At 42.5% G+C, this 139,277-nt stretch overlaps 9 protein-coding genes across 9 annotated transcripts; 5 read left to right on the plus strand and 4 right to left on the minus strand.

Moving 5' to 3' along the window:
• Positions 1–30,611: 30,611 nt before the first annotated feature.
• Positions 30,612–32,655, plus strand: pou3f2a (POU class 3 homeobox 2a). The gene has a single exon (XM_069657043.1). The coding sequence runs from the start codon at positions 30,612–30,614 to the stop codon at positions 31,986–31,988; it is 1,377 nt and encodes a 458-aa protein (XP_069513144.1). The 3' UTR covers positions 31,989–32,655.
• Positions 32,656–36,321: 3,666 nt separating this feature from the next.
• faxca (failed axon connections homolog, metaxin like GST domain containing a) lies at positions 36,322–47,577 on the minus strand. The gene is made up of 6 exons (XM_069657471.1): positions 47,110–47,577; positions 44,921–45,056; positions 44,575–44,771; positions 44,231–44,448; positions 42,285–42,401; positions 36,322–41,069 (listed from the first exon to the last, which is right to left on the minus strand). Exons 1-6 carry the CDS (start codon positions 47,367–47,369, stop codon positions 40,765–40,767), a joined length of 1,233 nt encoding a protein of 410 aa, XP_069513572.1. The 5' UTR covers positions 47,370–47,577; the 3' UTR covers positions 36,322–40,764.
• A 1,702-nt stretch (positions 47,578–49,279) lies between these two features.
• Positions 49,280–56,968, minus strand: ccnc (cyclin C). Its single transcript, XM_069655813.1, has 12 exons — positions 56,865–56,968; positions 56,399–56,505; positions 56,073–56,157; positions 55,902–55,971; positions 55,658–55,709; positions 55,492–55,547; positions 52,887–52,922; positions 52,699–52,790; positions 52,510–52,577; positions 52,315–52,394; positions 51,936–52,054; positions 49,280–50,427 (listed from the first exon to the last, which is right to left on the minus strand). The coding sequence occupies exons 1-12, from the start codon at positions 56,894–56,896 to the stop codon at positions 50,373–50,375; spliced, it is 852 nt and encodes a 283-aa protein (XP_069511914.1). The 5' UTR covers positions 56,897–56,968; the 3' UTR covers positions 49,280–50,372.
• Positions 56,969–57,565: 597 nt separating this feature from the next.
• Positions 57,566–60,448, plus strand: ngs (notochord granular surface). The gene is made up of 11 exons (XM_069657722.1): positions 57,566–57,762; positions 57,874–58,039; positions 58,133–58,282; positions 58,405–58,524; positions 58,636–58,731; positions 59,079–59,213; positions 59,351–59,461; positions 59,535–59,645; positions 59,730–59,854; positions 59,958–60,239; positions 60,355–60,448. The coding sequence occupies exons 1-11, from the start codon at positions 57,566–57,568 to the stop codon at positions 60,446–60,448; spliced, it is 1,587 nt and encodes a 528-aa protein (XP_069513823.1).
• Positions 60,449–60,597: 149 nt separating this feature from the next.
• Positions 60,598–66,706, minus strand: pgm3 (phosphoglucomutase 3). Its single transcript, XM_069657214.1, has 13 exons — positions 66,620–66,706; positions 65,194–65,402; positions 64,763–64,947; positions 64,546–64,613; positions 64,314–64,447; positions 63,982–64,177; positions 63,494–63,651; positions 63,328–63,411; positions 63,151–63,249; positions 62,894–63,013; positions 62,675–62,797; positions 61,449–61,622; positions 60,598–61,359 (listed from the first exon to the last, which is right to left on the minus strand). The coding sequence occupies exons 2-13, from the start codon at positions 65,398–65,400 to the stop codon at positions 61,270–61,272; spliced, it is 1,638 nt and encodes a 545-aa protein (XP_069513315.1). The 5' UTR covers positions 65,401–65,402; positions 66,620–66,706; the 3' UTR covers positions 60,598–61,269.
• A 512-nt stretch (positions 66,707–67,218) lies between these two features.
• LOC138611596 (clathrin coat assembly protein AP180-like) lies at positions 67,219–95,908 on the plus strand. The gene is made up of 24 exons (XM_069684779.1): positions 67,219–67,855; positions 67,972–68,250; positions 74,555–74,697; positions 74,807–74,882; positions 76,233–76,335; positions 76,501–76,594; positions 76,686–76,797; positions 76,880–76,986; positions 78,439–78,480; positions 78,898–78,974; positions 79,187–79,192; positions 79,684–79,696; positions 79,788–79,912; positions 80,627–80,703; positions 80,830–80,844; positions 81,422–81,592; positions 83,584–83,682; positions 86,097–86,171; positions 87,162–87,233; positions 90,145–90,231; positions 91,780–91,841; positions 92,743–92,820; positions 92,900–93,016; positions 94,500–95,908. Exons 2-23 carry the CDS (start codon positions 68,121–68,123, stop codon positions 92,984–92,986), a joined length of 1,851 nt encoding a protein of 616 aa, XP_069540880.1. The 5' UTR covers positions 67,219–67,855; positions 67,972–68,120; the 3' UTR covers positions 92,987–93,016; positions 94,500–95,908.
• A 55-nt stretch (positions 95,909–95,963) lies between these two features.
• Positions 95,964–100,320, minus strand: LOC138611607 (inactive serine protease 35-like). The gene is made up of 2 exons (XM_069684788.1): positions 100,189–100,320; positions 95,964–99,651 (listed from the first exon to the last, which is right to left on the minus strand). The coding sequence occupies exon 2, from the start codon at positions 99,645–99,647 to the stop codon at positions 98,256–98,258; it is 1,392 nt and encodes a 463-aa protein (XP_069540889.1). The 5' UTR covers positions 99,648–99,651; positions 100,189–100,320; the 3' UTR covers positions 95,964–98,255.
• Positions 100,321–101,141: 821 nt separating this feature from the next.
• On the plus strand, positions 101,142–102,065 carry LOC138585221 (C3a anaphylatoxin chemotactic receptor-like). The gene has a single exon (XM_069657510.1). The coding sequence runs from the start codon at positions 101,142–101,144 to the stop codon at positions 102,063–102,065; it is 924 nt and encodes a 307-aa protein (XP_069513611.1).
• Positions 102,066–123,010: 20,945 nt separating this feature from the next.
• On the plus strand, positions 123,011–128,606 carry LOC138585428 (terminal nucleotidyltransferase 5A-like). Its single transcript, XM_069657745.1, has 2 exons — positions 123,011–124,086; positions 125,107–128,606. Exons 1-2 carry the CDS (start codon positions 123,661–123,663, stop codon positions 125,920–125,922), a joined length of 1,242 nt encoding a protein of 413 aa, XP_069513846.1. The 5' UTR covers positions 123,011–123,660; the 3' UTR covers positions 125,923–128,606.
• Positions 128,607–139,277: the final 10,671 nt, after the last annotated feature.

Here is a 139,277-nt window from a genome sequence, read left to right on the forward strand (position 1 = left end):
AAAAATCATCACTCTGAAAGTCCACTTTCTATCTTTTGTCATCCTCAGCAGAGGCTGTTAGCTAAGTGCGCATTAAATACACCACAGGACCGCATGTATTGTAGGAGTAGCCTGAAATAACGACAACAAAACAAACACCATCTGCAGAGGAAGACCACAAGATGAAGCTACTGTTGTTTTTTCGCATACTTTCCTCCCCTGTTAATTGTTAGAAACTCACAACGACTTAAATCATCCATCATTTTTGTTTTTAGTTCGAAATTGTTTGAGAAAAATCCAGTATTAGTATCTTAAGTGTAACAAGGACAAAAGGTCACTATGATATTTTGTTAGTGAGCTGCACATACATACTTATTTCACTGTATGTTGTTTGATAGACATTTTATACACTAAACTGACCCTTTAACAACTTTAGCCCTTGCTTATATAGCCAAGTGCTCGCTCATTGTTGGATTGATGTTGGGTCTAGATATGTGTGTATATGTCCTGAGATAACTTTTTGGGGTCATTTGGCACTATATAAATATAAATATGTATTGATTGATAGATATACTGTATATAGATAAACTCAGAGGATCTTCAATTTCTAGGTAACTGTCTATTTTACCATCCTCACTACATAATTCTTCATGTCCTGCAGTGCAGAGTTCATCCAGAGGGTGGCAGTGTTGTATTCAATGTAAGAAGTTGCAGCTTGTGTAATAAAAGGTCTATTAATAGTCCACTGCTTTATGGTTAACTTTAGGTTTATGTTAGACGTTTATATGCTCTATATAATCCATATATTCTCCTTATAATTATAAATATACAAATACAAATTTGAGCTTCAAGGTTCAGTCTTCATATACAAAAGTGTGGCTTGACAAAAATACACTTCAAGAGCTTTTGTTTTGAAATTTCATCGGTGGTTGTCTTAGTTGTCATTACACGTCCAAAAAACAGTGAATTAACTAGTTAAGTTAAGTTCTGAAAAGTGATGCACCTGCAGGATATTCACTTCTAAAATCTGTGTAAATACTTCCTCTCACCATCAACACTGTGTCAGCCACACATACACACACACACACACACACACACACACAGGTCTAACTCTCCTTATCCATGTCAGTCCACGGATTTTACCTCATCCCTGTGCACTGCTGTGTGCGCGCGCATGTGTGTGTGTACGTGTGTGTGTGTGTGTGCAGTTTGTGGCAGGTTCCTCTCCCTCCCAGTCTCTGGTGGGCAGAATAATGTTGCCAGATTACCATATCATTACCATGTCATTTCCATGTCATTATCATACTTGTGCCTGCGATACGCCTCTGTGTGTGTGTGTGCGTGTGCGCGTGTGTGTGTGTGCGCGTGTCTGAACTTTGCATCAGATCTTCAACTGTTTCTCTTTGTGCTGCTCACAACCACACACACACACACACACACACACACACACACCTCTGTGACATGCTCCCTGTGTTTTTCACTGTCACAGACTCTATCTCTCTATCTCTGTCCCACACTCATGTAAGCACATCATAATGCTCAATAATCTGCTGTTCATGATCCCACTCGGTTATTTGTTCGGGTTAATCTAAATGGCAATTAAATTTAACCTGTTGGTGGAAGGAAAACAAGAAGCGCCTCGTGTCTAAGTGAAAGATTTAAGCGAAATAATCAGTTTTTTAGCACATTTTTTAAAACTCCTTTTTTGCCGATTTAGTGACACAACTATGTGTCACACAACTATCTTTGTTATTGGAGCTTAAACTGGATGAATCCATATCCACTGACAGAAATGATCACTGTTTCAGTCGTGCTTTTAGTCCCCTTAAACTAAATAATCTCATAAGTGTGGAAGATTATAAAAAACAGGATTATTTGAGCAGTGCATGTGTTGTTGCCGAACGCTGCTAGTTCATAGTTTGAGGTCATTTCTGCTCGTGAAAGTCTGTTGTTTGGTCTTAAATGTGTCGTGTTTTTGTGCTGCTGTCCGGGCCGGGACTCCCTTGTGAAATATATTGTATTTAAGTGGGAATATTCCTGGAAAAATACATGTTTAATATACAAAATAAAAAGTATATTTTTCAAGCAAAAAGGTTAAAAAGGTCATCGGTTAGTCGGACAAAACAGACGATTGGAAAATGCTAACTTGGTCTAAGATATTGCAAGTTTAATGGCCTTTCTGACCTGTAATAAACCAGTTACTATTGCTAAATATCAGCGCCATATTCATTCATAAATAAAAATTAGTGTTAGTAGCAGATCGACCTGTTATTACAGGCTAAATGTGAAGACTTTAACCGTCATTTGGATTCAGATTACATCCCAATCTGAGGTTAGATTCTGCTTTAATCCTCCCCTTTTTTTCGCCACATTATTGGCGCACCTCTAAAATTCAATGCGTCCCCCTCTCTCCTAAAAGTCATCCCTTCTGGGCTTGTTGGAGCTCGCTGCTACACACACTTTTGGATAAATGACAAGCGAACATCTTCCCGCACACGCTCAGAAACGCTGCAGTGATGGAACACACGTCGCCCTCCCCTTGTAACACAGCCATTCTGGCTCCGGCTCTCGCCCCACAAAGTCGGCCATTTTGGGGTCTGCAGCTGCCAGAAAGAGCCCATTTAGCGAGGGGAGCATGTCTGGGGTCGTGCCCTTGTTTACACGGGGAGCCGGAGCTGATGGTTTTAAAATGGCGTCCAGATGGTGACAGAGGCTTGATTGCAGCAGAGGGGGGGCTTCTATGTCCCGCCCACTCCTGCTGTCCGGCTACTTTAGCTGAAGCTGCATGTCTCTATCTGCCCCCTCCTGTCACCACTCCTGCTTCATCACTCCCTCCTCTGTCCTTTTTACAGCCATTAGTGTGTGTTTGACTTTACGTTTCCTTTATATGACACTTTTTCTTCTCTTTACTGTCGCTTCCTACTCCTTTTTACCCTGATGTACCTCAAACGCACCACAGCCGCTCGCCTGCAGGTGATGCATGGCAGCAGTGTGTGTACATTGTCTCTGTGATGGATTGGACGACCGCCACCCGGCTCAAAGCTTAAATAAGAGCGGCTGCATTAAGACGGAAAGAAGGGAAAGGAGAGGAGAAGAGGGAAGCAGAGGGAGGGATGAAGAAAAGGGGGAGTAAAACTAAAGGGGTGTGAGCCTCAAGCTTTCCATCTCTGTGCGTTCAGTGTCAGAAGAGGAGCGGAAGGAAGTGATGGAAAGCTGGAAAATGAGAATATGATGGAAAGGATGGGAAGAGGGGAAGCACGGGGGATTGAGGTGAAAGATGAAAAAAGGGGGGGAGGAGAGGAGAGGAGAGGAAGGGAGGGGAGGGGAGGAGGGAAGCTTCTGTGCATTGGAGGCGAAGAGGAGGGGAGGGAGAGGAAGGAGACAGTGGATACAGATGTTGTGATTGTGTTTGTGTCAGTGTGAAATATGATTAGTGTTCTCTCTCATTAGGGAGCTGATCACCCTCGTGCCTCACACACACACACACACACACACACACACACACAAAGAAAAGAGTGAGCGCGAGTGTGTCAGGATGCTCGGAGTGTGACCTGCGCGCGTTTGCACGTCTGCATTTTGCACATTTTGTTGCGAAAAAGGGCTCGTCTGCATCCGTGCCAAATCAGCCCGTGCACGTGTGATTTCTTACATTTGTGTGCGCGTGTGTGCGTGTGCATGTGTGCGTCCTCCCTCCCCGTCGTGGAAGCTGGTAAGTGATTCCACAGGCTGTTGGCGGAGCTCCAGCTCAGCTCAGAGAGAGAGAGAGAGAGGAGTGAAGGGAGAGGAGAAAGAAGCAAACAGAAGAGAGAGGAAGAGAGGCGAAGAGAGAGAGAGAGAGAGAGAGAGGCAGCGGCTGTGTAATTAGTCGCAGGTTTTCGCAGCCCTCTGCTTCAGTTTAATTAAAAACTGAAAGAGGAAAAAGAGCAAGGAGAGGGAGAGAGAGTTGTGCATAGTTATTTTGTTTTTGCCAGGGGCAGGTGCGAGGCAGGCGCTGGGAAAGATGCCCAACAGCTCCGGGCGTCTCCCTGCGAGGCGTCGCCGAGAAAAGTTGAAACTCAAACTGTTTCATTTCAATTAAAAGTGTTCTTTTGTCTTTCTTTTGCACCTTATTTTGTGTCTTGTGTTGTGGTATAGTGACAAGTCGGATGAGTGATAACATAAAGGTGATGATGTTATTGAGGCTTTCTTTTTTATCCCGCAGCTGTGTTTGGGGGCGATGATGACTCAGCGATATCGGCAGCAGCAGCAGCAGCAGTCGAGGTGCTGATGAAGAGTTCTCTCTGTCTCCACTAACCCAGGGCTATGGATCCATATTGCTGAGCACGCTCTTTCACTTCCACCACAAACTCCTTCCTTTGTGTCTCTGCTGCACCTCAATCTGAGGGAAAACTTTGTTGCTGTCACTCGTCTCGGCCTGTTGGGGATCACGGCAATTTCTGTTTGTCCTTTGCTGTCCTGCTTCGTCCTGCTGTGACTTTGCTTCATCTTCCTCACACCCGTCCTGTGCACACATATATAGCAGCTCCCTTTATCTGGGTTGTTTCATCACGCACCTTTTTTTTTTTCCCACTTTCACACAATTATCACCTTAATGAAACGCTGTGGCAAAAGCTCCCAGAGTGTTGATTTCACAGACACGTGGTGACGCAGGAAGTCCCTGCTCTCGATTTCCAGAAGCACGTTTTAATTCCTTTAAACCTGCTGTTATTGATTCTTTGGCCACTTTGGGGCGGCGCAACAGGCTGTGAACACAAACAACGACATATTCCCACTTTATAAATACTTTGAACATGTTTTCAAGCTTTTTTTTTAGCTCTGTTTTTGGTCTCCACCATCTCCTGGGAGAATATTTGGCTCTTTAGGTGTTAAATGCTCCACTACGTTACAACCGAGGTATGCAGCAGAGCATCTCTGAACGCACAACACGTCGAACCTTGAAGCAGGCGGGCTGCAGCAGCAGAGGGCCACACCGGGTGCCGCTCCTGTCGGCTAAGAACAGGAAACTGAGGCTACAATTCGCACAGGCTCGCCAAAATTGCTCTGATGAGTCGCGATTTCTTCTGCGACATTCGGACGTTAGAGTCAGAATTTGGCGTAAACATGAAAGCATGGATCCATCCTGTGTTGTATCAACAGTTCAGGCTGCTGCGGGTGGTGTAATGGTGTAGGGGGATATTTTCTTGACACACTTTTTAGGCCTTTAGTACCAAGTGAGCTCCGTTTAAACGGCACAGCCTCCCTGAGTATTGTTGCTGAATATGTCCGTCCCTTTATGACCACAGTGAACCCATCTTCTGATGGCTACTAAATGTGCCATGTCACAAAGCTCAAATCATCTTACACTTGTTGAATCTATGCCAGGGACAATTAAGGCACTTCCGAAAGCCAACCCGGTACTAGCAAGGCGTACCTAATAAAGTGGCCGGTAAATGTATGTGGGTGTGGTCCCCAGTTTTCAAAGAACTATCACCTGAAGAAGACCATTGCGTTGATGCAATTAGCCTATAAAAGTTTTTTTGCATTGAGCACATGTGTGGGCCGACAGTGTTTCACTGAACACTTTGAACACTTGTGCATTTGTGAAATTGTTTCTTTTAGAGCCCTCACATCGTCGCTCCCCCACATTTGTCCTCGACTCATCCTGTTGCCTGGCTGCGCGGCTGTCTCTGCAAGTGTCAACATCTGTTAACAACCCACAATGCAGTTTTTTTTGGTTTGATTCCTGTATTAGGTCCTAATTTAAGTCAGATTCTCACCTGAATCGTAGTTGGTTTGGAAATGGACCGAGTCCCGTCTTTTCTGGCGGACCATGGTCCGGTGAGATGCGAGTTCTCACCTGTCCACGTGAACCAGACTTTTAGAGTAAAGTCTGAAAGTCCGGATCAAAGCTGTCAGGTGTGAAAACACCCTAAAACGCTTCGTAAGGCTGCGGGGAACATCAGATTTAGGTCATTTATTTGTGGGTTTGTCATTAAGAAAGACTCCTTTCATTTCACACATTTGTTCCTACACAGGTTTACAAAACCTGTTCACTGATATTTCTAATATGTAGTTTTGAGATGTTTTTTTAAAAAGACCCTTTTATGCCTTTATTTAGAGAGAGAGGACAGTGGATAGTGTCGGGCAGAGAGAGTGGGGACGACACACGGCAAAGGGCCGAGGTCGGGGGTTAAACCTGGGGCTGACGCATCGAGGACTGTGGCCTCTGCACATGGGACACGTGATTTAACCGCTGTACCGACGCACTGTATGTCTGAAAAAATATTCTGTCAACATCTCCAGAACAATGGAAGTGAGTGGAACTGTATTTGTGGTGCTCACACTGGATAATTCAAAGACCTCACTGTCAACAGTTTTTCTAAGAACCACTCTTTACCAAAGAAACAGTCCCTCTGAAAACTGTTCAAAGTGTTTTCTGTGGATTATCGAGAGTACGGGCAACATATAATTTTTGAAGGAGTTGCTGCTGTATTTTTGTGTCAGAAGATACACAAACATTTTCAACACTTCCATTCACCTCCTCTCTTTTGTGGTGGAAGCAGAAATAACTGTCTCCAAAGGAGGATTTGTAACGATTTTTGCAGATATAAAACGAGATGCCAAAACCACCTGCACGGCCGGAAACCACCAGAAGTGTGAAAATATGTTCTGCTGTTTTGTGTGAACTGGAGCTTTAATTATTTGTGTAGTTGTTTTATGTATAAAGTGGTAGATGCACAGCACAACCCGCTTTCGAGCTGCTGGGGATGGATTACTGTACGTTCGCTGCAGAAACAAACTGTTCAGGTTTCCTCTGCTCCTCCTCTCCGTCTTTACCTCCTCTTCTCTCCATTTCTCACACCGCGTTTCAATATATTCTTTGACAAACCACATTTTTCTGTTTCACGCTGCATACTTTTTGCTTACTACCTTTGCAGACTGTAACCACGACATGCTCTTCCTCTCTTTCTTTCTCTCCGCCTTTCCCTCTTTCATTACATCTTCCCATCTCGAGGAGTAAATGAGGGAGAGATGAACTGGCATTCGCTCAGGTAGGAAAATAAAGGCAGGAGGAAATGGAGATGGGAAGGTGGAGAGAGAAAGAGAGAGGTGGGATAGAGGGAGTGAAAAAGGGGAGGGGAGTCGGGGAGTGAGGAGCAGCTGCCAAAGCCAGTCAGGTGGAGGAGAGTGAGGAGCAGGGAGATAAGGAGACAGCCAGAGAGCCGGAGCTAGCAGGCACCCGAAGGAGAGACACTGATACCCTCTCTCTCTCTCCCTCCATCCATCCTCCCCACCACCTCCGCCTCCTCCCTCCTTTCCTCCCTCCACTCCCAGCCTCCTCTCCTCCTTTGTGCAGTGTCTCTACGGAGCTGCGTTTGAGTGGCAGGCCGTCACAGATCAGCTAGCAGCTAAAGCAGAGGGCTCTGCGTGTGTGTGTGTGTGTGTGTGTGTGTGTGTGTGTGTGTGTGTGTATGTGTGAGCCAAGGCAGGGGGCTGCCAGCCCAGAGCGAACAGATCAGGGGAGAGTCTAAGTGGGTTTATCAGTGCCGCCGAGAGCCAACACACACACACACATGCGCGCGCACACACATGGCATAAACATGAACGCACAACTGTCGCACACAAATAGAAAGTAAAGAAACAAAGAAGTGGGGGGTAAAGACACACATACAGTCAGGTTTAGGCATATGCTCATGTGAACACACACACATGCACACACACATATACATACTCATACAGAGAGAGAAAGGGGTATTAGACCGAACCAAAGCAAACCTGTGAGCGTGAAAGCGCCTTACTGCCTGCCTGCTAGCAAGAGATGTGACTGGATTCTTAAGCAGCCAGCTAGAGAGTGAGGGCTGCTAAATACACACACACACACACACACACACACACACACACACCGCTCATATCTCAAGGTTCAGACGAAGGCTCGTGCCTCGTTCCTCTTGTAGCTCAGTGCCTTGGATGCCTCAGCACGCTAGCCGAGCTAACGATGAGTTGGGTGTTTGCGTGTGTCCGTCTGTGATTTCCCATCACATTTATTGACTTTTTAGGAGATATTTTATTAGGATGTGGCATTTTTATTAGAATGTGTAATTTAGACGGGTACAACAGAGGTTGAAGAAGGACTCGCTAAACGTTAAGTGCACCTTCATCTCAGCACATGCAAGGACAACAGGACTGATGCAATTTCTTAGAAATGACCGCAGCCAAGACGGCTAAACGTGCTGAACTTTAAAGCTGTTTCTGTGTTTGTTTTAGGGCACACAACTTAACATTAACTCAGATCAGTGTCTTTTCCAGATGCAGCAGGCAAGTATTCAAGGAATAAAAGCAAATGCACAACACCAAACAATGTTTTTGTAGAAAAACACTATGTAAGGGATAATATATAGTGAACGGGTTGTCATAGCTGAATGGAAACCCGACAGGGTGAGTAAAGTTAGTTTAAAATGATTATGTTTTCCGTTTAAAAAATAGTCCGTTACACTCTGAGAGCTGCGTCCGTAGCAACAGTTAACTCTGTAGCCTTCTTAAAATGAGCTAAGCTAGTTGCTATCACTCACATTAAAATGAGCTAACCTAGCTGTTTTTCATAGCCTTCAGTTTTTGCATCTTTTAACCTCTACTGCATCCTCTCCGCTCTTTTTGCCTTATTTTATTTTTTTTACCTCTGTAAAGAAGCCAACGTCAACGTTACCGGACTTCTTTCGGCGGATTGATATGATTACAGTTAGTCCTCTGAATTGCGTGAATAGAGCTGCATCCCTATCAGCGGTCTGTTCTTCATAGCAATGGTGTGTTATCGAGAAATAACAGACCTCGGAATGCTGTGATTAACCAATCAGAATCAAGTATTTAACACAGCCGCGTAATAAAACATTATCTTATCTTATATTATGTTTGTTTTTTAAAATAGACAAACCAGATGAATCAAAGAATTTTTGCTGCTTTGACAACATATATATATATATATATATATATATATATATTACAGAAATACTGCAGTACTACAGTCACTGACAACACACATCTCTTAAGGACGTGATAAAGCTAATATCTGACAATATCTGATGAGCGGGTGTTTTTTTAATGTCTGCATCTTTATGTTGCTGTCGCTCATGTGTCCAACTTTACCACTAAAAAGTTAATTTGCATTTATTTCCTACATTAAGTGCACTGAGTGTGCTCAATAAAATCTCAACCCACAGCACACAAAGCAAATAAGCCCTTATATTTGTTTCCAAGTTGGTCTCCATATACGTTAAGTGTGCACAATTAATATGTTAATTAAAACACGTGTGTGTGCGTGTTTGCCTGCCTGTGTGAGAACCTTGTCCCCGCACAGAGCACCGTGGTGTACTGTGTGATATCTCTTTGTGTAGCAGTGGAACAGGCAGGCCTAATTACGTCTTTAAGTGTGTAATTAGGAGCGAATGTAATTGGTGGTTTGCACACACAACACACTCCTGGTTGGAAAACACAAATCATGTCTGACACAATGCCTGACATGGCTGTTTACTGCAGCGATGACAGGTGGCCGAGACGCATGCATGAAATTCTATATGTGCACATGTAAGCCAGAAGTGCCTTTTAATTGTACTTGCATCGGACTGCAGGATAATCTTTAGTATAAAGTGTTGATTTGAAGGATTTTTGCATTTATTGTGTAGCAGATAGTTTAGATACAGACAGGAACCGTGGGGGGAATAAACGCCAACCTCAACCCAATCTCAATTCAATTAATTGATCGTCTTTATAAATGTCAGAACATACTGACAAATCCCCATCACATTTTCCCGGAGCCCAAGGTGACATCTTTGCCCAACACACAATCCGATACCAAAGCATATTCAATTTGCATCAATGTAACTCACAGAAAAGCAGCAAATCCTCACACAGAGAAGCTGCAACCAGGTTTTGTGCTCTTGCTTGATAAATGACTCACTGCGTGTTCCGACTGAAACAGCTGCAAGGATGGGGGCGTGTTGTTTCAGGTACCAGTGAGACGATGAAATGTGACCCAGAAAGGTCTTATCAAAAAGCAAAACTTTTCACGGCAGATTGTAATACTCTGCGGAGCAAATTTACAACTCAGGAAAGTTGTTATGTAGCGATCATTATATCGGAAATCCGCCGGGGATGATCAAAAGTTGGACAGTTACCCTGCTTGCTACCAAGCGACCAGTGAGAATGAGCGCTTGCATGCAGTGGTTTTAAAATGCAGCGTTGCTATAAAAAGTTAAGGCAGGTTTTTTTTTGTTTCATTTTGTCAGGCAAAAAAAAAGTTTTTAAAAAGCCCTCTGTGACAGTACCGTAGAATCAATGTAGTGATGTCCTCGTGAATCCAAAGTTATGTTACACAGTATTCGACAATTAGAGGAGTTGTTTGCGTTTTGCTCTGACACTTCCAAACAGTTGGGAGACCTGCCTGAGATGGAGTAAAAACAATATATCGTGGTGTTGGCTGTAGTGTAGTGTTCACTCAGTGCAACTCCATTCCTTTAGTTAGACCCTCCATGATTGGAAAATGTTATATTTAGGATAATTTATCCAAAAAGTATTCCCTATAGTCAGGGTTGGGAGGGTTACTTTAAAAATGTATTCTGATACAGTTACTAATTACCTGTTAACAAATGTAAACAGTAACGTAATCCAAGTATCACAATTTTAAAGTAACGTAACTGAGTACTTTCAGTTACTTCTAGATTACTTGCAAATAAATATTATATATAATATATTAATAAATATTATCTGCAAATAAAGAGAGACAAGAGAAAATACATTTCAATAATTAATGCGCGAATGCCCGTTTCAGTTGTAGTAGAAGACGACGACAGGTTAGCTAACATTTTTAACTGGAATTCTGTGCAGCTAACGTTAGCGGCTGGTCTCATCGTTAAATGTTTCTTTAAATTAGATGTCGAGTCCGTGGATAATGACAGCCGGAAGGCATGACTTGCACTGTACTGTGATGTTGCTCCCATTTCCACCCAGTGAAAGCTTTTTCTTTCACCACAGGCCATGACAACCACAGACTGTTGATGGCAACTTTGAGGAGCAGTGCTGTGAGACTTGTGTGTCGTGAAGTGTCTTAACGTGTGCGCGCAGGCACACGGTATTATCAGAGACGGTCAGATGGACGGTTAAGACATGAGACTCCAGATGTTACAGAGCATCTTTGGTATTCATAATTCATAATTAATAAATGTATCTGTAATCTAATGACCTCTTTTTTTCTGTAACTGTAACATAATACAGTTGCCTTTTTTTGTATCCTAACGCCGTTACTCGTATTCCGTTACTCCCCATGCCTGCATATAGTCCTGCGCTACTACGTTGTGATTGGCTAGGAAAGCCAGTAGGTGAAAAACAAGGCTTTCAACAAGGAGAGCATTGATCAATTCCTGCGTGAAACCAATTGTAAAAACGTATTTAATAATTTAACCCAAACCATGATCTTTTCCTAAACCTAACTTGGCAGTATTGGTGCTTTAAAGTCGAGCTGAAACGGCATTTCGAGAGTATCTAGCTTCCGTATCGTGATGTATTTCCGAGTGAAACAGGATGTGCAGGCGGGACGTATCATTAGAGGGATTTGATTTGATCGCTGAGAAGAGGGCGTAGACAGACGTTCTCCACAGCGCAGTAGCTAGCTAACTGACCGAGCGTTCTCGGTGCTCTGCGGCTAAATGTTGCAGATTGATTGGTTGAAATTGTTTGGTGCTAACTAACGTAAGCACGCGTGACATTTAGTTTTACCGGAAGAAAAAATGATCGGATTTTGATATAAGAATACGAAGAAATTGATTTTCTGTATTTTTTTTGGCCTATATTGATTAAAATTTTCATTTCACATCGACTTTAAACTAACCAAGTAAACGGTTGAAGATGTGAAATGGTCCCACTTCGGTTGGGTTTAGCCACCAAAACGACCGGGTTATGTCTAGAAAAAGATCATGGTTAATGTTAAATTGTAAAGAGACATGAACAGTGGACCTTTTTCTGCTGGGTTAAAGAGCGATCTAGCTGAAAGCCCTGAAGTCAAACTCCCAGGATTAGGGGGGAAAAACAGCCCCAAGGCAGTGAAAAACACCAGTTTTCTGTTGAAAATGTGAAGTCTCCAAGCTCAGGCTGTCCAAGCAAATAACCCTGATAACGTCAGCAAGTTTGATCTTTATGAAAAGAGTTGGTAAATAAAAGTCCATACATTCATACTTTTTCTTTCATGCTCTTTATATGATACGCTTCAGGCACAAAAAATGCACACACCTCCTCACACAAACACACACAGAGGAGATAGAGGACGGAGGCAGAGGGGAGCAGAGCGGGGAGATTGACAGGGCAGGCCTCCAGCCTCTCTCCTGTCCACAGAAAGGCTGTTTGTTTAGAGGAAATGACACGTGCTGCCGCGGAGGAAATGATCTGCTTGGCCCCATGTAAGATCCTCCCTGGCACCGAGACCACTGCACTCAGCTCTTTTCTCCCCCCCAACACACACACACACACACACACTCCCCCCTCCGTCCCTTTTCTTCCCTTCATCTTCTCAGCTCTCCATCCATCGCTCGTCTGTCACGGCAGGAGTGCAGCCAATCCATCACGGGTCGGAGCTAGGCGAGCCGTTAGGGCGTGTATGTGTGTGTATGTATGTGTGTGTGACAGAATATGTGAGTCTCAGTTGTGTTTGTGTATCAAAGCCCCACTGTAGCGCACACCGAACGCCCGGCTGTGCGTGAGTCCATTTTATGTTTGTATGCAAGCGTCCACGCGCGCACACACCTTTCCTCACACCTTCACCTTTAATAAACAGCGTGACCAGCGTGTGTGCGCGCGTGTGTGCATGACACCCAAGGAAGTGGATTGGCTCCGCCTTCCCCTTGCTCTTCTGACAGATCGTTGGAGCATGGCCGGCTGCAAAGCTCTGCACAGCATGCTGGGATAGAGACTTATGATGAAATATCAAATTATAAAGCAGAGGAGTGTGTCTGCGTAAGAGCTTAAACAGACACACACACACACACTCCTTTATGTACGACAACACACCTAATCAAACTGTTGCCATATTCCACTAAAAGTCTCCCACTGAGTCATTATGATGTGGCGGCCTGCGAGCCAGCATTACTGATGGCGTGTTGTTTTATTTACATAATACGTCTTCTTTAGGCCGCTGATGTGGTCTCCGTAAAACCACTCTGGATTTATGAGGCCATTTTCACGCTTGTTACCGCAGGAAATATGAGCGTCTATCAGCATGTGTTAGGGAGAGAGAGTCCCCGGCACTGACAGCTTCTCACACACTCTGCTTACAAACACACACACGCGTGCAGGTCGCTGTGCTTTGTTCTGTAGTGGCGGTGAATTGTGGCTGTGTGCTGAGAGCCAAATTCAAACTCATAAAACATACCAGAGCTTAAGCTTTGCAGGGCTCTGTGGGAAGTGTGTGTATGTGTGTGTGTGTGTGCGTGTGTGTTGCAGGTTAACCACAGAGTTGGTCTCCAGAGTTGCAAAGCCATCCAGGGGCGCAGCGGGATCAAGCTAAGCCCAGCAGGGAGCTCTTGGCTGGGCATCAATATGCAGCAGCACGGCCTCTGTGTGCTGGATTTCATCAGGATAGTGTAAGTGTGTGTGTGTGTGTGTGTGGTTGTAAGTACCTGAGCTGTGTCTGTGTGTAATTGCTTGATGAAAAAGCACAGGTGTGTGTCTTTTTACCTGTGCATCTGTATGGAGACCATCGACCCTCCACTCTTGAAAAGAAGCAGAGTTATGCTAGTGTTACTTAGAGTGAAGAAAGTGGTTCCCAACCGATGGGTTGCGGCCCTTCCGAGTGGTCCCAAGATAAATCTGAGGGGTCACAGGATGATAAACAAAGTTTGGATGCTCAAATTTGTATTTTTGGGGGATCTTTTCAAATGTGATAGTTTTTCTTCTTGTTCATCTAGTCAGAAGAATGTATTTTACATACCTCAATTTTAAATTAGTGGAGCAATTATTTACAGTTTGCGTAAGAGGTGAAATTATTTTCCCCCGTGTAAATATTCACATAGAGCTCAATCACGAAATACATTTTCTTATCAACTCTTGAATTAAGAGCAGAGGGATAATTAAGAATCCCATTCACAAAACGCTTAATTTTAGACCTCAGTCCTCACAATGTGAGAACATTTGCTTTGCGTCATTTCGGAGCTGTTCTACATATCACGTTCTTCTTCAGCAGATGGAATTTGCTCAGTTCAAATATATACTGTACGTTCACATTTACATTTTTACCATGCGGATAAGTTTGTGCATTTAAAGACCCTCTCCAGTGAAAATCCAGTGTTTAACCTTCTGAAGTCATCTCCACGGCTGGGCCTGTCTGCTTTTAAACTGCAGTGTACCAAGGACAGGCTGAACAACACGTTTTCAGATTGGCAGGTTTGAGACGTCACAAACCTAAGGAGCCAATCCTGTTAATGGACGGGTTGAGGCTACGCATATCATTATGTCCAACTAATGGCAACCACTTCGGCGATGCGCGAGTCAGCTGTAACTGTACATTTTTGTAAACTCACTACTGACTAACATTAACGTTACTACTACTAATTACTACATTTCAAGCTAGCTAAGTTTCAACAAGTTGCCACTAAACGATGGCAGAGACGTGTTTTGTTTTTGTGACGGAGGGGGCTATTGGAAACTTGCATAGTGGGCGGGGACTATGCAGATTCAGGAATTTTTAATGAGGGAGAAGGAGGAGATGTCTTGGGAGGACTTCTGCAAAGTAAATGTATTTTGCAGAAACATATCAGACACAATTTATTATTTCAAGCAGAGCATTTATATGTCTTAAAACATGACTGGAGCCGGTCTTTAAAACCAATCTGTCACTGACGAGGCAAACAAGATATTTCACTGACTTTTAAAGACTTAAGGAGGAGAACATTGAGGTCTTGGAGGAGGCTCAAGAAGGAAACAGTGAAATTATTTCCTGCAAAACTTCCAGAGAAAGAAATATAACCTCATAATATGCAAGTTTAGTCATAGCGTATTAAGAGTAGTCATTTCCATGAAACAACCTCTATAAAGTCAAATTTCATTTAGTTTTTCTTTCAGTCTAATAGCTTCACGGAACCCGAAACAATTTTATCTTGTAAAAATCTCACATTGATTTGTTTAAACTGAAATGAGTGTGTAAATAAGTGTGCCGCAGCTTAAATTATGACAAGACGATGACTGAAATGACGACCAGATCCGGGCTGTACGGCTCACTGGGGAAACAAACACACGGAATCAAAAGCAATTTCAGTATCGATGGCTCATGTTTCAATAAAAATCAATGGTGCTTGCCTCGTGTCAGGTGGGGTCAACTCTCCAATTGAATTTCCTCCTGAGGTAGAGCTGCAAAGACGGGAGGGCAGAGTGTGTGTGATGTTCTGAGAAGACAGTTACATCACAAACCCATCGTAAAAGCCCAGTAAACCAGTAAAACATAGTGAGTAAATGCAAAGTTACATTTAAGATGTATTACTGCTTGTTGTTTCTTTTGGGGTTTTAATAAAGTAGACCATTTCAGTGTGCTGTCAGTTTTCAACATATTTAATCACCAAACCTACTTGGCTGTGTTCAGGAAAGGACTGTGGATTGGGTTCAGTAATTACACAAGTCTATAGAGTTACGTTGCGTTACATTAGGCTATGTCACCTTCACGTTGTATTGCATTATGTTGCGTTGCGTAATGTTCCATTGCGTTACGTTGTTATGTTGCGTAACATTGCGTTGTGTTACGTTGTGCAATGTTATGGTGTGTTGCCTTATGTTGTGTAGCCTTATGTTATGTTGTGTTAGCTTAGGTTATGTTATCTTACATTGCATTATGCTGTGTTGCGTAATGTTATGTTGTGTTATGTTACATTGCGTTACGTTGCATTACATTACATTACGTTATATTACGTTACGTTATATTATCTTGTGTTTGCGTTATTCTGAGGTAAATTAGTAAAGAACTATATTAATCCAGAAGGACATTTTTGTGCCAGATTGCTCCAAAATTTTGGTACAAAAATAAAATAAAAACAAAAATATCAAATATAAGTGAAATACAAAAAATAAAGGGTATATGGGTTACATGCAAAGACACAGTGCCTAATAGAATGACAGTACAATAAGTTATTAGTAGTTAAAAGTAGTAATGGCAGTTAGATTGACAGACGTATTTGCAATGACATTAAAAAACTTGAATTGCACGAGATGATGATTGAAGATAGCGCATGATATTAAACACAGTTGTAAATGATAATAACAAAAAGTAACATTGAACAAGATAGTGAAAGTCATATTGCACAATGTACTAATAAGTGGTGTCGTAAGTTATTACGTTGTGTATGTGAACAAAATTAAATAAATCAACTTTGACTTTTGGTGAAACACAGCACACAAACTCCTGAGTCCTATGTGAAGGTCATTGCAAAGTCACACAAGTGTTTTTTCTGAGATCTGGCATGTCATTTTCTTTTTGCCTGTTTCTTTAAATGATAATATTTCCACCGACGTTTGGCTTTTTTGACAGGAAAAGCTGAAGAGAAACAAGAAATGTGGTGAAAGCTGAGAGGATGACCAGCAGCAGAAGACAAAACATGGAATTGAACCCGGTCCACTGTGGGGACACTTTCTACCAGGTGAGCCATCAAGGCACACATTGTCATTTTAACACATTACAGCACCACGTAATGTGAGACTACACCGCTTTATACACCCTAAAGTTATAACCATCAAAGACACAATACAGTCATATATACACACAGGCTGAACCTTTTTGGAATGTTAAATGTCTCCTGATTGAGAACATACATTCAGTGTTGTCGATCATATAAGTAATTATGAATAACTGGTCTAATATTATCCAATGTTCTCTTCTTGATCTAATGTTATTTTGCCCAAATGCACTAATTTGCCACAAAGGACGTCACCGTCTTTCCAAGACCTGACACCCTCCAGAGTTTGCACAAGGCCGAGTATAAGATAAAGAGCATTACTTAAAGCTTTACCCATCCTATAAAGCAGCTAACTAGATGCTGTGTACCACATTAAAGTTTAAAGAACCACAATATAAATTTTACAACCTGGCATCCCTGTACTCTCCGATACTCCTCTGCTAAGCTTTGAAGTAGAGTACCTAAACTTCATGAATCCTCCTCCTCTGTCCCTCTCTAAGACTGGCACCGTCATACATTTCACTACTGGTGTGATTATGAAGAACGGTGTGTTTGGAAGTCATAACGGAAAATCTGAATTCATATTTTCTTTAACAAATTAAACTGGCTTCATCTTGCGCACACACAAAAAAAACACCCACACCCACAGCTGCGTACACACATACAAAATACATCACAGCTGAAACACAAACCTTCAAAAGGAAACACAGAACACCTCCCACCTCCACCGAAAAACCCCTGCTCTCCTTCTCTCCCTCACACACACACACACACACGGATACACTTCACACCGGCTACGTGCTGATTGGACACGGGCAGGGGTTTGCAAACAGAACTGCTCGTGACGGGAGCTACACTGAGCGAGAGAGATGAGAGGAGCCCCCGTGGAGCTGAGGATTGGGCCGCAGTCCTTCATACTCTTAAGGATGAAAACATCAAGAAAAAAAAAAAAAGGAAGGGCGCATGGGCGAGAAGGCGAGGAGGGCGAGGACTCATGGAAACGATATACAGTCAGCGGCCTTATAGATGGTGAGGTTTCACCGATGCATTCTCAGGTTGTGTTTATAACTGTTGAGGTGATTTATAGAAAAAAAGAGAAAGAAAAAGGGGAAAGGAAAGACAGGAGCATGGATCACTGACCCACAATCTTCTCATTCCTTTCTGATTGTGTTGCTATTTCCCGGCAGATCTTCGCCATCTGGCTGCAGATCTGGATTTTTGGCGCCCCGTCCATGCGGAAGGCCCCGGCGCACACGGCTCAGCTCACAGAGAAATGAAGGGAAAATGAAAATGAAATGATCTGAGCTTCTCTCCTGATCCTGGTCTCGGCGCTGTCCCCTGCTCAATCTCATCACCACCACCCTCCTCCACCCTCCCCTCCGCTTCCTCCTCCAACCTCCCCTCCCTCCTCCTCCCCTCCCTCCTCCCACCCCTGGGTAATCAGTGCGCTCTCTCATTCCGCGGCACACGGAGACACATTGATCTGGCAGCGCGCACGTACCTACACAAACACACACACACACGCAGGGGTTGTCTGTCTCTCTCACACACACACACACACCTACATTGATCTGGCCCGCAGGTCAAGTTCAATAGGAACAGCCAAGCGGCCTTTTTTTTTTTACAGACTGGCTCTGCGGTACTCTGCGAGGAGCTCTCTTCCTCTCTCTTTCACAAACACACACACTGTCTCTTTCCTTTTTCCCCCCACACTCACCCTGGGAACTAAATTTGACAATAAATCGCCTCCATAAACCTCAAATTTTATCATCTTTCACACCAAATCAGCCTGAAAAAGCGGCATTTTACGATTACGTTTTGACCCTTGTTTCACTTATGTAAAAGTAAAAAACAAATCCTCCTTGGAGCTCCCAGGGTCTGCTCCTTTCCTCGTACACATCACACACCAAACATGACATTTACTTCTGTACAAATAAGCCTGAATTTCCCTGTGAGATCTGGTCTGATAGAAACACAAAAATACAGTAAATGCATGCAGGGAAACATGCGCCGCCTGACAGACAAAATCACAGAAACACTCAACACGCTGGAGACACATAAGCCAACATCTCAGTAAGCAGGGGCATGCTGGGATTGTTTGGGAGGAGGAGGGAATCCCACTTGACTAAAAATCTCTCTTTTCCTCTCTCTCTGTATTTTCGTCTTACTTTTATGAATCTGGAGTAATTTATCCCTCGGAGAGAGGAGGAGACAGACAGACCGACATGCAGAGAGGGAGAGACAGCGGGGGAGAGAGGAAAAGAGAGAGAGATACCCACATTCGGCGCTGCACTTTGATTTAGCGCAGTAAATTTAATTTTGTTTGCTTTATGCAAAAAAGCGGCGTCTGCCTCGACTTCTGTTGATTTCCACTGGAGGCAGAAACACCGCTAATGGGAGCTAGCGCCGCGCTCGCCACAGCTACAGGGCTACGACTCTAACCGAATTAGCCTCATGCATATATTTAATACAGACCTGCTGCACAAATTAGCTTAGTGGTATGTAGCCTAGCACCTCTCCAGTGAGGCTCTGAGATCTGAGCAGCAAATTAATTGGCGAGGTTGCCTCCAAGAGTAGCTCCTCTGTTTTTCCCTGCACCCTGAATTATGCTTTCCAATTGCCCAAACACATTTGATATGCATGGAAAAAAAGCGTGTAAAGCAGTGTTCCTGCACAAAAGCAATGTTTGCTTTCATTCCTTCACTTTGTGCATCTGCCACTCATTTAATGAGTGCAGGGGTTATGTTGCCGTACATATTTAATTTGGACATATAAGCTAATAAAACAAAGGAGCGCAGCCCTGAATATGTTCAAAATACACCCCAGCAGAAGCCTTTCCTTTTGGCAGCCTCACACAGGCCCACTGCACTAGGTTTGTTTGTTCATTACGCACAAATTCCACACGCTGAGAGACCACTGTAATGAACTGTAGCAAATCTGTGTCCTGTGGTAGCCAGAGACAGGAAACACTATGCGACCCTGATCCCCTAAAACTGTCACCGCTGTGTGTAGATACCAGGATGGGGAAAAACAGTCTTGATAAGAAAGAGAGATTCTACGTTTGTGCTGGTGTGTTAGAGAAAGAAAACAAAGAGAAGAAGACAGAATAGTTTGATTAACACAGTGAGAACAACCATTACTGCTCCCCGAGGTCTCTCCTCTATCCATCTCACTTCGATCCCTGGACATTCATCTTGGTTCTGCTTCAGGATCTTTAAATGTAGTTGTGGTTTAAGTCCAGTCGCCGAGAGTCATGTACACAGCATATTCTGTTTGGATATTCTGATTCAGCCTTTTTCTAAATGAAGCATCTTTTGACAAAGACATGTAGGATAAGTCCATATTTTTCCAGTTTGCTGAGCTTTCTTTGGACACATACAGAGCACATTCAGAATATGCGTCTCAATCCGGGCAATTACTGCAGTCTGTAAAACAAAGCCTCTAGTTTACAGTCAGCTCTGAGAGATGTAAGCAAACCAACTCAGTTTGCAAGACTCCTGTAGAGATGCATCTGAAAAAAAGAGAATATCAACAGATTCTCAGACACGTGAAGGCTAAAGGATAAAGGCTGTGTTCACAAGGTTACCTAAATGCAAACATTATTACGTTTATACAAGTTAAATGGATAAAAAGTGGTAGATGTATTGAAGCCATCTTAAAAGCTTAATACAAATGTTGTTATTTTCATAATTAGGGCAAAAATAGGCTTAATTCATGCATGTAAACATTGTCATTGTGACACACAATTTGACCTTGATTTTGACCTTATGTAAGGGATAATGTACCCCTTCACGGTGAGACAAGAACCTGCCACTATACTTTTATCTGTATTATCCCAATTATTTCGTGGCTATTTTCTTAATTTGGGAAATATATTGATTTGGAAATTATTTTAATAATTTAAAAATGATTATATTTCCATTTTCTGCTTAAAAATAGTCACTTACAGTGAGAGCTGCATCCATAGCAATAGCTAACTCTGTAGCCTGAGCTAACCTCGCTGTTATTACCCACATTAAAATGAGCTAAGCTAGCTGTTATTACTCACATTAAAATTAGCTAAGCTAGCTGTTATTACCCACATTAAAATGAGCTAAGCTAGCTGTTATTACCCACATTAAAATAAGCTAAGCTAGCTGTATTCACTCACATTAAAATGAGCTAAGCTAGCTGTTATTACCCACATTATTATGAGCTAAGCTAGCTGTTATTACCCACATTAAAATGAGCTAAGCTAGCTGTTATTACCCAAATTAAAATGAGCTAAGCTAGCTGTTTTTACTCACATTTAAACGAGGTAAGCTAGCTGTTATTACCCACATTAAAATGAGCTAAGCTAGCTGTTATTACCCACATTAAAATAAGCTAAGCTAGCTGTATTCACTCACATTAAAATGAGCTAAGCTAGCTGTTATTAATCACATTAATGGAAACATTTCCACTGATGGTGAAGTAAGACAAGGTGAACAGGACTGCAGCACCTGATAGTGGTTTTCTGTCTCGTCACTGTCAGAGTCTGTTTACATTTTCTTTTCCATTCACCATCTTTAAACACCGCTGTATCCTGTACCGTCTTCTGTTTAATGTTCCCTTTATGTGCCGTCTTCAGTTTTGTATATCTGTCGTAGCCTTTAGTTTTAGCATCGTTTAACCTTTATTGCTTTTCTTTTTTTTCCTCTGTAAACAGACCGACGTCAAATTTACCAGAAGTCTTTCGGTGAATTGATATTATTACAGTTAGTCCTCCGGGTTGTGTGATTAGAGCTGCATCCCTAGCAACGGCCCGTTCTTCGTAACAACGGCCTGCTATCGAGAAATAACATAACATCAAGTATTTAACACAGCCGTGTTATAAAAAAGGTTAAAACACTGTAGTGTATTTCAGTAGACAAATAGCGCAAATACTGAGGTATGGTTACAGGACTTGGTTATAAATGGAGTGGACAGCTGTCCATGGAGTGGACAAAATAATCTGAAGTGTAAAAGTGAGGACTTTTTGTTTCCGATTATCACTTTTCCCTCTGCTTACTTTCACCTCAATGAAAAATCTCTAATCTTAATTTCTTTGTAAATACAGGAGAGGATGCCAACCTTACCAAACTCCAACTATTTTTGAGCTGATGTGGCTGCTGAATGTTGCAGTGGAGGGACGGTGGTCTGTGTGTTTAGGAGCGTGTTTGAATGGGCGACACAAAACTAAGAGGTCCATTGAATAGGCGTCCGTCCGCCCTGCCCCCCAGCTCGTAGGAGACATGAAGCAACAGCTGAGGCGAAGATAGCAGCAAAAAGTGTGTTTGGTGTGGAATAAATGCCGGCTAAGCACATCGCACCATTGAGAATAAAAAAATGTTGATTCTTGGCATTATTAGACGTAGGATGCTTTTTGTTTTAAGAAAGAAACTCCATCTCCAGCCTTTAGTCACGACAGACACAAACCTGAAAAATGAAAGAAAAAGAAAAAATCCATCTTTTGTTAACGCATCTTAAGAATACATCCATTTATGTGAATTTTTCCTGACTAAATCTTGATGTACACATTTTTGTACAAAACAAGTGTAACATAAAAAACTAAGGAAATGTTGAATTCTTTATATTTCCATCACAACTGGAAATACCCACCTTCCCAAATCCCAACAATAAGGCCTTACACACACAGCACAATAATCAAGACAAGTGTGTAGGCCTTCAAGCAACACCAGAATAAAATATAAAACAGTGTGCAGCTCACCTGCCTATTCTCACTTTAACAGTGCAAATAACAGCAGTGACAATGAAGTGCCCAGCAGGCTCTCAAAAACAGTGACAACATGGCTGAAGTGGTCCAAAACTCGTCCAAGATGCTACATGCTTTTTTCGCTCTCCCCTCGCTCTGTATCTCTCTGCACCGTTGCCATTCATTCATCTCCCAAACACGAGAGCTCACCTTCGCCCCCCTGCTCTGATGTGTAATTGACCAATTTAGTAACTAGTGTTTGCACCTGTGAGTCATCAGTGTGGCCAATTGATCATTCTGCCGCAGCGTTTTGAAGGACAATGCTGTCAACACGAACACAACAGACTTTAGTTATGAAGGTTGTGCCAAATGTGGTGAATTGTGGGCAGTGGAGTTGGAGAAAAGTGTGATTTAAAGTTGCCATCTGAGTGAAAAGTGGGGAAATGTGCATGTGTTTTTGGAGAACTGGTTTCAAGGGTTTTGGATTGGGGTGTCAGATTTTGTGTGTTTGTGTTTTAGGTTCAGGTGTTGGCATGTAAACATACAGGAAATGCATTAAAGCCAGTGGAAACCTGTATATACAATAGCCTTCAAAAAATATGTAATTTATGGTCTTAGGTATAGAGTAAGAATCTAAAAACTGTAATTAGACTTATTCTAAAATACAAAAAATACATAAATAATTCTGCAAACCAATCACAAGAATGGTCACACAGCATTTTTACCTAGCATGCGCAAATCCACGGATGTTTATCAGCTGAAGTTGTCTATTTTCTGCTGCGTTGATCTATTCTCAAAGTAGGAAGGAGTCTAGTTCTGTAATTATATAACTAGCTAACACTATACAGCCATCATTTAGCCTTGCAACCATAGCTTTGAGAAAAAGTATCTCAGCTAATGTAACATGTGTATGCTAACAGCTAAGTCTCATATGGATAGCGAAGCATTTTGTGACTCCCCATTCAGTTAAGGGAGGAATGAAAAATTTTCAGATAGTTTCTTCTTCCTCCTCTAATTCTGACTCACGTAACCCAAACGTACCCTTGCATCATTAAACACTGCTCCTGTCACCGAGCAACAGGTAGCTAGCGGGATAACCAGCCAGCACAACTAACGTTACGTAACTTAACCTATTATTTAAAGATAATTTGTTTCAAGGGCCCTTTCCTTGTTTAAACGTGTAACGCTAGCTATCCGATTGAAGTTGAAACCAAAAACTTTGACATTTAAAAGTTTATTCTTCAGACGCGTAAGAGTCCAGCATCTTGTTTGAATTGGCACACAAATTAATCTCGGGATACCTTTGTGGTCCGGGAAACAGAGGACGCATTTGTCAGTTGCTTATGAAGGAGCATTCGAATTGAGACAGCCTTCGATGCGCTGCTGTGACGCAGTCAGCCTTGAAATACGCCCTTTGAAGGTTGTAGCCCCTGGATTGGGACACAGATATAGAAAGCTACTACCCTGACTGTAACATGCACAGTTGTGAGAAATGCAAACTTAGCTGCTTTTTGATCAAAGTTTTCTGATCAAAAGTTACTTTTTGCTCAGAATTTTGTGAATGCTTAACCATATTTTCAAATTTAATATCGGACATGGATTTTTACCACTTCAAACTCAACTTTCAGAGGCTTTAAAACACTTGTAAAACTAGCTATTTGCCTTTTAATATACACTACATGTTTATGTAAGACCTGTGTTCTTCATATTATAGGCAATGTTAGCTCACTGTTGAGAGTTAGATCGATTTCTGTATGGTTAGCATAGCTTAGCTTAGCTAAAGACTGTGAACATGGAGAAACAGCTAGCCTTGCTCCAAAAGTAACAAAATCTGCCAACCAGTACCTCTTAACCTCACTACTTCACATTTTATGATTAATTGTTAAAAGTGTAAGAATGAAAGGTTGTTGTTTTATGCTGTTTCCCGTGTGCTAAACTAACCTAGCCAGTTGCTGGCTGTAGCTTCATATCCAGCATACACAGATGAAAGTGTTATTGATCTTTTCGTCTAATTCATGGCAAGAAAGAGAATTAGCGTATTTCCCAAAATGTCAACATTATCAATCGTCCTGCTTTGAAGACTGTTTCATGCTCAGAAATCGGTCTCTGCTGATTGGAGAAACAGATAACCATTTAAAAAAGAGACATAAATCTCCGCATCAGTGGAATTAGTTGCTCACAATATAGACGTGCGACAGTTTTTCCTTCCTGTTGTCTGCCCATTGCTACATTGATCACTATCGGTAATTGATACGCAGACCTGTGCTTGTAAGATCAATCCGAGCAGTGATGTCCGCGTCCTCCATTAGAGTGTGAAACAGTCAATCATGCATGTCAGCTCTCAGTCTATAAGTCATTCTCACCTCCATTATTGCTGTGTGTATATAACCGCTAACATATAACTGTTTGTTTCCCGCTCTTTCACACACACACTCAGACATTTATGAGAGCTGTACTCACTCTGCTCATCCCCGTCGATGGCTCCAAATTTACCGCCTCAATCCCCTAACCTGACAGAGTGAACATCCACATAGATACAAGTAGATATGTCGCTGCTGAAGGCCTCTACAGCACTCATTCATATCGACTTCACTCGCACGCTAACCCATTGTGTGTCCATTTGCATGGATAGCTGCAGATTTATCTGTACTGTAGGCCATAGTGCGGACTTGTGTATGGACATGTATGGAGATTTACTCCTGTTTTAACCCCAGGGTTAGCCATCAGTATTGATTGGAACAGACTTAGCCTGATTTTAATCCCTGCTTGGCCCAAGCCCATCGATCAGGGCGCTGAGCTTTCAAGTGGGTTTAACGACCTACCTGCCCCTCCCCCGCCTTCGTTTTTTCCACTTGGGAAGTAAAAGGAAGAGGTTGGTTATTACACCCCAAAGTAGAAGTGACGCGAGGTGTTAGCTTGAGCCCACACACTCCTCGTCCAACACCAAACCATTACAGCCGTCTCTGACAGCAAGCCGCCTGTAAAATATGACCGCACTCTTGCTTTTCCGATTCAGAGTTTGTGTTGGACATTATAAAGCAGGAGACGAGATGAATCTGTGCACCGCGACAGCAATGTCACGGTAAAAATACCTGCTGCTGAGTTATGAGCACTCACCCAGAGGTGGGAGCGTCCCTTTATGTCTTTATGGGTGCTCTGAAGACAGTTATATGGGACAACATGGGAAGTCTTATAGGAGCCCTGGTGCCTTGGGACTCGGGGAGTGTTGTGAATTTATAGTTATACAGAATGGTCACCACTCTGATCTCTGATTGGTCCGGCACAGGAATGCTAGAAACCGAGAACCTGAGCTTTAAAAGTATTCGAATTTCTGTGTATGTGTGTGTGTGTGTTTGCTCCCCAGCCAGAAATACAGATTTAAGTGCATTTCTTCTTGGAAACATTTGTCACTGTGCGTGCATGGCGTCTGTGTGTGTGTGTGTGTGTGAGGGATGGTTACTGTGCTTGGCGTTTCTCCTCCATTTGTCCTCCCAGAGGCAGATCAGGCGAAGGGGAAATAAATTGGAGAAAGAGAATAAATCAATGCTAAACTGAGCACCAGTGAGACCTCCTAACCCTGAAACTGTCACACACACACACACACACACACACACACACACACAATGTGAAACGTGTCAGAGAAAAATGGTGTGTGAGTCCTTATATCCATACAAACCTTAACGCACACACACACATGCTAGGAGAAGAGAGAAAAGGGGGTGGTTAGCTGGGTTTCTGCACTATTTAGCCCTAATATGATCCTGCACCCACATTTTAACAACCTAATGTCTACACACAAACACAAACACGTTCACACCGTACATAGCAACTGACGTTTCAGCTGAACACTTAAGCTAGCTCTAGCGCTTTAGCTTCGGCTGAGCTTTCAAAGGTTTTCATTAACATTGCGCTTAAACTATCTCCTAGCTAAAATGTTGGATGCTTTCATCTATTACACTTTATATTAGAGTTTAACTGCTTTTGCTGCTTATTTTTTAAGTGTTAGTTTAACGTCTTTTGGTGCTAACATGGGCAATTTAAACAAGATTTAAGATAGCTTCATCTCCTTTCAGCCTGCACACACAAACTGACACTTTTACCCTTTTCCCACCAAAATTAGCGCGTTGACGCAGCTTTTTCAGACCCGCGTATAGATGCCAATTGTCTCTGTTCCCATTGCCGGCGGAGTATTCTGCTTTCAGTCTCTTTTCTGCTGCATCACCGTCTGTCGTCACAAACGTGCCAGAGATAGGGTCAGTAAACAGTGAAGATGTTACGGTGGTTAGGTCTTCATTGTATCTATTACGATGGAACGATGTTCGAGCGCTGCTTGGACGTAGACGGGTTTAATTTGTAGCTGAGATGAGAAGGAGTCGCAGAAGTTACCGAAGGAGCATAGCATCGTGCCGGAAAGGGGTAGGAGATTAGCATTTACACTTTAAAGACCACTTTTCGCTTCTTTGATTTCAGATGACAAACTGCAACTCCTATTCAAAAGCTGAGATGCTGACGGTTATACTGCTAACGGTTATACTACATTCACATGGATTCAGGCAGACGGTAGCCAGCAGATGGACAACACCGTCTGGGTGGCATGAGAAAAACAAACTTGCAGTCCAACAGAACGGTCAAACAAAACACACAAAGCAACATATCTGTATGATGATTTTGTATAGCTCAAAAAATATTGAATAAAATATACTAAATAAAATTAGCATGTTGCTATAAAACGCAGCTTTCTGTTAATATACCTTGGCAACCTTAATGTTAAATACCCTGTTAAATGTGAGGTCAATCATTCGTTAATGCTAAAACCAAACCTAAACCTGGTTTATTCTTTAAGGTATGTAGTGTTTTTGCACTGCTTTTTTACATTATTGCCCAAGTTTGCCTCTTGTTTGATGGTTGGTTTTCATCTAATCTTACCAGCCTGCTCTCGTCCACTTAAATTACATGTGGTTTGTCGTCTACTGGCGTCCTGATTCTATGTAAAAACAGCGACATTTAAGAGCCTTGTAATAGTGTTTGTTCCTTCCGTTTTCCTTCCGTTTTCATCAAGAACACTTACATTCGAGCCTTTTCTAGTGTCTTAAAGATGCCTTACACAACTTTGTACTTCTTAAACATGTAAGGCAACAAACAAACACAGCTTGTGTTTGTTAATGTGAAGAAAGACACCAAACATTACTCTGCAGTTTCTACGATTCACAGCCTGCTCCGTACCGAGCCGAAGGTCTGCACAGCTCAGGCTGCAGATGGAGCCGGGCGCGGGCGGTCGGGGAGCAGAGGGAGAGTATAGATTGGGATTATGGGGGTGCAATGGGGAAAGGCTCTTCAGTGTGTTTTCTATTCACCCTAAGTCCTCTAAGACCTCCTCATCTCTTCTGAGAGCAGCAAGCTGAGATCTGATCTAATGCCGAGTGCCACATGTGAGTGTGTTTGTGCGAGAGACACAACACTTTGATGAGAGCCTGCTGGGGATACGAGTGTGTGTGAGAGTGACGAACAACTCCACCATGTGTGTGTGTGTGTGTGTGTGTATGCTTGTGTGCTTACATTTAGGGCTAATAAAGGAGTGCAGGGTTTATATATTACTCTGTGTGTGCACTCTCCCTCATCCCTGAAGGGTTGTTTGGGGTATTCTGTGCAGGTTCTGCTCAGGGGGGAGGTGGGTTCTTGGGGTCTTGCATTCAGATGTAATTAGCCCAGACAATGGCCTGGTTAAAGCTGGAATCCTTCGAGTCCCCTCTGCCTTTGATTGTGCGGGCCAGCTGTGGAGGAATGGCCATTATCTCCCTGTGTCCGGCAGCATAAAGAAGCCCCCCTGCCCCAGTTACCCCCGCGCTGGAGTTCCCACAGGGGGAGGGACGTGAGCCGGTCACACACTGGCCTGGAGAAAGTGAAAGCAGCCAGAATACTTGCAAACATTCACACACGTAAATGGCTTCGTGTCGCACTTGAACTACCCTTTTTTTAAATGTGCGGAGCGGGTGGAACTATGAACACAAGGTTGAAAGAAGCGGCTTTTCATATCTGGATTTGGAAAGTTGAAAAAATCTTTCAGATTGAGATGCTTCTATTTTGTAGGTGTCTGTGTTTGTTTTTATTCCATCCGTGTGCGTTTAAATCATAAATATCTCATGGAGCGTTCTGCCTGCGCACGGGGACACTTAGGCCCATTAGACTTGCGAAGAAATTGAATCTTTACAGCACTGGGGGTGTATAATTACTGTTAATTTACTGCTCAGATTCTCCATCATTAACTCTCACCGTTGCATGCGGAGCGAGGGACACGGAAACGCAGACAAGTCCGTGTGCCGGGCCGCCACATGTGTTGACAGCAAAACCCAAGCGCTTGACTGAATTAACGGCGACCTCTTCGTTCTTGTAAGAACAGGACTCGCATCGTTTATGCGTTATTAAGTCGTGTAATTGGGCGGCCAGTAGTTTGCATATTAGCCGATTAGGGTAATATGTTTTGCCGCTCTCCACACACGGCTTGTCGGAGCCCCTGGCGACACATTTGGTAATTCTCAGAATTACACCCGAATCATAAGCCAGTGTTCTTTGGATCCCTTTAATTCAATGTGCGTCCGTTTGTGTCGAAACATGATTAGATTCACAGTGTTTATCAATTAACCCATCACTTCCAGTGTGGAATTGTTTTGACGGTAGAAATTTTATAGCCTTTGCGTGCGTTAGGTGAGGCTATAGTTTGAAATTAGCAACAAAAAATACATAGAGATACACAAGATGTGCGCGCCGCCTCTTTCTGAAGGTGAAACGTGCAAATGTTTTTTGTCCTTCAAGGTTCCTTTAACCTCTTAAAAGCTGTTATGTTGTACAGCCGGTGTCCCACTTTGAGCCAATAAAATCACATCTCCTAAATACCAGTAGTTGCCAAAGTAGGTCCAGGGACCCCCCAAGGATCTTACAGGGTTTCAGGGGGGGCTCAGCAGAGAGAGGATTAGTTTAATTTCAATATCAGCTTCCTTCATTTAAAGATAGGACAGTCAGATAGTGCAGCGTTGGTTCCTCCTAACAGTGCAAAGAGAAGACAGAACCGCGTCCGAGTCGACACCTTTATGGTCCTGTGTTTTAATGAGGCCTTGTAATACTAATACTCCTGCATTCAACAAGTATTAAGCTACCAGGAAAATGTACATGAAAATAAAATATTTATTATGCAGAATGAGAGTGAAAAACACTACTGCATTAGCATGTTAACATTACAGCTTGTAATAGTGAAGCTAATGAGTACAAAGTACACTATTTGGCTGCAGTAGGTGTATGAAATCGAACATATGGAAATACTCATACAAGACTGTACTTGGGTTTTAGCACTTGTGTAAATATTTCCGCTGCTGTGTGAAAAGCTTGCTGTGGAAAAACCACCAAAACCCTTGTTAGCCATCTCTGTTTGTGTGCATTGGAGGGTAGAGACACTTTTTCCTCATCAAAATATTTTGGATAGGAGCTTTGGGGAAACCAAGCCTCGCGTGCTCACTGTGCGCGCATCCATCCCAAAGTTTACCCAACAGGCAGGTGTGAGGGCGCAGAGCAGGCCGAGGGATCCATTCTTACTGCCTCCTCTCTGTGGCCCCGAGCTGCCCTCTCCGCGCGCCCCCCCCATTATTTGTCCCGACGGCCGAGCGCGCGGCCCCAATGAGCCCTTTGGAACGGAACGAAAAGAAGGAGCGAATTGCAGCTGTGACGTGGGCGTTGTTCCATTCAGCGCACTCGCCATGGCAACGGGGCAGAGGCCCTGGAAGCACGCGGCCCCTCTCTCTGGACCGCGTCCTGAGGGCAGAGAGGCAGCTGGAACTTTCTCCTGATGATCACTGCTCACTGTTTGAGGAAGCAAAAGACCCCGAAGATTTTGCTTAAAATGCAAGAAAACTGCATTAAATTTGGTTGTTTAGTTTGATATATTTGTACAAAGAAAGTTCTGCTCTTGAGCTCACAAATGGTGTTACGACACCAAATTCTGGGTATTTTGTGCAACTTTTACGCACCGATTTGACGTACAAAATCAAGAATTGTGACCCACTAACCCACATCAATGTAAATAAAGTTCTTTGAATATGAGCAAACATGTTTTTTTTCTTCTCCTGCTTCTTCAGTCTTTCTGTGTTTACACTCGGCAGCCCGGCTTCTCCCTCCACTTTGCACTCTACATGCTGCAGGACTGCGAGTATTGTTGGGCAGAGTGATTGGGGTTTCTGTACAATCTCCCGTGACCAATGAGCGGGGTGCTGTCAGGGGTAACCACATCTGTCAACCGTTCTTGGCCAATAAAGAGCGGAGCGAGGCGGACCACAGGTGCGCGCCTCTGCGTCCCCTTGGCACAGCGCCCGGGAGATGCTGGAGAGAGACGCCTCGCTGCCCCGTGGCGCAAAAGAGTTCCTGTCAAAGGCAGCCTCCTTTTAACTCCAGCTATCACTCTGGCTGCGAGAGTTATGGCGACCGCAACGTCCAACCACTACAGCGTCCTCAGCACCCCCAGCAGCGCGCCGCCGCCGCACTCGGAGTCCGGGAGCATGCAGCAGGCGGCAGCGTACAGGGACGCGCACACTCTGCTCCAGAACGACTACAGCACGTTACCGGGCGGCGGACATCCTCTCAGCCACGCGCACCAGTGGATCACGGCGCTGTCTCACGGTGACGGCGGGGCGCCCTGGCCATCAAGTCCCCTCGGAGAGCAGGACGTGAAGCCCGTGCTGCACGACAGTGACCGAGAGGAGCTGCAGAACTCCAGCAGTCTGCAGCAGCAGCAACAGCGACACCCTCACCTCGCGCACCAGCAGGCGCATCACGACGCCAGAGCATGGCGAACCAGCACCGCCACCACGCACATCCCCGGTATGGCGACTTCTGAGGGCCAGAGCCTGGTCTATTCCCAGTCCGGCTTTGGTCTGATGCCGGGGGGAGAGCAAGGGGGGATGCACCACCACCCCCTGCGGGACGAGGACCACCACAGCCACAGCCCGCACCTCAGTGAGCACGGAGGCGGCCCCGGGGCCCACCAGCAGTCTCTGTCACACCATCACCAGCACGGGGGCCACCAGGACCAGTCAGACGAGGACACACCGACCTCGGACGAGTTGGAGCAGTTTGCAAAGCAGTTCAAGCAGCGCCGCATCAAGCTGGGCTTCACGCAGGCGGACGTGGGTCTGGCTCTCGGGACGCTGTATGGAAACGTCTTTTCTCAGACCACCATTTGCAGGTTCGAGGCGCTGCAGCTCAGCTTCAAAAACATGTGCAAACTCAAGCCCTTGTTGAACAAGTGGCTGGAGGAGGCGGACTCCACCTCGGGGAGCCCCACGAGCCTGGATAAAATCGCGGCGCAGGGGAGGAAAAGGAAAAAGAGGACCTCCATCGAGGTGGGCGTGAAAGGGGCTCTAGAGAGCCATTTTCTCAAATGTCCGAAACCGGGAGCGGCGGAGATCAACTCTCTCGCGGACAGCCTGCAGCTGGAGAAGGAGGTGGTGAGGGTTTGGTTTTGTAACAGGAGGCAGAAGGAGAAGAGGATGACTCCTGCAGGGGGACAGATACCAGGAGGAGAGGACATGTTCGGGGACACCCCTCCTCACCACGGAGGACAGACTCCTGTGCAGTGACCCCCACAGTCCGTTATCCTGAGCTAAACACGGACCCCTGAAAGAGGAGGAATAAAGCCTCCTTATTTGTTTGATTGTCCGCGCGGAACTGGATCTCATCCAGGTTAAATGTTGGACCCACGGACACACGCATACGAACAGTGGGACACACACACAGTGGGGATCTTACAGTGGCACTCCAGCACTAAAAATAAGCAGAGTACAGCTGTATGGAGAGGTTTCATGCCGTGGAAGTGCCAAACATTCAGAGAGACGGCTGCTGTGTGCGAACCAAAAGAAAAAAAATGCTACAAAACGCTTTTCTATACCTTTTCCCATGGCGTCATTATTTAACGCGTCATTACAGAAAGGCATTAACGAGGGTGATGTGGGCACGAGGTGTCCTCGGGGGGCGGGAAAAATATAAAAACAAGCTCGGGGCTCGAGGAGAAGTCGCAGTCAGTGTGGGTAAATAAACGCCATCTTTCCATCATAACAAAAGCAACAGGGGTTCTGCTCGCGCGTGGCACGAGAGGAGGGAAATGGCAGACACCTGCTGTACAACATTACAAATACCAGCTAACTATTATTATTATTATTATTATTATTATTATTATCATTATCATTATTATTATTATTAGCATTGTAAAATTCTGGTGATTATTCTGGAGGATGTTTTGATTTGACTGTGAGCTCAATCCACAATTTATTGAAATTAAAAATGACCCACTTGCTTTAAAAATTACTAAAATTCAGAATTAAGTTTGGAGACACTTACATTTTATAATAATAATATCAATAATAATAATGATAATAATAATAACAATACTACTGTGGTTTTCATACAGACTGGTTGACTTTAACGCTTTCCTTTCCGTGCAGACACTCTCTCTGTGCGCCTGTTTACAGTCTGTGTTTTTGCTGTTTGTTATTTCTCTACTTTTTCCAAAATGCTGTGACGAGAAAGACCGAGACTGTCCGAGGCTGGAGACTTCTCCAGCCCTCTGCCTTCCTTTATAAGAAGAAAAACAAACTGAATATTTCCTGGTATACCAGCTGTGGCCGCAGTGGCTCTACTACTACTGACTGTGTGACTCACTCACTCACTGAGCAGACTATCTGTGGGATGTATCTCCAATCGTTTTTGTATGGCTTCGTTTGTTTGTTTGTTTGTTCCGGTTTCTCTCTGTCAGTCTGTGCCAAAGCACAAACACAGACACGTGTTGTTGTGCCACAAAAACCCTGTGAATAATAACCTGATCTGATGGTTATTGGAGGAAACAGTGGGAGATGAATGCTCTGACTGAAATATGAAGAAAATATAGAAACTCAGAAACTCAAATGCAGCTGAAGGATGGAGAGCGCGGAAGAGAAAATAGGTCCTGTGATATTTAAACATATGATGTGATTTATAGTTAATTTTTGCATTTTAAAAACTTTTGAATGTATAAGTGAGAATTAATGACAAAACGAGGATTATAACAAAAGTCTCTCTTCATTTTATGAATTCTTAAATACCAAAAAAAAAAATCATTAAAAAAGCAGAACAATATTTGACGTATTGTTTTTGCTCACTGGTATTTTCCTTATTTAAAGATGTATTTCAGAATAATGTAGTATTGTAAGCTATAACGTAAAAGGCCCAATATTTTCCTAATCCAACAATCTGCTCGTAATTCTGATCACATGATCCTTCAGCTGAATTTGAGTTTTTGAGTTGGAAAAAAAAACCAAAACAAAATAGCATCGACCTGAAATCTGTGAACCAACGAAGAAGAGAAAAGAAAAATCAACGATTGCACAATTTCTATATGCTTTTTGTCATTAAATCGTATTTGTTTTCTATAACTCTGCAGTCTCTGCACGTTCATTGAACAGTTCTTTTTCCCCTGCCTGCACGCGGCCTTCCTTGCATCATAATCGTGGATTTGATCAATCCGTCTCGGTTGCTTTAAATTGTCCTTCAGCTGTTTCAGTCAAGTGTTTACAGCCTCTGATGTGTGGTGATAATGTTCGAGCCGGCCAGCGGTCTGAGAGTGAAACACAGCGCAGCTTTAATTAATATCTGCATCAGGATAAATATGGAAACTAATTGACGATTATTACGAGGCGTGATTTAAAATAATAAAAGTCTGCTCTACAGAAGGGACACCAAACAGGAAGCTGTTTCCTTATCTGCTGATGCCTTACAGACTACAATTCTTGTTGTATTATGTAGGCTAAAATCAGGCTTGCTGCCTTTCTAATAGGCTACGTCATAAAATAATGACAAAAACAAAAGCACTATGTATCGTTTCAATGTTCTAGAAAATAATTTAAAAATTACAGAAAAGCTTAATATGTGTACAGACACACAGAAAACGTAAATATTAATATAATGACCTGTTTTCTTTTGAAGAGACCGCAGTGTAAATTTAGACTAACATTTGAAGCTTATACTCGTTTCAGACATTTTTGACCATGTATTGTTGCCGTAGACTTTTTTTCGTGTAATTTTACCAACTACAACTACGGTTTTCATATTCTTCAGTGCATCTTTGCCTTTTGTGTTTTGTTTTACAATGATCTAATCTTGTGTTTTATTACCTGTTTGGTCTGATCAGTGGTCAAATCACAAACAGTCCGCTGACGCCCCCTAGTGGCTGTCAGCAGGTTAAAGTCAGGCTCAGGTTGGAAGCTTTTTATGTAACAATACTTTATTATAGTCCATAAGCAGGACCATCACTGCTGTTCAAGGCAACACGCCTGGGTTATGCCCTCTTTTTTCATCTGGGGTTTTATAAACCTTTAGGATGTTTGTTAGGCCTACTACAGTTAAACACATACACACACTAGTTTTACACAATTATCTCCACTAAAATACCAGAATATAATTTTCGGTTGTATGTACAGGTTTTTGAACCTTTCAGTTTTGTCTAACTTGTATGCTGGGAGGTAAAAGGATTTTATTTTGAAGGTCTGTTCCTAATAATAGGCCTATTTCCAATACATTCACATAAAATAATCTGCTACTAAGTAAAGGGAAAGTTTAAAGAAGCAGTTATTTAGAACGTTGAATGTGTATGTTACATGTTTATACAATTAGCAGGAAATATAATGAACAGCTCAAATCGTTAAAAACATTTAAAGAAATTTTTTTTTTGTGGCGTCAGGATCTCATGACCGCAATGTTTTAAAAATCCTGGCTATAGCCCTGTCAATTAGTTATGGTTCATGAAGACTTATGTTGATACAAAAAAAATAAAAATAAAATTCTAAACTGCTAGAAAAAAATAGGCAAAGACAGGCTTAAAATTCTGTATTAATACTGTCTTTAATAGTCGAAATTTAACTTGTAATATATGCGCTTTATTTTGAAATCTGAGCCAGTATGTTAGATTTTTGTGGCAAAAAAGAGAGCAATTAGAGAAAGAAAAAAGGGGGAAAGAATAAATATTTGTGTGTTTTGTGTGTGTGTGTGTGTGTGTGTGTGTGTGTGTGTGTGTGTGTGTGTGTGTGTGAGTGTGTGTGTGTGTGTGTGTGTGTGTGTGTGTGTGTGTGTGTGTGTGTGTGTGTGTGAGTGTGTGTGTGTGTGTTTAGCCAGGTCTAAACCCAGCTCTCTGTGGGACCCTGTTGCCTGGATTCTGTCCTATCAGCAGGCGACCATCTGCCCTCCTCCCGGCCCTCACGCTCACACAGGCATCCTTTGCATTATTCATTTTTACACACACGCGCACACACACACACACATAAATATACACACACATAACACAAAGGCACATTCACTCCTCCCAGCACAAAACATCCAACCTCACACATCATGCACACAGGCACGTGTTAGACAGCCACACACTCACACAGCTGCTGCCTCTGACACTGTACGCCATCTCTGACTCACCAGCGCTGCTTCACACGCTGGAGTCATTGTCAGCTCTGAATCGTCTCCTCGGCCTGTGTGGAAAGAATCTCTCAGGGATTCTTGTGCACAATGGCTGCAGAAACACAACCAGGCAGTGTCATCAAAGATCTTTCATCTCTTCCTGACGGTTTGTCTTCTCTCCCCTTTCTCTCCCGAACACACTCTCAGAACTCTGAATCTGCACTCCCACCACTTGCTTTCTTCTCTCTCTGCCCTCCTTTTTTCTCTCTTTCAGCACAAAGAAAAGGGCAGGGAGCTAATTCTTCTGCAGTGTTGGGTGGGCTTAGTATTGTCATATGGTAGCAAGCACAGAGGGAGAGGGATTAGGACACTGATATATGCCAGACTGTACCCACATGTAAGCGCTGAAACAGAGCTAAAAGATTCACCTTTTATTCTTAGGTAGATTTCAAAATAAAAGCCCACAATAACTGAGACAAAACAAGAGGAAAATACCACAGCTATATTTAATGAAATATTACGAGTAATCCATTTTCATACAGCTTTTTATCTCTATGTTTGATACATTCATAAGAATCTTTTTTAAATGTTACAGAGCATTTTCTTTTAGGTCACGTTCGCATGTTAATTTGCTTTTATTTTCTCAGCCCCCCTGGTTGTCGTATTTACAGTTTGATGAGACTCCGCAAGTGTTTGAGCACACACACAACACCACGAAACAATGCAATATGGCTTCTAAAAGTCTACAAGCAGAAATCTCAATGAGGGGAGCGACGGACACATGACACAGGGCCGAACCCCTGACCTTTGACCTTTAACAGCTGAGGGACACTGAGACAGATGAAGATGACCACAGACTGGAAGGAACTGTACAGGTTTGGAGACGCTGATGAACAAGGTAACTGACCTCGTCATGCTGATATGAGCTCGAGCGATCAGTCTGGTATTCAAATGTTTTTATGGTTTAAACTGGACATGAAGCTCTGACACAATGCTCTTGATTTTATGATATAACATTCACCAGATGACGTCTCAAAACGTGGAAACACATGCAATTACTGCAATGACTGGCAACGTGAAGATATGCAGTGTCAATGGAAGTTAAAGAATGCACAGTATTGCACTAATACACAGATCAATACAATGATTGATTGACAGGAACTGTCACATGTAAACATAAGAAGAAAAGTGCAAAATAACGATATCAATAATGAACAATAATCATTGCATCAAGCACATCCACCATTAAAAAAACATTTATAGGCGTAAAGCTTTAAATAAAATATAATAAATTACTATGACATATAAAAACATAAGTCATGTTCTGGCACTGATGTAAAGTAAACCGCTGTAGGAGTCAGTGTCCATAAGGCTGAAAAAAGAAGGCAAGAACATGCAGGCGAGGGCTTTTAAGACACAAAACAACAGTTTTCAGCTCATTTTTTCTCAGTTTTACACAATATGCTCGTGCTGAAATGACTTTGCAGTAAGTCCTCCTCAATAAAGGCTGGGTTGAGGCTTTGATTTGGAGCCCAACTTTTTGATATTTTATTGGTTTTTCTGTCCAGCGAGAACCCAGAAAGCCTTAAAGTGAAGGAGCCACAGAGAAAAAGCTGCGATCTCTGCAGTCATTAAACCACATCATCACATTTTTCACCAAAACCTTTGAGTGTTAAAACGTCTTCATAACCTTGTGATGCCATTTTGTTACTTCTTATTCACAATGCAATGCTACATATTGAGGCTACCTTTTACAACTTCCCCCCGCTGCAGCATCTCCACAAGTAGCGCCTGACCGATGTTGGAATTTTGAGTCATAAATATTTGAGTTTTAAAAATACCAGCAAACAATATTTTCTAATGCATTAATCTCTGATTTTTAAAGAACAGGGGTTAAGATGTGTAGAGTTAAACTTGTCAGTGCTCTCTGGTGGACAAATGATGCATTGGAGACACTACCTCTAAATTTCTCAAACACATTTGTATCCACTTTTTCATTTGATCTCCCGACATTTATTGGCCGAAAAAATGATACACATGCTGTATATTTGCATTAAGGCCTGGTCACATGAGCATTTAAAGTGGTTACACTTGGCTGCAATTTAAAGATTTAAAACAGTTCAACGTCAGTTCAAAATATCAAGCGGTCTTTTAGGAGACAGAGAGTCACAAATGGAGCAGGCTGTAGCTCATTAGCTGTTTGACAGAGGTTATTAAATATAGTGGAATGGTGCCAGAGTATTTACTGAAAGAGGAATATATGACAGTTGATGGTACAAATACATGTGAACTTGTCCTGCTAGCAAAGAAGAGCTCTCGAGTTTGCTAACTGACTGTTAGCTGCGCAGCCTCCTAGCCAGAAACAGCTAGCTTACAAGTAGCCATTCATCAATCTTTTAGAAGAAGAGATGTTGCAAATTTAGCGCAGTTCAACATCAGATACCTGCACAATTTTTGCTGTTGAAAAACATCAAGCTGTCTTTTTAGAAACAGAGTCAAAGATGGAGATGGCTGTAGCTCATTAGCTGTTTGACAGAGGCTGTTAAATATACAGTAATGGAATGGTGCCAGAGCATTTACTGCTCCACCAAAGAGGAATATCTGACAGTTATGATATGAAGTTGATGGTACAAATACATGTGAACTTGTCCTGCTAGCACAGAGCTAAGTTAAAGGGCTCTCGAGTTTGCTAAATGACCGTTAGCTGCGCAGCATTCTAGCAAGAAACAGCTAGCTTACAAGTAGCCAGCCACCAATCTTCTAGAAGAGAAATTTAGCACAAGTTGCGCAGATTTATTAAGATACAGTTAACAAACTTTTGCTGTTGAAAAATATCAAGCTGTCTTTTTAGAGACAGAGAGCCAAAGAGTCAAACATGGAGATGGCTGTAGCTTATTAGCTGTTTGACAGAGGTTGTTAAATATAATGGAATGGTGCTAGAGTATTTACTGCTCCATGAAAGAGGAATATTTGCAGACAATTATAATACAGAAGTTGATGGTTTACATGTGAACTTGCCCTGCTAGCACAGAGCTAAGTTAAAGGGCTCTCGAGCTTGCTCAATGATTGTTAGCTGCGCAGCCTCCTAGCGAGATACAGCTAGCTTACTAGCTAAACTGCTTCACCAAGTAACCTGCCACTGTGTCACCAATCTTGTAGCAGATTTTTTTTTTTAGCAAAGAAGCGCCAATTATTTCACCGTACCACTTTCTGGTGTGACAAGGCCTTAAGCTAGTTTTGCTAACCCAAGCTAATCTTAAGGTCTATCTCTTTTCAGGCCCTGTGAAAAATCTTTCTTTCAAGCCTATCATGAACACTATTTTAAGCTGGACAGTGAATAAGAAGCAGCAGCATCAATAAAAGAACCACACTGTAACTGTTTTCGTTTTCCACCATCTAAATGAACAACATCAAAATCATGACAGTGTGTGTGTGTGAGGGAGGATTTGCTGAGCTGTGTACACGTCACCACTCTGCCTTCATTCACACAGAGGATGACTCATCGCACACGTACTGTACACCCCTTGCTTGCAGCCATAGTCGAAGCTTTAACACACGATATGTTGGTTTGTGCATTTGCTGAGTGACAAACACACATAAAACCTGCATCTCATCGTTACACACCCCCAATACAAAGAATCTGACATTAAAGATGAGATGAGCGGATCGGTGTCTGTTCTGTTATTGCTTCATGCAACCTCCTCTGAGCAATCCATCATTTTAAATAACTCCTTTTAGTCGGCTACATCTTTGTGTGGAGGGTTATGGCTAGAGTCACCGAAAAAAAAGACACATAAAAGTGAATAAAGAAATGTAGACAATATAATCACCATAAGGTGTAAAGGGAGATTTTTGATTGGCACGTACCAGCCATGCACCTTCATTCAGTTTATATCTACTTCATCTATGTGTATGTATCTATGTGTGATTGTTCAACTCGCTCTCAATGCTTGAATGTGTCTATTCTACCTAAAGCTACAAAACACAGGCGCTGGACAATGTATGTTCTCATATTATGCTTCTAATGTGGGAGAAAAATGCTTTTTTTTTTTGGCAAAATAATCATTTATATCGTTTCAAAGTGCTTATGGCAGATTGCGATTTACTACAAATTTTCCTCTACTAGATTTTAATGCATTATTTAGATATGGGCAGCAGGCATTACTGTAACATCCCATTTGTGTAGACAGAAACGTACAGAACAGGAGGTCAAAGGGTCCTCGCATGGACTTTGATAACACGATTTGGTCGATGTGTCCAACACAGAAGGGATTTTAAAGGAGAAACACCTACAGTATTTACACAGAGGGGATGACTCTACATTTCTACACGCTATCTATACTATTTATACTCATATATAATCAAATATTCTATCTATTAAATCTGAGAATCAATTCAGATCCATTTCTATATGTACACTGGATAAATCCTGTACAGTTCCCTACGTGTCGCTGTCGTTCAACACAAGGCGTTACGGGTTTAATTAGTCGAAACACACACAAGGCTGAGTGGTGCGGGGTTGCTACGAGGGACGACGGCGGGACACGTGCACACGTAGTTGCGACGGTTACAACGGGACAGGTGGAAGTTGTAACTGCAGATGAAGACGTGGAGGAGTTTCTCAGCAGGGGCGTCATTTACTCCTGATTTCTTGTTTTTAAATCTGCCTTTTTCTCTCTCTCCCTCCACTGAAACTTCTCTGCTGTCTCCTCACTTTTGATCCATTTTACTTGCTGTATTTTTCACCCCCTTTTCCCTGACTGCCATCGTTCCTCCACTACAGTGTGCAGGTTGAACCTCTAGGTCCTCCCGGTCTCCGCTGACACAGAAATACTCCCCAAATCTTCTCTACTCAACGAGAGACGGGGCATGTGTGCAGGTAGGACGCAACTCTTGTTGTGCGTTTATATGTGGTGTGTACTATGCATTTGTTTGTTGTCAACACTTGAGCTGGTCCATTTCAGAGCACTCCGTGTCCATGTCCGAGTCATACAGCGAGTGGCCTGTAGGGTCACTGTCGGGCGACGGCGGGTCCTGCGGCTCGTGAGTGTGCGAAGTGTGTGTGTGCGTACAGTCCTGGAAAGTGTCCGTGCCAGAGTAGAGGCCCAGGTCCGGAAGTTTCGAGTTCGAGTTGCTGCCGTCTATGCTGTCAGAGTAGCAGAAGTCCTCCAGGTCCACAAACCACTCAGGCCAGAAGCGCCGGCGGATTCGCTCGCAGTACATGGCCAGGTTGATGAGCTCCCCTGGCAGGGACAGAGAGCAGAGTGGGTGAGGTGTTCTGAAAATGTTAGGCAATAATACTGATTGTACCTATATTGTCTATACCCTACCATACGATACTATAAAATACGATACGATACATTTTATTGTCTCTATAGGGAAAATTGTCTTGGACTGAAATGCTGCACATATTGAGTAAGTACTATTGTGTAAAAAACATAAAGTAACAACAATCAACATGGAAACAGAGTAGCACCAAAGACAATTACACATACTGAGTCCAGAAAACAATTCCCCAAGCGGACAATAAAAGAATATCTTTTCTTATATCATCTGACACATATTTTACACATATTACACAACAACAAGTGTGGCACAAACCCTACAGTCGCAAGTAACATCATATTTGGATTGAGGTGGGCACAAATGAGTTATACTGCATGTTCCTCTCTAAAGCAGTAACTTCAGCAGTTGAGATAATGTCTTTGCCTGCGATATTCATATCAAATGTTGGCTATCCCAAAACCCATCATTTAAAATTTAATGATGCCATCTCTGAGGTCAAAATCTACCAGCCTGTTTCGCAGTGAGATGTTAGACATCAGGCTGTCGGAAAAGGAATTTCTGATGCAGATTTGTGCTTTGAGGTTCAAGTGGAAACGGTTCAGTCATGCTGCTTTCAGCTGAAGGAACTCTGCCAAATCAGGTTATTCTCATCTCCGAGGCTTGGACTACTGTAACGCACTTTATTGGAGCTCTGTCAGAACTCCCTTCCCTGACTCTAAATGGTGCAGAACACTACTGCCCCATTTACCGACACTAAGCGTGATAAAGTGATATGATATGAACACTCACATTCTAGCTCCTGTTGTTGATTTGAAGGTCTACTGATCCAAGCATACATTTCAATGTCTTCTTAAAAAATATCTTATATGAGATATTATAACTATCTTGAAAATACATGATGATTCTCAGTAAGGTCTGCGCATTATCCAGAATAACCAGCACCAGCTTTTCATGATACAAATGCTGCATTATGATCTTATTATCCAATATTGTAAACAACACAAATTAAATCTTATTTTGTTGGCCTTGCAGCAAAAGTCTTTGTGATTGATATCTCAAGATCTTAGCTAATAAATCTCAAACTGTCCTCCTCATTTAAGAGAAGAAACAGATGATACTTCACAGTACGGGCTGAAAACTGGTTGTTTAGATTTGTATTTCAGTGAACTCACCTTTGATGAGCTGCTCCGGCCGTGTTCCTGGTAGCGTCCACATAGCGGGGGCCAGGTGACTGAACACTGCAGCATCTACTGTTGAAAGCTTCGAGCCCATAAGATACTTCTTATCACCTTAGAGAGCACACAAGGACAGATGTGTCAAATAACAACATGAAAATATCCTGTGTCGATGTTCTTCTCCTCTTAAAGGGGTGGTTAAAATTTGTGAGGAAATCAACAAATTCACTTTCTTGCAAAGATTTAGATAAGTGAATCGATCCCACTCTCTTGTGAGTATGGTAAATACAGTGCAGCAGTGAGTTAGCTTATCTTAGCATTAATACTGAGAACATGAGGAAATGGCTAGCCTGCATTGTCCAAATGTTTAAAATATACATTTATTGTGTATTTATGTATTTTGTTTGCTTAAAGGAGCAATTTCCCCCTGGTGAAAGCCACTGTCAGTCAAAGCTGGTGTTCTCTGTAATCAATAGAAGCAATCAGCGCCATAGCTGTGGAGAAAGTTGAACAAACAGGTTTCGCCCATTCTACACTCCTACAACACCCAGTGTGCATTGCGCCCCTCCCTCTGAAAGAAACGGCCCAGCGAGAAACGCTGGAGTGAAGTACTACTGTTTTCCAGAGCGGTTCAGAATCAGAAATACAATGAGAATATACCGGTGGATCGTCTAAAAGATCTTCAGGTCTGCAGTCTACATTTCAAACCTGACGATTTTGAACGAGACATGACATCGGAGTCGGGCGTCCTAGATTGAGGAAGTGTAGTTAAGCGAGCTCCCTGGCCTCCACCAGATGATGCGTTTTAGTCTGGTGGAGGTTTTCCAGGGCCCATTGGAGAAGCGGATAGCGTCCTCAAAAGGCACAGAGCGAAATTGTATTTTTTCTAGCATATTAGCTCCCCATAATAGCATGATAAGACTAAGGTTGAAAATCGGCGAACTGGCCCTTTAATGCTTGCAAAAAAAAAAAAGCAAACATAAACAACGTGTTTGGGTTTTATTAGAGGTTATGTGTGGGACTATTTTTTTATTATTTTATTTATTGGTGAAATAACGTGACAATAAACAGGACAGTGAGAGTGAAAAAAAACAACAAAAAGAAAACGTGGGACTATTTAATGGCCGGGGCAGTGATTTCCTTTGCTCAGATAACTGTCATCTGACCGTAGCTTCACTTTTAACGGGTAGTTTTTGCTTTAATCTACAATGACGGTTGTTTGGATGCAAACATGCTGTATTTCCAACTGGGACATTGGTTTGTGAGATCAAAGATGCGATGGCTACATAAAATAGCAATGTCATTTTAAGTTCTGACATAAAAACACACACATATGTACAGAAAACATACACATGGAAGGAAACCGTAAGGGGAAAAATTGCTTCTGGCCACAAAATGAAAGACTTCAGAGATCGATCGATGCCTTTAGGGTTGTGAAACCTGAGTGGGCACACAACACTTCCCACCTCTTGCATGCTCTCAAATCTCTCTGTTTTGCATCCCCCAGCACAAACTGCCAGAGGTTATGTATTGATTCTAGACTGCAGTGCAACGTTTTCACCTCAGGAGGTCAGTATTGAGCGTTCCTTCCATTTCACTGAAAACACTGCTGCCCCCTAACATGTAGAAACATGATGTCGATGTTATAGTTCTCAAGACACACATTGAAAAACCATTGCAGTGGTTTCACTCTCCCAATAAAGCTGCTGATCTGCCTCCAGGGGAAACTAGAGGAACACAGAGGCGAGACAAACTGTGACAGAGTCTCCCAATTAGAAAGTGAATGTCCTAATACGTGCTGCAGAAAAACTAATGTGCTGCAATAAAGGATTTCACATGGGTAGATTTAAGGTGATCGGGTTGTTGTATTATTTATAGTACTGTAGATCTTCCGTTTGGTGAGCTACATTATTTATAGATTGAAGGTATTAAGGATATTTTACCTAGAAGCGTGGCCAAAGTGCGCATGTCTTTCTCCATCAGGGCGTAAACTTCCTCCTTAGAGAAGCGTCCGATCCCGTGCCCGTACATCTCCCTCTTTACAATCCCGCCGGTCAGGTGACTCAGAATCCACTTGAGCAGGTCGCTCAGTGGTCCGCTCACCGACAGCATCTTCTGGGTCTCCTCCAGGTTGTCCACCCACTGACAGTACGCTATGGTCCTGCAGCACAAACACACAGTTCTGTATTTATACAAATACAATAGACTGTATGCAAAATATCAATCCTTCTATCTCCTGTTCTATAACAACAAAAGAAGAGCAGTTTGAACTCCACTAGTCCCTCACCAGTAGAAATGCTCCTCCACCATCTTGGTAATGGCGCGAGACACAGCCTTCTCCTGTGGCGTCAGGCTCTTGTTGAGGCTTGCGCCCAGACGCTCTTCCAGGAAGTCGATGATAAATTCAGAGCCGCACACTTGCTCCTGGTTATACTCGATCCACGGCATCTTTCCCTGTGGTGAAAGCTTCCCATCAAAGTAGTTCTGCAAGTGGGAAGGGATTCATGAAATGATTATGGAGAGGAGCGAGGGAGGAAGACCAAAGAAGAAAATGTTAAAAATGAAGAATAGATAAAAGTTATTGGCAATTAGATTGGAATGAAATCAAGATAAATATACAACCCCAGCTGTACCTGGTAGGGCAGGTCCACCATACGGAGGTAGGTCTCCATCTTAAGGCAGAAAGGGGAAAGGGACGGGGCGCCCGATTTGGGCCTGGAGAACTGGTGGAGTATGATGGCATCTTTAGAGTCCAGCTCTTCCTCCTTTCTGTGTGACAGACAGAACAACAGAGCTGCAGATCACACAGAAGGAGAAGCGTGAATAAACAAACTGTGTGTATTTGTAGTGCTCATGCCATGGGAACTAATTCTTTCTCACAGCAGTGCATTTGGGGACAGAATCAAAGTCCTCACAAGTCCACACTTATTCACTTAGATGAGAAGACTGATAGCACTCTGATATGTCTGTTAGCTTAATACATATAAGGCTAAAGCCAGCAGCCTGTTAGTTTAGCTTATTGCTAAATATTTAGCACCTCTAACACTAACTAGTAAACACATCTCACTTACTTAATCCATGTAAAACCTTGACTGTAAAAAAAGGAATTGGTCTTTGGCTAACCTCACAGACAAGACTCAAGAATTTTGGAAAGAGCCAGGCTAGCTGTTTCTCCTTGTCTCCAGTCTTTATGCTAAGCTAACCTAAGTGCGTTGAAATATGTGTGAGTGTAGGGTGTGGATTTGGCTATGATATGACTGACTGAATAAATCAATGATCTGCAACCCATGTCCTTTAACTAGCCCTGAGTGATAGTCTGCCCTGGGCCATCCATCCAAGCCAAGGGAGAAACTGCAATGTCAAAATAATGAATCATACCCTTGCGAGAGATTATGGTGCATTCACGGACACTGTTGGAGGCTACTTTACGGACAAGGGCAGGCCTACAAAACGGCAACTAATTCAAGTGGACTTAATGCAGAACTGCGGGGAGCTATCCACAGTGTGAGGTGCTGAACCGTCAAAGCAAACGTCAGCCTAAGAGCGGAGGAGCTGTCTACGTCAGAGTGGTGCTCGCGCGCTGTTAAAGAGCCTGGTTCAGTTGCACTAATTGCTGTTTCATGTAAAGGCACGAGGGTACCGGAAAATAAAGCGTAGCATACAGAGAGAGAGAGACGTGAAATATTTAACGTCAGACTGGACAAAAACAACAACAAGGACTTGTCCCGAAAGCCTCGTCCAAGGAATATTTACCGCACAACGAACATCCTGTATTTCCGTGGAAATATCGACCCCAAACTAATGACAGCTATGAGTAGCCGGTATACTGTATACACCGGTATAATAAAGGCCTACATGGGATGTTGTTTTCAGTTGAGATAAAATCACTTCATCATCATCATCTAAACATTCTTGTAATGTTAATAACAACACAAAAAAAAGAAAAGAAAAAGAGGTGTGTTCACTGCCCACCCTATGACTTTTATTTTGATAGTCCCTGTGTTGTTGCAGGGCTGTGAATCGTCATAAACAGTGGGCCTTGGACTGCAGGTAACCCGAGCCTCTTTAAGGTCAACACATTCAATGAACCAATGAACAATCAATAATGTTAAACACAACATATTCTCCTTTCACTCAAAAGTGCCTGTTTAAACCATTGTTTGGCTTTGGTGCGACTGTTCACATTACAGGGGTTTTTTTTGTATATCTGCAGTGCTTACATTGAAACCAGCCTCCGGAACCTGTGTGTGTATGTGTAGCAAAGGGGGGTAAAAATAAAGCGAACACACAAGATGAACCTTTACATCATGTCGCCTCGTCCTTGAAATACAGGCACGTGAAAGTGACCCTCTGTCACTGTGTATAACATCCAATTTTATGAGAAGATAGCTTCTCGAAACAGGCCGGCAGACCAACAATCAACAATGGAAATATAAACACTTTTGTAATCGTTTTTACCACACCACAACACAGCCTCAGCCATGACCCCCGAGATAGGCCGCATTAATTCAGAAAAATAAGCCAATAAAGATGGAAACGGCCTAATGTGTGTGTTTATGAGGAGGGGATTGGGGGTGGGGGGTTCCGTTACATCACAATCCACCCACTCACGATTCTTTATTCTCCACTGACTCCGCTCTCACCCCGCCCATCCTGACAAGATTAAGTAATATCAAACCCCAGTGAAAATACAGCAGACCTGCGAGATTTGGGCTGAAAATACGATCAGAGTAAGATCAGCTGTTTTCAGATCGATCTCTCTCCGGCCCAGGAGGCCCGAGCCCCGCAGCTTCTACTCTGCCTCCTCTGTGTTTGTTGGTACCTGATGGCCAGCAGTTCGTGCAGCAGATAGGCAGCAGCAGCGAGCAGAGCCCCTCCGGTCAAATACAGCGTCTTCCTCCACCACGAGTCCGAGCCCAGAGCCGACATGATCCCGCTGTAGTCCTGCAGTGGGTAGGCGATGATGTACCCATAAAACGAGAGCGTCTCATCGGAGCCCAGCAGGCCGGAGGAGAAGCTCTGGTTCTGGCCAAGATCAACCACACACGACCGCGTCCAGGCAAACCCGACGCGCCAACACATGCTCTCTGTCTCCGGCCACTTTCCGCCTCACTTTGGCAGCTCGGGGCTTCATCAGCGGGGGCTTCATGGGTGCATACGGCTGCACGTGCGGGGAAACCGGGCGAGGAACAGCCGACTGGACACTAGCGTCCCGCCCGGAGCTCGTCCCCGCAGCGGGGTCCACATCCTCCGCAGCCCGCTCGGAGCTCGCTGACTGTAGCCTCCCCTCTGTCACTGTCGAGTCAGATAAATAAACAATACTTCCGGTTGTGGCTTTCAAAGTAAAAGTTGAGTCTTGGATTATGTGTTGCGACATTGTGGGCTAACCAAATCCCTTTTGTTTGTGATTGTTTGAATCAACAATCATGGGCTACAGTTGATAAGCACAAAGAGATGACAGTCTACATACTGCAGATATTCGGAGGGTCTGATATTAGTACAACAGCTACAACCATGGCTGCAAATTATTATGATAATCTTGTACAGAAACATATCAAATCTATTTTAGCCAAAACAGGCAAGACAGGATTTTTGTCAGCAAAATGCAAGGCTTAATATAGGATCATATCAATATCAAAGCATAGGCCTGAGTAAATAGCTTATTTAGGCCTAAAAAGACTAGTAAAACACACACACGCACACACACACACACACACACACACACACACACACACACACACACACACACACACATATATATACTGAATAACACAAAACATACTTTTTGTACGGAAAAGTATTTTTTATTGGCTGTCTCTTTACATTGGTAAACTCTTTACAAAGTATTTTTTGCTTGTAATTTCAACACTTTCCTCTCAAAGTATTATCCCCGTAACAAAATGTAATCTTTGAATAAAAATACTTGTCTCACATCGGAATTTTCATTGACCGTATACAGAAAATCACGGGTCAGGCTTTAACGTATTTATTATGGTATTTTCTTCCCCTACTGTAAAAGATATATTGCGGGATTTTATTTTGAAGGAGTCCGTTGATGTTTTTGACGTTCGTCTCTGCTCACTTCACGTAGGTTAAGTGACGTCACGAGGACTGCCTGCACCCCATGGTAACAACAACTAGAGGCAACGACAGTTAGTCCTCTGATATAATATTACTCAGTGGAATAGTTCATAATTTTTTAACAACAAGCGGGAGAAAATGTGAAGAATAATAACCCTAACATTATGTCCGCATGAACTCCAAGATAAAATATAGCCCTTTTTAAATATGAAAACAAGTATGTGATATGTTACGTATTCTTGGCATCTGCCACTAGGGGTCCTACCTCTGCCATACTGCATTAAAGTGACATTGAAGTTAGGTAAAGAGACTGAACATGGCTTTTGTAACATGCTGCAAGATTCCCCAGAGTCCGTTACATACTGTATTTATAAACATGATATAACAGCTTGAAAACAGAAGAGGAACCACCTTGTTTTACACACCATACGTTTTATTATCTTAAATGATAGACAAAAGGAAACGTTCAAGTTATAATAAAACAATTTGTGGGAATGTTTTAGACATAACTAGTAGGAATATCTAGGCTGGGTGAAGCCCTTTAATGTTATGCCTGTCCATGTGAACAGTCATGTAACAGATGGAGCCTGCTGAAGGGCTGGAAAATACCAGACGGGAAACCAGAACAAGGCTGCATCCAACTTGCCTCAGAGGCTTCTGTGTTTTTCATCAAGTAGGCCTGTGCAATGTTTTTCCAATAGTGACAAAAATAAAATATTGTACAGAAAGCCACCATGGGAGTATTTAAAGATGTATACAAGAAATGCAACATAATCCACCCCAACATGTGGACAATGTGCTTTTTAAAAGGCGGTTTCTCTTTAACCAGCAGCTTTAATGTTGTAAGGCTTCGAGCACTTTCTTTTGAGAACAGCCACACACAGCTCGCACCGTCTTACTCAACAAAAAGGGACAATTACACGTTTATTCACACATATATTGCCACCATTTAGTGAGTAAACAGATTGTAAATGTGGATCAAAAATATGAAAGTACAACAAAAACTTTACAAACAAATGTAATTTGCATTTACTCAAATGACAAATTAAAACAAAATACAAATACAAAATAAGCTTTATACAAGACATTACATCTACAACTAAAGCAGAGTAACTGAAAAATAATTACAATTGCAGCAGGCAAACAGAAACGTGACAGTGAAACAAAGACGGGCTCTTTCATCCGCAACAGAAGTACGGAGTTCATGATTTCTGTTTTCTTTTTCCATAAGTAAGCAAAAAAACAGCCAAGATAGAATAAATGAAAATCATTTTAAGGCTATTTACAAAAGATCAGAGGGAATGGGAGGGAGGAGGTGGTCTTGTCATGATTAAAAAACAGTAAATAAGTAGATTTAGAGAGTTAATTTGAGCCCCTCTTCATGATCAACCAGCACAGACCTCACAGAGAATCCAATCACATGACAGTCGCACAGCCAATCAGATCCACTCTCTGACTGCACAGGAACAAATCATGTTACAAAGAAAGACTACTTTAGTCCCTGAGGAATGAAAACCCACCCAGACTGGCCACTCACACGTTGCACACACACACACACACACACACACACTTCTGATCAAGTTTTCTTGAATCCCACGGAGCTCCACATGACATCACTCGCTCCTCTGGGCTGTTCAAGGATGTCAGGATCATCACAATGACATTAAAACAGGTTCCTACTGAACCATCACATCTGTCCTCCAATCAGTTCCCCCCCCCCTTCAAATGTTCCTCAGTTTTAGTTCAGTTTCAAGTCTGGAGCAGAGCAGAGAGCCTCATCGTGAAGACAAAACTGTCATCACAGATCAGCTCTTCACCATCAGTCCATACACCCATAATGACAAGAGAAGGAGGAAGTGAAGACACGCGTCTAGAGAGTTTGTCTGAGGCGTCGCTCAAAGATCCTCTGAAATAACATTTTTTTCTCAGCTGACACATTTTAAAAAGATCCGGCCATCTTTACGTCGACATTACGGACACCCGTGGAGACACACAGACGCAGCGCTAAGACTGGCTGTACGAGTTGCTTTGGTTCCCATTGGAGCTTTGGTCACTTTCACTGCAGACAGAAACAGGGAGACAGATGGAGGAAGCAATTACACTCCGCTCATTCAGATGCATTATAGAGTGTCAGGTTTAAACGAGCTGCGAGAGACTTCATTTCTTTGTGTCTCATGATAGTACAATGGATAAGATAGCTGTCAGGGGAATTGTATCATTTCTAGATTCATCACATCCAGTAGAATCCTCTCAGGTAGTTTTCCTTACGACATGATCTCATTACAACAAGACATTTATTCACCAAGACATCTGGTGAATGCAGCTTCAAACATTTAATTAACTTTATTTCATGTATATTGTGTTCTTAAAAGCAAGAATCTATAAAACAAAACATGTATGTACTGTATATAACAACATTTGTGCACACAGAACTCAGGATGGGTATCAAGAACCGGTATTTTTTGGTACCGGTACGTGATTGGTCGGTACCTAAAGTAACGGTAAGCTCATGGACAAACTGCTCCCATCGGTATTTAACGTTAACATTCCGTCTTATTTAACGTAATTTATATTCAATCCTTTCATTCTAACGTAGCTGGCGTCTGTCCCCTACTGATGACGAAGCCGCTGGCGTCAGGCGGTGATGTTGCATTGTTGTGCTCTCACACTGGAGAAAGTCTAGTCCATCTCTATGGCGGAAAAAGCAAAGCGTTCAATGGTTTGGTCTCACTTTACCAAACTTAACTCTGGTGCACCTTCGTTCAAATTAAGTAAAAAGGTAGTTGCGTCTTAAGGTGGTAACAAAAGCAACCTCAGGAAACAGTGCAGCGTGTTTCACAGATTTTGAAAAGCGGCTAACGCTAACACTGTTGCTAGCGTTACTGGTAGTACGTCCACAGTGCAGCCTCCAGATCCCGGTGGCTCCGATAGCAACGCTGCAGATTGGATTAGCCAAACTACAAATGCAGTTAAAACGCGTTTCTTATAAATAAGCCTGTAGTTATTCAGTCACTGTTGTTAGCTAACTTAGGTTGTTAGGACTTCTGAAGTAAGTTAAATTCCAAATTAATCCAGAGACAGCGTCAAACAGAAGCCCCAGCTTCATCTGTAGGGGGTCACGTTAGCAGAAGACAGACACCAAAATCCATCGCTAAAAAAACCCCGCAGAATGTCACAGAGCTGTCGCAAAGTTTACTGTAAAAGATTTAATTCACTACAGTCCAGTTGGTTTAGGTACGCTAGCAACTGATAGCTCTTCTAAGTGTACATTTTTGAGTTGCCATGACAGCCAAGAAACTATTTTTATATTGCTTATGATTGTTACTGTTACCACATTTACTGTTAATGTTAACTGTTGTTACTGTAGGAAGAGGACCACAGCCCTTAACCCAAGTTACAACCCTCCTTCCAGAGGCACATTATCAGACACCCTAATAAAGACATGTCTCTGTATTTTACACCAAATGATGGAGAGTAGTATCGATAAGTATCAGTATCGATAAGCAATATCTGTATCGATAAAATCCTAACGATCCCCATCCCTACACAGAACCGGATCAGGTTTACCTGTTAGGAGGAGGTTTGGGCTTAGGCATCTTGTTCAGCACGGCAGCTATCTCCTTTCTGTCATCAAAGTTTTTCCACTGGTCGTAGAGCTTCAGGATGACTCGGATAATCTCCAGGATCTTGACAGGAAACACACACAAGTTATATTGATCAGCAGCTGTTCCACAAAAAAAGGATGTCAGAATAGTCAAAAAGAAACATGGTTCCCTTGTTAAATATGGTGCAGTGATGTTTATAAAAACAGCTCCTGTAGCTTGAATCAAAGTTCAAGTATTTTATAACCTTATTTAATATTATTCTATCATGTTTTTAAGTCGGGTCAGGTTGCAAACTGTAACAGTAAATATCTAGCCTCCTGAGAACAAGGCGATGTTCTTACTTTGTCCATGTCGACTGAGAGCTCTGCGAACCACTGCCTGGCGTCTTTCTGCTGCACAACACAGGCCACATGGAGGCAGGCTGTGGGGGGGAAAGGAAGAAAAAAAACTGATCATGTTACAGCTAATAAATCTTGATTTAAGTCGGTAACTACATTAAATACCTGCGATAACAAATGAACAGGGACAAATCGTACCCAAGGCGATCATAAAGGGCGGGTAGAGCAGGCACAGATCAGTCCTGTATGTGTCGTTCACTATTCGCCTGTAACAGAAAGAGACAGAGTCAGCCTTCTAACAACAGATATATCTAGTTGTGTTGAATCTTTTTTCATAACTTCCTGTCACAAATGAGACAAGCAGCATGTATGCAGACGGCATTGTACCAGGCCAGGGGCAGCAGCATGTCCTCCTGTCCCATATCCTGCACATACTGCAGCAGTGGTCTGTAGGGGTGGTACACGATCAGGCAGCAGTCCTGAGAAAGAGAGGACATCAACAATAAGTCTAATTTAGTGGTGCACAAACACAGACTACAGTACAGCAGATTTGATATGAAGCTCTCTCCACTCACCATCAACTCCAGAAGGTAGAACTCACATTCTAATATCTGAAAAACCACAAATTAAAGTTGTGTTCAACAGATCAGACAAGTTAAATTGGACTTGTTTTCAGAGTATTTGAAAAAAAACACACAAAATATAAATATGAAATTTTACATGAAAATGACTCGTGTTGGCACTTCAGGACTAAACGTCTTAGTATATGAACTACTTATTAAAGCCTGACCGATATATGAGACGGCTGATATTATTGGGCCACTATGTGTCTATCACAGACATATCATGAAGGGTGTTTATGTTTCTGATATCGGCTGCTGTAAAAACGTTTTCTTTACAGAACATTTAACGCAGAAAACAACACATGGGGTCATTAAAAAGTACGGGTGGGACACAATATTGATATGGCAATATATCGCTGTCCTGACTCGTGCAAGACATTTATCGATAGGCTGGGGCCGAATATCAATTATTTATATTTCCCTGAAGTTTTGACTCACTGCGTCACTACTGCACGAGTCCTCGCGGTGACGCTTGTGACATGAATGAGGGTAACATGAACAGAAATTGATTGGCCGAAGAAGTTGACGGCAGGATTAAAGAAGAAGACGACAGCGGGATAAAGTCGGACAGCAGCACGCTCGCCATTTTCAAATCCAAAGTCGTAATTTGTTTTAGCAGTTGTTCTACAGTTCTGTAAGTTTAATTTACAGACTGAAAACGCACGTATGTTGTTTTATCTCAGTATGTGTTCATTTCTGTGAAACTGACACTTACGGTTTTTATTATTTTTTGTTTTTTTCATCTAAAAAGTGGGCTGCGTCCTATATACTGTTGCGACCAATATACCAGTATAAAATGCAGAGAGAGGTATGTTATTGTGTTACGCTATTTTACCCAGACGATGGTGCTATAATCTATCTTTATCGGTTGTTAAGTGGTGGCATCACACCTTTGCATTAAACTTTTTCCGGTTCCAAGCTGCCACAAAGTCTCCTATTTACAATATGCCGCGGTGCTGTTTTCTTCACGGTTTTAAGCGATTGATTATTGCTAACACTTCGTCACGGACATGCACCGTCACAAGCAGCATTGCAGCCGCCACCTTCACAAAATTCATTATCGTAGGCTGCCAGCTACCGCTAGCTACAGCACTGCTAGCTAGCAGGATTCAAACTCGACAAGGTGAAAACAGATGGTAGTCTGTAATTTGTGCGTTTTGGAATGTGTTTTAAATGAAAATAAATAGTGTTGAAATAACTTGTAAAAACTTTTTTTTTTAATAAGTAGCTAGAAAACGTTTGTCCTTCTGGGATACCCCCAGAATCAGACTGCATCTTATATTCCAGTGGGACTTATATTCTGAATTTTACAGTAATTGCAGTGAGTAAATACATTAATCTTGCAATTTACCTTTTTAGGGGCGTTTTGTATTCTTTAGTTAACCAGATATCGTGATGTATCATTATATGATTGTCTTGCAATATATCAATAATTGCAGAATCGCTGTAGCGTGATATTATTGTTAACGTGGGCCACGTATTGTGTATCGTATTGCGAGTTACCCTGCAATTCCCACCCCTGTCAAAAAGTGGTCATCAGTTATTCTGTCCCCTAAAGCGAGCTCTGATTTAATAGTATAATACTCTCTGCACTGTCTGCAGTCACACATAGCAGAGCATTAAAGTTTAGCAGACAAATGGTCCACACTAGAATTGGTTAACAATGTATGACAGTGTTAATTAGAATTTAATAAAGTCATTCATTTAAATAAGAATAGTCATATTGGTGTAATATGCTGTCACACAGGTAATGTCTCAAAACTCCCATATCAGTTGGGCTTTCATCTTAACTACTTTTTAAAAAGCAAGTTAAATAAAATAAGTTATGGATAGTAAAATGTTTGTGTTTACCCCTCTTTGTCTCCGTGCCATCATCACTATTACTCTACATGCAGATTGTAAAATTGCTTGCAGGAGTCGCAGCGACCCGCTAACTCATCCTCTTCTGTGTGAACCGCTCCCTCCTTTTATCGCTCGCTGGTGGCTCACTATAAATAATAATTTACACAGCGGCCAGGACAGGCAGCGTGTCAGAACAGCCCTGCTGACGTCCTGGCAACTTACTGGAGATTACAGATAAATTAAAATGCTGGCGGTTCACACCATTCAACACCAGGGTGAGAAATGCTGCACTGAATGAATGCGCCCCAGCCAAGGCCAGAACCATCTCCCAAAGCAACAAAACTTTTATCAGAGGTTTGCAAACATTAGTTGTGGAATCTCACGTATTGGTAGAGACTAACATGGCAACACTGTGACACAGTGTAAGGGATTCTCGGTATGCTGTAATGTCGCACAGCAGTGCATAAATAACTGCAGAGGAAGCAGGAATACAGTTATGTGGTTGAGTCATAGCATCGTTGATCCACAGTCAATTTCTTACACACAAACACATCTTAATAAGGATTTCTGTTTGTAATTGTGTACTTAGACTTCGAGCAGGGTTATGACCTTACTTATCTATCTGCTGTGGGCACATTAACTGTTTAATATTTTTCACATTGCACTTTGTTTAAATCACGCTGGGTAACAGTACATTGACAGACATTTTACTTACATGATTCATTCTGTAAGGGAACTCCTTTGGAAAGGCGTAGGAAAATCTTGTTTTCACTGTTTGAGAAAAATAAAACGTCATTATACTGTCCCCACTGTGGAATACATTTAAGAGGCTTGTAGTGCTTTCAGATTTTGAAAATGCATCACTAAGGATTGTCACTTACACACAGATGTTGCTGCAGAGATCAGCCTGGTGTTGGACACAACTCCAAATTCCTGAAAGGACATTAATGCTTAAGCTCCGATCAGAAAAAAAACAGCACATATACGACGGGCTCTTGCATAAGGAGCAAGGTGGTGTATCGCCCTCTCATATTCAAACCCTCAAACACCCCTAAAAGCAGCCTCTTGTGGCTCGAGTGTAAAAGAGAAATCATTTCTTGTCGTCCTGGCAAGAAGCCTCCTTACCTCAACTTTAGAAGCCAAAAATACACAGGTGGGAGCCATGAGCACAGGATCTATACTTTTCAAGGAATACCTACAAACAGGAATAATAGGAAGATTTAGCAGGATTTTAGTAGGTGTTTTAGTGAGTAGTGTTATTAACTTATTGATACTAAAATATTGGCGCTTCCTCACCTGGCATAGAAGCGTTTGAAGTAGACAGTTGCAGTAGCGATGACCTGCTGCCGCAGCTTCAGATGTTCCCCCAAAGCCTGAATGACTGAACAGACAGAAATAAAGTGTAAGTAACTTAGAGTAAAATAGCCAGATTTTTATTGTATAGTAAAGAAATACGTGTGCAAACAGTAAAATTACACAACATTTAATATATATATATATATATATATATATATATATATATATTTATATATATATATATATATATTTATATATATATATATATATATTTATATATATATATATCTGCGATAAAATATGTTAAACAGAAATGTAAACAATACCATTGGCAAAGAAAATCTGCAGCTTCCAGTACTCCTCTTCCGAAAGAAACTTCAGATCCTTCTGGCGCTCTTTCATCAGGTCCTGCTTGTCCAGGACCCACTGCAGACTTTGACGGAAAAAATACAAATATTATTTACAGAGTCGCAAAGTTTCGCTCGTGAGTCTGACCGTGATCAGCCAGGCTGGCAGGTAGCACAGCTGTATCAACACAAACCACCGTTAAGATTTAATATCGCTGCCGCACAGTGTAAAAGATATGGAAGGGATAATTGAAGCTTTTATAACGACTTTTGCCTCAATTATATTTTGTCCCCGTGTTTATTTAAATAATGTTAGCTATTTCATATGGTAGCAATAACAAACTGTTAGCATTGACGTACGACACAGCTAACAGCAGGCCTCACAACACAGACGGTAATTTACAAAATAAAGCCGTAACACGTCAACATTTTGATAAAAACTTACTAATGAGAACTTTGCCAGAAGTTTCCCGCCATATCGCAGCAGTTGAGGTAGAGAAGCACACTTTAAATCGATACAACTTTACTACACAGAAGTAGATAACACAGGCAAAGGGGGATGCTAAGTAGACACGAGAGTAACGCCAAAAACCTTCCGGGAGGAGACGGACCGAGAATAGTTCCGGGATGTCCGTTCCGCCTTTAGAAAATCAAAGGTATTTGGAGATATTTTCTGACTACATTTTGAAATGACCAAAACACTTTCTGATTTAATGTACAGTAGTCTTTTTTAATAATACCCTGTAACACCCGAATTTCTCCCCTGGGAATCAATATCTTATCTTTACATTTTTCAGGGGAAGTGAGTGACACATATGACTGTTAAAGAAAGAAAGAAGAGAGATTTTTAGCTAAAAACCACCACTTAAGCATGTACAGGAGAGACAAGAGATAAGAGGTATGGCTTTGTCCACAGGGGGCGCCAAAATCAACACAAACTGAAGGTTCCTCACAGGAGCTTTAATTGACGTAACCTTGATAAATGTTTGGAGGGACATTCAGCCTCGGGTTGGGGAGGTTCAACATTCCTCTGTAGTGTTTAGGGAAGGGCTGAGAAGGATATAAAAACCCCACCGCAGACTAAAGGATATGAGTGGCCCATTTCCAATCCTACGCTGAAGTATTAGCAGTTTCAGGAGCGTCAACATGAGTCGCAGTCCAGAGAGGATGTCTTCATACCGCCGGCATTTCGAGGGCACCATGGCCTCCTCTAATGCCTACCAGGTCCGGGTGTCCAGTCCTTCTCCCACCCGCAGGGACACCCGCCACCGGTCTGCTAGCTTCACCAGGGGTGGAGGGTCGATGGGGCGCAGGTCCATCTCCAATAAGTCTCGCATGACCAGGTGAGTTTAAATCAAAGGGCAAAAAATCTCACCCTTGAGCTACTATCCAAAAGATCATCAACTGCTGCTTAGATGTTATTCTTTACTCGCACTCTTCTGTGGTGTCTACAGCAGTGTGAGTATGGGAGCACTGTGCTTTGGTATGTCCATGGGATTTGGGCCAAAACTGGACCTGGATGCGGCTTCAGCAGAGAACCAGGCTTTTATGATGACTCGAACCGGTGAGAGGCAGGAGATGGTTGCCCTCAACGACCGCCTGGCAGCTTATATTGAAAAGGCAAGAGGATAAAGCTCAGAGAGACGGACACATCATGCTCATGTTTAACTCACAACATCTTATACTGTCTGTCTCCTGTGTTTCTTTTCATAGGTGCGAACCCTGGAGTCCAAAAACAAGCTGCTGGAGGCTGAGATTGAGGCCCTGAAGAGCCGCCATGTCCGGCCATCAGGCCTCAGGCAGCTGTACGAGTCTCAGCTCAAAGATCTGAACAGGGTCGCCGAGCAGATGAGAGTCCAGAGGGTGAGGGAGGTCATATCTCAGGCCCACAACATGTTGAGATCATGGTTTGTGATCTGGTTCCAAATGGTGCAAATTCAGTACTTCATTATCTGCTGTATTTTCCCATTAAACTACCTGTACAGGATCTGTCTTTGTCAGCCAAGGAGGCGATGGTGGGACAGCTTGAGATGCTGAAGTCCAAATACGACGAGGCTGTTGAGGCAAGGAAAAAGACGGAGCATGACATTGAGGTTCTCCGTCCGGTAAGAAACAGTGGGAAAATCTTTTTAGAACTTCAAATTTAGTCAGATTATAAAAGCTGATGAACATAGTTGACTGAAACCATTGGAACCGCATGTGACTCATTGTCATAGGATGTGGACAAGGCGACCTCAGCTCGGATCGCTCTGGAGAAACATCAGGAGCAGCTGGAGGTCGAGCTGGCCTTCCTGCAGAGAGTTCACAAGGAGGTAACACATGCTTCGTCTGTTCACCTACACTGTGACTGTGAGTCAGCGGCTGGTGACTGGGATGCCTTTCATTTTATCATTAAAGGTTTAATTGGCTGGTAATTATTGCTATGACAGGTTAGACTGTGACGAAGACACTGCTGATGGATCGAGTGAGTAAGATTGTAAACATGGTAATTTGCAGCAAGGTGTGACGCTCATAGGAAGCTAAAGGTGAAAGATGTGACTAGTGGAGCAGACTGGAACTTAAATACATGATGTATATAATTTTAGATACAGGCCACACTGTGTCAGTGCCGCATGTATTGCTTTTCTGTCAACCCTGCTTGTTTGTGGTTCACTTCAAGGAAATCGAGGAGCTGATGCAGCGGATCTATTCAGCAACCTCCAAGGTGGAAGTGAGCTTTGGCCTCCCGGACCTCTCCTCCGCTCTCAGACAGATACAGTCACAGTATGACAGCATCGCCGCTAAAAACCTGCAGGTAGGGTGCAGCTTCGAAGCCATGTCATGTTCGCTTTAACTCTTATAACAAGTCTGGGCCTCTTTTTTTATGGTATTTAATTCATTTTTACTCGTATTGGGCGTGGATTTTAACTGTTACTGTTTGTTCCTCTCCAGGAAATGGACGCTTGGTACAGCTCAAAGTTTCAGGACCTGAACAACGCCTCCAACAAACACGTCCAAAGTGTCCGCAGTCTGAGGGAGCAAATCGCAGGCTACAAGAAGGACGTGAGTATGATTCTCGTCTATTGTGAATTCGACCATATCTTAGAAAAAGCTACATGTGTATGTGTCTGTTTAGATTCTCAACAAGCAACGTGAACTTGAGGCGCTGAAGACGAGGAACGAGTACTTGGAGGTTCAGATTGTTGAAGCGTTGGAGAAACACAAGAAGAAGGAGGAGGACATGCAGGTCACACAGCAGCTCAGCAGACATTTTCTTTCCGTCTTTTAACCTGAGACTACTTAAAACAAAGCTTTCTGTCATGTGCAACAGGAGCGTATAGAGGCGATTAAGCTGGACCTGAAGGTGACAAAGGAGAAGATCGCTCTGCTGGTGCGGGAATACCAGAACCTGCTGAATGTAAAGATGGCGCTGGAGATTGAGATCACCACCTACAGGTCAGTCACACATGTCCTGTTGTTTAAAGCTCAATGCCAGTTCAACCTGTTACTGTTACTAACATTTGCTCCAACTTCCCTCCTCTCTTTGTTTGATTGTCAGGAAGCTGATCGAGGGGGAAGACAGCCGCCTGAGCACCATGGTCCATAATCTGTCTCTGAGTGGAGCTCTGCATCTCACCTCTGGTGTTAGCACGCACGCTGCCTCAGGCTCTGCTTCAGTCTCAGTGTGTGAAAGCTCATCAGGCCTTGCTGTGAATTCAAAAATCGATGGAGCTCTGGGTGCTGGCGGAGAGCGAGGTGAGGCGGCCTCGTCAGACTCCCATGATGACTTGAGTGAGGAGCAGGCTACTGAGACGTCTGAGAGGAAGACTCTCCTCATCAGGTAGAGGGTGACAGAATGTCTATCGTGTAATGTTTTTAAGTTCAAAATCAATAACTAGTACAGAGCTGATGCAGGAAAAAATCTTTTTTCTCCACCTGTTGCCCTTTTTTCCCAGAACAGTTAAGACAGACGAGGACACGTATGAGAGCGACACACAGGAGCGCACCATCACTATTTCTGGAGCAGCGGACGACACGGATGAAGAGTAGACCGCTTGTCTACAACAAATGTTTCATGTCAGGATATTCGGGCTTTAAAAACCCTAAAGTTTGATATGATGTTAAAGCATTAATTCAAAGTATTGTGTTCATCCTTAGAGCAAACCTGACATTGAGATTGATACCTGCTGTGTCCCGTCACTCTGCTCCGCCTGCTCCTAACTCCCTCTCAGCCTCTCTGCTCTTTTAATCCCCCTGTGTGTGTGTGTGTGTGTGTGTGTGTGTGTGTGTGTCGGCAACATGTCCTTGAAAGTAACAGAATAAACAGCAAGCAAGCAAACATGATTGTAGTTTTCATTTTTTCCCCATTTTTTTCATTTTTATTGGCACATTTCATGTTCAAGAACGATTGCTACAATTCCCCTCATGTAAACTTGTGATTGCACTGTTTCAAAATCAAAGAAAAAACATAAAGAATCTGTTACATAATCACCAAAATGTAATTGAAACCATCATTTAACCTTCTTAATCTGTTTGTGAAGAACACAGATGATTTAATAATGGCATACATACAGCATTTATATTAAATAGAAGCCCATCATTCACCGGCACATGGTAGCCTGTTCTAAAGTAGTATTTTCTAAAGTAGCAAAAAAATCCCTTCATTGTGTCGTCCTGTGTGTCCCCAGATCTTCACAAAGACAAATTACAGAGAAATAGAAAACGAGTCAAGTACCAACTTCATTTGACATTATAAAAAAATATTGGCAGCGTACCGATAGAAGCAGCTTGATAATTACAGCTACAGTAAGGAGTGTTATTGGCAACAATCAAAGAGTACCAATTGATTTGTTTTGTGCGGTTTTGTAATTCTAGTGCAACGGTTTGGGCTCACCGCCCACTCCTCCAGCCAGACGGTAAACTGCCAGGCTGACTTCATGTGCCAGGGCGTCTGCACTCTCCTGAAACACAAACACAAAAACCTGTATGCATCAGAGAATAAAGACAAAAAAAGACCGGAAAATGTCCCAGAAGAGAAACAAAGTCTCACCTGTGTTTCTGCCTCGGCGTAAACTCTCACCACGTCCTCGGTGCCGGACGGTCTCACAAAGGAGCGAGCCTGTCTGTACTCCTTCACTAAAGTGTCGATGGCCTCCTGCAGCCCTGCTGGGCTCACTGCCCGTCTTTCTGCATCTGCCGTGTCTATCACCCTGCGGTCCGACACCTAACGGAAAGTATCACACACACAGGTTGTATAAGCGCTTATACACCGTGTGTGCACAGATGGGAGCGCAGCAGGAAGTGAATTTAAAGTAACAGCCACAACTCACTTTGTGTTGAAAGATTTTTGAGGAACTTTAAGGACTCTTTATGATGGTCAAGTTTGGGTAAAGTTCGCTAGCAGCTGTTAGCTAGCTAACAGTAACGTTAGCCTCTAAAGTGACTGTAAAGCTGCTGTGAGGAACTTTCTGATCGTGTTGATTTTGGCGCCCCGTGTGGACAAGCCTTACCTTTTATCTCTTTGCTGATTTTGTCCTGTTCATGCTTAAGTGGTGTTTTAACAAAAAGTCTCATCCTGCTTTCTTTAACAGTCATATGTATCACTAACTTTACATTTCTGCCCTGGAAAATGTAAACAAAAGTAGCGTGCAGTTAATCGGTTCGTCTGACACCTACCCCTCGCCAGCAGTTTCATTTAAAAAAACTACATTGAAACAATCAGTCTTGTTGCTGATGGTCTGGTCATAAAGAGTAATCAGAATTAACCTGACCAGCAAAAAACTCCTCACAGGAGCTTTAACCACTGGGTCCAAGATGTTCGGTTAGGTTGTGGGTTCGCACATTTTTCATTTTTTTGGACTCGGACTCAGGTCATGGGGACTCGACTCGGATTCTTCTTTGGCAGTTCGGACTCAGACTCAGACTTGACCACTGCGGACTCAAGAATCGACTCGACTCGAGGTTTGGTGACTCGACTACAACACTGGCCCTCACAGAAAAAGGTTTTGTCCACTTTAAACGACATATTTCAACACCATCACATAATTGTGACTAATGTCAATCATGAGAGACATAGAAGATGCACAAATTCATATACGGCTGTTCAGACGGAGGATACATTGAAAAATTCAGACCAGTATCTGATAAAGTAACACATGAAAAGGGCCTAAATCAGAATAACAAAAAACAGGTTTTGGGCTACTGTTGTCTTTCTGCAGTTTTAACACATCAGAATCAACACAAGTATCACATTTTAAAACATAAATGAATTAGTACCTTGACTTTGAGCTGCCTGTTCGGCAGGTCGCTGTAGATGGCGTCCCACTGCTGCACAGTCATACCCTTGATGGCTAATATGGCTTCAATGAGCAGCATGTCAGAAATGGCGTCACCTACAGTCTTGAGAAGATACAGACACAAAGATTAGAACTGGGAGTGACATATAATAATACTAATTTGCCTTATGATTCATTGTGTGTGTGCGTGCGTGTGTACCTGGTTGATGACGTTGATCGTGTTCTGCAGCAGGAGAGCTGCTCTCTTGGTCTCGTCGTCGGTGCTCGGGTTCTCGGCTAGCTGCTGGATTTTCTCTTCAGCGCCATTACTGAACAGCACCTGAACACAACACAAGCACATAATGACACATAATGACGTGTACTTTTAGGACAGTATTGGGAATAATTGATAAACAAAAACAGAACAATTAACAAAGAAAATAAGGTCTTTTATATTGTGTTGTTTGATTTACTCACAGTTCCATGACCATTGGCCTCGAAGTACACGCCAATATCAAACTCCTGCGCTGCATGATGAAGGTGCTTCACTCCAGTTTTAGTACACCTCACTGTTACCTAAAGCATAATGAAAATGTGTCAGCACCAATCATATAAATAAAAAGAAAAGTAAATAAATACACTTGTGTTTTTCACCTTCATGGTGTTTTCCAGGTAGTGTGTCGAGCTTCCATTAGCATAAGCCGTTTGCACCACCGCGATCTTTAAGTCCAGATGAGCCTGTATGAGCACAAACAAACACACTGAGTGTTTCTGTGTATGTGCCTGTTTGTTGTTTTTGTGTGTGTGTTTGAGAGACTACCTGTGTGAGCAGCTCTTTGAGGAAAGTGCTGATGAGAGTTGCGATTTTGTCTCCGTCCAGCAGGTGAAACTTCCCTTCAGAGTCGGTGTAGTAGTAAACTATTCGGTCAGCATCGCCGTCGAAGGAACAGCAGCGCTCCCCCGGGTTCATCGTCATGCCTTTAAAAAGAGAGGAGAGGAGAGAAGAGAGAGACGAATGTGGTGAATTAAAAACAGGAGCTAAGTTTTCTCTGTATGTTTAAAGGTCACAAAAGACTTAATGTCATACGAAGCGAGTTTTAAAACAATTATTAGACTCATGACTTTGGCAACATGCTGATGAAAGTCTCCATCTAGTGGTCAAACTTTGCATCTAGGATGTTAAAGTAAGTACACTATAAAAAACTATAATTTCTGCTCTTAACGCTTAGAAAGTAGATTTGAACCATACAAAGTAGTAAACAGCAACTGTATTGCTTCTTCGGATACATCTAGAGAGCGTCTTCGTACCTATTGGAGGATTCTGCTGCACTTTGACAAAGTCCGCCCCACACTGGTGGTTGAGCTTTCCTTCACTGCCGTCATTAAACAGGGATAAATGCAGCTCCTTCTTCAGGTGACTCTCCATCTCTCGCACCTTTAGTGCCCCGATACCGTTAGCACCGTCCACCGAGAGGTGCTTCTGGTCATCTGTGCAGTTGGACGCCTGGCGAAGAGAAATAAAAGATGGGAGGAAGGAGGAAGGAGGAAGGAAGGAATTAGTGGGCGGATGGATACGCTGTAACAAACACAACACACCCAAATGTACAGAGCTTTAATTAAGTATTAGAACACGCCCTTACGTTCTTTGTGAGCTGAATGAAAGCTCGGCAGAGTTTGTTGTAGTATCCTTCCACTGTGGCTTCTCCGTATTTACCCTGAGTGTTCTGACAGCAGACCATGTAGTGGAGCTGAGGGGTGGTCACCAAACCATAGTCTGATGCAATCATATGAAGAGCAGGGAGAAAAGGAGAGCATAATAATGAATGAAAGTAAGGAAACATAATCATTTTATGTGAGGGAAACTAAGCCTACCTTTACTGTGACCACCGAGTGCAGCTACTCCGTCTAATACTGCTTGTGAAAGGCTGGCACTGCTGCTCCTACAGTTAGAAGATGCAAATGTTTTTAGTCTTTTGTTACACCGTTTTTTATAAAGGGAAATAATCTGTGTCAGAGTAAGATCTGATAATATTAAGAGGTATAAAAAGACTGAATAGCTATGAAATCCAGATAACTTAAGATCACATACCTGGTGTCTTTGCCCACAAACACGTTGGCCTCCTGCCTCATGTTTATGTCCTCCTTCTCTATAACGTCCTTCAGAGCTGTGAGTAAATCTTCCTGCTCAGCGTTGGCCAGCTGGGTGGCGTAACCCTCCCATGTCGGTGTCACCATCTCCCCCATGGGGTCGATCAGCTTCACCCCGTTGTCCTCCTACACAAGTGCAGATATAAAAAGAGACAGCAGGGAAGTTAAAAAGAGGAATTATGATTAAGTGTTTTTAGGCTTGTTTAAACTGGTTGGTTGACATAAATGAAATAGATATATAATAAAAATCTGATAAAAAAACAACATTATGTTCATGAAACAAGGTTGTTGCTGGAAAGATTAACCATAAATGCAAAAAAAAACAATGGATCGATGGCGAGACGCAGAGACATTTCTGAATCCCTTTCTCACCTCCGGGTTGTGTGACGCTGTGACCATCACTCCGATGGTGGCTTTGGTCTTCTTGGAGCGGAGGGTAGCCAGCAGTCCCATCCTGAACATGATGTGGTCCAGTTTTTTGGCGTTGGTTCTGAAACCAGCCGTGCCATACTGCAACACCAGGCCTGCGGGCTTTGGGTGCAGACTGGACTGCTTTGACACTTCCTCAAACTGGGCCATAGCTGAAACACATTAGTAATGAACCCTGCCAGTTATATTATCATTTTTATTATTACTCTCTCCTGCTATCATAACAACATAAACATTTGAGAGGTAATGCTGTAGCTGGTGGAGGCTTGGCAATAGCAATACTATATCATATCAAAGGACAAGAAGAGGGCAAAGTTTGCAGCAATCTGTCGCATAGTTAAACAAGATAAACTCAATGAACTGAATCCTATCAACTGAATGACAGACCGACGTTACTAAGACTGGTATTAACCCTTAACAACCTAGACCATTTTGGAAGGCACCTGACTCTACTGTATTTATTTTGTTTTTCTGACCTATTGAAGCACTCAGCATCAAGTGCCATACATCATTTGATTCAGGAGAACCTTAACTTTCACTCTGGCTCATTTAAAGTCACATGTTTTGTCTGATAATGGATGAATATACCAGAATTTTTTTTTAAACGCCTGAAAATGATGGTGCTTTTTAACGTGAACTCAGACAAAACATCAGACGTTTTTTTATTATTATTTAGAAAGTTGTACTTTGATATTTTAGACTTCCAAATGAATTTTTTTCCCCCACATCAGACCTTTCCTAAGCAGGTTACAGCGATTTATTAAAGTATTATCTCTGTGAAAAAAAACAGGTGTATTCCTATGTATCATTTACTGACCATGTCGATGGGTCGAAAAAAGTTATAGAGTAAATAGAAATATTCCATCATAACAAAGGACACTGAAGCAAAAGTGTCTATCACATTTCTCAAAAAACACGTAGATTGGTGGAGTAGAAGATTGTCAGGAGCAAGCCTGGACATTTAAATTTTGAACCAATCGGGACACAGGGGTGGGTGGGTGGGACTAAGCGTCTATAACCATTGCTAATTGGCTCAGAGGAAGAAACTACGTAAGTTTCCTTGACGAATCAATGCTGCAGAATTTGATGGCGTCACCACGTTCACTACGGAGCCGCTGGACGTCCACAAGAAGATTGTTGTAACAACACGGAAAAGCTGAGAATGTCAGCTGTAACTGACTTTTTAAAGCACGTGGATAGAAGTAGCGGTGCAAAAGTTATTTAACATTTAAGAACACGAGCTATTTTAGCCGCAGGCGGTTGTCGGAGTCTTTGAGGGTTTTAACAATCTGATATAACTGCTCCCGGCGTTAAAAATAAAAGACAACCCACAGTAACTGTTAAAATAGGTTGATTTTTAGTAACTTACTGTTTTGTTGTTTGGAAGAATATTAGTAATGAAGAGTTGTTGTAATGAATGGTTCTCCAGTTCCTCCTCTCATTCCACTTGACGACGTGGCCACAAATTACTTCCGTGTACGTCATCACGTGACGGAGCTACGCTAAACGTTCGTGTCAGTGCGCTTCACTCCATGGATGAATTTCTTCCATTATACAGTAGTACTCTAACACAGGGACGGCTTGAAAACACCACAACCACAAGAATAAATATACATTTTAATTTGTTAAATTCACGTTTTTAAAAAATAAATGGCTTCTTACTATCAGAGATACTCAGACATAATAGTGTCTTCAAGCCCGGACCATTTATAGACTACCTTGGCTGTTCACAACCACAAAAATAAAACATGTTGCATAGGCTGTTTGGGCAAATAGAGGGTCTCATTTTTGCTTTTAAACCAGTAAATGTTCTACCTTCATCACCTATCACTCTGTATGCTGTGCGTGCAGACCTGTGTGATGTGATGTGCAGCATGCAGCAGCATGAGATCCAGTCACGCTCGTAAATTAACCCTTTGGCGCATAGTGATTTGAGTTTGTACAGTGACCCCGTGTCGACTCCCTTTTAGCAGGCGTGGGGCACGACGTGTTTCATCCAACCCGGTCCAAGCACTTGTGGGGGGAGGAGAGTCTGGATGGACCTATAGATAAGCCCAATAAATAAACAAACGACAAGGGGAAGGGGAAAAGGAAATTCCCGTCTGTCGTTTCCTCTTTCTTGCGCTGCGCAGTGTTGGCGACACCTCCGGAGAGCGCTGCGCATTTTCTCTCGAAAGGAGAGGACCACAGCATCTGAAGCGGCTTTTCTGAGTCGAAACTGACCGATCAAAAAGGAAACACCGCAATCTGACAACCGAGGGAGACATTGCGGGTCCTACTTTTATTTTGAAATCCTTTTTTTCTAATGCACTGACGCTGCAGGAAAGACAGCCAAACCTGATGCACCCACCAAACGGGATATTTGACCGACCTATGGAGTAGGCTATTGATTTTCGTTTCGCCATTTACCAAGAATATTTTTGGAACCTCGATACATTTTTCATTTTTCATACATTAAAAAAAATAGTTATTGCTGCGGGGTGAGAAAACAGCTCCCATTGCCAGCTGAGTGTTACATAACCGGGTGGCATTAGCTGTCCAAGGTGCTGAACTGAAACGGTCGGAGCCTATAACGGGACGAGCCGAGGGGAATTCACAACCTTGCGTAAGTCCACTCATGTCACCACGTATATTATCAACGTGACCGCACGATTTGATGCGAAAATAACGTTTATAATGATGGTTTGAGCTCATTTGTGCGCTTTTATTCCGCCCACACAGAAGGTCACAGGCCTATCCATCGGAAGGGGAGGAAAGCACGGGATCGGCTCACTGAAGCACCGGGAAGCTGCTGGGTTTTTATTCACACATTTCCTCCATCGTCCCGAGGTGAAACACATTCCTGAGGTGGTCGATTCAGCGGAAAGAAAATGTCGGGGCAAACGCTCACGGATCGCATTGCCGCTGCGCAATACCAGCTAACGGGATCAGATATGGCCCGGGCTGTGTGCAAAGCCACCACTCATGAAGTGATGGCGCCCAAGAAAAAGCACCTGGAGTGTAAGTGTAGACATTCTTCCTCCTTCCTACTGCACGGCCTGGCTTTGTGGGGCCCAGGCTAACCACACACACCCACCCAGACCACATGCTAACACAGCTATCTTATCATCATGACCATTCATTTACATTCCCCTCTACTTAAAAGGGTGTGGTGCTGTAATGAATTGATGTAGCCACGGTGATGACCCCTCTGGTGACCCTTTGTGTCAGCCTCCAGTAAAGATGATGGAAACCCACTGAGAGAAAGAGAGAGTGGGAGAGAGAGGGGGAGAAAAGGTCATAATTTAAGGTGGACTGACAAGTCATGCTCATATAAGACCATTTAATGTGCACGTTCCTGAAAGATTCACTGTTACAGAGCTGCCTGTAAAATGTAAGTTGATGTGCACACATGCTAAATTAAAATGTAAATTCCTAGCAAGGATGCTAACTGAATAGCATGCAAAGAGACCTCATAGACGTAGTTTGGTCATAAAGTGACAGCTGAATAAAATAATCAAACCTCACAGCTTTATTGACACATCTACAGATGACAGCAGGAGCCTCCTTATGACCAATCATGTTTAATCTCTGTCATCTACCACAAATACTGAGTCACACTCAAGCAGCCGCGTGGCACTGCATACAGATGATGGCTATAGTCTGATTTGTTCTTTCTTTTTCATTTCTGTCAGTCTATGTGTGTGTGTGTGTGTGTGTGTGTGTGTGTGTGTGTGTGTGTGTCTGTCTGTCTGTGGTATCTGGGCAGGACTGGTCCCTGCGTCTTGGGCTTGGACCTTATATCTTGTGATCCGCTACCCTGCTGAATAATTTAATAATCAGCCAATGACTGCCCTGCATTATTTACACAGCCAAAGGTGACCATGCTAATGCTAGAGTGCGCTACAGACCATTGTTTCCTCTCCCTCTGCTGCGCCTGCATGTTTGCTTTCTGTTTTTAACCTCCGACTCGTGAGGCTTTTAAGCAAACTGTCATCACCTCTTTCTTTAACTGCGGGAGGCCGCTTCCATTGACCTCAGCCACTGCAAACACATGGAAATATCCGTATCCTCCCTATTAATAAGACCATTCAACAAGATACAGTGTGTACACATATGGACACGTTTTCCTTCTTGAGGTTTTCAGTGTACAAGGTTGGGCTGTATCTGTTTCTGGGGCAATTCAACAAGCGTCTCGTATGTAGGCCACTGTGCTTCTCGTGCACGTGTTTTCTTTGCTGGAGGAAATTCCTAACCTCAAAAAACTGAACAAATTTCACCCAGAGCCAAAACACTTTTATAGAAACTGGCAAAATATACTCATATGTTGTTTGACATGAATGCCTTAATGTAGTTTAGGCTTAAAATAGGAACAAATAAGTCAAACACAGTAGCAGATGCATAGTAATCATTGGAAAGCCTAAAAGTAGATGCCATTAGCTTCTTTCCGCCTGTGTTCGGTGTTTCATGATACGCCAATAAGTTGTATTTATCCCTTTGTCACAGTCACTGACCCTTGATGGTGGATGTGGGTGTGTGCTGTTGGTGGTGCAGTGCAGTTGCCATGGCAACAGATTGCAAGTGTCAGGGGGTGGCACCGCACGGACGGAGGGAGATTGTGAGAAAGAAGAGGGAAAATGACAGGCCTGTTATCTCTGGAGCGCACGGACAAGCATGAGGAATGCTGATGTCTTTAATGATGGGTGTGGATTTGTGATGGTGTGTGCAGTTTTGGAGGACAAATGGCCATAACTGAGTTGTGATTGTAAGTGGAAACATTTTACATTTGAATAGCTTGAAGTAGGAACAGCTGTTTGTGTGAATTCAGGTGTGTTACAGGTGCCTTTTGAGCCATGAGTGTACTACAGATTAACAGCTAGAAAGGCAACATATGCATGCAGGTCTTTCCTTTATGTAGTGACCAAACAGCTCTATCTTTTGGTGTTGACAATCTGCCAAAGTAACACCAAAGGCAATGAGTTTAAACTCATCTGAGGTCATGTTGAGGTTCAGAGAAAGCTACTTTAAGGTGTTAAATTGATGTAAAAGCTTAAACAAGAGGCTGATAAACACACGTCCATGAGTAATTATGTCACACGATCTTCAGATTACCTGTGTGTCCATGGCATTTAAGCTAACTGTTGCCAGAGCCACAGCTAGCATCTCTGGCTGAGTAATCAAGCTACAGCCAGCAGCCAGTTAGCCTAGCTTAAAGCCTTGAAACTGCTAGCGTGGCTCAATGAACATATAAGGCATTTCTAAAGCTTGTAAAATGAATTCTTGCTTCGTATTTAATTCATACAAAAGCTGAAGTGTAAAAACAACACATTGCTGATTTACACAATGTTATGGACTGGACTGTTTCTTGGCCTGGAGCTGTAACTTCCTGAAGTCTTGTCATCTGTGCAAGAGAGGCTACAACATGCTAATGAGTTTTATTCACAGGGCTTGGTGATGAATTTTGTTACTTTCAGACAAAACTAGGCTAGCTGTCTCCAGTGTTTAGGCTAAGCTAAAAAAATAGCTTTAGCCTTATTCTTAGGATACAGATGTGATAGTGTTTTTTATCTGCTTGTCTACCACACAGCAACAGATCAATGAGCAGGCTAGCAGTTGTGAGTTGTCACTGCGTATGTGTTGACATTCACTGTTCAAAATCTGCGGCAAATCTCTCTCTAGCTTTACTAGTTTTTAAAAGAAATATGCAGAATGAATTAGCACTCTGCTAGCCGCTTCATGTCACTTTAAATGTTCCACCACTCATACAAGCGTCTGAATTCTGAGAGTAAAACCGGTGCCCTATTCTTACAATGTTAGCATTGCGCTAACAATCCCACAACATACAAGTACGTCTTGTCGATTCAAAGATAAACACTTGTACAAGTCTCCACCTGTTTGTATTTAAAATATAACTTTATTGCTCACTACAAAGTAAACTAATGAGTGTATTTTATATAGAAAGTAGTGAATGAGTGACGTAGTGTCACAGCTAAGATGCACAGTGGTGTAGCTCTATAAATATCTGATTAAATTAGCCTATCTGGATGAATCAAGACATCCACACAAAGCTAACGTGTGTTCTGTCTAACTGTGTGCTCTGTCTCTAACCACAAAGAAACAATTACAGCAGACTGACTCAGACACAGACACGGTTTCAACAGACACTGTCACACACAAACGTACACACGCACAGCATGAGGCCTCACTCACAGCTCATTATTAGAACTGCGGCCGTGGATTACCGTAAGAGTCTTTATTTAGCACAGCCAATCCTCATTAGACTCACACACGCGCTTGTTAACGTATGTTTGTTTCCTGTAATGATAGCACAACAGGAAGTGTGGATTATATGATAAGATATGGCCTGTATGGCAACACAGTAACCACCATTAAGCAGACATAATAACATGTGCACATAATCACTGTTATTACTGGGTATTATGAGCTGAAGAAGGGGAATGAATGTGGATGGCGCTGTGTTTATCCTGCCAGTATGATATCAACTTGTAGCTCTGCCAGTGACATGATAATGTTATATAATCACATTTTAGCCATTGTGGACCATGTCACTGTGTGTGTCATTTGAAAAGGCCGCAGGGGAGTGTAGTCTTTTCACAGAGGAAAGAGGCTAAATGAGGAAGAGGAAATAACAGAGTGGAATCAATGAAAAGAGGATGAAAAGTGGCTGGAAATGATCAACAAAGACCTGAAAAAGAGAAAATGATTCTTAGGTATGATGTGGGGAAGAGACGAAGAAATATCTAAACACATAGGCGCCATAGTGGGAAAATGATTGATGTGAGTGCGGCCTTCATTAAACACAGAAACGTTCAGAGATGTCTCAGTGTGGCTGTTACCATCTGGTCAGGCTGTACGCAGGGACGGGAGCGTAATCACAAACATACAGACCAGAAGAAGATCAGCGATTAGATTAAATCAGTATAAATGAATATGCTTTTTTTTCTATGTTGATAATTTGAGCTTATATTGTCTTTGACACTTTATGCTAGGAACATGCTCAGATAATACTGAATCATTATAATGACAGGCATCGACAGCACAGGTGACAGAGAGCTGATAACAGTGTGAAACAGGTGGTATAAAGACAGGTGTGTTTGTGTGTGAGCTGCACGGGGGATGGGCATAGAAAGACCAGCACCAGTGATTAGTAATAATCTGTTTACTACTCCTCCCGACCCCCCTGACCACCCTAACCCCCAGCCCCTCTGTCCAGCCTCCTGCTGCCATGTTATGACCTTGAACAGCCTCCCCGCGCTAACATCACCTCTCTTTATTTCTTACACTTTCATGTCAGCAGACGCCCCGCTGTTCCCTTAAGGCCTTTCTCTCTCTGTCCTCCTCTTGATCATCGCCTTGCTCTAATTATGGTCTGGTTGTCAGTTTGGTATCTACCTACTCGAGGCAAAGCCGAGGCCGGCTCGATAAATGGCCTTCCTCTCCTTCTATTATCAGACGTGCCTGCCAATATCTGCTGCAGTCCTCTCTGGCTCTCTGTAAGGATACATTCAGTCATGCCCTTGTTCTCAGCTGTCAGTGTCAGCGGGAAAGACTAAAAAATGAATTTACAATATAGGTCAAGTTTTAGATTTCAATAACTGATAGGAATTTTCTTATTTTATCACAATTTTGACCTCAACAAATCCAATATCTGCGCCTGTATTCATGTATCTGATAAATGTTTAAGGTACTCTAATGGCATAGTTGGCAAACGTTTCGCAATACACTTCAGTATAACCATATCATCTACCCCCTTTCAGAGTCTGACTTCCTCTGTACGACTAAATCATCTTCCTCTCACTTCATTCTTGGATGTTTCTGCGGCCATCTGTCTCCCTAACTCTGCCTCTTTCTCCGGAGAAAAGCTCCAATGGCCTACTGAGTAGAAACAACCCACCACGTCTCACCACAAATGTTGCAGTACAAATCATGGAAAGAAGGCTGATCATGAGAGTTTAAATTTGTCAAATTATTCAAGTTAGCATGTCGCAAATTAACAGTAATGTACACGGACATGCGTCTATAGAGCTGGAACAATAAATATTTTATTTAAAGGGCCAGTTCGCCGATTTTCAACCTCAGTCCTATCATGCTATTATGGTATAAAAAATGCAATTTGGCTCTGTGCCTTTGGAGGACGCTATCCGCTTCTCCAATGGGCGCTGGAAAACCTCCGCCAGGTTATGTAAAACGCGTCATCTGGCGGAGGCCAGGGAGCTCGCTAAACTACACTTCCTCTATCTAGGACGCCCGCCTCCGATGTCATGTCTCGTTCAAAATCGTCAGGTTTGAAATGTAGACTGCAGACCTGAAGATTTTGAGACGATCCACGGGTGTATTCTCATCGTATTTCAGATTCTGTACCGCTCTGAGCTGTTGCCTGCAGCGAAAACGGTAGTATTTCACTCCAGCGTCTCTCGCTGGGCCGTTCCTTTCAGAGGGAGGGGCGCAATGCACGCTGGGTGTTGTAGGAATGTAGAATGGTTGAAACCACGAGCTGTTTGTACAACTTTCTCCACAGCTATGGCGCCAATTTCAGATATCATTGCTTCTATCGATTACAGAGAACACCAGCCTTGACTGACAGTGGCTTTTTTCAAGGGGTGAACTGCTCCTTTATCTGGTCAATCAACCGGATTTTACAGTTTTTTGAGTTGATTTTGGGGCAAAAATCCTCAGCACTTTCTAGTTCCAGAATCTCTAATTTGAGGATTTACTGCCTTTTTGTGTCTTTTATTTTAGCAGATGTATTATCTCCAGGTTTGGACCTGATGTTTTAGCTATTTTCTGACATAGATCAGTTAAACAATAATAATGTGCAGATGATGAAAATATACCTCAGGTTCTGCCCTAATGAAGAATATTATCCATATCCACATATTTATCTAATGTATCAGCACATCAAACTGCTCCTGCTTGCTTTTTATTCCACCTCGTGCTGATGCAAAGCTCTGCACTCCCTGCTGGAGACGTCTCTGTCTGAACTGGCACCAAGGGGGGAGAGCTGACAAAGCATTATTCTGTGTGTGTGTGTGTGTGTGTGTGTGAGCTCAGGTCTTCCTCCCGGCTTATTATTCTCCTGGGTGTCTGGAGCGGCTCTGCAGCGAACACTTAATCAAAGTTTAATCACAGTTGTTCAAATTATGTCGGAGACCAAACTAACCTCGACTCTCAACTCTCACAAAGCTACTTCCCTGTTCCTCGAAAACGGCCGCAAGTCATCAGCGCTCTCGGTTTAACGCGATCTTCATAAATCATAGACAAAAGAATCTGTGAATGATGGCGTGTCTTTGTGTTTGTGTTGTAGACCTGGTGTCAGCCACCAACACCACCAACGTGAACATCCCTCAGATGGCCGACACGCTGTTCGAGCGAGCCACCAACGCCAGCTGGGTGGTCGTCTTCAAGGCCCTCGTCACCAGCCATCACATGTGTGTCCACGGCAACGAGGTGAGTGGGGTGGCTATAGAATAAACATGCAAGCTTTATTTCATTGTTATTGGTGTTTTTATTTTGAAATGAATTATGAAACTAAGTGGAAATGTTTTCTCTTTCTCAGAGGTTCATTCAGTATCTGGCTTCCAGGACCTCCCTGTTCAACCTCAGCAACTTTATTGACAAAACCGGCTCTCACGGTAAGAACAGTCTGAGTATTGTGTTTGAATGTTGAGAGCTCTGGCTCATTGCTGAACTATCTCAATAAATCTGGCAATGCAGAAGAAGAAACAGGAAGAGAGCCATCTGGCAGATAGGAGGGGCGGCACATGATCACACATGTAATTTTACACACACACTCGTACACACGCACACATGCATGCTAACAGATGCTGGCATTTCTGTCTCGAACGGCTAATGTCTCATGCTGAATTACTCTTTCATATTTCTACATTTTGCAACAGCGTTTTTTCTTAGTTTGGTGTGATAATTTGAGAAAAACATTTATAATATTGCTTTAACTCATTTGTAAGCATGCTCAGAGAGATATATGATCAAATGAATCTGCAGCCTTAATTTAGATAAGTAAATATCTGTTAAATTGGTCCCAGAATGGCCACAAAGACAGCCAGCTTGTTATGTAGATTACTGTTACCCGTTATCTACAGTGAATGTATTCATGGCCAAATCTGCAGTTTCCAATGGTTTCAAAAGAATTAAAAAAAATTTGGGATAAATGTGATTTGACCAGTTTTAAAGTTATAATTATCGATGATCTCAGTTTTGTTCTCTTTGTCGGCACCTATGGCGATGAACAGTAATTGCGTTAGCACACTTCCAAAATATCCAAACTGTGTTGCATGTGTGACGTCCACGGTTGTAACTTTTGCTGACGGTCGCTTTCCTTTTTTAGACTGTTTGCCTTCATCTGAGCGTCGAGTTTGTGTCTTTTTCTTTGGATTTTCACTTATTGTTGAAGTTGTATCTGTAGTCATCCATCTTTTCTTTGTTTGTTCAGCCATAGTAGATTACTGTTTACTCGCAACACTTGCAGAGAGCAGAAAAGCAGCCGCTTAGCTCCGCCTACCCTCTCTGGCAGACCAACCACTGCTGGCTGATGGAAAACACGTCACTAACTGGGCGCCGCTTGTGATTTTTTCTGTGAAAGACGCACCAGACACCCAGCCCGTAATAACACTACATACTGCAAATGCAAAGAGTTTCATCAGTGGGCCATAGGCTCAATCACCATTGTGTTACTTCATTCGGCGATACATAGTGACTTAACAGAAAAACTTTGAAATTATCACTTTAAGGCTTGATTGTTTTATGGTTTCACCTTGTCAGACGGGAACAATTGGAAGTGATTTAATCATATTTCATAATCTCATGCTTTATAAAGTGTTACATGAGCGGCTGTGAGGAGACACTGTTAAGCCAAGCTTACAGAAAGTGAGGGGAAGAAAATAAAAATAAACACCAATACATTAGCTGATTATTTCTAAGAATATTGAAGACTTTCTGCTTCCTGACATACATTGTCTTTCTAGGCTATGACATGTCTACATTCATCAGACGGTATGGACGATACCTGAACGAGAAAGCCTTCGCCTACCGCCAGATGGCTTTTGATTTCACCAGAGTCAAGAAGGGGTAAGTCAAACATCACGTTCAGAGAGGTTTTGCTTGTAGGTCTTTCCTTCCTCAAACATCTATCTTTAAAGTTTCTGTTATCAATGATGTGACTTTTTTCACTGTTATACCCAATGACTCGTCTTATTGGTGTGAAGCATCTAAGGCTCTGCTGTGTTGTTTCAGTGCTGAGGGCGTGATGAGGACCATGACCACTGAGAAGCTGTTGAAAGGCATGCCTGTCCTGCAGACTCAGATCGACACGCTCCTGGAGTTCGATGTGAGTCGGACTTTGGCCCGATTTCTACAGATACTCCACAGAACCATGCAGCATCACAGGACAATGATTTCTTTTGTCTCTCTCATCTCAGGTTCATCCCAAGGAGCTGAACAACGGGATCATCAACGCTGCATTTCTGCTTCTTTTCAAGGATCTGGTCAAACTGTTTGCTTCCTACAACGACGGGATCATCAACCTATTAGGTCAGTAGATCACCAGGACCTCTTAAAGATGAATCCGTGGATCACAATGAACGTGAACCATAAAACCTTTTTGTTTTTATAGAGAAATATTTCAAGATGAAGAAGAGCGACTGTAAGGAGGCCTTGGAGATCTACAAGAGGTTCCTGACCCGGGTGACGAAGATTGGAGAGTTCATGAAGCTGGCCGAGGTAAGGGACCACCAACGCTTCTTAATTTGACCTTCGCAGCAGGTGTTTTTCGGCTGGGCAAACTTTTTCATAGTTCTATGCTGTTCCTTTTTCATATATAGCTTGGTAACAGGAACAGTTGCATTTTCTACATAAGGATATGAAAGCACAAAGAAGTTCTGCGTTTGGTTCTGATGGGCGGTGAGAGCTAGCATGGAGGGTGGTTGTTCTGAAACGCCAGAGCTAACTGTTGAGCCTCCTCGAGGTGTCGTGGGCCCACTTGATAACCCTGTTGATGTGCTGGCCATCTAACTACAAGCTTCAGTTGTGGGAACCATTAGGAGCCATGTGGTTGGGTTGGTAGCACTAGCATTACCAATACCTGGAGCTCACATGAACGGAGCCTGGGTCTGTCGAAGGCGGCAATGCTGCTTGGGCTGTGGTGACCACTAAAGGTCATGTGGTAGTTTAATTATAAGTATATAAGGATGAGGGGTTTCTTCACTGAGAGCGTATCCTTATCATTAGGGCACAAGTATCTTTTGTTCAAATATAAACAGCTGTACGAACCTGCTCCTTTCTCTTCTGCTCACACTGTAAGAAGAGAGACTTTTTAATCTGCTACTACAGAGCTGGTACTCTCACAGCACAAGAGCAACACTTGAGTGTGTTAATTTATGGTGATTGGTCCTAACTTAAGTGTACTGTGATCGGTCGAAAATGAGCCAGTGCAGCACCTGCAACAGCCATTTGTAAAATGTGTGCGTGTGTGTGTAACAGCTTGTAAAATGGACCACAACATGGACAAATTGACCAAATGAAGTCTAAATTTGTACTTCATCTTCGTAGCACATAGCTCCGAACACGTTGTTGTTGTATTTGCCTCTAGTGTTCCTATCAGCGTTAGAGATACGAACAGAAAAAAAGCCTTTGAAGGTATGACGCTCTTGAAGGTATGATAGTCAGTTTGCTCTGAAGAAATCTGATTGGACAAGAGGTATTCCATGAGTGTAGATATCGAGTGTAACAGCACTGTGACTCTGCTTCACGTGTTCCGAATACTGATAATTACTGTTACAGCGGATGTCCTTTGTCTAAGTGGTCTGCGGTAACATGTAGGCATCCACTAAGTAGCAGGAGTGCAGGGAAATGTTTATGTTTCTTTAAAACAGTCCAGTCAGGGTACAGAACAAGTTGGTGTTGGTGGAGCCAAATAAATGATTAAATAAAAAACTTAGTTACTGTTTATAACTTTAGGTCGCTTGTAGAACAGTTGAAAGTTAAAACACTCGAGGTGAACTGTTCTACTGAATATCAGCATGGCTCGTCTATAACTGAGCCGTGCTGGTATTCGGTACAACAGCACTCCCTCTTGTGTGATGTTGCTCAAACATACAGCATACTATATGTCGAGATAGTCTGGGAACTGTGCAGTGTAGCAAAGCTGACTTAACTCTTATTTTTCCTCAACAGACAGTTGGAGTTGACAAAAACGACATTCCTGACATCAACTACGTAAGTAAACACAAGCCAAGATGGCAACTGTGCGAACACACACACTCATACAGAAAGACCCATGACTCACCCATCATGATCTCCCCCTGCCCAGTGTCTCCACCCCGGGGTAGTGGTGGATCTAGCAGACTCAGATGATGAAGATTGTCCTTTTAAACCTCTCGAAGACCCGGTAACCACAGGGTGTCCTTACTGAGTGCCTGTTTAAAAGGATGGAGTGTCAACATGATTATCTTGTTAGAATGTCACACTGTGTTTTTGCGTTTATACATGCATGATGGGATTGCAGTGAGAATTTCCAAAGCCCAGTCGCTCTCACTTATTTGCACTTTTCCTTCTGGTAATTGAAACTTAAACTTTGAAATGTACGAGACAAGTGAGAAGGTGTTTATTACTAAACTTTACATTTTCCGTCAGGCTCCCAGCAGCATCCTGGAGAGTCTGGAAACACACATGAACGGTCTGGAGGACGTAAAGGGGGGAGGAAAGAAGGGGTAAGAGATTTTTCTTCTTATTCTTTGAATGCGGCCAGATTAGAAGAAGTACAGAAGCTTGAGATTCGAGGAACTCCCTCTTTGTTTTTCATCTGATGTACAGAACCAAGAGAAATGTTGGTAGAAAAGGGGCTCAAAAGTGTTTTATTTCTATAATTTCCTTTAACCCTTCCTCTCTTTTATCCCTCTTTATGTTCATTTGGAATCACCAGTGAAGGGTGAGCATATATTGTATGTTTTGAGTTTACTAACTACTTAGAAACCTGTGTTTTACTTGTCATCCCCCCACCAGGTAAACGTACACATTATTCACATGTGGATTACAGTATGAAGGTGATCTCCATGTGAATCTGCTCAAAAGCTAACCGGGTTTATGTGTGGAAATGAGTGTGTTGACGTGTGATCACATGTTTGATTAACAGCAAGTCACATCATGTGTGTTATCACACTCTGACATGCAGTGTGGATCATAATATGAAGGGTTAAATCAATTTTAAGCACCAAATTGCAAATGTTGGTTGGAGTATATTTGAGTTTTTGGATGATTTTCTCATTATGTACGGGAATTAACTCTTCATATGATCACATATAATCCGTGTTGTACTTTCATTTCTTTTCAAAAATGGACCCATCAAACTATTTTTGTCTTCACCAACAGTTCTTTCATTTTCAAGCACTAACAAATCATTCTGTTTCTTCACTCTTTCAGGTCTCCAACAAAGGTGAGATGCACATTCCAAACAATCTATCTTTCTTATCTTCTCATATAGTCTGATACACCGCTGAAAAGGGGTCTCCCTGTCTATCTTCCAGGGCTCTCCGACAAACAATGTGTCTCCAACTTCGACTCCAGCCAAATCTTCAAACGCTGTTCCCACACTGCAGCCTCCTCCCGGGGAGAGCGCCGCCGCCGCCGCTGCTCCGGAGCCGGCCGAAGAGTAAGTGTCCCATTATGAAGCAAAAGATAATGTGTAAGATTATAACTTTAATTTACATTGGTGACTCGGTTTGAACATATGCTAAACCCTAAAAATCTGTGTTTGTTCCATTCTTGGTGGATGGTAATGCCGGGCTGTTGGTCCACACTGATAAACAACTGTACCATGGATTGCTGAGATATTTTAAACAGACATTCATGGTTCCCAGAGGATGAACACTACCGACTTTGGTGATCCTCTGAGTTTTCCTTTAGCCTCAACATGAGGTTTTGAGTGAAATATCCTCATCTAACTAATAGTTTTATAGTAGTAGTATTACCAGAGATGGTTCAGCATAGAGATGATGCATTTCCTGAATCTGTGTCACATGGTTTTTGCCAAAGCCCCGCCCCTTTATGAGACTGGCAGCAGGTGCTGAGTCGATACAGGTGAATAGACGTGAATGTAAGCACAGATTATGGCCGATTCTTTTGCCACATTGTCACCAAAGTAAATATTGGACCCATTTAACTGTTTTCTGAAGGAGAAGTAGGAGACCATGCACACTTAGGAAACAGGAAGTTTATACCATTTCGCATCCCAACACTAATAAGGCATCTTTTTTATAGAGGATCTTTGGCATTACAGGCTCATCCAGCTACAACTGTTAAAGAATTAGCTTCTATTAAAAGTGCTGCAATAAATGTCTCACTTTGTTTCTGCCTCGTCTTCCAGCTCCTTGTTGGATCTGGATCCTCTGTCCTCCTCAGGTCCCTCAGGCGCAACATCAGCTGCTCCCACGTCATGGGGAGGTAAGTGTCCCTCCTTCCCGTCAGCTCAGCAGCTGGAAATGTTCCAATCAACATTCAATATAAGCGCTGTCATAAACATTTGAACACTCATGTCTTTCCTTGGCCCCTTGTTTTCTGCTTCCTTAGATCTTCTTGGATCAGGTGAGTGTCTCTCTTCTCTTCTCTTTACCTGCAGCCTCTTGTCTAGACTAGTGTACAGTATTCTTAAATCATCCTCCAGGATACCTCAATGTCATAACTTCTGTCTTTCTAATCTGATATTGAGGTGACCTGGAGGCCATGTCAGTGTTTGAATCCAAATTAAACATAGATAGACTATGATGTAGAGATGTCTCATGGTTACCTCCCTGTTTGTCTCCTCAAGTTGTTCTCTTAGTCTCAGTCTTTGTTTCTCTCTTCCTTCTCTCTCCCTTCCCTCCACATACTCCATTGTCTGTTTTTGGTTTATAACGGGGGCTATTTTCGTTGGTTGTTTTTTATTGCTTATGATTGGATGGTGTTGGATAATTTAATAATTTTCTTTTGGTAAAATTTGGGTTTTGTTTGGTTGCTCAATTCCAAAATTTTCTTAATTGGGTTTGTTTTAAATTGGATTTTTCTTTTGGCTTGTTTTGTTCACTGCTGTAACGGTGACTCAACTGGTTATTTCCGTTGCTCTTTTGGGGTTTATTTTGGTACCTTTCTTTGGGGATTTCGAACACCCTGTTGGTGCTCGCAGAAATGGGCGATTCCTTGCTATCTGAACCCACCCTCACGGCAGAGCCCGCCCCCTCCTCTGCAGCAGCAACGCCCACTCCTGCAGCGGCAGAAGCCGGAGTCTCTCTAGCTCCTCCCACTAGCACACCAGCCGCCACCTCCCCTGGCGCCGCCAATATGGATCTGTTGGGAGGTCAGTGGGCTTCCAGAAAATTCTCTACGAAAGAATCACTCTGGGAAGCTCAACCCGAAAAACCACCACACAATACGATGACACAAAGACGACTGCATGCTCAAACACATAGTAATTAGACGAAACTTCACTGGTAAGGTCTGTACTCTGCTGTTGTTGTTTCAGCAGAAACAGTGAAGTCTCAATGATGCACACGCTCATCTTTTTAGCTTTGCTTTGCAAAGTATTCAACAAGGAGGAAAATACATGATTATGAAATAAATAATCACATGAATAAATATTTAACTGTTCCCAATTCCCCAATAACACGTTAACCTCATGTCACATTTTAATTCTCGTCACTTTTCGTGCCCCCTTACCTTTCAGCTCGCATACCTCTAGAGTATACAACAATTAAGGTAGTTAGCTTCTGTTGGCTACATCGACAACAAAACCCATACAATGACGCATTTGCACAGCTAGGTTGTTAGCTTAGATAATAATTAATTAGCATCGATGTGAAGAGGCAATCTTACCAGTGTTAGGCCACAGTTTGTGCCGATTTTGACTCACCTCTCCCGACAATTGGAGGAGACATCTGTTTTGACCTGGGTCCATAGCCTAGATTAGCCTAGCTTGTAGGCTAGTGCGAGGGATTCACATATCTAACCTTAAACCCCCTGAACAGCTTTTAGAGTCATTGGGGATGCCCTAAAAAGGCAAAGCAGTTGAAGATTTAGCCGAGCAACAGTAAAGATTCTAGCATGTTAGCTAGAATGTTAGCTAGCATAGCAGGCTGATATCTAGTTAAAATCTAGAGTTCAAGAGTTACAATGTCACTGTTAGTGTTATGTGGATGAAGCAACTTGATTTTTAAAACAGTTAGAATGTAGTCTGAGCTCGGCTAGGCTAGCTCCGGTAACATGGCTGTCCACCAATGAGTTCAGTTCTGTTCAAGGTTTCTGTCTGTTAAAATGAATGTTCCCTTACTACTTTTACCAAGTTCTCACTCATGAATTAATTAGTGGGTTGATTGTAAATATATTTACAAAGAGTACAGTCTAGGCTGCTCTATAATTATCATGGGCAATAAGATTGATTGCTCTTCAGAATCAAAACACGTCAATAGCTCTAACTGGTAATTAGGTAGGAGTTGTAGCTTGTGATTGATTAAAAGGTGAGAGGTCAGTGACTGATGATAAAGCAGCTGTCATGAAATGTGGCCTCAAAATGTGACATCAAATTTAAGTGTTATTGGAGAAAAAGAAATAAAAGATTTTTTATATAATATACCAGTTAATATGGAAATAATGATATAATAAGATCCTCAGTAATAAGCTGTGGAATAATGATTTATTTTACTTACATTATTGGTTAATTTATTACTTTCACACCAATTATTCATGTGATTACTAATTTTATAATCATCTATTTATTTACATGACTACTTTAGGGCTCTATACAAAACAGCTTGATAACATCTCTTTTTCTGTCTTGCACACATAATCTGTGCATATATTCCTCCACATACACTCAGAAATGTGTGCATTATGTAGTTCTGTACAGCCGCACACTCACACTCAGCTTGCACATATTGCTGCACTCATTCTCCACATGCATCTTGCTTGATTGGCAGACATGCTTTTCTTTGACCTCAGTGAAAAGCAATTCTGCTGAACCCTGTCACATGGCTACAGTTACAGATGGCAGCTGTAACAGTCGTAGATTTCAAGCTTATTCTGCTCTCCGTGCAGTAGATGAATCCTTGCTGTAGTGCCTCCTGTCTGTATTTCCATTTGTCCATTCACCTGTCAGTCATTTATGTCAATGCTTGAATACTAAATGTAACAAGTGCCGATTATATTTGGCTTTGTACTTAATAACTCTAAGCTTACCTTTGTTTTCCTGGTGTGCTCTTTTTCCTCTTCATGTTTCCTAATTTTCTTCTCTTTACTTCTTCATCTGTCTCTCTGGGTGTCTCTGTCCTCTGCTGGGGTTTTCGTAAACCTCAGATACCTTCTCAACACCTGCTCCTGCCGCTGAGGCTCCTGCAGCCGCCGCTGAAGGTGGCGCCACCGCTACGTCTGCCCCAGCCGCCACCGCTGGAGCTGGTGGGTGACAGAAAGTCTGTCTGTGTGTATGTTTGTGTGAGTGAAAGTGAGGGTACAAGTAACTAAGTAGATGTGCACTGTAAGTGTACCAAATACAGAATATTGAATAAGTGTATCACTGCAATATAAGAACAACGCTGTTTATTTTCATGTTCATCATGAACCTTTGAGGATGCTGATCCTTAATTTGCTAGAGAACTGTTCGCTTTATTCTTTCGCTTGTTTAGCATTTTATCATATGTTAGTATCAAGTGCATATTTAAAACCCCTTTACAGAATCATTGTTTAAAAAAAAAAAGTCACTTGGAAACGTTAAAAAGTCAGCCAATGGCAATGTTTTTGTCAGACGTATGGAGCTAACTGTTTGCTAGCTTAATCAGCTGGCTGTCTGCAGCATTCAAGTCATCTGCCAGGTAGGAATGAAAAACATCTTTTTTGCTGCCTCTGGTCTTAATCAAAAGCATTGTTTCTAAACTACTATCAGTTTCAAGTGGTAAACCTGCAACATTGTCATTGTAAACTGCAGTTGTGCCGTTTGAAACCAGACAGCTTGACAGGCGTAGCAATGGTGGTGGGTAAGCTAGCTTGTTTTTAGGTAGGCTACTTCACAGTTCACTAGGTAACTTTTTGTAGCTTAGGTTGACCCATAAATAAATAAATAAACGTAAATCTTTTATCTACTATATTCTACTAACTTGTGGAAAGAGATGCTGTCCTCTCTTTGTTCCTTTTCGCAAAGCCATTAGGTGCTACACAGCTGAAGAGCATTGTTGTTACTCAAAGGTGGCGATTGGACCTTGCTTGAACTTTACTTGAGTTTTGTCCATATGATGCTACTTTTTACTCCTTTGCATTCAACTCTACCACGTTTATTTGAACTATATTGTAACTAAATTAACAACTAAAACTACCCGACAATAGTAACACTTAACACTTACTCTATTTTGAGGCTGCTTATGTGTTATAAAATAATCCAAAAAGCAAGGGTGTGGGCTTTTTGTGCTTATTACCACTCTACTAAGTGTACTTTACAAAAGCAGCTACCTCTAGCATCCGGTTAGCTTAGTTTAGCTTAGCTCTCAGTAAGGAACAGCTTAAATTTATTTTTTTTAGTAATTTAACAAATGGTTAATTAGGTATTGTCAGACGTGCAGTATGGGTACAGAACAAGGCTGGCAGTTTCTCACTGACTCCAGTGCTTGTGTTTGTGTAAAGCTAAGCTAACTAGCTACAGTTTCCTTTTTAGTGTAAAGTCATTAGAGGGCACTCTTCTCTCATCTAACTGGTTTTTGCTAACCATAAGTATGCACTTTTAATTAAGGCTGAACAAAGTGCCTTATGATGGAATATTTTTATAGAGTGGTGCTATTTCTTTATTTTTCCTCTGGTTTGATTTGGTGACTGTCCCTTTAAAGGTGTTCTTAACTACCGGACCTGTTTGTGTAGGTGTGTGCGTGTGTGTATTTTTTTTTTTTGGTCTCAAGTTTTTATCATTTCATTTCATCTTTGTGCTGGGACTGTAGGCGTACAGATCTGCTTTCATTACCGCAGGTGTCTGGACAGTGCTATTGTTGTTACCATGGCTATCCAAGACAATAGTCCTATTTTTTGTCTGTCTTTTGGCTTCAGAAGATTTGTGAGATTTTCTGTTGTGGAAAATGTTGCTGGTTGTCGTTCTTTAGGTTAATATACAGTTTAAATATTGGCTTCATTTGTTGGCATTTTTTCCAACACAGATGCTATTTTTATCTGCTTTTACTGACAGCAGGAGTGTGTTGGAGCTCTGCATACTCTCTCCTATCATTCCTCTCAACCTCTTTCTCAGCTTTCATATTCCTCTCATCATGTCTTACCTGTTTTTGTATTAACATCACTGTCTAACATTCATCCTCCATCACCCCCACCCCTCTTCTTCCCCCCAAAGACCCCTTCGCTCCCTCGGAAGGTAGCACCAACACGACGTCCTCAGGTCTAGACTTTTTCGGCATGATGACAGCGGAGAATAATAACCCGGGTAGTTCGCTGGATGCCTGTTTTAGCTCTGTGGTGCCCTCCCCCTCCCCTTCCCCTTCCCCGTTTCTCACCACCAGCACCATCACCACCACTGCAACCATTTCAGCTCCCATTTCCCCCAGCGCCGCCAGCCCTGCGACCGACCTATTCAGCGGTAAACGATAGAGATGTGTGTGGTTTTCATCTCAATGCCTTGTGCTGTTTTTAACATTGATTAGCATCCTCATGAATTCCCTCTGATGCTGCCTGTCACACCCCTTCTCCCTTTTATTCTTCTTCGTTGGTTTTATCAGACTAATTTGCACATATTGACGCCTGTTTCATGTGTGATCATCCTCACCGTTTAAAGCGTTTATTTAGCATTTATTTATTCCTGTCTCTGGGTCCGCATGTGTTCGTAGACATCTTTGATTCAATGCCCGACACGAGCTCCACCAAAGCAGACGCCGCTCCCAGTGTTGACTTGTTTACAGCAGGTACCTGTTGCTCCAACTCTGCCACATTGTGTGCTCTCACTCTCATTTCCTGTCTTGCGGTGTGTGTTTTTATTCAGCTTTGTTCTTGGCTTTAATAAGAGAAGAAAAAAAAGGAAATGAGATCGCTCCCGTGCGGGTCAGCTAAAAGCTACTGAGCTGTCTGAAACATTTACTAAATCACTCTCACCTCCTTTTCCCGTTCCAGCATGCTCTGCGTGCGCTGAGATTGCATTTGATAATGTGCATTTTAATGAACACCAGTCAATCACAGTTTGTGTGTATATGCGTGTTTGGGCTCTAAACACCATCTCCACCTTGCCCTCCCCAGCGGATGTGTTCAGCTCCCCTGCTCCCATCCTCACCTCTGCACCCCCACCCAAAATTGACACTGGAGCCATCATGAACCTGTTTGGTGGTGGGTAACTCACATGGCTGACTGCCTCCCCTGTCCATGAATGCACCATCAGAGAAGAGGAGTTGAACCTGGGAAATCAAACATTATGATATGAATATAAGGCTTTTTAATGCTCCTCACTGATGTTGTTGCATAATGTACCTTCTTGGTTCCATCATTTTGTGTTTTCATAGATATTTTCTGTTTGGGTCGATCATGGAAGTGTTACGATCATGGCCTGATAAGAAGCTTGAGATAGTCAAATAATATGATTTGCAAGCTGCAACATCAGACCTGGAAGTTTGTGTGTCTTTAACATTGAAAATACATGTGGAGAGTTAACAATGACAGATTTTAATGTGGCGTGTTTGGGTGCATGTGAGTGTGTGTTTTAAATCATGCCTTAAGTTGTATATGAACACACGTGTGTCTGCATACTTTTGGTTACTTCCCGTCTAACTCTCAGCACTCTGTTTGGCATTAGCAGTGTGAAGGCGCAGGCTGACTATTACCACTTCTTTGCCCTCATGCTGCGATGGGAATTGAAATCCACCTGCTTTGACCTGGCACGGTTTGCTTTGTGGTTCACCTGCCAGAGTCCACAGGAGGAGACGCCACAGCTGCTGCTGCTGCTCCTGCTGCTGCCCCCGGTGCTGAGCTCATGTCAGGTAAAACCTCATACATGGAGATGTCCCTCTTCTGCATGCCGAGTATTTATATTACAGAGAATATTGACACGTTGCAGACATCCTGAATAAGTTTGTCCATTTCTGTGACGCACTATAGACATGGATGGATTGATCATTGGGTTAACCAGCCATGGAGAAACACTGTTGGTACTAATTAAAAAAACTGCTAAAAGTAGAGATGTCTTGTTTGTGCTTTTGGCTCCTAATCAGAGGTTGTTTGGTTTTGAGGGGTGCTGGGGGCCTTTTACATGCCAGTGTTCAAGGGCCCGTTCATTGATCATAGTCTCTCCATGACTTCAGCTGTTGTAAATTCATCATTAATTGCATGATGACTTCTTTTTGTCAGTAAAATAGCTTCTTCTTCAGAGTCACTTCATTAATAACTTCTTTTACAACAGTGTTTGTCTGGCAAAATTGTTTCTATTAACTCTGGTAACAGTTAAAGAAATAGATCACTATTTTCTATCTACATGTTTCATCGTCAAACTGATTCAGAACCGTGATACAGTTCTAAACTTGCAGTCAGTCCTCAAAAACGGCAGCATGGCGATAGCCCAACATGTCAAAATTTGTTGTTATAAATACTCCTCTAGCGTTATAAATAGGGATGCACGATATTATCGGCACGTTATCGGTATTGGCCGATATCTGCTTAAAAATATCGGCGATATCTGCCTATATAATTAACCGATAAAATAATGGGCTGCTGCATACTTGATTAAATGCCCGACCTCGGCGCAATGTCCCCGGCGCGAAGAAGACCTGCGCGGCGCAGGGTGATGATGTCACGTGTGTCTACCTGCAGCATGAGAGTTAGAAGCCAACATGTCCGTGGTGTGGAAGTTTTTCAAAGTGTCCGAAATAGAGAGCAAAACTGCTATTTGCAATGACTGCTCAGCTTCGGTGATGCGAGGAGGAGCCAAGGCAAAGTCTTTCAACACTACAAACTTGATTAACCATCTCAAGACCCGTCACCCCGACCGTTGTAACAAATGTGATAAGAGTATCACCATTATACTGTACGCTAATTCCAATACAGAAGAGAGTTGATGATCTCTGCAATTAGGTGTGCGGGAAAAAATATCGGTATCAGTAATCGGCGAAATGAGCTGTAAAATATCGGATATCGGCAAAAAATCTAATATCGTGCATCCCTAGTTATAAATAGGGGTGGGACAAAATATCGATATCGCAGTATATCGTCGTCCTGACTGGTGTGGATGCAATTATCGTATCGCTGGCGCCAACTATCGATATTTTAATTTAAAAAAGATTCAGCGCTCTAAAGAGATCTTCCTGCCAGTTTGAATCACTGCATCATTGTTTATCTCAATTTGAGTCAAAATCTTGTCTCGTATCACGAGTTACCCTGCGATTCCCACCCCTACTTATGAATGGACAGTGTCCTCTAGCATACGGTTTTGATGTGGTGTTGTAGTGAGGTGACCCAGTATGGGAAAGTCCTCTTGGGGTGGCAGTCCGGGGTGAAGGATGTGTTAAACAAACATCGGAGCATAGGGTTAGATTTCATGTGAAATTGATGAGTGATTGATTGAGTGATTTTGCTAACTTGACTGTGGAGCCCTGCGTGTGCCAAACTGATGCTAAAAACGGGACCTAGATCTTCATATTTTGAAGTGTAGGGCCTCTGACCGAGCTGCCGTATTTGACGTGTTGGAACGACAAACTTTTATATTTTTGTACTCCTTTTCATTGGTTCAGTCTTTAATTTAAGTCACTGTTTAGTCCTGTGGATTCAAACTATAATGTCATTGTTGCATCATTTCATTTGCATAGCACTACTGTGGTTTTTTAAGCCTTTGGGGACTTCCTCCATCTCTCCCACCTGATTTACTTACCATGGTGGTACCATGCTCACCTGTTTCCTAGTCCTCCCCTGTCCTGTGCCATTGGTCTTCATATTATATAACTGACGGTCTGCAATACTACTGCTTAAAGGCTTAACTCTTTCTTCCCCCCTCTCTTTCAACCATTCCTGCAATAAATTAATGGTTTCATTGTCGCCCGCTCCTTTAAAACCTCACTGCATTTTTTCCCCCTCTCTCTGGCATCTGCTTTTTTACTTTCTCTCTCTTCTCCTCTCTCTTTCTCTCTCTCTCTCTCTCTCTCTCTCCATCTGGCTCTTGGGCTGGCTCATTGCTTGCTTCCCGCCATTTGATTGGGTGAGTTTCCTTGCTCTTTAACACGCTAATTTCCCACAGTGCATTGCTGCATTGCAGTGGTGAAAGGCACGCTCTGCTGCACTGTCCCTTCCATTACTGATGCTGTACGGTTACAGTGTGTGTGTGTGTGTGAAGTAGCTGTAGTATGCGGTGCTTCTTTAGCAATTAGCTTAGCTTCATTTTAGCTGTGGTTTCTTTGCCATGATCATATTTTCTGCAGCAATCAAACACATTATCCTTCAGAATTGTATAAGCCGATATGTTATGATTGTAAGATGCAGCACTATTTGTCACATTTATGGTCAAAATTTGGGTTTTAAATGATCAAATGTAGATGTTTCTTTAAGTTTTAAAGACACTTTACTATGTCCATATTGCAAATGACCTTATTATTAAGCAGCTGACCTGACAGATGTCTCCTGTAGCAGATATATAATATTGTTATTTAACACATATTGTTTATCCTGATCTTTACACTCTCTGTTTGGCTATTTCTATCTATGCTGTATATATAATTTAATCTCCTGTGTTTTGATAGTAATCTGCTCACATCCCAATGCTACTCTCATCTCTCTGTTGTCATGGAGACATCTGCTGGTTGTCATGGCAATCCCCAGTAGTAAGGAGGACTGCTAACACTGAAGGATGCTAACCCGAACCTCCCTCTCCCCTCCTCTCCCCACTTGTCTCCCCCTCCTCCTCTGTAGTGTTTGATGGATTAGGAGATGTAATGAAGCCCACTTTGACCCCTCAGGGGGGTGACGTTGACACCTCCATGGCTAACATGGCGAGTAGTAAGTAGTCATTTAGATTAACTAGCAATGTTATAGATGTTGAGTAGTTAAATGTTACGCTTGTTTGCTTTCTTAGAGATCGATGAGAAGATTGATATCACAGTCATATCTGTAAATTAAAGGAATAGTAGACATAGACATGTTGAGTAGTTAATAATTAAATGAATGATTAACATTGATACAAAGCTTCAAACAAAAGAAAGTTAGCCTAGCTTAGCGTAATGACTTGAAACAAGGAGAAGAGCTAGCCTGATCAGTATCCACCAGCACCTCTAAAGCTCTCTTATTAACGCGTTTTATCTTGTTCATTTAATCTTTACAAAACCAAAACATGTTGTTCAATGTGTCGCTAAAGGCTGTCATAATATTTGCCGGTAAACGGCTGATGTCATTTTGACGCATTAAGCTTTAGTAGGCTACTAAAAAACAAGCTAGCAATGCTCATTGGCAGATTTGTTTTTGTTGGACCTAATCTCCCGTCTTGTTGCTAAGCTAGGGAAAAAAAATCACAGTCTGTTGCCTTATGTTTAACAGAGCTATATAACTGTGGTATAATTTTAGTTAAAATAAGCTTATTTACTAAAAACTAACCCAACTAAGTGTGGCGCTAACACAGGAGGCGGGTAGCATATCTTAGCTAGACGCAGGAAAATGGCTAGTCTAGCTCCCTTGATAGATTGTCAATAAATAGTTGCAGCTCGAAATTCTATCAACTTCAAATTGGCATGTTTTTTCACAGCTTTAAAAAGAGAGTTAAAGATTTAATCTCAAAGATTTTCATGTAAATAAATGTTGGTTTAGTCACTATCTATCACCGAATGAGGTAACACAATACAATTGTATTTGCAGTATATACTATATAGTATTATTATGGACTGGGTGTCAAAATCACAAGCGGCGCCCAGTTAGTGACCCGTTTTCCATCAGCCAGCAGTGGTTGGTCTGCCAGAGAGAGTAGGCGGAGCTAAGCGGCTGCTTTTCCGGTCTCTGCAAGTGTGTGTGTGTGTAAACAGTAATCTACTATGGCTGAACAAACAAAGAAAAGATCCATGACTACAGATACAACTTCAAAAATAAGTGAAAATACAAAGAAGAAGAAACTAATTCGACACTTAGATGAAGGCAAACAGTCTGAAAAGGAAAGCGACTGCCAGGGAGGAAAGTTACAAGCGCGGACGTCCAGATATGTGGCAAGTGTGCTCCCACAATTACTGTTTATCGCCATAAGGTGCGGCCAAAGACGACGAAACTGAAACCTTCGAGATTATATCTTTAAACTTCGGTAAAAGAGATTACTTAGTTTGGCCTACCAAGCTGTTTACCCTTGTTTCCGTTCTTTATGCTAGGTTAGGCTAATCACCCTCCAGCTCAAACTCCAACAGATATTTGCGGTATCAATCTTCTCATTAAAAAGCTACTAAGGGTATTTTTAACCATTGATGTATTCAGTTTGTTTACAATTGAATTTATGTTATGTGATCACTATAATGTTAATAAGTTAAAACAGTGATGTTGCAGCACTTCTCTTTCTTTCTCTCTTTGTCCCAGATCTCACAATGGGAACCCCAGCGGCCCCTCAGGTAGCTCCCCCCTGTTGGGGTGCTCCCATGGTAAATGTTGTCTGTGTCTTATAGCATGGAGTGGAGACGCATGGCAGCGACAGAGAGGGCATAGCAGCAATCACACGCATTGCCTTCATCTAGCTCTCCAGGTTCCAGGTCCAATCATAGACCTCGTGGGGAGTGGAGAGCGGGAACAAGACCTGTAGCAAAATACGGGCAGAAATTTAGTCAGATTTCAACATGCAGTTTTTATACATCTGGAACATTTACTGGAGAGTTATGAAGTGGCAAATGAAAGTGCCAAATTAAGAAGCTTCTTCTTCTCTTAAGTTCTTATTTTAAAGCCTATTAGAGTCCAGGAAAGCCCCCTGGTTCACCCCCTCATATCTGAACGCACCCTTCACTGACACATTTGCTTCTTAAGGATATTTCAGTTTTCCTTCTTGCAGCAACACAAATGAAACTCTCATCTAAAGGCTTCCTGCAAAAAGCTTCTCCTCTGCTCTCCAAATCCTTGTGCATGTGTAGTTAGTCGAGTTAGGACTTTCGTTTTGTCGTGTTTTTGTTTCTTCATTTGTGTGTCTGCTTTTATTTTCCCGAATAAGCGTCTTTTTGTCATCGTTATCCTTTTTAAAGATTTGTGTGTGTGCATTGTTTTACAGTGTGTGTCCGTCTGTCTTTTATGTAGTGCAGTAACATCCCCCTCCTCCTCTCCCTCCCCTCCACACCTTTAGACCGTACCCATGGGTGTCCCTCCTTTTATGGGGACTTACCCCGGCTTCAGCATGGTAAGACCACCAGTCCAGTATGGTCTAGTAATGTCCCTTCACCAATCTGGACATTACTAGACATCGATGGACAATCAGCCCCTCAGGTGTCCCTCACACTCATCACGTATCCGACATCATGTCTCACTGTCTCTTTTTCCTTCCCCCTGGCTTTGTGTAAGGCTGGGGCACCAGGAGCTCCCATGATGCCCATGGTGAGGCCAGGCTTCCCTGCGACGGGGGCGACCCCTGGGGCACCGGTAAGACACTCTCTCAATATGACGATTTGACACACACAGAGGTTACAACAGAAGTGTTAAAAGTAAGATGTGTCTGCAGATGTCTCCTGGAGCAGCCCAGAGCCCCAGGAAGCCTCCACCACCAAGGAACGCTTTGGATGACCTCAACATTAAGGACTTCATGTAGACTGACAGACTGACCTGTAAACCCCCCAAGGTACAGAGAAACAGAAAATGGAAAGCTGCTAGCTAACATAAAAGCCACTGAAAACCCAAATACAAAATAGCCTTCTAACTATATAAGTTTGTGTCTTATGTACACAATATCAAACACGTAAAACGTTCTATAACTTAGGTTCAATCTAAATATGAAATACTATCATTAAAGGTTTTGGATAGTGAGTGTCGGCTGAGGTAGTTTAGCTCTGCGTGACAGTACTAGCTAACGCTACAGAGCCATCACCGAGCGTTGCATTCATAGCTTTGAGAACAGATAAGGGCTTCTCAGCTAACGTTAACTATAATTTGGATAGCAAAGCATTTTGTTACACGACAGTCACTGACCAATTGTTAATGATTTTCACACAGCAGGGCTTCTGCTTTCTCCTCTGATTCGGACTCAGAAGTCTCAATGTGTTTCGGGCTGGTTTTCTATTTCATGATTGCTGTGTGCAAAGATGTCAATCAAAATGAGGGACATGTCACTCAAATGTGATCTGTCATGCCCACACAGTCTTGAGTCAGTTAGACTTAGAATGTATTATAGAAGGCCTGCATTGCAAACAATGACTGTATATGAAGATGGACAACGCGTCTCCATCTACTCTCATTGTACAAAATTGAAGCCAAAATATCCTGGTGATGGGCGCTGCCATCTTGCGATGGTGATGTCACTGGAGCCAGAGACTGCGCAGTAGAGATTGGTGGGTGGAGTCGTCGTAGCCACTTCCGCTAACCAAAACACACACACTTAAGTTACCGAAAAAAACAGCAAAGATAGCGCACACCGGCGTGTTTAACATCAGAACAGCTTCTTGTGTTGGTCTGAAGCAGACGTTCACAGATATGTAAACTTCAGTGACTGTAGTGATTGTTTTAGTTTAGTCTCCTCTCGCCGCTCCTCCTCTACTCTGCTAATCAGGAACAGATCGGCTGCAGGAGCCATATTGGTCAACAGAGCTGTCAATCATCCTTTTTACAGCATCAAATAACTAATTAAAAACAAACTTGTCAGAAAACACTTGGATGTAAATCAGCATGATAAGAACTAACTATAATGACAGAAACCATGTTTGAGAAAAATGTATTTGGCGTGTATTTTGATTTTATAGTTTGACTCATGTCCCATCTGTTAACATGGAGGAGGCGGGCTTTATGGCCTATACTGCAGCCAGTCAGCAGGGGGTGATAGAGATGCTATGGCTTCACTTTTAGGGGGCTGTCATGTCGTCCATCTTTTTATACAGTCGATGGCCTGGACCCTCAGTATTGACTAAAAGGCAGGATATCATGGCCTCTGCTGCTATTCCTTCTATCTCTGGCCAGTCCCTAACTAACAATAAATAGCCAAGTGCCCCTTTAAGGGATGATCACCTCTGTCTCACTATATGGACTTATATACTGTATATAATTGGACTTTACCTTTCACTGCTGAATTCACTTGTTTTAATCAACTTTTATATGATCTCCTTCCTCCGTAGGTTCGTCATTGTGTGTGGAGCTCTGTGGATGTGGATGTCTGCACTTTCCCACTGCCTTCCCCTCAGTCATGCCCCTTCAGCCCCTTCAGCCAACCAGCCATTACATCTTCCATCTCTGCCCTCCTTGGCCCTGAGAAAACCTGCCCTCCTTATCTAATGTTGTAGCACAACTGTGAATGTGAACCCTAGAAACAGAAAACATAATTCCGTTTATGTGTGTGTGGGTGTGCGTGTATATCAGTGTTAACCTTTACTTAATATACTATGGAAAAACGAACAAAAAAATAAGTAAATGTGTATTTAGATTCATTCTGGATTTCCGCGTATCAGCTGACTTGGAATGGTGGATATATGTTGGTTTCTTTGCGCATCTCCCAGACGAGGACTGTGTTGTTAAATGTGGACTGTGTTCGGTGTGTGTAACTTCACTGGCCAACCCCCACTCCTCTGCCCCTGTCGTCCGAACTAATACTGAGCTACGTTAATGTCATTAAAACTTGGTTGTACCTATATCTGCTTGGCCGTCCATCCTCCCACCTGTTTCCTTTTAACGACTCTGAATCAAACGTACCTGAGAACAACTTGCACTGCAAATCTGGACTTATCATCAAACTGTGTTCAGTTTCTTTTTTTCTTTATGTTTTTTTAGGGATTGTGTGGAACATGCAAAAATTTGTGAACTGTGTTCAAATTGACATATGCATTTTAGACTATTTTCAATGATAGATTACACATATTTTCTTTAATCTTTATTTTGAAAGAAACAAATGTATCATATATTTTTAGTTACGTCAAATTGTTGGAAAAAAAGGCAAGTAGACTTAAAAATGTTCCCGCCTTCTTTGTACATACCTCTCAATCTGTAATCAGAGGCAGTGTTGAATGGAAACTTTGCCCCGAGTGTTTACTATTGCGCCATCTGCTGGTGTGGAGTGGTACTGCATCGTAGCGTGCAACACAGGTCGATCTGGGACGCATTCTAATACTCTCAGAGAGCTCCTTTCCTCGTCTCTGTGTCCACGCAACATGACTCAATGTCAGCGTGGAAATCAAAGAGACGACGAAGTGTTTGTGGTTGGAACGCGGCCTCAGTCCTCTTTGGGTCATTTAAGCGGTCGGTTGTTCATGTACGGTCATTGGAGGTCTTGAGGACTCTCACTGTAAAGCACTCAAGTATACGCTGGATGTTCTGTGTGTTGTTTATTTCCAAAAGTGACTGTATCTTAATCCATTGTGGCATTAACAAAGTGTTGAAAGAAAAATAAAGACGACTATGACACATAAAAACTAAAAGAATGTGGATAAATATTGTTTGCTAAGTATTCATATGAAGGCTGTGTTGTTCTTTCTTTGGGTTACTATGGATGGCATCGTCCCCCCCCCCCCCCCCCCCCCCCAACTGCATGTGAGTCCAAATGAGATGCAATAAAAGAGAAATACACTGATCCAAACGTCCCTCACGGCTCATCACTTATCTCTGTTATCTGTCAGCTTTTTATTTGTTGTCAGCATGAACAAGAACATGTGTTTGTGGCATGAAAATTGCAATAACAGACAAAATAGCAATAAGATACTGTTAGGAGCAGAAAATACATATATATGTTTCTTGACCCATTATTCACATGAAGTGAAAGGAGGACCAGTTTTACTCATCTATACTTATATACAACAGTAAACAACATAGGAGGAGACATTGTGAAACACAGGAGAAAATCCTTTACATAATTGCAGTTTCAGAGACCGACAGCTGTGGCTTTAAGAAAGGGTGACGATACAGTTTACTCCCTAATCAAACTAATGTCATATTCAAATTCTTTGCTATGTGTTGAGTACATTTTGAGTCTTGGTTTCCTGCATGTGATTTCCTACAATCTCTAAAGGAACTGATTAATGGCTGAACCAGAGACTTGGCAACATTATTGGATGTATGTTTACAGAAATGGACAGCTGGTCTCAGACCGGCTCTCCCGGCTGCTATGAATTAAATTTTGGTCTAACGTGTCTCCTTTTCTTACAATTCAGATTAAGTGCCTTGCAGAAGCATTACTTATCTGCAGGGGTCCAACTCGGGCACCTACTTATACCGCTTTCCCACCTAAATTTAGCGTGTTGACGTGTTTTTTTCAGACCCAGGAAGACCCGCTTATAAATGTCGATTGTCTCTTTTACCACTGCCAGTGAAGTATACTCCTGTCGGTCTCTTTTCTGCTGTGTCCCCGTCTGACGTCACAAACGCGCCCGAAACAGGGTTAGTAAACGTGAAGATGTTACAGTGGTTAGGTCTTTATTGTATCCATTACTCATTCAGTCTGTCTATCAAGCTCGGCGGCAACAAATTTGGAGCGATGTTAGAGCGCTGCTTGGACGGAGACGGGAGGAATTTGTAGCTGAGATGACGAGGAGTGGCAGAAGTTACAGACGGAGCATAGCATTGCACCGGAGCGGGGTAGGAGATTAGCGCGTCGACCCGGGTTTTGTGTTCCCATCATTGCTGATCGGAACCCGAGGTGATAATCACCCGGGTCTGCTGCAGAGTCATTTGACCCGGGTCTGAATGCCGATTGTAACCTTTCCCACTAAGCAAAAAAGCCAGGTGTTAGCGGGTGTTAACAGGTTTTTTGACCAGTGGGAAAGCGGCTTTATGCACGAAGTAGGTGTCCACACAAACATACACACGCATTAATAGCATTTATTTACCTATTATTTACCTATCTCCACTAAACATATCTTACTAAACATATATTATCTAAAAGATGTTATATTCCTGTGTATATTTTTTAACCTTAAAAAGTACCGTATCAAAGTGGCAACATATAAATCTTACAAGCTTAATTCTTTAAGGTGGCACTTGGGGTCTGTATCCGCCCCTGCTTATCTGTAAAGGTCAGACACAATGAAAAGATGTGCATGAAGCTGTGACGCAGCAATGACACACTGTTTGAGGCATGTCATTGGATGGTGAAGTAATAATCTCGAAGATTTTCAGTTAAATAAATGTCTGTTAAGTCACTATCTATCGCCGAATGAGGTAACACCATGGTGATTGAGCCTGTGGCCCACTGATGAAAGCCTTTGCGTTTGCAGAATTATGGACTGGTGGCGACTTCTGCGGAAAAAATCACAAGCGGCGCCCAGTTAGTGATGCATTTCCCATCACCCAGCGGTGGTTGGTCTGCCAGAGAGGGTAGGCGGAGCTAAGCGGCTGCATTTCCGGTCTCTGCGAGTGTTGCGAGTAAACAGTAATCTACTATGGCTGAACAAACAAAGAAAAGATCGATGACTACAGATACAACTTCAAAAATAAGTGAAAATCCAAAGAAAACGAAACAAATTCGACGCTCAGATGAAGGCAAACAGTCTAAACAGGAAAGCGACCGTCAGCGAGGAAAATCAAGAGTTACAAGAAAGGGAGCCAACCGTGGACGTCACACATGCAACACTGTCTGGATATCTGGGAAGTGTGAATTACCGTTTATCACAATTAGCACTGCCAAAGATATGAAACTGAGATCTTTGAGATTACTTCTTTAAGGTGCTTCAGGGAGGGAATTTTGGGGAGACATGACAGTGCTGTCTGCACTTTGGTTTTGAGCTAATTCATTGCTAAAAGTTGCTTTATACTTCTTTGTACAAGGCATCTAAAGTCCTCAGTCAAAGTTAAGGAACATTATTCAGACTACTTTTCTTACAACTTTTATACATATGGACACAAAGCTTTGACACGTGTCTTCGTCTTGTAGATCCATCACTTTACAGTCACACCTCTTTACAGAGCCTTGGGTCTCCATGGATCCAGTGGCAGATCTGAGCATATTTGGGTGGAGTAATCCTCACTGCCACGTTAAAGTCCCTCTGCCCGCCTCCCTCCACGTCCACCCACTGATGGCCTGAAAACACCCCGATCACCCTCCGCTGCCACTTCCTTTTCCCCCTTGCGTCTCCCACTTCCTGTCTCAGCCGAATGTAAACACCCGCCCCTGTAGCGCCCACCTGAGCGTCACAGTGCTGGTAAATCAAATCGTTGGACTCGTCTGACACAGAACAAAATCTGTACACCACCCTCTCGTTTCCCCCGTCCAGCAGGCTCTTGTCTGCATCGTAACCGGAGAAGTGGATGCGGGTCAGCGGGGCAACAGAGGGCGCCACCCCGAGCTCCATGTGCTTTTGTTTGAGGGGTCGTTTCAGCTCCAGGAGGGCGTAGTCGTAATCAGAGGACACAGAGTTAGAGGAGCTCTTCGTTTGGATCCATCCTTGGGGGATTTTTGTTTGTTTAACTCGTGCCCAACGGAAGACAGGCTGCTTCCTGTTCTCAGTGTTACGTCGTACACGGTTCACACGTCTTTGTTTCCCTCCTCTTCTTTTCTCTAACTCATCTACATTTCCACCCTCCTCCCCCTCTTTTCTTTCCCCTCGCCTCCTGCCCTTACCCCCCTTTCTTCCTCTCCCTACATCTCCATCTAAACTATTCTGCTCCTCACCTTCCTCCATTATCTGCTCCTCATCTTCCCCCTTCCTCCCCCGCCCTCCTCTCCTCCTACCTCCTCTTCTTCTCTTGGTTTTTAACTGCAGCACCCCAACTCTAAGATTTCTAGCACCCTCTAAATAGTCTCTTCCATCGTGGATGCAGTGTGCCGCTGTGAGCACATGTTTCGGGGATATGAGGACTCCGGAGCAGCCTGTGGAGAGACGGACAGCGGTCGAGAAAGGGTAGTTGGTGATGTAATGCGAGTCGGAGATGACAAAGCGTCCGTCTGCTCCGTAGACCTGACGTCTCCTGCGGGTTCGAACTTGTGAGTTGGCTGGTTTTCCTGCAGACGTCTTGTTAAAACCCTGCAAACTTACATCTGTGTGCGTGCGAGTGCCATTGTCATACATTGTCTCATATCCCAGAATCCTCTCCTGCTCGGTCTGGTCCACAGGTGGTAGGCTGCTTTGAGACTCTTGTGTCTTTGCCCCGCCTCTCTCCTCGTCCTCCTCCAGCCCTCTGAACTGAGGAGGGTTTAAAAGCTCTGTGTGAGTGTCCTGCAGCACCGGGAGGCTCTGCCGGGTCCACCTGAACGCCTCGCTGAGTTCATCTTTGGCAAAAACTCCAGACGCTGTCAGGGCGGCTGCACAGAGCAGCAGACACAGGAGGTGATGGAGTCCCATCCCACTGACAAGAAAAGAAAACGTTGATAAAAATATAAAAACTGAATTGCAACCAGTATCTAAAATTTAGGGGTGAAGGGGAAATTATACACATTTCCATATATATGGTCTGTATTACATATATATGGTCAGCAGAGGGCGCACTAGCTCAATTAAATTAAACAATGTTCAGCTACATATTTTACTTTAAATATCAAATGATGTCTGTAGTTGAATTAAACGTAATTCTATCACGATAACATGCAATAGCCTGCTTAAACTGTCATTCAATATCACAAAGAACTATTTTATAACATTGGGAAAAACTACATGTTATAAATTACGTTCATAATACACTCTGGTATTATTCTATTCACATATTTAAAAGGTTGAACATCCTATAAAAGACGTTAACTAGTCTGAAACACAAGATAGTTAACAAAAAGCACTGATAAAATAAAGCTACAGAGAGAGCATATAGCTTTAGCAAACAATATTACGACGAAAAGCTAACGGTGGTACTTTATTTTGAAAATATTGAACAGAAATAAAATGTTCCTACCTGCAAGAACCCTTCAAATTTTGCAGTAAACGTTCTTTTCTCGTCAATAAAAAATCCTCTCCATCCAAAGGGCTTCCAGCAGACTGACGTCCATCATTTCCCCCTGAAAAAAACTGCTGCTGAGATCCTCTCACAGGTCTACATCCCACTCTGATGCAGAAAAAAGTGACGAGCAAACACGCAAGAGGAGGGGAAGCAAACCAGTGGGGCTCGTGCAAGCATGAATGAAGTGTTTGATCATGTGATGGCTTTACATTTTAGGTCAAAATGGGAGCCGTGTGGAGAGAATCTGGGGTAGTTTTTCCCATATTAGGCAAATATTTTTATTACGTCGCGCGTACGCAGAGAACAGAGCTGCTTTCGTAAGTAAGAAATTAAACGAAAAGCTATTTACAGCGAGGACCGGCGACAAAATGTGGCCTTTGAGTGCGTGTTTATCCGGCGCTTTTGCGGTCAAAAATGTAAGTTTAGATTTATGTCAGGTGGCGTTTGAAGTCTGAAGACACACACACACACACACACACACACACACACAGCTACATCTTTCAGATCTGGGAACCTGTATTTAACCCCTGTTGGTTTATTTTGTCAACTGTCTCTCAGCTTGGAGCAACAAGACTTAATTCAGTGCAGAAACTCCTTCCTCACTTAACATTACATTAATGTTAAGTCTTAATGCAGATTTATGCGTTACATTAACGCACACTGGACTTATACTGTTTGATCACATTGCACTGTTTCTAATTTTATACTGTCAAATATTGCACTACCATCATCATGAACATTTGCACATTTGTATAGCTCTTTATTTCACCTCTTTCACACTTTAACTTCAGCTTCTCTCAGGTTGTCATGGTATTAGGCCACAGGCTTCCTGTTTTATTTTACACATTGCTCTTCTGCACAGTAATCACCTCCTCAGTCCTCAGCATCTCTGCCAGCACGTCGGCAGCATGGATCCATTCAACTCCACTGTGGTCACGTCGAATATCTCCTCCTCTCCTGGACATCCACCTCTGGCCTCCTGGGACTCCGGCAACGTGGTCCCTGTGGCGATGCTGTCCCTCTGCTTCCTGCTGGGAGTTCCTGGAAACATTGCTGTGATCGTGCTCAAACCAAACTGGCAGCACCTGTCCGCTCTGAGTCAGAGCTTTATGCTGAATTTGGCAGTTTCAGACCTGCTCTGCCTGATCACCCTGCCGCTGTGGATTTACCCTTTACTGTACAGCTGGACTCTCGGCCTGCTGGCATGTAAGCTCCTTGCGTATCTCATTTACTGCAGCATTTTTTGTAGCCTCCTGACTGTGACGGCTCTGAGTGTTCAGCGCTACCTACAGGTGGTGTACCGGAAGACGTTCTCACATCAAGGACAGTGGAGACTGCTGGTTCTGCTCTGGCTGGCTGCAATGATCCTCTCCATCCCTACTTTAGTGGTTCGACAAACGATTACGGACAAGAACTCAACAACATGCCAATCTCATTATTCCTCCTGGGCCCAGCAGGTGGCCATGGTGCTGACAGAGACCCTGCTGGAATTTGCTTCAATTTCTGTCATGGCCTTTACATACATCCGCCTCTACAGGAAAGTAGACCAGGCCGCTTTCTTCAACAACCCGAAGACAACGCGGCTGATCACAAGCATCATTGTGACCTTTTTCGTCCTCTGGATGCCATATCTTACGATTAACCTGCTCAGTTTGGTGGCTATTTCACTCAAAAATGAGAGCCTGATGAAGTTTTGTATGTACAACTTTAACATTGTTGGAGCACTGACATTTGTGAACAGCTGCCTGGATCCATTCATGTATGCGTTTGCTTCTAGAAACATGTGCAGTGTGTGCAGGAAACATCAACAGCCTGACGGAAGTTTAAAATAAGTCTAGCATCACAGTGTGATCTTCACCGGATATCATTGCAGGGTGCATAGCTAGATGATGCCAACACTTAGAGAATTAATCTTGTCTTTGTGTATCTGAAGAAACACAGTCTCATTTGTCACGGAGAGCTTTAGATGATTTGTGGTTAATGATGAAACTTGAGGTTAAGCAACAGCTCAAATGAACTGTGTGCTTATTATAACCAGTCCTCGGCCAGACATGCGTGTTGAAAATGAACCAGGCAAAAGGTCGAAAGGTCAACACGGAAGAAACAGATTCTGTTGAATGTGTTCAACTTTGACCACATTTTGTGACAATTTCCATCAATATTCTTTGTGTTTTGTGCCATTGCTTTCACTGCTGTCACTGTCGATCTAAGAGTCTTAGCTTCCATGGGCGTGATCCACTCAGAGGAAGCAAGAGTTAATAAAAAGATTGAATAAATGTTTGCGTTGGAGTCGACCCAACCGGAGGAATGACCATTTGTCTTCATTGTTTAGCAACAAACAGACAGGAGGAAGGATAAAGACAGAGGGACTGCCAATATAAGTAGATGTGTACATGTGTTTTAAACAAATTTAAATGTATTAACAGCATGATAGAACGATAAAGAAGAATTCAATTGGACTTTGTACTGTCATAGTCATGGCATTATAACACTGTAAAAATAGTGAAACTAAATGTTCTGCGTTGTAAATGTTATGTAAAAAAAAAAGTGGTATTCTGGGCTTTCTTGCTGTGAGTTACATCAGAAAACAGAAACCCCATCCATGGCTGGCAAATAAATATAATGCTATAATCATGACACATTAGCTTAGCTTAGCACAAACACTAAAAACAGGGCTAAGTAGCAAGCCTGATTCTATCTGAAAGTTAGTGGTACAAATAATGGTGTCTTAAAAATCAAGCTGGCTAATGCTGCAATGGAGATTTTGTACCCTTTGAACAGTTATCTGTTTTCCCCCTGTTTTTAGTATGCTAAGCTAGGCTAACGGACTCCTGGCAGTGATATTTATTGGCTTTCTTGCTGGGAGTTAGATCAGAGAACTGACACCACCCTAATGGTCTTACATGAATATGAAGCTACAAGACATTAGCTTAGCTTAGCACAAAGACTAAAAACAGGGGAAAGTAGCAAGCCTGGTTCTATCTGAAAGTTAGTCTTACAAACAACATTCAGTGTGTTAAACATGAAGCTTACTGATACTGCTATGGAGATTTTGTTCCATTTGAATGGATAGGCTATAAGTTAGCTGTTTCCCCTGTTTTTAGTTCTTATGCTAAGTTAAGCTAACAGACTCCGGCAGTGGTATTATTTGGCTTTCTTGTTAGGAGCTAGATCAGAAAACTGACACCACTCATGGTTTTACATAAATATGAAGCTACAATCAGAAGACGTTAGCTTAGCTTAGCACAAAGACTGAAAACTGGGAAAAGTAGCAAGCCTGGTTCTATCTGAAAGTTAGTCTTACAAACAACATTCAGTGTGTAAAAACAAAGCGTACTAATACTGCTATGGGGATTTTGTACCCTTTGAACGGATCCAAGCTAGCTGTTTCCCAATGTTTTTAGTCCTCATGCTAAGCTAAGCTAATGGACTCGTCGCTACAGCGCCATATTTTTTGTTAAGATGTGATCATCTTCTTATTCGTCGCTAGGCAAGAACACAAATAAACAAATACATATTAGCAGTCCAGTATTTATGTTAGTCACTGTTCTTGACAGCCTCTCTGAGTCACTGTGGGAATACTTCTCATCAAACCTTGTTGATGTTCCTCTTTGGATGTGTCCCGTCTTAGTTGGTTACATCCATCACTGCATCTTTTTGTTCTCCTTTTCTTTACACTCTCTCCAACCTTCACCTCTAGTGCTTTCGTTTCATTCATTTCCTGGCTGGACTGGATCTGACTCTTTGATATGTTTGGTTAACCAGGAAGTCCAGGGGGTCTTCCCCTGTGTGTGTGGCTGGGATTTGGGGCTTTTCTCTCCTGCTGATCTACCCCTCGGAGGCTGAGGAAACCCCATCATTTATGTTCTCTCCTCAGGCTGTGTGGACAGCAGCACGGGTCAACTCATCAATTTTTTGTCCTGAACTCCGTCTAGACACCACTGTAAAAAAAAAAAAATAAATAAAAACAGTCCTAAAGGGTCAGAACGGCTGCGGGAGAGAATATACTTTATGTGTTGTGACTCAGTATTTCCCCCAGCTGCTCCTTTGGGCCCAGACAAGGTTTTCTCTGGCTGGTTCTCAACAAAGAAAGCACCCCTTTCCCATGCACGGATGACTTCTCCTCTAAATTCAGAGTATGAGCTGCTGCCAAGATGCTCGCTTACAATTTTCATGATCTGAAACACGCACTTTTGGTCATCACAGGGGGGGGTATCTTGACCCTTGGCAAGCAAAGGAAGGAAACATCTGAGGCTGAATCTTTTTTGTGTAGTGTACATGCTTGCTGAAACGCTTGTATGGTGTGTTTAAGCATTAAAACAAAATTAAAAGAACCACCAAGGCAATTATTTTTGTTTTATCATAGTGTAATTATAGTTATGATGCCTATAAATCACATCCATGCTTTGTGCAAATTATAATAAGAAGTAAATCACGAAGATTGCAACATGACCAATTCCAACTCACTGCTAAATCAATCTAATCATGAGTGTTTACAATGAGGCAAAGCTCATTCCTGTTTTTGCTCTAAATCAGATGTTAGATAGTGCTACAGTTAAGGAAATACTTTCTTGCTGAGAGTTGAATGAGAAAATTGATTAAAATCTCATGTGTGTATGGTTTATATTAAGCTACAGCAAGGCAACGATGTGCTAACTTAGCGCAAAGACTAGAAACAAGACAACAGCTAGCTTGATAAGAGTCCAGGAAGAAGTCGTAGCAAGTAACATGTTGTTTTACACTGAAGTTCTTATGAAAATAGTTATCTGTTTAGAGATGTGGGGAGGAAGAGTTAAGGCAGCTGCTCCCCTAGCTAGCAGTGTTTATGCTAAATTTAGCTAACGGTCCCTGGTCAGATTAGCTTCATGTTTAGCTTTATGTTTTCGTCTTAAATAAGCTAATGCTAAAAAATAGTTTAAGCTTACCTATGTGTCTTGGAATATAGTTTGTAGTTTTAAAATTAGCATCCAAATTGAGAAAACTTGAAATTAGAAAAATGCTATTCTTATCCTAGAAAATTAAATAACTGTAGATGTGGGAACCAAGCAAGGGGAAAGAACCTGATTCTCTAATGTTATGAGAATTTTTAAATAAGTTGGGTCAGGTCTTTGGAGGACTGGGGATAACAGATAAAGTTGTTAGCCTGGGATGGACGATGACTCATCGCTGCCTGCTCGTTCCTCTTCTCTCACGCATCTCGGATTTACTGCTTCCTCATCCCTCAATTACTAATCTATCCTGTCCCATCCTGCCCTTTCTTTCACTCTACCTTCTTTCTATTACGTTTTATTAAAAGACGTTAAGTGTGTTTTTCTTTCCTGTCCTTTCTCTCTCCACTCTCCTCTAGGTTTTCTTCCAGCTGGCAGAATCTACGGACAAACCAGGTGCAGAAAGAGAAACGAGTGAGGAGAGAAGAGGAGCTGGTTTATCTTGGCTCTCCACACCCTTCTGTGTGTGTCCTCTAATAGAGCCCTGCTGCTTTCTCTAACCGTAACTCTTCGTTTTTGGATTTCAGCGAAGTGGAAGGTTTCCCAATCAATTGTGAAAATATGCAGGCTCGGTTTAATCTGCGCATTCAGTGTGGATAGCGTTGCCTTGGGGTGATCTGAAACAGGGGGTCAGTATGAATCAAAGTAAATATAGTGGTTTAAATCAGCAACAATCCACATACTTCCTTTCCTTCAGAGTTTAATTGTGGAGAAAAGCTTAGCCAGCAAAAAATAACTTGATTTGGATGTGTGGGTGTATATACATGATTGGTTAATCCCTTGTGTGCTAACATGTTTTGAGTGATTTGTGTGTTACAAACAGAACATTCCAGGTGATGTGCCAAAGAAACAGACTGCCAGGTGTTGAAGTGCATGCACTAAAAGCTATAATTCTGCCATAGCATTAAGTGGCTATACTAGAACAGGTCGACATATTGGCTGTTTGCAACACAATTGTACATCTTTGCTCTGTTTAAATAACAATAATTGTGCTCTGATTGGTGGCTTCCTGAGCAGCCTTGATGGAGGACTTCTTTGTTTCCTCTGAAGGATATGCAGGATGTTAAGTCACATGACCGGTAAATTACTGATGTTTAAACAATAAAAATATCTCACATGGTAAAAAAAATGCATATACGTGTTAAAGCACTCATCAGTGCTGCAGAGGTTGGCCTCGTGCAGGTGCCAATGCACGTAAATGCAGTGGATGCACATGCACAATGACATAAGACTATTCCCATAAACTCTGACACACAGGCCAGGATATCCAAGATTTGATATACTTGCATTTACAAAATACAAAACTTAAAATGCGTACATGTGTATCCAATTATATAAACATATTTATGTTAATGTATCGAAATATACATTCCTGTAGGCCACAATTAGACTCAAAAGGACAGACAGTCCTAAACACGCCACTACCAAATTCATAAACTTCACGCACGTTCAATGCATTAGCTTGACATAATCCAGACATCAGATCAGTTTACTAAAACAAAGCTTTCCAGAAACTGTTGTTTTCTTTTGACTGAGATGTGTTCAGTTACGTTCAGCTGGAGTTCCTCAGTAAGGAACCTCCCTCAGCTGCTTATAGATGCCTTCATGAACATCTTACAAAGAGAGATAAATCACACGCAGCTCTGAAATGAAAGGGGAACATTAATGTTATAAGCGATTTAAGCTCACTGTGTTTCCCATCTCTCTTCTCGTCTCAGCAGGCCAAGTGAAGTTCTTTCCCAGTGTAAATCTCAGTTTACAAAACATGTTCTGTAACCAGGGAGGATGAAGACCGTAGAGAACAAAGAGTTGAAGAAGTTTCAAGTTGCGTTTGAACAAGTTTGGACAACGAGTAAAGATTCTAGCAGCTTATGGATAAAGAAATATGTCTCATCTAATTATTTTCCAATTAAAAATGAATTTATTATGTGTTATGTGTTATTGCACATGGGATTGGTCCCAAACCATGGCAGGGTTATTTACAAGTTTTAATTACTCAGGAGATATGCTTGACCTCTGACCTCTGGATGGCAAGAATTGTACTGCTGATACACATTATTTCAACTGGTTATTTAGGCGTCAGCATTTTTTGGTATTGCAGTCTTAATGTACTTGCAACACCTGATTTACTGAAAATAATGACGTCTTCTTAAAAAGTTGATATGGCCAACAAGCTAGCAAACAGTGGCTATTCTAGGCACCCAATAGACAGCGTAGATTAGCATTCATAGCATTCAAAATTCACTCTCCATTTAGCTCTGTTTTTGGTCTCCACCAACTCCTCAGGGAAGAATTTGGTTCTTGAGCTTCTAAATTCACTTTGTCCGTCTGCATTTTGGAGCTACAACAGCTAGCATAGTCAGCTTCGTCTGAAAACAATGCTAACTAGAAAGAATGCTAGAATGCTAACTTGGTTAAAAGATGCTACTATGCTCCATAGAGCTGATGGGGAATTGAGTTTACCCAATTCTCTATTGGTTTATCAGTGTAAGTGACAGCTTCTTATATAAAAGTAGAACTTTGATCCAATGTTGATTATTGCTGCTTCAAGAGGGAATTCACATCAAGTTTGTTAGCTAGCTTAGACGGCTACTACTATGGATATGCCAAAACATACCCTTAAAGGGTCCAATAAAGAGAGCCCACTTTTAATTGAATGCTCAGCAGTTCAAAAGGGAACAAAGATGAAGGCTGGATGGAAGCCCTGCTGGAAAACAAAAATTAATGGGCATGTTTTTTCGATAATTAATTTGACTGCAATCTTGCCTAAATATGTTCTTTATTTGTTCTCTTGGGAAGTCATTTCAAAGACTTAAAATGTGTTTATCTGAGAGAAATAATGCGAGATTCCCTGTGAAAGTTAATTAGACATTATCTATTATTTAGGACACACAATTGTGTTGTTATGAAATACAATGAAACTATGTGCCCTCACTGGCATAAAGGCTATCTAACTAAATGTGATGAACTTCCTGTCGCTAAGTGTCTTTGTGCTATAATTAGACAGCACACAGTTTTGCTAAACACGCTGACGTGTGCACTGGCTGTCACCACATTATCGCTCCATCAGGAGGAGGTTTTTGTTGATCTGTTATTCCAAACCAAAGCAGATGTGTGTGTCTGTGGAGGCGTGTGTTTGTGTTTCTTGGACATCCAACCAGTTGTTGGTATATTTGTTGGTGTGTGTGTGTTTTTATCAGTCTGTCTGAGCGTCCTTTGTTCCAACACATGTGTGTGTGGTCCGTCTTCTCTGTTTATAGAGTCTGTGCCATTAAACGGGTCACTTGTTTGTTCTGTGGTTGAATTTATATCTTTTAACACTCGGCCTTAGGCATCACAAATCTGACCAACATATGTTAAAAAGATGAAGAGATCTGAAGACATGTAATCCTCAGATGGACCTGAGTGGTGAGACAGTTTTAGATTTGGTGTTACCAAAAAAATTTCACTGAATTCCTACCAGCTTCAGAGGCATTGGTCTGTTGTTTGATGTCCCTAAACACTGGTTCCCAACCATTTGGTGGTTATCCAAGGCCTCATAATGGCACAGTAAAGTTGACATTGGGCAAATTGTGTTTGAGGACACCATGACCTTGACCTTTAACTTGTGACTTCCATTATCTAATCAATTCATGTTTGAGTCCAAGTGGACTTTGGATTTTTGCCCTGTGTACTAATATACCCTCAAGGTGTTCCTAATATATAGCGTACAAGATGGTAAATGGACTGTACTTATATAGCGCTTTCTAATCTTCTGACCACTCAAAGCCCTTTACACTACATGTCACATTCATTCATTCACACACTGATGGCAAAGGTCAAAGTGCCAGTCTCAATTCAGTATCTATGCCCATTCATGCCCGAGGGGTTTGGGGTTCAGTGTCTTGCCCACTGACATTTGAACATGTAGACTGTAGCAGTCAGAGATCAAACCCAGAACCTTCCAATTGAGAGATGATTGATTCTACCACTGAGCCACAGCCGCCCCAAGGAAATGGGACAAACTGACTTCCTCCAAGTAGACATTTGTGTTACATTTTTTCATTTTGTGAGGTCACAGTGACCTTGATCTTTGACCTTTGGCCACCAAATTCCAATCAGTTCATCCTTAGGTGAAGTTACACAGTTTGCCAAATTATCCTTAAATTGTCACTAATCACGTTCACCAATGCCACTGGTTTTACTCTGCTTCAAAGGTTGTGGCTCAGTGGTAGAGTTGGTCATCTCTCTATTGGAAGGTTTGGGGTTTGATCCCTGACTGCTAAAGTCCACATGTCAAAGTGTTCTGGGGCAAGACACTGAACCCCAAATTGCTCCCGAGGGCATAGTCTTTGGTGTATGAATGTAGTTAGTTACTGATTGGAGATTGGCATAGTAGCCTTTGCCATCAGTGTGGAAGGGTGAATGTGACATGTAGTGTAAAAGCTCTTTGAGTGGTCGGAAGATTAGAATATATAATATAAGTACAGTCCATTTAACGTTTACATTAATCCCCTGCACAAAGCACAAGTCCTTTAAAGCCCCCCTCCAGTGAACATCAAGTGTTTAACCTTGTCAACATCTCCATGTGGTGTTCTTCATGTGCTACAAGACATATCAGGGACAACATCAGCAGTCATCTTCATGGCTGGGCCTGTCTGCTTTTAAACTGCAGTGTACCAAGAACAGGCTGAACAACACGTTTTCAGATTGGCAGGGTTTGTTACGTCACAAACCTAAAGAGCCAGTCCCGTTAATAGATGGGGTGATGCTGCGCATAGCATTATGTGTAACCTATGGCAACCACTTCAGCGATGCAAGAGCCAGCTGTAACTGTCATCGTAATTTTTGCAAACACACTACTGACGACTAACGTTAACGTTACTACTACACTTTTGGATGAACTGTAACTCGGACAGAGAGTCAGGCCTTATCGAGCTTATCTCAGAAGAGTGTAGGCTTTAATACCGGCATGTTACCGCTCATAGTTTCAGAATTTCCTCCATCTTCCCTTATTATGGCTCTCTGTGTTTCCTCAAGGTGAAAAAGTTGATTCAGTCCTAATCCCTGTATTAGAAGAGCGGAGTTGTGGGGGATTTCCTTTCTCCAGCACAGTTAAAATGGGAAGTTAATTGAATCCATATTTCCATGGATTTCCATGCCCAGATCCATCAGCTCGGTAGTTGATCAGTACATTATCTTGAGCTTTACTTAAACTATTCTTTCAGGAAAATCCATAACTTTTCCTGTGTGAATCATTTGGACATAGGATACATGACACTACCAGTCGTGGGTGTCCACAGTGTAGAAGACAGACATCTGCTGAATTGCATTTTGTCTGAGGCTGCGGTGTTAAATGCTGTGTAGTTACCACGATTATGAGGATTTGGAACCCTAAAAAGTGACACTGTCACATGTAATCTGTGCTAAACTTGCATGAGGGTAATTCAAGGGTGATTTTGCTGCATGGTAATCTGGCCTCAGACAGGACGCCCACTAGCTGGGGGACCTCTCAGATTGGGAAGTGATTTAGCAGAATCTACACACACACCCATTTGTTTATTTTCCAGTGTTGCTTCTGTTTCAACTCCAACAAAAGACATACGATGACAACCAAGTTCTTTGGAAACTGTGCAGTTAAGATTAAATTAAATAGTCAAACCACTCCCTCGTTTCTGTTTTATGTGTCTGTTGCTATGCATGCTTCATCTGGGTGGGAGAAGCACTCTGTCTTCTGCCATGATATAGGCTTGACAGCTTGTGTAAGTAGGGGGTTCATAGTGCGACACAGTTTGGCCTGGTTCATTGAGAAGACATAATGACACATGGATAAATCATCCACCTCTCTACTGTATGTTTTTATCGTCTCAGTCTGGCTCGGTCTTTAAGAAGAGACAGCTGCACAACACACAAACAACTGGAGTCACAGCCAGGGTTCACTGATTTTTATTTGTCAGCTCCGTGTCCTTGTGTGACCTCTCTATGTTCTCTGCTTGTTCTCTCAATGCCTTCAGTTCATCTTTTATTAATTTCCTGAGAACACTGGAGGCTGTTGAGACCAATTAATTATACAATTATTGGAGCCCAAACCACTGACTTTCAAAATGAAAGTACCAAACCTTTTTTATGAGGTTTCAATCATTTTCAGCTGCTACAGCGTTTTTTAAAATCTATTTTAAGTCATTTCATTTAACTTTAAATACCACCGAAACAACACAAAAATGTAAATGAGTAAAGCCAGAGATAAACTTGCTTTTAAGTACGCGTTTGCGTGTGCATGATGGCTGCCACGAATTCCGTCCATCTGTTTGGAGCGTCGGCTGTGCATGTCCTTAAAAAAGAACGCGACGCACACACAAATTTCAAAAGCAGATGCTTTTGTCCAAAGCGACGTACATCTGAGAGTCAATACAACACAAGCAACGATCAAGACCGAAAGGAACAATGTCAGTAAGTGCCAACAGCGGGAGACGTTTTTGTTGCTGTTTTGTAAGCGAGCAAGAGGGTTTCGAATTGGATGTGAGTGTGGGACATGAACAGCGGAGTCACGTGTGCTGCTTTGGGTTGATCGAAGACCAGTCGCGCTGCTCAGTCTGGATCATCTGCAGAGGTTTGAATGTGCATGCAGGGAGGCCTGCCAGCAGGGAGTTGCAGTTGTCAATGCATGATATCACGAGCAGTTGTGACAGCAGTTGTGTTGCATGCTCTGATAGATGCACATGAATGGTAGGAGTGCAGAGGCAGAGGGGATGTGACAGGAGCCCTTTATACACTGCCACTTCAAGGTACGTTTCATCTTCTGTGTAAAACGCACAGAGGCGCAATGGTGGGGCGAAGTCAGCGGGGCTGGCAGGGTGAAAGAGTGCCGTGTGTGTGTATGTGAAGCATGCACGTTTGTCTACACCTTGTCTTGCTTCCGTAACGCCGTAGCGCAATGTAAAAGCACACTGAGGCTGCTTTACGCCGGTGTTGCTTGGTCCAATGTCAAATGGCAAAGGAAGCGTGACGGCGGAGCTTCGTTATGGCGCTGATGCACCAAGTCTGCAATTATCTACATCTGTACGATGTGTCATTGCCACTGCACAGCAACAAACATGCCTGTCAAAACAGCTGGCGACAGATCAGTTCCATTTTAGAAGTCGACATGGAAACCTGCAGAACTAAATGTAACAGTTACCTCCTCGAGTGTCGCCATGTCTGTTGTTTACAACCTGCACATCCGGTAGTCGCATACGGCCTGAGCTCTCTGGTGTGCCCTCTAGAGGTATCCTCCAGTAACACGCGTTGTGCATTGACAAGTATGTGAACAATTACATGCATGACGCAGATGGTTGTGCACTCGAACCAAGGGTTAAAAAGCAAGTATATCGGCAGCTTAATATTTATAATGTTGTCTTCTGGTGCAACTGTTAAACTTCAAAAACTAACAAGATAAAAACTATATACATTTCATATTTTATATTAAATTTAACCTACTTTTTTAAAATGCCAATAACCCTGCAAGGACGGACTTAAAGGAAAGAACAGAGGAAGGAAAGAGAATCAAATAATATTCTTTACGCTGCTCACACAGAAACTTGTGCTGTGTGCGACCGAGGACTTTTAAGAAGGAAGAATAATAAAGTCATGCTGCTGATTTTAATCTGATTTTTTACATATGAGTCCTTTTCACTTTCCCATCACTGGATTTCACTTGAAAACCAACATCAACCAGCGAGCTGGAAATTCTGACTACATTTTTAGTGTTAATATGCTTCAGATGTACCCAAGTCTACATGCTTCCCATGACCTTATCTGTAGCTGGACAAAGATGTGATGATGATAACTTATCGAGCGATACTTGAGTTAAGGGTAAAAAACAGCTGGGTGGGTCACTGATGTTCATCTAAATCAGACTTTGGAAGATAAAGTTGGGGTTTTATTTGACCTGCTCGGCACGCTCAGGCTTCATTGCAAACTCACCCACTGATCATATTTAATGAAAGATCATCTGGTTTAATTCTCACCATATCATTCCCACCACACCCACACAAAGACCCTAATACACACACACACACACACACACACACACACTTCTCTCTGACCACAATGAACCTTTAAGTGTCTTTTCCTCTCTGCTCCAAACAGGAAGTGCTCTGATTATAAACAGACTACAATTATTTATGAGGCAACAGCGGAGAATCCAGTCCAACAAATACCTCTCAGATACTGGAATGGTACACATAGTTGGAGAGCTGATTATCGAGTGTGAGTGATCACTGAAAAATGTTGATGGTCCCTCGGCCATGTCAGAGTTTGGTACGGATTTAGAAAATAAAAAAAACACACACGTGTACCTTGAAATGAGAAAGAGAAGATTAGTAGTATCAGTGCGTTCAAGAGGAGTCCGACTGATATATCGGACGGCCGATATTATCACAGATATCGGCCTGTGCTTTTTGATACGCACTGGTGTGGAAATGTTTTAAAAGGAGAACATAATGTAGAAAACTTTGGATGGTTAAGAAATTGACCACATTGCTTGCTATACGACTACTGTCTATGTAGCAGAACATCACGGCTGAGCAGAAGCTGAACCGCTTGAACTGGGATCCTTCTAGCTGTGAGGCAGCATTGCTAACCACTTTATCTAAAGTATTAACCTGTTAGCTTTGACTGTGTAGTTAGCTAGTTGCATCTGGCAACCGGTTTGTGCCCTGAATTTTATAGAGATGTAAAGTTTTGTAGTAAGGTGGTGGAGAGTTTTGCACAGGGCCTGGTGGGGAAGCAACACTGATTGAGTGGAGATAATACACCATATGTGGGTTCCAAGGCTGTTAATCTTACTATACCATAGAGAACATTGTGTCATGTTTTCTCCACTGAAAGGGCACTGCGTCATGTCTTTTTTTTTAGTGGAAGGTCACCCACTATATGCCATATTCTTTCATTCTTTATCTGAATTTTAGTCACTTGAAAAGCACTCTAGAAGGTATCCTGCCTATGTTTTCCACTGGAAGGGAACTCTAGAGGCACTATGTGTCGTGTTTCTACTGGTATAGCACCATAGACGACACACACTCATGTTTTCTCTCTCCTATATACCACTCCTTCACATTTTCTCCACTAAAAGTGCACCTGAGTGGGCAATATATCAATTTATCCACTGGTAGAGCGCCCTGGAGGATACCACGTCTCCACTTAAAGGACACCTAACAAGACTAGGTTAAAACCTAGTATGTGGCTGACCGCATCAGGTCAATGTGAGCTTTTGTGGGCAATGTGTTACAAGGACTGTCCTTATGAGGCCGATGACAACATGTTTGGAAGCAGGTGCGCGCTGCAGACGTAGGTGAGGACAGCAGACGAGCAGTGGACGAGCAGCCCCGCCTACTCCCTGAACAAAGTATCCAGAGCCGTACAGACAGAGAGTCGCGTCAGTGGAGGTCCATTTACGCTCCATGATCCGCCATTGCAATGTCGCAATTCGCTTTTTCTACGGATGTGAAAGTACCGTCACTCAGTCAGTCAGTCACATACAGACCCGTGGTTAGGGCTGACCCCGGGCGTCTCGCTCAGGGGGAACACAGAAAGGTAGAGAAAGTCTAAAACAGCAGAAGGTCAAGAGGAGGAATTGGCCAGTGTGAGAAGTAGGCCGTGAGAGGAAAGACCGCTGATGTGAGCTCACAGGGCCGTGTGTCATCAGGCTCGGATGGACCAGCTGGCTGGATGCTGCATGTGAGGCGGTGACGTGGTCCTCTGGGGCTTGAGTTAGCAGTTTTTATTCCAGGCTCCTCATGAGCTCTCCACCTCTGCTCCTAATCTTTTGTTTATGCTTTCCGACCCACTCCTTTTTTCCCCCACCACTCCCTGACGTCCAACTCATCACCGCTCCTCGCTTTGTTCTCCTTTCTACTTCGCTCTTTTGTGTCTTCATCCAAGACCTCAATTATACACCAGAGACGTTTTTTTTCTCTCCTCATCTTTAATTCACTGTCGTCTGCACACCGCTGTGCTGCCTGGTGGGAGAGAGGGAAGAACACCTCACACTAAATCACCGCTCAACAAGCTCCTACTCATCGAGACGGAGACGAGTTGAGCTCCACCCTAAACCTTGCTTGATGGAGCATGAATCGCCAAATGCCACATCACCTGCAGCTGCAGCTCGTGCAGACCTTCAGCAAACCGAGCCGGGGTGGAGTTCCATCAAGATCTTACCACTAAGGTCCCTTTTTGTCCCTCTGGAGCTCCACAGCTTTTATCAGATCCACATCACATGTTTATCTTATGAGCAGATTGATTAGCATCATCTCGAGGGTGTGACAGGACGCATTTGTTGTGCTTTTATTTTCTAATCCATTTCAACATACCGTGTGAGTGATGCTGCAGGATCACTTTCCCACTGGTGATGAAAGCTAACAGGTTACAGATGCAGAAGCACAGTGTGGAAATGTCCTCTTTAAGCCCGTTCACATGCCGAAGATGATGTCAGTAATCGATAACCGATACATGGTTTCACAAATGTGCAGTTTTATGGCACAAGTTTTGACATTTGCGACGTTTGAGGCCGTAAGTCATTCAGCAGCGTCAAAACAAAGCTGAGACAAAGCATGCGAGCAGTCGTCTGAGTCACGCGGCCCAGATAAGGAACAGACTCAAATGTGAGCCAGGGCTGCAAAAATATGCTGACACAGGTCTCAACAAATCAGCCCAAGAAAATAAAGAAAAGAATAAAAATGTTGAATTGCTGAGACACAAAGTTCAGCGGTGAAATCAGTCACGTGTCTTGACTGACACAAAGAACGTCCACATATAAGGCACACGTGAGGAGACAAGAGGAGGGGGCGCTTTGACCGGATAGCTACTATGGGTGATTTGGCCATTCTTGCATGTGTTTCATTTGTGCATTTTCTTCCTTAAGCTGTAAATACCAGACTCATAATGCACAGCCTTGAAGGATCAGATGATCTAACTTGGCTCTTGGATGACACTGTTTACCCAACACAGCTGAACAAATACATGTGCTCACATTTCAGAGCGTGGAGTGTGGGAAACTCCAAATAAGAGAGAAAGTGTGTGTAATAATTTAGGGTGTAAGTTGTGTGAAAAGAGCGCCACCTGGTGGGGTGTTAACAGAGTCACTGTGTCTCCAGTTAATTCAGTACAACATGGGATGTTTGCTGAAATCCAGCAGATGGCACTGCAGCACCTTCATGCTGTGCGCGTGTGTGTGTGTGACCTTTGTTGAGACTATTCAGGGGTTTTCCAGGTTCCCCCATGAAACTGGAAGAATTACTTATTAAAAATGAGGTGAGAGTGAATCTGCAAACAAAGGGGAACTCATTCTTTATAAGTGTACTTCTTGTAAATTCACAGATCTTTTATTTGAAATGTTTTGCATTACAATTTTTATTTCTTCTATAAAGAAAAAAATTAAATCGTGATGATTTGGCATTTGTTTGCAGCCCACATGTGTGCTCTTACATGTGGGCTCTGCAACAGCATCTCTACAGCACCACAGCACTTAATTATAAAGCTGTTTTGTTTCACATTTTACCTTTATCAAGAATTGATTAACTTGATCAAATTTTCATTTCTGCGATTTGGCAATTAATTTAAATTAATTGTGCATCCCTATCACTGTCTGCAGACTGTATGAAAAGATGGACTACATGACAGCTCCTTCAAAGCAAAGCTATAACATCTCTATCGCCCCCTGCTGACTGGCTGCAGTATAGGTCATAAAGCCCGCCTCCTCCATGTTAACAGATGGGACATGAGTCAAACTATAAAATCAAAATACACGCCAGATAAATGTTTCTCAAACACGGTTTCTGTCATTATTTTTCAGTTTAATTTTAATTAGTTATTTGATGCTGTAAAAAGGATGATTGACAGCTCTGTTGACAAATGCGGCTCCTGCAGGCGATCTGTTCCTGATTAGCAGCGTAGAGGAGGAACGCGAGAGGAGACGTAACTAAAACAATCACTACAGTCATTGAAGTTTACATATCTGTGAACGTCTGCTTCAGACCAACACAAGAAGCTGTTCTGCTGTTAAATATGCCGGGGGTGTTTTGGCATCACTTTTGTACAATGAGAGTAGATGGAGACACGTCGCCCATCTTTATATACAGTCATTGGTTTGCAGACATACATGGCCGTATACACTTGTTACAGGGTCCCTGGTTCAAATGAGCTGACGGGCCCCTATAAACTGAAACTTTTCTCTTAAAAGTGTTAATTTAGAAATTTGCAACATACACTGACAAAACTAAAATATCTGTAATTAAAATAATAAAACTCGATTTGCATACAGGAATGAAAATAAAAAGCCTCCTTAAAGGTCGGATCATTTAAGTTCATGCATGAAATTGGTACATATCAACTTAAAAATTTAGCTTTTTTAAAGTTAAGGGGGCTCACTATGCTATGCCTTTTTTAAAAAGGTTTTTAATGCATGAAATTATTGAATAATGCACAAGAATAAAGAAAAATTAAGGAGAAAATAAAAATATTTCTGTAAGAGCAGATTTTTTTTTTTTTCAGCTTTCCTATCCTGTTAATAATCTTCGGACCTAACCAATTTAACTTGTGAGCACTTGTAGGGGGCCTGACCCTTATGTTGGCAACTAGTCTGTCAGCTTTTCTGACTGTTAATGAACTTAAATACTCATTCAAAGCAACTTTATATTTACAAACTCCTCACTTCAAAACCTTTTCTTGTCACGGATTAGTGGCAGGAGTTTGTTCTCACTGCTGCTTTTCAGTTTCATTGCGGTTCTTAACATGACACTTGTTTGTGCATGTGTCTGTTTACATGGTACAAAGATCTTCACCTAATATCAGTGTGGTCTTAGCATCAACAACCACAGTATCATACAGGAAGCTGAGTCACAGCAATTTACTTCTTGTTTGTTTTATCACAGCAGTTTGTCTGTCCTAAGTCACGATGGGCTAAGGAGGCAGAAGAGCCAAAATACTTTCTTCTTTAATAAATGCTGTTTGCACAGTGACTGGGTAACTTTTCACACACATTAATATAGACAAAATGTGTGTTTCTGCTTGATCAAAATACGTCTGTGACCTTGTGTGCATGGTGAGGTGTGATCAGATCTTTATATGGTTGTTAGTGATCAGTTGGAACTCAAAAAGGGAAACTTTTTTAAAAACTGCATGTGTTTCTTTAACTGATAAATGTGAAATGCAAAGCCACCGTTCTTTCCAACAGAGTCCTCCTCTACAGTCATTGACATCCTCCCGTACGGAGCACCTTCCAGGAGCGCTGCAGCCTGGCTTACAGCGCTGGGCACGTCAGAGAATCTCATTAGTGGCTGTGGAAGACTTTAGTGGGGGCTTACACTACTGAGTGCGGGGTCAACAAAGGTCTCTTGCTGAGGTCAGGGTTAAAACTTACTGGGAATACTGTGTCGGTTCGTCTTTGCCCGGATACAGTCTCATTAGCTAAACTAGAAACTATGTGCTTTACTGTACGTTTGTCAGAGGGCAAAGAGCTGGACATGGACTAAGTGAACTTCATGCACAGAAGAAGGAACAGGAAGGTCTGTAATGGCCTGCAGATGAATCATTGGTTGTCCTCATGTGAAAGTGAACTTTGACAGTTATTGTGACACAACCAGTATGAGTATAATCAGCAGAAACATTAACCGCTTCTGATGATTCTGATATGGAGACGGGATTACACAATGCAGATGCGGAGTTTCTGAACGGCTGTTCATCAATGAATCCGGTTCTGCCTGATTAAAGGAAGTGCTTTCTTAGAACCTTTGCCATTTGCATTAACTGATGAATGTTTGTCATTTTCATATCAGTCCATATTATATTGATATGGAAGGACAGAAGTCTGCATGGTGGTGCAGTGGTTAGCGCTATCACCTCACAGCACGGAGGTTGATGGTTTCCAATTCCGTTGCCTTTCTACAGAGGCCGACAAGGGCAATCGCGCTGCAACGGCCTGAACAGTTTCCGTTAGAAGAAACGGGCTGCAAATTCAGAAACAGTGCAAATTAAAAAAACACTTGCAAAAGTCCAAAACATGCAATGACGGAAAAGTGCTGCAAATTAAAAAAATGTGCTGCAAAAAGCCGAAACAAATGCATTAACATCAAACGCGCTGTAAATACAGAAACGATGCAAAGTCACACACAAACCCAGAAAACACATGCAAAACAAAAACGCTGCAAATCCAGTCAACACAACGGACATGCTCCAGGCCTGTAGGGGGCGCTCGGTGTAACATGTTTTTTATTGACAGGAGAGAGAGGGGGGCCCTGCCTCATGCCCCCTATGACAGCTAGGGATAGGTTTCAGCCCCCCAGGACCCTGAACAGGATAAGCGGTACAGATAATGGATGGATGGTGAAGGAGAAGAGGGCACAGCATTTTAGTTCATGGAGCACAGTCTTGGTTGTATTCCTCGCATGAACAACAGCGTGGGTTGCATCTAGGCTTTAAGTGCAGCAGTAATGTTAAAACCGATATGTTTGAGCCATCATCTCGCTCTCCAAACACCTGTCTTTGCAATGCTGCTCTGATGCACTTCTGTCAGTCTGGATCTGGATTAGAGCAAGGCCTTCACAGCCTCTGAACTACAACATCAGCATTGAAGGGGAGATAAAAAGGTAACAGAAAACAAGCTATAGACTACAGAAATGATGAGAATTACAAAGATGGTATTGAGAATGTCCTTGCCTCTATGATTGGGGAATTAGAGAAATAGCTCTGAAGTAGATTCAGCTCTTTTGATGTACAAAGAGATATACGAGTTGAATTTAGAACATCTGAGACATGGCTCAGTGCAGACAGAGCTGCACCAAGCCAAGACGAGTTCCTGGACACGGACACGTTTATTCAATTATTTATTCGTAGTGAGCATAGAAGGTGCAGGAAACAGCTGTTCTGAAGCAGAACAAAGCTTGCAAGTGTGACAGTGCAGTTAACCCACAAGAACAGAAAAAGATTTCTTGCCGAGAACATCAAGTGCCGAGAACATGCACACACACACACACACACACACACACACACACACACAGTGCATAAGTCTGTCCCATTCTTATGAACAATATGTCTCAAGAACACCTTGAAGCAATTTCTTCAAACTGTGCACAAAGAAAACATGACTCATCAGACCAGGCCGCCTTCTTCCATCGCTCTGTGGTCCAGTTCTGATGCTCACGTGCCCATTGTAGGCGCTTACGTCAGTGGACAGGGGTCAGCATTGGCATCCTGATTATAATGTACTGTGTGTTCTGACACCTTTCTATCGGAGCCAGCATCAACTCTTTCAGTAATTTGAGCAACAGTAGCTCTTCTGTTGGATCGGACCACACAGGCCAGCTTTTGCTCCTAGCAATGAGCCGTGACCCTGTCAGTGGTCATAATGATATGGCTGATCAGTGTTTAAGGTAATCTTCACACAAAACTTCACACAAATATGTAATAGAATAAAATAAAGTGATCAGTTATTTTACCCAAAAGGTCAAAGGTCAACTGCATTTCACAATTGGTCGTTATTCCACACGGTGGGGGAAATCGCAGATTCTGATCAAGAACAGATTGTTAGCTGAACCTGCATGCCGATGTCTGTCCATGGAGACAAATGAATCCTCATGAAAGATTACATGCTTGTATGTGATTGGCCAGTACTACTCGGACTACAAACGTACTACAAACGGAAACTGTAACACTTCTCATACCAAAGTCCATCTTGACACTGTGGTGATGATATAGTAGATCCTCTGTGCTGCAGGATTGAACGTGCATTAAGCATCCATGTTTTAGATTGTGAAGCTCCTTTGCAGCGAGATACATTATTTCATTCTGATTTGATTACATCACTAGCAGGAGACTGTATGCACTACCCAGCGGGATGCCATGGAGAGCCAGACGATGGAATAAAAATAGTAAAAGGCGTTAAGGCAGTGAGGTGGGACAGGGAAGGAGGAAGACGACGAAGGCACGTTCTGCTAACGGGCTCACTGTAATCTCTTAATGAACTTCCACGTGTGGGAATGCTAAAAAATGGGATGGAAAAGAGGAGGGTGGGTACAGACTGAAAGGAGACAAGACTAGACTGCAGGGTCACGGTGGGGAAAGCGATACTTCAGATTTGATCATAACGCCAAAGATAAGTTGGCCCAGGCTGACGACTTGAATGACGCTCTTGGTTTTGTAATTTCTGTTAAGCAGGATGTTTGACATTCAGTTTATATAACACACCAATATAGATGTTTCCATTTATGGCGATCAGTTTGGTGGCCTGACAAGGGGTCCGCCTGAAATCCCCTTGGCCAATCCTCTGATGTCGTCAGACATTGGAAACCAAGCCGGAATCATCCACTTGACAAGTCAGAGGTCAGGTAAGTAGCTGCTTCACGGTAAGCATAGCCAGCACTAAGCCTGACATTGAGCCTGTTGCTGAATGGGAAAAGTGCCTAGTGTGACTGGCCTGCTGCTGTGTGTCAAACTACAGGGCTGCAGGTGCTTTTAATTTGAAATTATTGATGCAAGATGGCCACTAACTCTGCTTAAATTAAGTTTCAGGTTTGGCAGTGCAATGGAATTGACTGCCATTTATTATTTTCCCATTGGCGCTCAGAGAAAAGCATACCAAGAAGTGAGATTGTCTTCCAACACTTCACTGCATTAACAAACGCCATCGACACAAGTTACAGCAGACTTGGCCTGAATGTCTTATTGTGAAATGAAACAGTGCATGCACATAAGTTAGGTTCACAGGGATTGAAAGAAGTTTAGTTGTTTCACCAAAAGGTTTATAAAACATGCACACAACCTTTTCGATATTTGTACATTGTACCGTGCAGTTATCTTACTGACATTAGCCGTGCAGAGTCGTGTCCGTGCGCATGTGTCTTTGTGAATGTGAGTGTCACTGCACATACAGGGTAATCGGCGCTAAGCTGGTTTATGGGCTCGTCTGCAGTGACGCAGATATACGTGCCAAGCTCCGCACTGATAGATTCTCCATGACAACTAACCTCCAGAGACTATATGGCCTATAACCTACATGCTGACAGACAGCTTACACCTTATATACCACAGAAGAAGAAGAAGAAGCATGCACCAATTTCAAATTCATAATGAAATATATGTTCGTAACATTTTCTGCAACTTTGCTTCAAGCTTGTGAAGTTATTCTGGATTGAAAATGTGCTGCAGGGCCAAATGATGATGGGTGAAACACACCTCTAGAGGGCGTTGGGTGGAAGCACATTCCCAGCCTCACCTGTGAATGATCAGACTCCTGAGTGGCTGAAATATCAGAGTGAAATATTCGAATACGGGAGATTTAAGATGCTGTTATTCAGATTGTGTTATAATAAAGCTGCTGAATATTCTTGATTTCACACAAAAAAAGTTTTTGTGCCGCAGCGACAGCATCTGATGTATTCCATGATGATGATTATACCAGGTAAAGAGTCCTGTTTAAGAATATTTTGTATTTACTTGTTAACATAATCTGCACAGGTATCTGAGTGACACTGAAATGTGATCCTTTCTGAGCCTGTCTGAGGGGCGTTTCTAGAGGAGAAGGAGTGCAGAGAAATGGATGCAAACTGAGAAATGGGGTTCTCGTTTAGTCTCAGTGTCCATTCTGTCTCCCTCTGTTCACTCGTAACGCCCATTCTCCAGACACGCCTCAGTCTCTGAGCTTACAGTCATTCACAGTAACTGTAGGATGAAGCGACAGCTATTAGTGGGTGTGGGCTGTCAATCAAAGTGACCCGCCCCAGAGCTTTCAGACGGGAAGCACGGCTGTTCACAACTTCTCCAGCAGCTGTGGAGTGGGACCTCTGTGGCATCACGCACTATCACCGTGCAACACACGGCCAAAATGTAGTGGGAACAGCAGCCATACACCCCTTTCTGACAGGAGGTGTAAACTGGAACGTGAAGCGGTTTTAAAACGACGCCTACAGTTGTTTTTACGCAGCAGGAACGCGCAGTATTTCGTGCGTAAAAGTGAGTCAAAGAGTACAGAAACTTCTGTTTTGAAAGAGACGTTTTCTCAGATGCGATGGATGCGTCAGTGAGCCTTTGGGACGTAATAAAAAGCTGACAGTCTGAGGAACAAACATTTCCAGCTTCACAGTTGATGTCTGCTTTCCAGAGTTTGGAGACAGCGACGGAGCGGAGCGGAGAGCGCGCAGCGGGGCAGCAGATGCTGGACAGTGACTAAGCCTTACGGCTGGAAAGCTCATGAATTGAATTTGTCTGGAGTGCAGACTTTATGTAAGAAGTAGGACAAGCATAACACCGCCCAACTAGTTCTTTCCGTCATGCGTAGAGACGCTTCGCCGTCCAGCACCGCGCTGTGATGATAGACATCAGCTCTGAACGTCAAATTCTACACAAAGTTGCAGCTAGCTGATGCCACAACTCCAACAGGAGTTAGTGGAAAGTTTGTGCGTTTACATTCTTCTGTCTACCTCTTTTTAACATGCACGAGAGCGTCGAGTGTGCTGCGGCTGACAGCTGCTCGGACGGGGAGAGCATCAGCCTCAGCGTGCTCAACTGGGAGCAAGTGCAGCGGCTTGACACTATCCTCACCGGCTCCATCCCCATCCACGGCCGCTGGAGCTTCCCCACTCTGGAGGTGAAGCCGCGGGATATCGTCAAGGTGGTCCGGAGCCGCATGGAGGAGAAGCGGATACACGTCCGGGAGGTACGACTGAATGGTTCCGCGGCCAGCTACGTCCTGCACGAGGACAGCGGGCTGGGATGGAAAGATCTGGACTTGATATTCTGCGCCGAGCTGAAAGGAGAGATGGAGTTTCAGATAGTGAAAGATATAGTTCTGGACTCTCTGCTAGACTTCCTGCCCGAGGGAGTGAATAAAGAGAAGATCACACCAGTGACTTTGAAGGTAGTGTATGAAGTTATAATATTCGTGTAAAGTGGTAGATCGGATGATTTGCAAAGCAGAGTTGACATTTAGTTTAAAACTTGTATATTGTAAAAACGCTTTAATTCTCCGTCTTTATTTCATTTCCATTAATTACGCACACACACTTTTGCGCACCTTCTCGTCCACGCGCACATTTCCTGTTTTCGGATATATTTACGTTACGCTTAAATGAAGCTTACATAAACGAGATTTACGTCTGCCCTGAATCCACTCAACCTGCACGGAGATATTAGCCTTCAAATAGTAAAAGAGTCGGTTTCCAATTCAAAGAGGATTCTGTCTAATCCAATTGGAGTCGGATCCACATTAATAAGTCGGCCCTCAGTTACCTAGATACCGAGGACTACCCGGGCAGATAATGGCCCACCAACAGATGTGATCAGCAAAACATGGGGACTAACAGACCAAATCGAGATTTTTATCTGACGCAAATAGCATTAATATGCAGAGTTCAAACTGTCCAAACTCAAACTGTATTTTTAACCTTTTTTATATCTGGAAGATTTTTACCCACAGTGCAATCAGCCTTAAGCATTGCCATGGTGGCAAATATCTGATTACCACTTTTAATATTGTGTAAAGCAGAAATAAAATAAGTGTTTTAAAGCACTAGTTAGAGAGCTAGCACTGTTTTACAGCTGTGAAAGGAGGAAATGAGAAGAGGAGGAGGAGTTAAATAACAGACACAGAGAAGGCAGAAGGCCTCTGTGTGATGGAGAAAAAATAAAATCCGACATATTTTCTTCTTTAAAATGTCACTCTACGTTTGGGAAATATAAGTCCAACTGCATTTTATTTAAAAAGTATGTTACATTAAAGGTTTCCTGTGATGATTTAAAATATATGTATAGGGTTTGGATAGGGTTGAATCTACCCTTGTGTACCTATAAACTCAAAGTATGTTTTCAATTGTTTAGCCATTGAATTGAAACTCGATGAACTTTCCGTTATGACATCTACTGTTTTACGTGTTTTTAGGAGGCCTACGTGCAAAAGATGGTGAAGGTGTGCAATGACTCCGACCGCTGGAGTCTCATCTCCCTCTCCAACAACCGCGGCAAAAACGTGGAGCTCAAGTTCGTGGACTCTCTTCGACGGCAATTTGAGTTCAGCGTGGACTCCTTCCAGATCCGCCTGGACTCGCTTCTCCTCTTCTACGAGTGCTCAGAGCACCCCATGGCTGCCACGTTTCACCCCACAATCCTCGGGGAGAGCGTCTACGGTGACTTCCCCACCGCGCTAGATCACCTGCGCAAGCGTCTCATCTGCACGAGGAGCCCCGAGGAGATCCGTGGCGGGGGTTTACTGAAGTACTGCCACCTGCTGGTGCGGGGTTTCCGCGCGGCTGCGGACAACGAGATGAAGCTGCTGCAGCGCTACATGTGCTCGCGCTTTTTCATAGACTTTCCTGACGTGAGCGAGCAGAGGAGGAAGCTGGAGTCCTATCTGCAGAACCACTTTGTAGACCTGGAGGACAGGAAGTACGACTACCTGGCTACGCTGTATGAAGTGGTGCAGGAGAGTACAGTGTGCCTGATGGGCCACGAGAGGCGCCAGACGCTCAGTCTCATCTCGTCACTGGCGCTGCGGGTCCTGGCCGAGCAGAACGCCATCCCCAACGCTGCCAACGTCACCTGCTTCTACCAGCCGGCTCCTTACGTCTCAGATGGCAACTTCAGCAACTATTACGTAGCACAGGTTCAGCCTGTCTACCCCTGCCCTCCCTCGCCTCCTCAGCGTTACCTTTCACCGGCGCAACATCCCATGTATGCCACCTGGTTGCCCTGTAACTAAACTCTGTGTACATTCACACACTTTTACGTAACAAATGGAACCCATACTCCATTGAAAGGGATGAATGATGATCTTTTAATCCCTTCCTTGAGATGAGAAAATGCAGGAAACAAGACAAGGACGATCAGGAGGAGGAATGAGACAATGAGAGTAAATAAAAGAAAGGAATAAAGGAATGAGGACAGGGAACCTGGATGAAGGCAGCAGGCCAGAGAGAGGCTTTTTCCCGTTGTAGGGAGCCACAGCAGGAGGAGCTAAGCAACATGCCAACGAGAAAGTCAACCCATTTGGGAGACCAAACCACAGCTCGGCCTCAGAGTTACCAGCAGCTTGTTCACCAGATGTCTCTCAGTTCTGTTGTGAGTTTCGGCTCACAGGAATTCAAAATTCAAACGATGAACATGTAAAAATGCACGTTAAAGTAAAACAGACTCAGAGAAGGAACAGAGGACACACATGATGTGCTGAAGATATTGATTCATTGATTCAACGACAGCCACCTTCTCACCTTTTCCATGTGCTCTGCGTTTGTTCTTCTTCACTGACAATGCAAAAAAGAAGAACTGGAAGCTGTTTACAAATCCAAAGATCTACTCTGATACTGGACTTTATCAGAATCCTGAGGGGACAAAAAAAAAGAAACAACAAAACAATGCATGATTTATTTCTGTACAGAAATAATTTTCTTTAAGTGCCTAGATAAAGCCTAAAGGGAAAAGATGTTCTGTGGCTCTTTAGCGAGCCGTTGAGTCGGCTAATTGACGTTTTAAAGGTGATGATGAATGTACTGTGGAACAGCTCGTTTACCTACAGTATGCTGAGAACGGTCTCTTACACTGAGGGAGGTTTTGGATTTCTTTTTTGACAATGTTTAGTTAAAGACTCTGCTCTTATCTGCAGTCGTGCTGGACGAACACACATCCTGCTTACCAAAGAGGAAGTAACAACACAATCTCATCATCGGTAGGGGGGGGGGGGGGGAGGTAGTACAGTACATTATCATTTTGAGGGAAATGTGCAGATAAAATAAAAGAGGTTTGGAATAAAAGGAGAAATAACAGCTCTTATCTGCAGTCTTGGGTTGCAAAGTACAGTGAACCAGCACAGCTTGTCAACAAGAAGCTTTTTTATCAGAGAGGAGACGATCTAATCAGCAGCAAACTAAACATGTTTGGAAATGTGACCGTTTTGACTGTAATGTGTTTAAAATGGTTTGAAATATAAAACTTGAGTTCCCTTAAAGGTGCTCTGTGGAGATTTATTTTTGTAAACAAACAAACATTTTGTTTACTTTTGGCGGTTTGCGCCAACCCCATTGTGAGTAACTTTAAAGTGTAACTGAGTTTGGTGCAGTTTCTTCCCCAAAAAAAACATTTTAAAACAATTTTTTAAAACGTATTCAAAGCGTGTTTTGTTTACATCAATATTTGCTAGCATTGACCAACTTCTTTTCTGCCTTTTATGGCGTTTGGGGAATTCCTGCTTTCCATTGTTGAAATGCATTCTTGCATTTGCATCCAAGAATGCATGTAGTAAACAAACAGCCACTTGCAGCGCAAAACGCACCGCGCCGCGAGAGGTCAAAAACTCTACAGGGCGCCTTTAAGTTTGAATAAACCTTGAACAGAAAGTAAAGACGAAACAGGATCAACCAGTTCTCTCACATTACACTGGAAAGTTTTAATACATTTACACACAAATGTACTCATTTCATATCTTCTTATCAAATATGTAAAAAAAATGTACACGATTTGTACGCAATTTGAAATCATTTTGACATCCTGTATGCACTGTAAAATGTGTCCTTTCCTTGTGTAAGAGAAAAGAGAGAACGTCCACACCACAATGATACAACAAACTGTGTTTGTCAGAGGGGTGGAGGTTGGATTATGTGTGCAGGGACGAAGCAGCAGAGCAACTTCTGAATGTCGAGTAAAGGACTGCTGCAGTCAGACTCCCAGCAGAGAACATTTTCAAAATAATGTGCAGCATGAAGCCTGGAAAGCTTCCAAGATAACGTAAGCGCAGTGAATATTCGCCAATGTATATTTCATCCTCTCTTTTATGGAGAAGCGTTGATTCAGGATGTGTGGAAAATCGGGCTGCGTGAGCAGATGAAAGCTGTCAAACTTTTATCTCCTCTTAGCACGGAGAAGCACCAAAGAATGAGGGAAAATGTGGAGTACAGATGAAAAACGACCACATGGATATTTGAACGGCAATAAGACAACTTGGCTTAGAGTTTTGATATGATTGTGCAAATAACAGGTGTACATTTTCAGCTTTACAAGTGCAAGAGACTCAGCATATTCTCTCAAACATGTCAGATCTCCTATTTTTCTATCAATCTCTATTTTTGTACAGTTTGTGTTTGGCTGATGTAGCAGGCAGATTCAAAGCTGTGTCGTTTTTTTGTGGTGTGCGAATTTGTGTTTTATTTTTGGCTGATGAAGAGCAGCGCAGGTGGACACGGTGGCTTTGTTAAGACGCAGATTTAACTTGTGTTTGTTGTTTGTGTGCTCTGAGCTGTTTCACATGGGTTTCTGTTGCTCTAAAGAGATTGTTTCACTGATCGACGTGTGTTTTTATTTGCCGTCCTGTCGGGACATGAAAAATAATGGTATGATAAATGTGTTCAAGTGGACCAACTTGAGAATTAAAAACAAAAAAAGAACCTCAAACAAGAGTTCATTTTTTTCTCATCACTTTGATCACCACAACACAGGTGTTTAGATTTGCTGCCCAGACTCAGCAGGTTAATGCCCTATGGTGCCCGCTCAATCCCAGAGGGCACGGCGGCTGCTGCCAGCAAGTGACAGCTGAACGTAACGGATTTCCCCTCCAAGAGACGTCACCATGCGCGTCAACCACCGTCAACTGCCGTCATTGCACCGCGTGCCAGGTTTCATTAGCTCTGAGTGTTTAACAACAGCAGGTAGATTTCATGAAATGCTTAGACCTTACTACCAGCAGAGCCTGGATCTCCAGGGACACATGGTAACTGACTGAGGAGATTGGCTCCAGGTCTGCGACGCTCTTAATGCCCGCAGGCCTCAGCCTCCAGATGTCACTTTCCCTGCTGACACTGGGAAAAATATTTTACTTAGTCTCTCTTTCATGATCTCTTTGATATTTTTTTTCTTTCGTCTGTCTCTTTGTAGTCCTGTTTTCTCTCCCGTCTTCTTTTACCTTATTTCTTGATTTTTAAAAGTTCTAAGTCTGGTTCCTCTTTGATGTGGTTAATCTGTTTTCAAACTTTGTCTTTGTGAGTACACAAAATATTGACTTCTTAACCTTCTGGGGTTTTTTTTGTTCTCACTCTTTTCCTTTCATCTGTGCCTGCATGGACTTCTTGATGAATTAAAGCAGAGAGAGATGAGCCATGGAGAGGAGAACAGGGCCAGTGTTATCCCCTTTAAGAGGGAGAGAGTGGACGCTAAATATAGGCCCCCCTCTCAGCCACTGTAAGGACATTAGCCCATCTGCAGAAAGCTGATTAGCGTCCCTCCATAAGCATGTGCTCAGTGCTCTGGTGTGGTTACTGCGAGAGACTTACCGGCTATTGTACTGTAACACATACCTCCCCCATCTCCCGCCGTCTTTTAGGTCACTCTCGGTGGAAAGGGCAAAAAAAAACTCAGGCTACTTCCTTATCAAAGGCTTAAAGGGAACTGAGAACAAGGGATTGGTGCGTTAAGTGTGTTGCACAACAAGGAAAAAAGCTAACCCAAGAGCAGTTTAGGAAGTGTGCTATGGTGCTTTCAAAGGGTCGCTTCTTCACAGGTGAACAAGTGTGCACGCATGTTATTTAGAGGAACAATGTTAAAAAGGGAGAACTGTTGCAACTTCTGGTTGTAGGTTCTTTATATTAACAGTCATTTCTGTTTCGTATTAACTCAGCATTTATCAGGTACATGAACAATTTAAATGTCCTGGTTTCTGTTCAAGAAAGTGCACAGCTGTCCTCAGAGGCGCATTTGTTGGAATTAATCTTTTGGATTAAAGAAATTTAAAGGTGTTAATGGAAATAAGTTAAGTTAATTCATCTTTTTGCTGAGATTTAGACAAGAAGATTGATACCACTCTCATGCATGGACTCTAAGTGGGAAGCTACAGCTAGTAGCTCGTTAGCTTAGGCGAGCAAAAGACTGGAAACTGGGGTACAAGCTAGCCTGGCTCTGTCCAAAGGTTAAAAAAACACAAACCAGCACCTATTAAGCTTAACAATAACATTTTAGATTTTATTTGACTGTATATTTCATTTATGCCATAATTTGTGATGCTGGTAGGGATGTGTTGTTAGCTTTGGCTAACCTGCGTATAGAGCCAGGCTAGCCAAAGCTAAGCTAAGTTAAGCATTAGCTAGGTCTAGACTCGTTATAATTTACAACACAAAAAAGTGGAATCATTCCTCTCATCTTCTAGGCAAGAAAAAATGGCCTTAAGAAGTTAAAGCCCACAGTGATATTATTATAAACTGAGTGTTTTGGAACTGCGAGGCACAAAACAGTGGGAATCCCACATCTGGTGAAAAACTCAGAGCTATGGACAGCCTTCACATGTTGGAAAAAAAATCCCACAGCCATCAAAGAACTATGAAGACAAAACATTCCTTTGTGATTTATTTGCTCAAAGAACCGCTGACAGATTTATTTACTACAGATTTAGTTATTTCTTATCATGTGGAGAGATGAACGATAATATCTATCACCACTCTGCTTTGTTTCAGCGTCTCAGCCGTTGATTTAGATCAATAGAGGCACAGATATAGGCCGTGATAGATATCCTCAGAAAATAAATATTCTGAATTATATCCTGATAAGATTTGTAAAGACCACCAAGAAGATGCTTTATCTAAGATATGACTGGTGGCATCAGAAATCTGTGTTGGCAAGGGCAATTGTGCTGCAACGGCCCAAACGGCTGCAAATTCAGAACAATGTAAATTCAGAAACACATGCAAAAGTCCAAAACAAAGGCAACGACGGAAACGTGCTTCAAATGACAAAAAACGTGCTGCAAATACAGAAACAAATGCATTAACATCAAACGTGCTGCTAATACAGAAACGCTGCAAAGTCAAAAACACACAAACCCAGAAAAACACATGCAGAAGAAAAACGCTGTAAATCCAGTCGACACAACCGAAGTGCGCTCGGTGTAACAGATAAGACCTAAGTGTTGCTTCCATTAGCTACAGATCTAAGTTAGCCGTGCAGCTAGCTGTACTATCAGCTGACTCTGCCTGGTGTCAGGCTCTGAGCACAGAGCACAGAGGTGTGTTAGTGTTCACTCCTTAAACTCCAGAAAAATGCTAGTTAGAGGAGTTAACACTATCACTTCACTCGCTCAGTGCTTGACGACAAGAAGAGTCAACTAGAAGTAGCCTACCGCTAGCTGCACTGCTAATGCCAGGTAGCTTACAGAAAATATGCTCAGCAGGGGTTAATATTGCAAATCTATCTGTCAATCTGGAGCTATTTCTCAACCAAAGTTGTGTGATTTCTTTGCTCATGTTATAAAGTTGTGTTTTCGCATAGACAACAGAGACACTCCACTCCAGCCACGTAACGTGGTCTGATAATTAATAAATCTCTCATCAATAATAAACCTGTTGCACCTACTGCCCCCTACAGGCCTGGAGAACTTCTGCATGACGACTGGATTTGTGTGTCTTTTGCATGTGTTTTCTGGGTTTGTGTGTTTTTCGTCTCTGTATTTGCAGTGCATTTGATGTTAATGAATGTGTTTCATTTCTTGTCATTTGCAGAGCGTTTCCGTCGATGCATTTGTTTTGGGCTTTTGCATGTGTTTTGAATTGCCATTGTTTCAGAATTTGCTGCCTGTTTTTTCTTATGGAAACCGCAGCACGATTGCCCTTGTCGGCCACCGTAGAAATCTGAAGGAGTTGTGGTGTGAAAAACCAAGTGGCCAAAGCGGACCACAAAGGAGCCTCAGTCAAATTTGAAGCCACATTTTATTATTTTAACTTTAGCTGCATATTGTTGATAAACAAAATTATTTGGCTATTTATTGCAATACTCTTTCTGTGTATTATAATTTTCTAATTATTTAAATGGCCGTTGTTCTTGGTTTCCGTCTGGGTATTTTCCCAGGCAAAGGTCAGATGGAGTCACATCACTGTTGCGTTCTTAATTTGATTTAAGCTTAACAACAAAAGGAAATGAATAACATCAAAAGGTCAGTTAGCAGCTTGTAAAACACAGTGTAGCGCTAATAAGTGGTTTCTATTAACAGAACTACATGAAGCCTCTTATTTAGAAGCTTTTAGACCCAAATCATGCAAAACACAAAAGATTAATAGAGTGTTTTATGAAGCACACGCAGCTAAAATAACAGACATTATCTATAACACTTGTGCTTTTTGGACCGCAGAGTGACACAGGAATTGTTTGCACGTGAAGATATCTAGATATCTAGAAACACACACACAGGTCCAGCGGGGTTGTGTTGGAGTGTAACCAGTTGGAGCAGCAACAGGGCCAAGAGTCCATCCAGCTCAGCCCAGCCGGGGTTAGAGGTCACCGAGTAAATCAAACAACAGCAAGACAAGACTGTGAGAAACAAGGATGTGTGTCTGTCTGTGTGTGAAAGAGAGCAGAAGAGATGGAGGAAAAAAAAGAGTGTGTGTGGGCATGCATGTCTGCATTTGTGTATTTGAGCTGTCTGTGTATTTGTGCTATGGGAAAACTTGTGTGACCATCCAGTTTTCAGAGTGAGATATCTGGGGATGATGTTGCCTTAAGAGATTATGAAAAGAAGTCATAAACAAAACTTTATCCTTTTGATTATTAGGCAACACAGAAATAATAATTCATACTTTTGGGATAAACCAATCGGAGAGTTTTCGGTGACATCAGATGCCAAACAACTGGTTGGTTGTGGCAATAAATCAGATTCATCCCCGATCTGTAGTGTTTATGCCCGGCAGTGTAAATAGTTTGGCCAGCTGGACCGAGGCCGGAGCTGGAACACAGTTGGCTCATTGCAGAGTAGAAACTAGCTGCTAGAACTAGAAACTAGAGAAGGAGAGACAGATCTGTAATTTGACACCCAGCAGTCAAAATTATTAGCTTGTTTTCTCAAGAGTCACCCAGTAATAAATCCATAAATAGATCTGAAGCGTCTCTCACATGTCTGAATGTTTGTATGCACGCATGATGCTGCAATGAAGCATGCTGTGAAGTCTTTTCAGTTTAATTCTGTTACTTTAAATAAACTTCACTTTAGATTTTTGGTACAACTTTCCATTAGAGCACCCTTTAAGTTGTGAGATTCCACTGTCAAGCTAGCAGCTCTGTGAGGAACACAGAGGTACAGCAGTGCTTGGAGCTAAACGCTAAGGTCAGCATGCTAACATGCTGACAATGAAAATTCTAACATGCTGATTTTAAGCAAATAAAATGTTAATTTATTTAATCATCTTAAAGTTGATGATTGTGTTAGCATGCTAACATTTGATAATTAGCATTACACATTAAGGATAACAGGTCCACTATCGTCTGTGCCACTTTTTCTCCCAGTCCATCATGTAGATGTAAAGGTCTTTTCAGAATGGGAGGCGATTGACGCACCTAGTTATCCATTTTCAATGATAGGCGAGTGGGCAGGAAGGGAGGCGTGGTCAACCTGAAAGGCGGAGCGACAAGCAGGCGCGATCCCGTGACATTGTCGCGGCCATGCTCGTCTCACGCACACGCCTGCCCGCTGCCAGTGTACAAAGTTCTTGAACTTTCTTCTACACGTTCCTGGAGTTACATAACCAACCTTTTAAACAGTTACCGGGACATTAACAGGAGGGTTTTTGCATGGCAGAGCAACGCCGCAAGACTGGATGTATCAGGTATTGCATCGTAGTTTTAATTTAAGTCAGGCAATATGGTAGCTAGCTAGCTTCAGCAATAACAGTCTGTGGTAAAGAATAGGGCAGTAGTGCACAGAAGCCATTTCCATGGTTACCACACATAGAGTGCATGGCGTTTACTCACGGAGTGTTTTTCTGCCTGGCTATTCACATGAGGAGCGCAGTGAGACCCTGCGATCCGAGTGGGTACGCAGGCGGAGTGCCCCCCCCTGTCTGAGAAGACCTTAAGAGATAATGTATAGTGAGCAGGTTTTTATTGTGGAGTGAAACCCCGACAGGGTGAGCAGGATGCGAAGCGGAGGGGTCTTGTCTCACACCAAACGGGTTCAGGTTATTCTAGCCTGAGCTAGCCTTGGTGTTTTTACTCACATTAAATGGAAACGTTTCCACTGATGGTTGAAGTAAGTCAACAAGTTGAACCGGACCACAGGAATCAGCACAGCACCTGATTGAGGTTTTCAGTCTCGTCACTGTTTTTAAACAACCCCGTATCCCATACAGTGCTCAGTTTAATGTTTACGTCATGTGTTGTCTTCAGTTATGTAGATCTCTCAGTCGTAGCCTTCAGTTTTTGTATTGTTGAACCTTTATTGCTTTCTCTCTGCTGTTTTGTCTCTTTTCTTTTTTTCCCCTCTGTTAACAAACCAACGTCAAATTAACTGGTCTTCTTTCAGGAGATTGATATGATTACAGTTAGTCCTCCGGATTGTGTGATTAAAGCCGAATCCCTAGCAATGGTCTGCAAGGCAAGGATCTGCTATCAAGAATAACAGACCTCGGAATGCCATGCTTAACCAATCAGAATCAAGCATTTAAAACAGCTGTGTAATACATTGACATATTTACCTGTTATCAGTGCTAGACAAAAGAACATGATTTAAATCCATATGGTACAGTAGTTTTTGACATACTGTATCTCTGTCACCAATAATACCAATTACCAATTACCAATTAATAAATCATATATTGCAAATGCAAATGATTTTTCAACATAAAGAAAGCCTTATTAGAAAGTCTCTGAAGTGTAAACATCAAATGTTAAGCAGTTACAGAAGTGAATATCGTTCAAAATGGTTCCTATGTAAATTAATCAGTTCTGTAGTTAAAAAGAGTTAGCCTACAAGAGCTAGCTAAAAAGAGCTAGCTTAAATGCTACTGTCATGTTCGAAGGGGACAAGTGCCAACTACAAAGTCTGTCCTATTAATTGTTTTGTTTTTTACTAGAAACATGTTAATTGTTAATTAAGCTTTTAATTAAAATGTATAAACAGTTCATAAAGGGTTCCCTTTTAGAGAGTGGTGCCGGTTTTAAAATCCCACTGTCCCTGACTGCTGTAGCCTCAGAGACAGTTATGTTTCACCACAACAATGTTGTAACAATTCTCTTTTTTACTACCAGCCATGACAGACTGGTCTCCTCTCTCCTGCAAAATAACATCTGGTACACTGCTCTGTAACACACGCACACACGTACACACAAACCCACTAAAGTAGCACTTAGCTAGCACACAGTCGGAGTGAGAAGCTAAGGAAAGCACAAAAAGGGACAAACTGTTAAATATTTAAATTCTGTGAAGGCCTCACAGATGTATTACCATTTAAGTGGGAACATAACAACTTCAAAACAAGCTAGTATGAGTGCAAAGAGTCAACATTAATGTCCACTTAAGTATTCATACCAAGCTACACAGGGATTAAAATTGCTAAACTTTAATCATCATTACCATAAATGTGACACTTCTGCTGTTATCAGTGTTTCAGTTGGTGCTTATCATTCCAGTCGCTCTTTACAAAATCACTTTAGAAAATAATGCTTTCTTTGGAGCTCTTCCCCAGAGTCTGACTGCAGTCAACCAGGGTCAGAAAGTGCATGTTTCTGCTCTTAAGTTATGAAAAATAAATGTGTTTGCAATCATAGAAAACCAAGCAAACATTATTATGTTTCGCTGATCCGTACTTTTTACGGGTAAGGTTTGTGATTAGGACTCGGATTAACGATTCAGACTGAATCTGAATCAGGAGATGGCCATTAAGTAAAGTTGACAGAGTGTGAAAGTCCTCACAAGTATAAAGGATTTAAAACGTGTGTGTATGCACGTGTGCACACATCTGCCTGTTTCTGTTTACGGCACCCTAGGAGGTACTGAAAGGCCGTGATGGATTTACCCCAGATGGTGAGGCAGTAGAAATAAGTGGAAAATAGCTGCTTGTTTCCTCACTACAGTAACCTGGCTCTGTACATGTGTGTGCATCATGACATGATAATCCATGTCAAAAAACATTGTTGTACAATGCATGTTCTTGTTTTAATGGTTGATGAGGCCAAACACTTCACACAATGTAGGTCAAAGAATTAAATAAACAATTGAAAAGTAGCTTAAATTCCTCATTTATGAATGATAAAATTGTAACACTGAAAGCAGCATGAATAACTTCACAGGCTCTGCATTTTATCATTACGCCGTCTGTTCTCGTTTAGCTGTAATACTATGTTTAATATGCCGTGTAGTCTAAACTCTGACTTGCACTTTCCTCCTTCAATGAAATAACGGTATTTTGTAATGGCCATTTATTCCCAGCACAGGTATCATTTGGAGCTAAATTTATATCGCCAAGGTGCTAATTTGTGTGATTTTCTGTTTGTGCATCTCTCTCTGACTATTTTGATGATTGTGCGTGTGCGTGTATCTCTATATAAATGTGTGTTTATGGCACAGAAGTGCCAGTTGCACACTCACATCCTGGTTAAAGCATTATTGCTTTCCTCCTGCTAACACGCCTGTTCTTACCTTGGCTGTAATGATAGTCATTATCACATTGTAATAACAAACACACCTGCTAGCTCGCTGCTCGTGCCAAAAACACACCTGTATGTGGTTAAGTATAGCTTTGTTGCTATATGGGGAAACGGAAAGTTATAACTGGCCTCGAGAAATGACGGTACTTATGTGGGTATGTTTAGTATTCAGCTTTATGGCGTCATATATCTTCAGATCCATATCTGTGTGTTGATGACAATTTATGTGTTACGTCTTCCTCAAGGCTCTCTGAAAATGAAATGTTTTTCCCGGTTGATAGAAAAAAAAGCTGTCCAAAGGGTGAAATTTATTAGTAGCTGTTTTTTTGTGTGATGAAGGACTTTTGTGTAATTAATCACAGAAAATGTCTCGGTCAGAGCAGCTTGTCTCCAAACAGCTACCAGAGTAAATGTTGCCAGGAGTTTTGCATTATTAGTGCTGCTGGTCACACACGAGCAGGCCGTGCTAAGTCGGCACACTTTGGGTTTGTTTTGTTCCAGTTTCACAGATTTTTTCCCAGCCCAATAAAAACTAAACAAACTTATTCAAAGCTCCACAGTTTTACACGGCTGCTCATTTTTCATCTCATTTCAGCTGCTGCAGTAATAAGACGGACAGAAACAGAAAAGTGCTGTGGCCGACAGAGGAGTCACTTTGCTTTCACGAGTTCATCCAAGAAGTGCATAAGGCCCTAAAATAAATCCGTAGATGTTATCATTGTAATCTACCTTGACGTATGTTTATGTAACGTTGAAGGCCTTTTTGCTGGATGGTTGCTGAGTGGAAATGGACTCATGACCCTCATCAGATAAGTCCTGCTGGGCTTTAACGAGACCAGTTTCCTCTTCCTACAGTTTGCATCCAGCTGTGTAGATTACTTATCTTTGCCTACGTCTAAATCTGTAACTTTTCATTGAAGTGTGACAATCATCCCAATCAGGCGATGCACAATTTGGAAAAATACCAACATAACAACAATGTAAATACTACAGGCTACAAATACAGCATTTTTTAATGTGCCACTCCTAGAATTAGGGTTTGGTTTGGCAACTAAATGGTCTTGGTAAAAGTTGGGGAAGATCATGGTCATTGCTTACAAAAACCCAATTTTGAATGGAAAAAGAAGGATCACTGTTCAACCGCAGCCCCTGGCTTAGAATTCAGGTACTTTTCTCTTCCCATCTAATCAAAGCAATATGGTTTTGCAGTTCTATAATAATGTCAGGCTACTAGTGCTACTGCTCCTGAGACCTAGCAGTCCTAACTGGGGTAACCGAAAGTGGTGGCTTGTCAGGGAAATATAAACCTTAACTTTTAAGATGTAATGTTGGCAGGACAGCTTTAGAAATGGCAGTGTTGGGAAGTCTCTCTGTAGGTTTGTCGACCCTTGTTTCAAGACTGGAATATCTCAAAAATGCTATGAAAGTTGCTCATGGTCATGGTTGAAAGTCATTCATTGTCACCTGGGAATAAACCCTCCTTATTTAAGCTATTACCAAACTTTAACTGTAGCAAAACCACCTGGTTCACATTTGGGTTTTAAGTGAAACATTTTAGCAACTATTGTAAAGATTCCCAAATAAAACATGAGCTCCCAGATCCGTGTCTGGTTCCCAGGCAAACTGTTTGGTTCATGATCACATTCCTGCAACATTACTCATTTGCCTGGGCAGTGCTTTGGAGCCAATTAGCACATTAATCTGCATGTTAGCATGGTAACATGCTAAGCTAAAATCATGGTAAACATTACACCTGCAGTTTGAATGTAGGCATGTAACCACTCTAATGTTAGCATTTTGGCTCAGTGACCTGCTAGCATGGCTATAGACACTATAGCACTGTCCCAATCCAGGGGCAGGGGAAGGACGCGGTCTGCGGAGGATGAGTCATTCATAGCCTGCGAAGACTGCTAAAGCCCAACTGAAACGAAACGGTCTGGTCTATGGAGAACTTCCTGTTTGCGGAACCAGCTGGTACCCTTGCGCCTAGCAACATGTAGCTAGCGGGCTAAATAGCTAGCATAACTAACGCCACGTAACTTAACCTATAATTTAAAGATCATATGTTTTAAGGACCATTTTTTTAACATTTGTAATGCTAGCTATTCGAATGAGTTGAATCCAAAAACTTTTACATTTAAAAGTGTATTCCTCGGCCATTTAAGAGTGCAACGAATCTTGGGATATGTTGGGCCGCAAAGGATGCACCTGATGGATCCTTCGTGGCCCGAAAAAAGGAGGACGCATTTGTCGGCAACATCTGAAGGAGCCTTCGAAATGGGACAGTCTGTATCCTGTTATACTACCTGAGAACCTTGGTTATAATTGTCCGCTATGTCAAAGAAATAAACAGTGAGATAATTATATAGGTTTTATTGATTAAATAAGCTACTGATGACAGCTTTATATCCTTCTTTTTGGTGGCTCAGTACACCTTCTGCTTTCTCCACTTATCCAAAGCCAGTCTTATAACTAATGCACTCGAGTGCTGACTTCGACAAAGAGCTAGCACATGTGAGCATGTCAGTATGAGTCTCATGAACTTTGAACTTGGCTCCTCTTACGCCTCCTTGGCTATGGGTCTCTTTTACTGTTTGAGAGAGTATATATCACCAGTGAGCCAACACTGGGAGATAAGTTATTCTGTTGACACACCATATTATTCACTACATG

This window comes from Semicossyphus pulcher, unplaced genomic scaffold (genome assembly GCF_022749685.1).
Source record: "Semicossyphus pulcher isolate SPU_LCO1_2020_fin unplaced genomic scaffold, fSemPul1.0.p SCAF_11, whole genome shotgun sequence".
NCBI classification, from domain to species: Eukaryota; Metazoa; Chordata; class Actinopteri; order Labriformes; family Labridae; genus Semicossyphus; species Semicossyphus pulcher.

Coding starts and splice junctions, on each gene's coding strand:
- pou3f2a (XM_069657043.1), top strand. CDS start 30,612: ATGAGCGGGGTGCTGTCAGGGGTAACCACATCTGTCAACCGTTCTTGG.
- faxca (XM_069657471.1), bottom strand. CDS start 47,369: ATGTGTTGGCGCGTCGGGTTTGCCTGGACGCGGTCGTGTGTGGTTGAT. Junction 44,772..44,920: donor TGGTGGACCTGCCCTACCAG/GTACAGCTGGGG, acceptor TCCCACTTGCAG/AACTACTTTGATGGGAAGCT. Junction 41,070..42,284: donor GCCGGAGCAGCTCATCAAAG/GTGAGTTCACTG, acceptor TGTCCCTGCCAG/GGGAGCTCATCAACCTGGCC.
- ccnc (XM_069655813.1), bottom strand. CDS start 56,896: ATGGCGGGAAACTTCTGGCAAAGTTCTCATTA. Junction 56,506..56,864: donor TTCTGGCAAAGTTCTCATTA/GTAAGTTTTTAT, acceptor TTTCCGTCAAAG/TCTGCAGTGGGTCCTGGACA. Junction 55,548..55,657: donor CTCTGCAGCAACATCTGTGT/GTAAGTGACAAT, acceptor TTTCTCAAACAG/TGAAAACAAGATTTTCCTAC.
- ngs (XM_069657722.1), top strand. CDS start 57,566: ATGAGTCGCAGTCCAGAGAGGATGTCTTCATACCGCCGGCATTTCGAG. Junction 58,040..58,132: donor TGGCAGCTTATATTGAAAAG/GCAAGAGGATAA, acceptor TTCTTTTCATAG/GTGCGAACCCTGGAGTCCAA. Junction 59,214..59,350: donor TCGCCGCTAAAAACCTGCAG/GTAGGGTGCAGC, acceptor GTTCCTCTCCAG/GAAATGGACGCTTGGTACAG.
- pgm3 (XM_069657214.1), bottom strand. CDS start 65,400: ATGGCCCAGTTTGAGGAAGTGTCAAAGCAGTCCAGTCTGCACCCAAAG. Junction 63,014..63,150: donor AGGCCAATGGTCATGGAACT/GTGAGTAAATCA, acceptor TGTTGTGTTCAG/GTGCTGTTCAGTAATGGCGC. Junction 61,360..61,448: donor ACGCCGAGGCAGAAACACAG/GTGAGACTTTGT, acceptor TTTGTGTTTCAG/GAGAGTGCAGACGCCCTGGC.
- LOC138611596 (XM_069684779.1), top strand. CDS start 68,121: ATGTCGGGGCAAACGCTCACGGATCGCATTGCCGCTGCGCAATACCAG. Junction 68,251..74,554: donor CAAGAAAAAGCACCTGGAGT/GTAAGTGTAGAC, acceptor TTTGTGTTGTAG/ACCTGGTGTCAGCCACCAAC. Junction 78,481..78,897: donor ACATTCCTGACATCAACTAC/GTAAGTAAACAC, acceptor ATTTTCCGTCAG/GCTCCCAGCAGCATCCTGGA.
- LOC138611607 (XM_069684788.1), bottom strand. CDS start 99,647: ATGGGACTCCATCACCTCCTGTGTCTGCTGCTCTGTGCAGCCGCCCTG.
- LOC138585221 (XM_069657510.1), top strand. CDS start 101,142: ATGGATCCATTCAACTCCACTGTGGTCACGTCGAATATCTCCTCCTCT.
- LOC138585428 (XM_069657745.1), top strand. CDS start 123,661: ATGCACGAGAGCGTCGAGTGTGCTGCGGCTGACAGCTGCTCGGACGGG. Junction 124,087..125,106: donor TCACACCAGTGACTTTGAAG/GTAGTGTATGAA, acceptor ACGTGTTTTTAG/GAGGCCTACGTGCAAAAGAT.